The following is a 144,179-nucleotide window of genomic DNA, read 5'->3' as shown; positions in this document are numbered from 1 at the left end:
TCTTTACGGAACACAAGTATTTTTGGATAGTGCTAAGGCAGTGCCATAAGGAAGTGTAGGAGGAGAGCAGATTACAAGCCAGGATCTCAGAAAAACTCAGAGGCAGGAAACAAACAGAAGAAGCTGTGGGGAGCCTGTCTAGATCCAAAAGTCTCTTTGGAATGACTCGTAAGTTAGGAACTGAGAAGACATGGGAAAATAAAGACAAGCTAATATCTTTTCCAGTCATACAATGCTTTTATTGTTATCCCCACTCCTTCCATGCCAGAGCTAACAGCTTCATATATTTTCAACTTTTTATTTTTTTGGTCAGGAAATGAACTGGAGCAGTACTTCAACATCCCCTTTTTCTTCTACTTCCAGTGCTCAGCCCCAGTGTCAGTCTTGTCACACTTCAACACCTGATTTGTTTCCTTTTCCAGGCAATGAAGGACTTTTTATCCCTGTATGAATCCCTTTCTATCATGGTTCCTCCTCCATGTGAGATGAAGTCCAAGGCAGATGGCTGATAGCAGTTGAAGGCATTTTGTCTCTAGCCACAAACTATATATGTAAAAAGTTCAAACTAAGAATAAATACAAACAATACAGTAAAGCAACCACAAAATAAACCATGAATACAGTTCCTTCCAGCACTCCATTGTTAGACACTTAAGTCAGTGTATTTTTTTAAAGAAAACAGGGGGGGAAATCATAATGTTTCTTCTTTCCTCAAGGATAGTCTCAGTATTTGTTTTTTATTTTATTGCTTCAGCTTAGTAGTCTCCATAGTCAGGTGACACTAATTTCCCTGTAATCCCTGACAAATTCTTCTGTGGTTTAACTGCTCTGGAGGATTTCTCTCAACTAATTTAACCTGTTTGAAAGTTAGATATCTTCCATAAATTTTAAGTCTGGGTGACTTCCGTAATGGAAAGACAGGCGCTTCCCATCTATCTTAAATTTCTATCTTCAAGTGGTTGAATAATCCACTGGAGGTGCTTATCTCTCTCCATTAGAGCAGCGTGAGAAATTAGACAAGTCATTTAAACTTGATGTTTAAATTTGGATGGCTAAAGTTAAGTATGATGAATCCCACCCTTTGACACTTTAACAGCACCTTGATTCACACTTCTACTTCCAAATGAAAGCAGTTTAGGAGGATTTCTAATTGCTGGAGTGACACACTTCTTGCAGATGATCCCAAAGTAATCAGGTGTGAAAGTACCTTATAAATGTTTGTTGAGAACAGTAAAAGTAAGCCAAATTTTTTGATTCCCTAGAAAATTTTACTGACACTGAGTGACAGAAGGTAATACTGATTTGGGACAATTTACTATAACAGAGGATACTTTAATCTTCATCAGCACTGTTTTGTAGACTGAATCTTTTAGCAAAATTTAGTACACTTGATCGATGTCTTATGGAAGAGGCCATGTTTTCAAGCTGCAGATACTAAATCTGTAACAGTTTAGTATCAAAGTAGTATGTAGTTAGAGCTTTGGTTAAAAGCCAGTTTTGTTTAAGTTAGTTTTGTCAGGGTGAGTCTAGTTTATAACATATACTGTAATGCCAACAGTTCATATAAACCAGTCTGTAAGGGAACAGCTCAAGAACTCATTGTGGCAAAACACTCTTTCTTAAAGGTATTTGTCATTAACTACATTAATGTACATAAGATGTGCAGAGCACAGTGACTAAACAATTTTCTTGTCAATATCAGGACCATTCTGTCTATATTGACAAGAGTTAGAAGTGGGAATATAATAATTTTTAAATCAAAGCCCTGTTTAATGGTAGTGCTCAGTCTGCATGCCATTTAGTTTTCCTATGCTGAGTTCTTGTACTATGTTCCCATGTTTCTGAGTTCCTATGTTTCTGTCCTAGGATGCTGTGTTTCTTATGCTGAGTTCTCATACTCTATCGAAGTGCAAGAACTTTGATTATCACAGGAAAAATGGTTCCTAGGTACCATAAGTGGGCTTTGCAGGATCAGGGGATGCTTTTGAAAACTCTGATATGAATGACAATTCAAGGTGACCCCCAAAGACATCAGTAATTCTAGGAACAAAGCCTACTTTTTCTCAAATCTGTTGTTTCAAATATTGGGTTTTTTTCTGGTTTCTAGAATTAGTGTTCTACCAAAAAATCAGGTCATTATAATAAAATATTGTGCCTTAAATGCATCATGTATTCAAAGGAGCCCTAGATGCATGGATGACATTCCCAGAGGCATTCTCAAATGAGTGTAATTAAGTTAACCTCCATAGTTCCCACATTTTCTCCTTTTTTTTCCTTCTTGTAAATCATTAACTGAAAGAATTATTTCCTTACAATAATGAAAGAAAGCAAACATTATTTGATCATGACTTTTACTCATGACCTTGTTCAGGCAATAAAGCAAAAATTCTCAAGGCTACATAATCAAAATCTGCCCATGCACTCAAAAGAGAGAAAATTTAACAGAGCCAGCAGGTCCCTTCAGAAGGTGGCTGGCAGGTGAAATGAGTGAGGAAAAGTCTCAGCAGTGAGTTCTGCAGTGTGGCCTCAGACCAATACAAAGTGTGTGCTTGATGCAGGTTTCCCTACGTTTTAAAGGCAAGAGCAAGAGAAAGGCTGCTTCCCTGAGCCCAGCTGGTCCAGAGAGAGCAGCAATGTTGTCCTTCTGGTAGCTGGGAGAATGCTACCATCATCGATCGCTAGGATTGCACTCAGAGGGAAGCACTGTAGCATTTTGGAAATGTCTGTCTTTGCTGGTTTTCATTGTCTGTGTTATTCAGAGCTATCTGCCATCTTCCTACAAAGTGACTTCATCTGAGAAACTTGCAACCAGTTACAGCCAAGTGTCAAAGAATGTAAACAATAAGATAGAGAGTGTAGAAGTTTAATATTTACTTAGTGTTTTAAAATAGAACATCTATTCCAACATACATAGGGGTTTAGATGCCATGGAAAGGGCACAGCTCTTGTCTGAGAAGAAGTGCACCATGCAGTTATTATTACCCTGTAGCTTTCCCTCTTCTGCTTTTCAGTTTTAATGAGATTTCACAAGCAATTCGGTTTCCAGATCAATTTACACATTGCCTTGTACTTCTCAGAGTAATTTTTTTTTTTTTTTTGTCCAGAACATTACCTAGAGGAGAGATAATTGGAGGATGTGTGTAACGTGTATTGTTTATGTTTCCCATGACTTAGGTAAAGAATTGGGAAACAGGCCCAAATCAATACAGTTAAGCATTGTGTAAATACGGCCACATCCCAAAACGAAGCATTAAGTGGGAGGGTACTAGTCACTAGGTAGTTTTTTTGCTCATGTTTTTATGCATAAGTACATCCCGTAAAAAGGATAATTATGTATGTGGCACTTTCATGGTCTTTTTCTTTTCAGTAACTAGAATAATAACATTTAGTAGATTTGTAGTTAATTTGCTTGAACACAGGTTTAAAATTTCACTTTAGTCTTTTATTATTTAAAGTTCTGGCCACAGATACTCAGACACTATTCTCTTATGTTCCAGGCTGTATTTCAGAATAAGGATAACCCAAGCCCACAGCACAAACTGGGGCACTGGCATTTTGATGTTTCCCTTGGAGCTGAGGTTCTTACATGCCACTTAGTAAAGCTGGTTCTCAAAGAAATGGCCTTTCAGAAGGTAAAGTGAGCACAAGCTTGAAAGAAAGGCTTAGGAGAGAGCTTATGACTAATCTGATTCAGCCAGCTGATAGGCATGTGTCTTTCTCAAGATAATCAGCCTCCAATCCTTTCCTGGTGGTAGTAATCATTCAAGAAGCTTAGACTAGACCTGCTAAACCCCTGTACTTGTAATTCACTCAAACTGGCTTCCTCTTATGTATTCCTTAAATTCCAAGTGCTTTCTGCAGGAGTCCTCTACTGTCTCTCACTTATTATGGACCCATCTTCTCTCATGATACTGTTAAGTAATAGTTACCAAGCATGTTGTAGGAGTGCCAGTGATAAGGAAAGGCTGCCTGGGGCTCATGTTGTGAACAGTTCAGCTGTGGCACCCACAGCAGTCTACCTCACATGCAGCTGGACTGAAAACTCCTGGGCAGTCCTAATCCTAACCTCAGGAACAATGTTACCATGAGACTCGACTACTCCAGTCCAGTTAACATCCAAACTAAATCTACCAGAAGCTCGTGTCATCTGCCTTGAACCCCACAGAGCTCTCTTCTTTTGGCCTCTCTGGGTCCAACTCTGTATTGGAGTTGGACAGATGATTTTTAATATTAGGAAGGTTGATTTAAGGAATTGTACATTTTCAGCCTAACAAAACAATCCAATTCAAGGGCCTTAAGATTCTCAGAAGTTAGGTTTTCCATTATGTTTTTAGTCCTGGGGAGACACACAGTGGTTTCTAAATGCAAAAAGGTAGAAAAATAAATGGTAGCAGACAGTCATCTGACTAATTATGAGGGTTTATGCTGGATCAAGATGGGAACAAAACATGAAATTGCTGTCATAACTTGCATGTCAGCCTCTCTTCATCTATTTATTGTCTTTGTTCCCGTAATGACTCAAGAGTAAACATGAACAGGGTCTCACTTATCATTGTACAAAATGAAATATATAGCAATGTATATTGTTGCTTTTTTTAGTGCTTTATATCCAAAGTACACTTGGAGGCTGTCTCAGGTACATGTTGTCCTGCTTGCAGCCAGACAGTCAGGGAGATGATCAAGAATTTTCTGCTATGCAAAACTAGCATTCTGAAAACATTGTACCTCCTGAACATTAAGCTGAAAGCAGTTTACCAGCATGCAGACCTACATATCCTCAGAAAGAAAGATCTTACTTGCAAATGGGGAAGTAAAATGATATGAAGTATGGCACAAACTCTAAATGACCAGAATCATTGTATTCAACACAGGTCAGCATAATCCAAGGAAGCTTTAAGTTTAAAAATTCTCAACAATACCTTGTGTGATGTGGTTCTTCAGATCCACCATGTTCAGATTAACACTTGATTGATCCTCCTGGGAAGGGTCACTGCAATAAAAAAGGGTCACAGGAATAAAAACCCCACTCACTGCTGCTCAGGCAAATTTTCAGAATACTTGTGTCTGCTTTTGAAAAGACAAGACAGTTGAATGGGGACAGAAAGGATACTGGCAAATTGCTGCAAGAAACCACCTGACCAACCGAGCAAGACTCCAAAAACTTTTTGCCAATATCACTATCAAAACATGAATATTTTTTCCAGCTTCCCTACTACTGGGCATCTCCTGAATAGTCTAGTGCACTCAATATTGCTTTGAAAGATCTCAGCCTAAGGTACATTCTTTTGTCTCCCTCTGTAAATGTTTAATTACTGGCTCACAGTGTAACGTCCAGTTGACACAAGCACGCGATGTCTACATTTCCATTACCTTATAGTCACACAACACTTTGTGAATGCTGTGTTAGAAACCACTTAAAGGTTTTGTATCACATCAAAATCACTATGCATCAGGTTGGATGTTTTCACAAAGTATGCAAAAATCCACACAGTCAGAGCCTCATAATGCCTGATAATTAAGATGCAATTTATAATGTATTGATATGCATATGAAAATATTTCTTTAAACCCTCTCAAAATTCATTAATCCACTTTATAGAAATTGGACTTGTAGAAAAGATATTCCTGCATTATGAAATATAACAGTGCTCGGAAATACTTATGCTGCATTGTAATTCTAAAGTCTGCTGGAATATGTAAGATTTTATCAAAACATGTCAAGTAAATTGTTCATATCTTGATCACAGCAATGCAGCAAAACTAACTCAAGGTTAAAAACATAGCAGAATGCCTATAAAACCTCCACAAATCTGCCTGAGAGGTACTTATATAAGTGGTTTGTTTGGACTTGTGATAGCTTGTTCCATTTTTAACATTTTCAGCAGAAAACAAGTTAAACTCAGCATTCAAAGGTGAAAACAAATGTGAAAGTACTTATCAGTTGATAAACATGTGCAAAAGATGGCACCATCTCCAGTTTTGTTATTAATAAAATCACCATTTCTGCAGAGTCAACTCCTGTGCAACAAAGTCTTTCAGCATATGCCAGCATTTTAGCACCAACCAGCTCTATTCCTGATCAACAAAACATCTAGTCAGTTCCAACAGAATTTAAATATGTAAAAAAATTGTAAGTTTAAGTGTGTTGTTCAAAGCAACTGATCTTCTGGAACAGAATTTAACATCACCTGAACGTAAATGCCTTAAGTTAAACAGAAGCTGACCTCTTTCACTCTGGGGATTTTAACATTACTCATACAGCACTTAGTTTGAGGTTACTCTACTGAAATTAATCAGTTTTGCTATCAGTTACTCACGATGCTTAAATTTGAATTTTAAATACAAAGAAACCCACCAACCCCACAACATATTTCAGTCCACTTCACACTGAATGGTGATTTTGTCTAATGCAGATTTCTAACTTTGAACAACGTAAATGACACTGTTTTAATCTAAGTTCTACCAAAATTTAGTAAGCAACACATTGCAAACTCCAAGGAAAATGCTGTATTCCTCAGAGGGTAAGTTATAAAAGTACTCCATAGCTCTAATTATAGCTTTCTGGCATTAACAATTTAGAACAAAAATTACATCCGTTGGATATTTGTTAATTATGTTTTTGAATTGCTTATGGCTATGGCGGAGGATATATTCCAGGCTCTGATTTCTATTAATAGATGCCTGCTTTGGAAAGCATAAAACTCCCTCTTTCCTATCCAACCTTTCCATTGCTAAGACAAAAAGTCTCCTTCTTTTAAATCACCTACTCTTAATATAATACAACAAATTGCTGCTCTCCCATAATATTTAAGGAATATCCATGTGGATGCACAATGTCTAGATCCCTAAGCTTTGTGAAATGGTTTGTGAGCCCTTAAGAAAGGCAGAAGACTAATTAAAACAGCAGTTGTATTTAGTGCTTTCAAGGACTTCAGTGTTCTTTTATCCTTTAGGAATAGGTGAGGTTCAGTTCAAAGGGATGTTTATCGTAGCTATCTGAACACACTGAGATTAGACCAGACTGTAAATAGAATAAAGTGAACTTTCTTACTAGGGATCTATTAATTTCTCTTTTGATCACTCGGAAACAATTCAAGTGCAATCAGAGCCCAAGCCAAAACCTGGAACTGTGGAGCTATAATATTTACACAGACTTTTGATAACAAATACCAAATTTCAGAAAGTCCTGACAAAAGCTCATGTCTGCTTCTGTTTTGCCTCTTCAGCTTTACTGAACTGACTGAATCTAAAGATGGGCCATATGCATGTAAGGTTCCTCCCCAGTTTTAGGACCACTGAGAGCTAGTCCATATCACAATGATATGGAGCACAAATTTTCTCTTCCACCATCACTGTTAAGTCCCTTCTGTTTCTACACCTGTGAGGAGGAAGACACAGGTGAAGTACCTGTTTCCCCATGAGTGTTTCCAATAGAAAATACAAAATATATTTTGAAAAGTAAGAAGATGTAAATGAGAGCTGAAAATGCTGTGGAATGATCTCTTCAGGAGACAGGATATTGCTACACCAAAATCAGATATTTTTAAGTTCACAGTATTCATAAAATATTATAATTATGGTATAAGTAATACTATTGAATTACTTGCTCTTTTTTGTAACCAGGTGATAGTATTTTAAAAAATCTTACCCTGTTTTTCCAGAAATGTCCTTGAAAAGTACATACTCACTGTAGACACAAACATGTTGTAGCTCGTGGTAAAGATTAAAAAAAAAATCACAAAAACATATTACGTATGTATTGACAAGTTGGATAAGAATGTAAAGACTGATCCTGGAACATGTATCTGCCACTTTTGGCATGGAATAAGCCTGACATTACACCTTCCCTGGCTAGGTGAAAGATAGTCTAGATATGAAAAGGCAGAACAAATGCTAACAATGAGACTTTCATGTGAGAGGCTGGAGAACTTTGTGATGTGAGAGTAGGGCAGATAGAAATGTATGCTCAAATGTACTCTCCAAGGGCAGAGCACTGGAGCCAGTCAAACACCAGATGAGAGAAGAGACAGTGGGAAATCTACTGTTGCAGGTTTTGTTAGGCAAACATGTGTCGTGAATGCCATTGGGGCAGCTGATTTGTCTTACTCCAAAGCTACAATTACACACCTTCTGAAAATCTGTTTTCCTTCCTCCTCACCCTGCCCGTTATTGTTCTCATGGTCTTAGGCCACTGCACTTTTTTCTCGGTCAAATTTGCCTCTCTAGGTCATTGACAGCTGTAATAACTCTACTGCTTCCTTTCAAGAGAGAAAAAGAATCAAGAAGAGACCTGGACATGATGAATCGAGAGGCAAAGGTTTTATTTTCCAGTCATAGAATCCAGTGTAGCATAGATGTTTTCTCATAGCCTGGGTGACAAAAACTTGCCCTCTCCTACCCCTGCCCTGAGTTTTGATGCAAGCACCATTCATCTCATGGGTTGTGTGCCAGCTGCCTAATTTTGCAAAATTTTAGAACTTTGCAGGCCTATCTGGTCTCCACAGCTAGCAGAAGGAGTTAGGACCCTTTATGGGGGTGACTGGAACTTGACTAGGCCAGTTGCCTTCTAGAAATTCTCCCCCCACCCATTTCAGGCTGACTCTGGAAAGACAAGGCCCCTCAGCTGAATGGATTCATTAATTTCCTGTGAACCGAGGCTTCTGTGCAGCACAATAACTGATTTTCCTCAGAGAATAGGATTGCAAAACTGAAGGGCTCTTGGAGTTAACTTTTAACTTGAATGACTAATCCAGTGTTTTGTATACTGAGGGCAGGCAAGCTCCTGGTGTTCCCATCAGAAGAGGAAGACAAGGTGCTTTGGCACAGCCAGGTTGTAAGATGTTGGCACTGGGAGCTAGTTTAAATGGGAGCTCTGGAAGAGGCTGTTCTATTCCTGTCTTTGGACAATTCCCATTTGGGCTAGTCCTGCATAGCAGAAATGAGGTATCAAAATAGTAAATTTATTCACAGAGAATGGCTTTTTGCCTGCTAAAATTTATGTTTATGCTCTGTAAACCTGAAGGTGAGGAGCAAAAGAAAGACCTGGCTCTTACTGACTGTGGGGAGGGAAAGAGAGGAAGCAAAGGAAGAAAAAGAAGAGTCTTATCCTGACAAGAAAAGAATGGTGAGGGGGTGAGGAAAGACTTTTCCCTGCATACTTTCCCAAGTTGAAAAACCACTGAGGAAGCATCTGAGTTACTTCTCTGACGGTTGTTTGCACCCTTGAATCTTTGGCAGTAATTTAATCTACAAAGTAGTTACTCTTGTATTTACCAGGCAAGAAAAACGGAAGGACAGCATTTCTTTTGTGAAATTAGGAGGACAACAAATGATTGACCCAATTAGCCACATAGCTTATAATATTTTTTATATATAATATATATTTGGCTTATAATATTTTTGTCAAATATATAGAAGTATGTATGCAATTTTCTAATGTTATGTTGCCTAAATCAGAGTAACTGTCATAATTAATTCCTCTTTAACTAAAGAATGCCTATTTTCCTGTATAATATATAAATAGGTAAATAAATATTCAGTTTGAATTTCAGCAAACTTTTCATGCAAGAGTGCTAATGTTTTACCTTCCCTGTGTATCCATAATTCCTATGAACTTCTGGCATACATTTCAGTTAGTGTATTGTTATGATGAAATTCTAGAGCTGTTTCTGAAAATTCACTATTTTGAAGAAATGCTAGTTCGTATTTAGAAAATAAAACTTAGAAAATAAACTGGTGTCAAGACACCAACTTTCAGACCCACTAACCAGACTCAGAACAAGACAAGGATTTGAATAGAGGTTGCACTATTTCAATGACAGAGCAGGACTAAGATAAACAGATTGATAACACATTTTGACCTTGTTTTGGGTTTGGGTTTTTTGGAGGGGTTGTGTTTGTTTGTTTGTTTGTTTGTTTGTTTGAAATAATAAATTAGTTAAGCATTTCAGCTGCATTCAACTTTTATCAATTACATTTTAAAAAGCATCACAACATCAGTGTAAGTTAGAAACAATCACATCACAGAACAATAGAAAAATGATCCAGCAGTATCTAAGGTTTCTCTCAGTATTGTGTTTCCCCCCAATATCTGCAGAATGACTCGACTGTTAAAAAATAGGACTGAAATTTGACCCATGTCTAAGTTAGAATGCAGGTGAAGAAATCAAGATTACCTTCAGTTGTGTGTATGAAATGTTTAGCATTCAATATTACATTACCCAGATTAAAAACAAGAATTTTAGTACATCTGGATAGTACGGCAACAGCTGCAAAAATTTAAAAGTTACTATGTACCGTAACATTTTATCCTGGATTTCTAAACTTTCTGCCTTTAGCCCTGACCTTTTCTTCCTGTGCATATTGGATAAACAGAAAACAAAATTTGTGCTGTGAACTCTCAGTGAATTACGTTTGTATTTATGAGTCAGTTATCTTAAAGGAATATTTCATTCAACCACTAAAATATTATTTATCAAAAGAGTATTTTACAGAACTGTAAGGACTACATTGTGTGAAGTATTCATAGACAACACAACAGTTTTAATGTACAGTTATTTTCTAATATCATTGTCCTCAGTGGTAAAATCATAAAATTATGTATTGTTTGAAAGTCACCTAGGTTTCTTCTTCATTTTCTTAGGGAAAATTTGAAATATTGTGGGGTTTTAATCAAAAAACAATTTAATGAAATATCATCAGAAATACAGTTTAAGATGCAAATGCATGAAAAATGATTAGATTATGAAATCAAAGTTGCAGTTTTCACAGAGCACTGCTAAGTATAAGTTTTTGGATAATTTTTATTAGGGAAGGCCTTTCCAGTGTCTTCTATATATTTAATAATGCCTACATTTTAGTTATGGTAATAATTCATAAGTAGACAAGGCCATTTAATTGCATCCAGTTGCCAAATACTTGAGATGTTTATACTTCTTCAACCTGTTGACAGGGAATTAAGGAATGAGTGGAGTGAAAAGTACTGCCTTCCTAAATGCCATTCTCAGCATTTACCTGTTTTACTTTGTTAAAAAGAGGAAACACCTGCTTTCCTGTTGGAACATAAAAATAGGTGCATTAATATCCTACTTATATAGAAATAATTGTCAAATTAGCAAAGTAATGGTGGCATCCATACTCTATTAGTAGTAGGAATCTGGAAAAAGCCCTCCACATTTTTTATCTAATATTACACTTCTGAAGTGTCTGTTTTCCTTTACACAAAATATGCTGTGTGTTATTTCCTGCAAAACTGTAATTAGAATTTAAAATTTACCAAAAGTTTTCCCCAAATCATATGCAGAATTTTTCCTTGTTTAATACAAGAACAAGTTACGATGCCTGTGGATGGATCAGAGTATATGTTCAACTGAGGAACAAGAACTGTAGGGTCAAATGGAAAACACCCATATGAATCATAAAAGAATCTCCTATGGAGTTCACTGTCTGTGGTTCACAACTAGGCTCAGTTGCTGGAAAATTAATGCAGGGAAACTCTATGTTAATATCATTACCCAATTCTATTTCCAGTTTCTATTGAATACATTTCCTTAAAAAAAAAAAAAATAAATAAGAGCAACCAAATAAATAACTTCAGTGACAACACTTAAACATATCTGGTGAGGTGAAGTATTTCGATCCATATCTCTAAAATTCCTCACTTGTGTTCATATTTTTTACCTTTTTTTTTCCTTTTCTCATGTACTAAAATGCAAAACAAGAGATCTCTTTTAGCAATCCACCTCTTTTTGTCATGTCTCTGAACCAAACTGGTTGACCTTCGTGGAGATAAACACGCACTTATATAATTTGCTAACTTGGGTGTCCAGCTATGTATATAATATACCTATTCAACGGAATATTTATTCCAATATAGTAGAGAACATAAAGCAGTTTTTAAAATTCGATGGCCAAGAGTAATACTGAAATTTGTAATCTGGGATGAGGTACCTTTCAACCTGCTAAACTCCAGCTGTATTACTAGATGAAGGCCAAGAGGAAAAACAGAGCAGAACAAGACAAGGAATATAAAACAGAGTACTAGCCATAGCTTTAGGAGAAACAATCACATAGAGATCCAGAATTTCACTTCTAAATGAGACAAGACAGTGACGGAATAGTGGTAAATCCTCGTCTAAAGTGTGTCTTTGCTGTAGAAGGTGACTGGTCACACAAGGAACAAGGTTTGTCATTACAGGGCCAAACTGGAGGACAAAAGTAATGAAAATCAGTTATCATTTCCCTTACAAAACAAAACAAAAACATTTCTGAAGAGATCATACCATACAGGGATAGGAGGAAAGAAGTTTCTGTTGTAGCTTGCTGCATGCAAGTCGAAAGGCTGCTTTTCTTATATGACAAGATGGCTGAGCAATATGGGCTTGGTGAGCAGTTCTCTTCTTACTCAACAATTCCTGGATCTCATGATTGTTTTCATCAAACTAGTCCTTGTTTTTCTTAAAGGAGAACCCTAAGGATTCTTCAGAGGACTGCAGAATGCTATTTTTAATAAGTTGCCAAAGCGCTTTGGGAGAGGGATCTGTGGAATGAACTTCGAGCCTGGATTGGAGATTTGCCAGATCTTCGTGACATACAGAACATACAGAAACTTTGTGACACACAGAAAAAGTGGTGGACCAATCTTGTGCAAAAAATCCAATTATGCGCAGATACAGGTGATTACAGGGGATTCTATGAGGGCCTGAAAACAGCCTACGGTCCTACACACCAGGTTCAAAGCCCTCTACTTAGTGCAGATGGCCAAATGCTTCTCACAGATAAAGTTTCCATTTTGAATTGATGGTCTGAACACTTTCAGACTCTCTTCAGTACTAGCCATGTAGTTCAAGACTCAGCGATGCAGTACGTTTCACAACAACCAGTGAAAACAGAACTGGACACTGCCCCCACCATGGGAGAAACTCTTAAAGCAATACAGCAGGTGAAAATTGGCAAGGCAGCTGGGGTTGATGGAATCCCACCTGAAATCTGGAAGCACGGTGGCCAAGCACTCTATGCTAAGTTTCACGAATTTGTGGTGCGCTGTTGGGAACGAGGTGTACTGCCTTCAGACCTTCGTGACACTGTCATTGTTACCTTGTACAAGAGGAAAGGAGATAAATCAGACTGCTCAAATTACCGAGGTATTGCTCTGCTCTCCATTGCTGGTAAAATCCTTGCAAGAATTCTTTTGAACAGATTAATACCCACCATAGCAGAAGATCTTCTACCTGAAAGCCAGTGTGGTTTCTGAGCCAACAGAGGTACCACAGACATGGTATTTGTTCTCAGACAACTGCAAGAGAAGTGTTGGGAACAGAACAAAGGACTCTATGTTACCTTTGTTGAGCTCACCAAGGCTTTTGATACTGTGAGCAGAAAAGGTCTGTAGCAGATTTTGGAACATTTAGGATGTCCTCCCAAGTTCCTCAAAATGATCATCTCGCTTCATGAGGACCAGCGCGGTCAAGTCAGATATGGGGACGCACTTTCTGAGCCATTTCCAATAGCTAATGGTGTGAAGCAAGGCTGCGTTCTCGCACCAACCTTATTCACGATCTTCTTCAGCATGATGCTCCAAAGGGCCACGGCAGACTTCGATTTTGAAAATGATGTCTACATTTGATATCGTACCGATGGGAGCCTTTTCAACCTAAGGCAACTGAAGGCCCACACTAAGACCTTAAATCATCTTGTCCGTGAGCTGCTTTACGCTGATGATGCCGCCCTCGTCGCCCACACAGAAGTAGCTCTGCAGCGTTTAACATCCTGCTTTGCAGAGGCTGCTGAGCTTTTTGGTCTGGAAGTCAGCTTGAAGAAGACAGAAGTTTTATATCAGCCTGCACCTCAGGAAGTCTTCCATCATCCCCATATCACCACTGGTGAAACAGCACTCAAATCAGTCCAACAGTTTAATTACCTGGGAAGCATCATCTCCTCAGACGGTAAGATTGATCTTGAAATAGACAACAGGCTGGCAAAGGCATACAGAGCTTTTGGTAAACTCCATAAACGAGTGTGGTGAAACAAACACCTGAAGAAAAGTACTAAGATCAGTGTTTACAGAGCCATTGTACTGTCTACTCTTTTATATGGATCTGAATCATGAGTCATTTACCGCCACCACTTGCGTCTCTTAGAACACTTCCATCAGCGCTGCCTCCGTACAATCCTTAACATCCACTGGACTGACTATGTGACCAACACGTCTGTCCTTGAGCAGGCAGCAATCCCAAGCATTGAGGCCATGCTGCTGAGAACTCAGCTGCGCTGGGCAGGTCACGTCTCCAGGATGCAGGACCATCGCCTCCCTAAGACTGTGCTTTATGGGGAACTTGCCACTGGCTGCCGCAAGAGAGGAGCCCTGAAGAGGAGATACAAGGACTGCCTGAAACAATCCCTCAGCCTTGGCCATATTGATCACCACCATTGGTCTGCTCTGGCCTCCAATCGGGATGCCTGGAGACACACCATCTATAACGCTGCTGCTGCTTTCGAGAACACACGCAGGATCACTCTCGAGGAGAAAAGACAACGCAGAAAGAATCGCGTCTTGTCGATATCACCTGGGGAGTCTTTCTGCTGTGCCTTCTGCAACCAGACTTGTCTATCTCGCATTTGCCTTTTTAGCCATCAGCGCGCTTGTAGCAAGCGTGGGTAGAGCCCCTCTCAAATCTTCATTCGCGAAGCCTAGCCTTGATGATGATGAAGAGGAAAGACTGCTGCTTACTGAGAGAGTAAAGATACAAGAAGGAACACTTAGCACTGAAAAAAGATAAATTTAGTTATTTTTGCATTTTGATGTTCCAGCTGAGAAGGATATTCAGATCTCACAAGTAGAGGATGTGCAAAGACAGCTGCAGGACGGTATTTCTGGTGCATTTTCTTCCAGCCCACTGCGAAGATGAAGGAGTGCCTAGGATATTAATTCCCTTTGACATAAATGGGTGATGACAACAGGCTGCGATGTGTGGGGGTGATGCTTCCCATATGTTTTTTGACACAGTTGAAGAAGTTATTTTTGAATCTGCATAAAACAAATTTTACAATATGACATGTGGGGTAGGATCGAGCTGTAGCTACAAGAGAAGTTTTCCCTCTTGGTCTAAATGAACTGTTTAGAGGATATTTTGAAAATATGGACCAGTTAGTTGACCAAAGCAGGAGCAAGGCGGTCTCTGTTTTGCTGGTGCTGTAGGTACCTTTCTTTAAGCGGGAAGAAAATGGAAAGAGTAGATTATCTTTTGAATATTTCTACCAGACTTTGCATCAGATTTTGTGCTGCCAGTTTAGTTTCCCAGCATTTATAAAGGTACACTTTTTCCACCAGGTCTCTCTGAATAGTGGTGTTTTCCTAGGAGCAAAAGTAAGATAATGTAATCATCTGGAAATCTAGTCTCTTAAGTGACGGTGCAAGAAGCAAGCAGGGAGGAAACTCAGACAGCAATTAGTACACTGATTTGGTGAGAAATTCTTTCTAATCCTTGTTGAGAGTTCACATATACTTGGGCAGAAATAGATTAAGAGCTTTTTAAAAAGAATCTTCCTCTGCCTGAAAACTGCTGATGTGTTGTTGGTCATTTGAATGGCTATTTCCTTCTTCCCACCTACTTAAGTCTGTGGCATCTGCATCAACAACTTTATTACACTGTGTGACATTATTTTTTAACTTAATTGATTGTCCCATTCTAGTTGAGTGGTTGACTGTAGCTCCCTATTTTCCCTCTTCCAGTGCCTGACAGTGTTTTGCACACCTATGCTAAGCCCCTTCTTATTTGACCTTATTTGTAGACTGGTGGGGGTCGGTCTCTTCTCCTGGGCAATCAGCAATAGGACAAGAGGGCACGGGCTTAAGCTCTGCCAGGGGAGGTTTAGGTTGGATATTAGAAAGAAGTTCTTTACAGAGAGAGTGATCAGGCATTGGAATGGCCTCCCCAGAGAGGTGGTGGGTTCACCGTCCCTGGAGGTTTTTAAGATGAGGCTGGATGTGGCACTGAGTGCCATGATCTGGTAATCACAGTGGGGTTGGACCAAGGGTTGGACTTGATGACCTCGGAGGTCTCTTCCAATCCAGTTAATTCTATGACCTCTCTGAGAAACCACGACCTTTTCAGTTTCTCATTTTTCCACTTCTGAACACTTTCATTTCTCTTAAACTGGAGATTTTTGTCTATTCTTTTTTTCTTTTATGCAAATGAATCAATCAGAACTGTCTGTATGATTTCAAATGGAGATGAGTGACTGATTATTATAATAAAAAATTCATAGAATAATAAAATTATAGAATGGTTTGGGTTAGAAGGGACCATAAAGATCATCTTGTTTCAAAACCACTGCCATGGGCAGGAACACCTTCAACTAGACCAGGTTGCTCCAAGCTCCATCCATTTGGCCTTGAACACTTCCAGGAATGGGGCATTCACAGCTTCTCTGGGCAACCTGCGCCGAGGCCTCAACACCCTCGCACTTTTTATCCCTTTTTTAACTGTTGTAGCACCATGATGGCGTTTTCATTGTAATTTTTTTTTCTTTTGAATCATTCATTCTTACTTAAAAATATCACGTACAGCTGTCTTTACCAATGACTTTTCGTAAACATCAAATTTCCTTAGTTCTCCTGGGGACCATTCATTCAGGTCACCCTGATCTTATCCTGGGGAAAAAAAAACATTTTTAATGATGAAAAGAAAAACATTTGTATTTCAGCCCTACATAAAGACATGGGCTTACCCTTTTCTTTTAATAGAACTTTGGTGTAATGATTTTCAGAGATTAGTGATAAACTCTTTGAAAGGATGCAGGTGAGTCACTGTGTGAGCATTTAAAGACTTAATAGCATATACAAAAATACCCCAAGAAAAAATAACACTTGACCACAATACTTAGCATTGTTCAGGAATACAATATACAGCAACTTATCCTGGCATCATATCTTTAAAAGTTACACAAAGGATCTACAACTAATATCTGTAATGCATTCTGTAGTTCTAAGTCTGAAAGCAAAGGAAAAACAAGTGCATTGCTACAAACGTGTTTTCAGCTTCCACTACTTATAAGATTATAATGGATTTGACTGCCTTTGCTATTAGTAATTTCCCCAATGAATCTGTGGGTGGAACAAAAATGTGGAAATGAAATATGAGAGGTTATTGTATGTTCAGGATAATCTACCTCCACTCTTACACAGTAGATGCAATGCAAGTTGTCATCTTTCTATGCCTCAGTTTTCCCATTTGTAAAGTTGTTCAAGTCAGAATCTACTAGATATCTTCTACCACCTTAATTCCACACTAATTTCTTGTTCTGAAGATGAAAGGAGAAAAAAATTATGAAAACTGCTTATGAACAAGCTTACCTGATTCCCTCCCAGTGGCTGCACTCCAAAGGCTGGTATGTGTGTGGGACACAGTTCCCCCATGCAGACATCCTCAAAGATGTGGTAAAGGTGAATCTTTCCTGCATGGTCCCCCTGGATCCTCTCCTCTGATACCAATCATACACCATAAGCATCACAAATTACATACCCTACCTCCCCAAGTATTTGAATATGAATTGAAATTAAAGGGGTAAGAGAGGACATTGGGGACATACGATAGAAGCAGTGTAATCCTCCCTCCCCATCACCTTAACTTCCTGAACATTTAGACTTTACAAAAAGTAACATGACAAATATATAATGAATGGATAAATAATACTTTATGCTGCTGGCATGAAGAGACATTTAGTTTATCATATCAGAGGAGGACATAAGATTTTCACTCAAACAATTAGACTTCTCCCTCCAGTCTGAACCACTCAGTTTTTAGCAGTTGTTTTACTCTACTTTGCCAAATAGCATTATGGCACCTACCAGCAAGACCCTGAACCTAAATTCTCCTTAGATTTCTGACCACCTTAAAAAGCATCCTAGAATTAATTAGTATCCATCTTTCTGGCAAAGTAGTAGAAAGGAATGAAAAATTCTTTCATTGCAGGGACATGTAGCACACATGAATCTCTTTGGCACTGCCTACTCAAGTTCCCACTCTTGTTAAAATGCATGTTAGAACTTCTGTTGATGAGTGGTAGATCCCAAATCTAACTCAAATTGATTTAACTTCTATAAGGTCAGCATACAAGACTTGGCAAGTTTAAACTCCTGTAAAGCTACATATAAGGAACCCAATGATTCCACATGAAAATAATGCATAATGCATAAATGTCATATCTTTGAGATATGACTGGTATCAACTGACATCAGGCAGAAACCATGAAAAACTCTTTAATAAACACTCAAGCTGGTAGTTACACTTTACAGGCAAATCATGATAGCTTGTAACATGAAAGGAAGTTTGAACAGCCCTGGTCAAAAAATAGTAAAATAAGTCAATATGAACCTGTCAGCATCACTTGGACTACAAAGGCTGTGAAAGCAAAATGCCAGGCTGCTAATTCTGTCATTTCCATTAGTTCTGGATTATTGTTTACAAGCATAAACTTAATTTGAAATACTAGGATTTTCTAGGTTTGCTGCCTTTTGTTTGTTTGTTTGTTTGTTTGTTTTGTTTTGTTTTGAGGAAACTTTGTTATAATCCCCAAGTGGATCAGCATTTAAATCATCAGGTATGTCCATGGTGTATAGGTGTGCTCTGTGTGTATCTGCTTGCTGAGATCACATCTCCAGCCTCAGTGCTGGCTGGACCCAGGGACATAGACCTGAGTAGGCTCACCTCTCCCTCTCCCAGGCTCTTGGATCCAGGAGGTTGTATTTGCTCATCTACTTGTTTTCCTACGCCTCTTTTAGTCTTCTGTTCCCTCACCAAGCTGTCACTAAATAATAAATAGTGATAGACGGTTCCTCGTAAGAAAAATGCAGGAAAAAGAGTCTAAAATAACACACTGTAATAGGGCAGGACAAAAACTAAGAGTTTTTGAAGCAGTGTATGAAGTAGTCAAGGTGAAAAAAAAAAAAAAAACTACAAAAGGATGACTGTAGCATAAATGATTGGTAACTTCCACACCATTTTGATATTGAGTGTTTATAGAACATGAAATGAAAAAAAAATATTAATGGACTGACTGTCATAATTCAAGAATTAAAAGAAAAGCACTGAAAATTAATTGTGTGAGTAGAATGCGGTTGACTGACTTGAGCCTCTGGAAATACAGATACCTGGGGACACTAGTGTGCTGCTGGCCAACCCGCCTCCTCTGCCTTCTTCACAAAATGGGTATTTTCTCCAAAGAACATGCATTTCAGAACATAATGAAAGGGAAACAAAGATGTGGAAGCCATTCTATCTTCAAGAAACATGATTAAGTACCCAAACCCAAAAGATTTCTCTTTGAAAAGGAGAAATGGGAAACAGAAATAACTTAGCTACACCTCTGGAGGGTAAAGCAGTTCCTCATCCCTGTATTCCAGCTATCTCATGACTATATACAGACTACAATCTCCAGAAGCTTTATGTCTAAGACAGATTCCTGCCTGCAGCTTCAAAGATCAGAGAGATGAACTGAAGAAGCAATTGCATCATGCCAAATGGACTTGGTTCACACAGAGGTGTCAGGACTAAAGTATCAGGACAGGTTCCTACCTCACAGAGAAATGAAATAGGAGGATCTCTCATGCGATTGACTGTGAGCTCTGTCCTGAGATAATTGGCTGCGTGGTTTGGATCAAAATTAGTAGTTTGTAGTCTGGATTGAACAATTAGTGAGGATTCAGGCTGCCCACTTTACCATTCAGCAGCACCTTAGTGATACCCTGCAGCTTAATCTACTATAAAATTCCTCAGAGACTGAGACAAGTAGAAATTACTAAAACTAGAAACATAACCAAAAAAAAATCACTAAGAGTATCATTTTGCTTTGAAGAAACATTAGACTGCGCAAAAACCTGTTAGTTGGCTTATTTATTTACATTTCCAGAATTGTTGCAATAATTTCATCTATATTCTCAAGTTATTCTTGTTGTATCTGCCTATAACTGTAGCAGTTCAAGATAACGAACTCCATCTCACTTTGTATAATTTCTTCTTCCTAACACAGGAACATACAGACTACAGGAACACGCAGACTACAGTTTTCAAATGCTGGGCAAAAAAAAAAAAAAAAAAAGGAATGAGTCAGACAGTAAGTGCTCTGAGTGATATGTGATAATTGAAGTTCATAATTATAAAGTCTTTGCATTTAATCTCACTGTGTCACATGTACACCTTGGCAGTGGTTTCTAGAGCCCGTGGGGCTTGACTGGTCTCAACTGGACTGATGCGGGCACAGGATGAAAGGCAGTCTCTTGGATACGAAGACAACCAGAATTTTAAAGATAAACCAGCACCCTAAAACTAGACATGGAAACTCACAAACTCAGAGAAGGCAGCAGGTGCTGAATATTCTTCCTCCAGCTGCCAAAAATGCACAGCATCATGCAAAACCTTACTTTCTTGGATGAGATAGACCCTCCATTTCACTCCTAAGTAAATACATTGCTGACAGAAGTAATAAAACTGAAGTCCTTTGAAGAAGTCATCCAAAACCTATCTTGCACATCAGCCTTCAGAGAATGTTAGAAATACTAAAATTTTAGGCATGGCATCAATATGGACGTCGTCTCACTACTACCAGGTCCATAAAAACAAGAGCCATGGAATACTGAAGGCACACATGGATGCAGCAAAAGCATCATCGGAACAATAAGGGCCCCCTGGAAAAGATTTTCCAGCACCACATCCGGCTGCCAGCAAACGGATTTCATTTCTGAGTGTCTTAATCATAGGATTTATCTGGCAGCCTCTCAAAAGTGTTGCTGCAATTACCTTTTTTTCTTGTAAGCTAGGATTAGTGTAATACAAATACAGGTAAGTTGCCACATGACAATACAGTATTTGTTAGGACTTCATCCAGGTTTCTTGGAAAAGAAAGATAGTATTACTTAAACACTGATTTGGATGAACACCTGTAATAATTATAAAGGACACGATAAACAGCGCAGTAGGAAAATACGAATATTAACTCTGCCTCTATTTGCTATGGAACAGTAATGAAAAAAAGAAGGAAGGAAAGTATATAAAAGAAGAAAAATGAAGGAAGGAAAAGGAGGAATGATGCATCAGGCTGTGTGCTGGCTGGGGAAATGTGACATGGGATAAGAAACAACTGTTTTAGATGCTAACAACAACTGTATCAAGGGACAACTGAGCAGATGATACACAAAAGGGGAAATTACCCTCATTATGGTTTAAGCAGTACAGGACCTGCTCTAAAATTTTAGCCCTGAAGAACTGTATCACAACAAGGACTACAGTTTGCCCTGCAAGAACAAGAAGTACACAAAACTGCAGAATCCAGCAGACCTCTGCTCAAAAAAACCTCAAACCAAAAATGAGTAAGCTGATCAAAGACAAAGCTGGCAAGGAGACTAAAACCTGAAGTTAGGTTCTTACAGGTGCCAATTGCTGAAAAAAATAATTTTGGAGGGATGACAACTTTGTATCACCAGTCAAGAATGTCTTGAGAAAGGCTGAGAGGAAACTAGTGCAACCAAACAGCAGGAATAAGGCAAGTTACAAGAAGAAACCTTTTCCTAGGAAAACCTGAAGTGTCAAAATAAAGTAAGCCTAAACCAAAACACATCATAAGCATGAGATGACTGCCCAAGTAGAATATACAGAAAAAAAATAAAATTAGTAAGAAATCACTGCTTAGAAGTATCTGGAACAGCAAGCCTGTCAAGAAATTAAGGCCAATGGATGACGATATAAAAAGAGCACTCAGAGAAGATAAGGCCCGATCAGGAGCCAAAATGAATTCTTGTCATCTGCCTGCACTTTGGAAGAGGCAGGAGACCTTCCTCTGCTGAAGCCTTTTTGCAAGGAATGAATAGGAGAGATCTACCTGAACAGTAACAAAGCAATAGGTCCAAATGACACTCAGAAGCTCTAGAGGAACTCAAGAGTGAAATTGCTGAGTTATTAACTCTGATGCACAGCATTTTAAAACCAGCTTTGTGCCTGAGGACATGAACTTTGGAAACAAGATACCCAGCTTTAATGATCTGAGGGGAGACCTGTGGATCTACAGGCTTGTGAGTCTGAGACTTCTCAGAAAGGATCTGTTAGAACCAAAAAGGCGCAAAGAAGTGAGGAACACTGTCCACAGGAGCAAGGACATAAAACTAGAGTTCTGCTGCTTGGAAAAGAGGCAAATGGGAGAGAGATCTAGTCAAAACCTAAATGATTACCACAATCACAGTGTCATAAAATGTTTGCATTTTCCAGTGTTTCACATTGGTTATCGAATGAGGACTATGGAGTTTCAGCTGAAGCTGGCAAATGGCATGTTCAAAGTAGAAAAAGGACACCTGGTGACTAAAACCAAATCTGGAATTTTCAGTTAATGCTTTTGCATCATCGACACGACACTGAAACCCTCCACAGCTCCTCCCTTCTCCCTTTCTAGAAACAAGAAATTGCAAACATTCTCTGGTAAATAATCTTGCCAGAATAAGAGTAATGTATTGCTTATCTTTATTTAACATGTTATGCACTTGTTTTGTTCACCAACAATACCTAAACTCTACTTTGATAATGTTTTGAGTAGTGGTATGTCAGAAACAATTTAGTTATGAGCCTTTTTTTTTCTCAAAGTGTATTTTTTAGTATTGATGACATTTTAATTGGCAGTTTGTGGGAATTTATGTACCTTTTATTCTCCTTAACAGTTACAGATTCTCTTATTGTCTTTCCATCTGGATGATGTGCTCTCCTCTCTCAGGACTTATCTGTGCCCCATTTTCTTTTCATTAGCACACTCTCTGAATCCATTCCTTTCTTCCTTCTTCTAAAGAGGAATCTCTTCTTGAAGCCTAAAGTGTAAATCTTTGGTCTCCCTCAGCATATGCATGGCCAACCTCATCATTGGATCTGGGGATGCACAACTGTGGGACTTGTTTGAGCATTGCATTGCAATAATATAAATGCAGACCAAAGAGGAACTAACACCTTACAGACATAAGCAAACACACATGTAGAATGCTCTTTAAAACAGCTGAACGCCGTAATATAACCCCATCATCACCAATCCATGGGATTTGACAAGCTGCTTTCCTCCTCTGGTTTTATTTATTCATCCAGGGAACTGACAGAAATCACCATTTACAAGTCTAAACTGTTTCCAAACACCTTATCATACGGCATTCTATGCAGATGTTGATCACCAAGTGTTTCTGCCTGCCAAGAAAAATGTTCCAGTGGATTTTCTTTGTGTTTCATCTGCTGTTTGGGTGCTGTTTGCTTTCAGTTCTGAACAAAAATCTTTTATTCTAGCTCATTCTCTTCATCATCCGCTGTTTTTCAAACAAAATAGTAAAAACTTCAGCACGGCTTCATACTTTATTTTCCAGTTCGCACATACATTATTTTTCTTTACATTCTGCATTTTTAAAACTTTTTTCTTTTTTTTTTAATTTTGAGCGAATCAAGGAATTTCTCAAACTATTGTGAATTATATGATTTTTTTTCTTTTCCTGCAACAGTGTTGGAACCATCTGCCAAGGCATCTTCTGCTTTTTTTTAGGCATAAAATTGAAATACTTCTTCCTCTAACTAACTGTCATGGAAAAGCAAGCTTTATTTTATAGCTCCAGTCTTTTTCTGTTGGATTACGTCACCAGACTTATTGTTAATTGAAATAAAACAGTAGAGAAGTGGTGAGTTAGAAAACAAATGTTGGCACTGAGAGTTTGCTGGGCAGAGGGGGAAAATATACAACACTACATACTAGGGGAAAAAGAGGTTTGGAACCAAGAAGTACTGACTATAATGCTATTGAAATAAAGAGGTGCCATTGCTCTAGAGGCCTAACTGAAGTAATGTTTGCTAGATGATTTTTAGCACCTAAATAGGGGTTTGGAGACACAGCCCCCTTCTCCTGATATTATGTGAGATACTGCCTTCAAGTGCAAATAAATTAAAAAAAAACCCACCACAATGAAAAACCATTGCTGAGTCCGTGCTTAATTTCTGACTATGGAAGCTGAAGTATTTGACTCACATCTGAGGTTTCTTTTCACAGCCTCAGAGCCAACTTTCTATGCTTTAATGGATTATCCAGGCACTTTTATTCCAGTAAGAGCAGGGAGGCAGAACGACCCCACTTTTCAAAGAACCGTGTATACTTTTGAAGAAAGAATGAGCTCTAAGAGGATAGGGATGAAAAACTGCAGCAGAAAAAGACGTTACTGACATTCAATCTATTATGCGAGTAGTTTTCACAGTACACTTGGCAGAGATCTGGAGGCTGGAAGGTGAAAAGGGGGATTTGAGGTGGGCGTGAGGGAATCTGGGGGTGCATGAAGGGTATGGGGGTATACGAGGGGGTCTGGGGCCAATGAGTAAGATTCAGAGGCTGAAGCATCTCTCTTACAAGTAAAGCCTGAGTGAGCTCGGCCTGTTCAGCCTCAAGAACAGACGGCTGAGGAGGGACCTCATCAACGTGTATAAATATCTGAAGGGGGGTTGCCAAGAAGATAGAGCCTGGCTCCTCTTGGTGGTGCTGAGCAATAGGACACCAGAGACAGTGGACAGAAACTGATGCCCAGGAAGTTCCACTTGAACACGAGGAAGAACTTCACTGTGTGGGTGACTGTGCACTGGAATAGATTGCACAGAGAGTGTGTGGAGTCTCCCTCATCGGAGATATTCCAAAACCATCAGGACACAATCCTGTGCCGTGTGCTCTGGTACAACCCTGCTGGAGCAGGGAGGTGGGACCAGCTGAGCCACTGTGGTCCCTTCCAACTGGGATTCTGTAGGGTGCTGGAGGGGGACCAGGGGTGTGAGGTATGTGTGAGGGGATCCAAGGGGTATGTAAGAGGGTACCCAGGGGGTGTGGGAGGGTCAAGGGGTGTGTGATGGACCAGTGTCTGTGTGTGAGGGGCCCTAGGGGTGTTTGAGGGGTCTAGGAGTGTTCAGGAGCCCAGGGGTGTTTTAGGGACTGGTTGTGTCTGTGAGGAGGTGCTGGGAGTGTGCGAGGCACTGGGATGTGTGAGGGAGTCTGGGGGTGTGTGTCAGAGACCAGGGTGTGCATGAGTGGTTTCAGGGTGTGCGTGAGGTCAGGGGGTGTCTGAGCATCCAGGAGTGTCTGAAGGGCTTTGGAGGGTTTGGGTTCAGAGGGTGTTTGTGGGAGCCCTGAGGTGCCTGAGGGGTCAGGGTGCGTGTGAGGGACTGGGCTGTGTGTAAGGAGGTTCAGGGTGTGTCTGAGGGGTAGAGGGATGCATGAGGGGTCTGGGCGGTGTATGAGGCGTTTTGGAGGGTTTCTGAGGGGTCTGTGAGTGTCTGAGGGATTCAGGGTGTGTGTGAGGGACCTGGGTTTGTGTGAGAGGGATCAGGGGCTGTACAAGGGGGTTCGGGGGGTGCCTGAGAGAACCAGTTTTGTGAGGGGGACCTGTGGGTATGTGAGGGGATCCGGAGTTGTGTGAGGGACTGGGATTGCATGAGGGACTGAGGTTGTGTGCAGGGGTCTGGGGTGTGTGAGGGGGGTTCAGGGTGTGTCTGAAGGGTCCGGGGTGTGCGTGAGGGACCGGGGGTTGTATATGGGTGGGATCGGGAGGTGTATGAGGGAGTTCGGGGGATGCCTAAGAGGACCGGGGGTTTTGTGAGGGGGATCGGAGGGTGTCTCAGGGGTCCAGGGGAGTGTGTGTGAGGGACCGGGGATGTGTGAGGGGTCCAAGCGGTGCGTGAGGGAGATCAGGGATGTGAGACGGGTTCGGGGTGTGTGTGAGGGACCTGAGTTTGTGTGAGGGGATTCGGGATTTGTGACAGGGTCTGGGGTGCGTTAGGGAGTCCAGGGTGTGTCTGAGGGGTCCGAAAGGCGTGCAACGGACGGCGCGTACTGACCGGCCGCCGCCGCGCCGCTCTCGCGAGACGTGGCGTCGGCCGGGGGGCTGTGCCGGGCGGGAGCGCAGCGCGGCCCCCCCACCCTCCCGTCCTCTCCCCTCCCAGCGCCGCCGCGGGGCGGATGCGGCGGGGCCGCCATAGTGCGGGCGGGCGGAGCCGCCGCCGCCGCCCGGGGACACGCTCCCGCCACTCCCTCCGCGCAGCCGGGAGCGGGCGGAGCCTGCGCGGCGCCGCCGGTTTTATCCCTAGCATCCCTCCCTGTGCGGCAGCGGGGCAAGTTGACTGCGCTGCTGCTTTAGCACAGCGGCATCGGGCGGGAGGGACCGGAGGCGCCGTCGCCGTCACCTGGCGCTGCGCTGCGGTGGGGGCGGGGCGCGGCGCTGTGTCTGCGGCAGCCCCGGGGCGCTGCTCGGGCGCTTTAAAGCTGCGGGAGCCGCCTGCGGTGGCAGCAGCAGCGGCGTTCGGAGAAGCGGAGCGAGGGGGAAGGAAGGCATGGAGGGAAAGCAGGCGGTGTCGGCGTCTGCGAGCGATGAGGGCGCCAAGGATGCGCTGGGCAGACCGCTGGGTCCCACGCCGAGCCAGAGCCGCTTCCAGGTGGACTTGGTGGCCGAAGGGCCCCGCAAAGCGGGCGGGGACGTCGGCGCGGCAGGGAAGGGCGGCGAGGAAGCCAAGGGCAGATTTCGCGTGAACTTCGTGGACCCGTCGGCCGGCGGCGAGAGCCTCGGCGAGCCCGGCTCGGAGAGCGGCAATGTGAGCGGCGTCCAGAACGGCGGCGACACGGTGATGAGCGAGGGCAGCCTGCACTCGGGCTCGGGCGGGCACCACCACTACTACTATGACACCCACACCAACACCTACTACCTGCGCACCTTCGGCCACAACACCATGGACGCCGTGCCCCGCATCGACCACTACCGCCACACGGCCGCCGACCTGGGCGAGAAGCTGCTCCGGCCCAGCCTGGCCGAGCTGCACGATGAGCTGGACAAGGTGAGAGAGCGGCCCCCTGGGAAGCGAGAAAAAGCTTAAAAAAAAGAAAAAAAAAAAAGAAAAAGGGAGAAGCCAAAATCTCGCCCAGCCTCGGGGAGGCGCAAACAACGCGGATGCATCGCTGGCGCCTCGGTTTTATTATTTTTTATTTTTTCCTTTCATGACGCAATGATAGCCTTTCCCCCCGCCCCCCATCCCCACGTGTTTTTGGGAGATGGTTCCCCCCTAAATGCGAGAGGTATTTAGAGATGATGGTCTGTTACGCAGCCGAGCAGGTTTTCTACTTCGATATCGCCTCTGGCAGATAGCGAATTAATTCCCTATTTGGGGAAAATTGGGCGTTTGCCATAGATATTAGTCCGGGAAGGGGAATGGAAATGTTCGGAAGAGACACTTAAAAAAAAAAATTAAAAAAATAAGGATACTCCTCCTGTTTATCAGCGGCTGGAGGTTTGTGTCCAAGCATCTGCAGATTTGCATCTGATCGGATCCGGATCAGATGCTGCGGGATCTGCACAGGCACAGATCCTGAACAAGCCTTTCCAGGGGTGCTGAGCGGCCCCCCTTTCGGTGTCAGGGCTTTGGAGCTCAAGCTTTTTCTATTTCGGACTACTAAGTCAGTGTGTTATTCGAGATGGGTTACAGTGCAAGCTGTTTTTGTGTTACCGGCTGTCTTGGCTAAAAGGCGGGCTTTAGCTGAACGTAGAATTAACTTAATGCATTTTTTTAAAACTACCATGATTAAACTAATAAACGTACTGCGGTGCTTTTGCCTCGCAGTTTTTTGCTCTGCTCCAAGAAGCCCGTGTTCCAGTGGGGTTTTTCCGCTGGGTTTAGAGAAAACAAGGGAGCATACGGGCCACGTCCCAGTGAAGAAAAATTTGTTTCCAGAACTCTTTTAGTCCCACCTTTCGCTCTTTATAGGTGGAGTTTCATGGGGAAAGTCAGACTTTCATACCATTATTAGCTGTCCTGGTTTGGGTTTTTTTTGTTTAGTTTTTTGAGGGGGTTGTCATAGTTTAAGTCCATTTTTTGAAACTGACTCTTCAACTGTGATAGGAAAAATTGTTGGATGTATTATAAAGGTACTTCTTTGTGACATCTAAGATTAGTTTTCCAAATAATTATTACCTGTAACATCAAGTTACTTCTACCTTCCAGGTCCTCTTCTGATGGAGTTAAAGGATGTTCTGTAGTCTTATTTTAAGTTAGTATAAAATAGAAATTGGCAATTACTCTCTTGTGTATGGACTAGGTGTGCTATAAAAAGAACACACATATGTGCGCTTACAATATATGAGAAAACACGGTGATTTCTTGCCCCTTTCCCCGAATTTCTGACTTCTGGCCCATGATGGGACACCCGGGTGTTCGGATACTCCACACTGTAAGCAGAATATTGCTTGAATTTCTGAACTTGTCAGGTAGGTTCTTCGGCGTGTTTAGGTTGCAGCAGTCAGGAAAGCTCTTTGACACCATTAAGACATTTGAGTGCAGAATCTAGTGTTTTTTGGAACTATAATTTCTAAAACTGTGATATCTACATTAAGAGGAAACTCATGGCAAGCAATTTTCTTCGTAGTTTGTGGCATAGAGGAGTGGTAGACAACCTAATTACAGGATCATTAGCAAAACAGTTTAATTAATTAAGTAAAATCATTAATTTCTTAAATGTCATGAATTTGTTGTGCGATGTGGATAAATGTATACATGAATAAAATTTTTTTTTCTTTCAAGTCATGTCCTATCTGCTGTGGGTCTTCCCCACCTCAAAAAAAAAAAAATACTGGGGATAGAATATGCATTTTTGGTTGCATGTGCTATTAAGTACCAGTTTTTAAAAGGGTCACAGGTATAAACTTCAGAATTTAAGTTGAAGTTCAGTGGAGTAACTCACCTGTTCTGTTGTAGGGTGTTTAGTTTACAAAGCAGTTTGTGTCTCAGAAGCTGTTTAAGCTTATATGAAGAGAAACCACTATTCTTGCTTCCAGTTTAGCAAGACATTTTCCAAGGTGAAGTTAAGAACACAAAAGCTTTTAATAAGGGTGTGTCATGTATACTAACGGCATTGGATACCTGCATTTCTCCTAGTCTTGGGAGTATGAAATACATCCCTGTTTATGTACTTGATTTCTGGACAGAGAGCTGAAAACTTTTAAATCAAGATGATATTGCATTTCTGTATAGAAGATGTTCACAAATCTGTTGTGCTTTTTTCGCTGTTTTCAGGAGGCTTGTTATCTCCGTTCCCAAAGTGACTTCAGTTCCTGCTGACTAACAGCGATGGCCTCTATTGTTAATGTTGTGCATTAAAGAAGATATTTTCTGTAACTTGAAGGGTTAAGCTCGCCCTTTAGCTGTGGATTTCATACTAATTTAACAGGTACAGCATGTCTGTAAAGGGCAGCTGGTACAAACATCCCAGTACCCTTATATAAAGTTTGCTCTGTGTGAATACCTATTGTTATGCCTGTGCTCTTGACCCAGGGAATTAAGGTTGGCAGTGACTTTGTGTTAATCCAAAACTGTACATTGTCAGTGTGGTTCACTGCTTTGAATGCAGCAATTTCACCTTGCAGTTAGAGTTTGTGCTATTCTGTTTGCTTTCAATAGGTAAATAAATGTCAGGGAGTGTTGGAGCATTGTTGATGCTAGTGCCGGTTATAGAACAGATTTTTTTTTTCGCTTAGGTTTGTTAACAAAGGTTCGTTATGTCTAACTCTTCTACTGATTCTGTTCTCGCAGAAAAGCACTGTTGGAAGAAGATACTCCTTTTGAGGAAGATCACGTTTATGTACACAAGGGCTACCATTTCTCAAGGGTTTGTCTTGCAGTCCTGGCAGGATAGGTGTTGATGTGGTCGTGCCATCATTGGCTGTTATAGCAGAAAAGGGATTGCTCTTGAATTTTGTGAACATAGCTGGGTGATGCTGCAGTACTCTGAGGTAGATGCGTTGCGTCTTGATCTTGGTAGATCATTTTAGATTTCAAGGGAGGGGGTCTTGTTTTAATATGTCATTGACTGCTGATAGCCAAGGTGATCAATCCTTTCCTGACCCAGGTGGTGTGCATTAATCTTACTCTGCCTTAGAGAGATGAGCGAGGGAATTTCATGATGGAGTTACAGTTGCTTATGTCATAGTTGAGGGGGATGCTTTAGTCTCCAGAGATGCAAAGGTGAGAGGGTGTTTATTAGCAGAGAGGTGGGAGGGTAACCAGTATACCATGACACAGACAGGCAGGTTTTTGTTGCCACTGTGGTGTCCCCTGCCTTCTGGAGGGAATCTGCCTTCAGAACACCAGGAAGATTAAAAGTGGCCTTGCTTTTCGTAATTTTCTTTATCTTTTGTCTTACAGTTTAGGAATATCTGTTTTGCCTGGATTAGCTACACATGTGCATAAAGATACAGCCCATAGAAGACATTCCGCCTGCCTTCATTTTCCTAAGTTTATCAGTTACCATGGCATAATGTTACAGACCTTCTGGTTCTGAAAGGGATCTACTTATAACGTATTCAGAATCGCACAGTGTCGTCCACTGCTGTGCATTAATTTACGATTTTTCTGTACAGAATTGAATGAATTGTGGTGCTTTTTAGTGTTTTTTTTTTTTTTTTTTAAAGACTAAACCTTGCTGTGAGTGAATCTAATACGAGCTTTGTGCCATCCCTCGCAGCTGCGATGAGTGGATCCAGTGTGAACCAAGCCCTCTACTGGCAGCTCTACTCTGTTGTTGGTTAAATACTCACCGAGAGCACTGACAGGCTACAAGGTAGTGATCTCAGAGGAAGATCTTCACACCACCTCCCCTCCCCCCCAGCTCAAATCATAAAGCGAAACAAAAAGAAATCCAAAGGCATTTAAAAACACGAGTGTGTTTTGCTTACTCCCACGTAAAAATCCGTGCACCTGCCATCTGAATTTGGAGGCAGAAGTAAGAAAGAAAGTGTTACTGATAGACTTGAAGATAGAATTGAAGGGGGGTTTTTTGTTTGTTTTCACTGACTATAAATTTTTAAAATTGTCTTTCTGGCTTGGATGAGTATTTTCTCAAGCGTTACTGTTTTCCATCTGATTTAAAGTGTTTAATGTAAGCACAGTGAAAAGGCTCTGTATGGCACTACTTTTTAACAGAGTGTATTCTGTCTTGAAAATATTCAACAACTGCTGCATTTCTAATATTTATTTTTTATTTTCTTACAGTTCTTGATTTGTCTGCTTGGGCCTCTAAAGAAAGCAGAACTCAGCTAAAGCTGCATAAAAAGCTAAAAGATGATTCTAGGTCATCAGATTAGGTGACCGTGTTATGTAAGGTCTGTCTCTAAAAGCTCCTCCCTCCCCTCTCCCAGAAGACTGAGACCCTTTTGCAGATTGTTTTTACTGCACTTCCTTGCTGAATCTTGTTTGCTGTCTGTAGGTCTCTTAGTTCCCGAGTCCCTGTGATTTTTGATTCTGATGGCTTTTCCTTCTTGCTGTCTGTCCTTCATATATGTGAGCAGAATTCAAATTTTCTTTTTGAACTTCATTGTACTAAAATAAAACAAGAAACTCTTAGTCTTGGTCTCTGTGCTTTTGGGATATCCCAGAAGCCTATAATTTGTAATTGTACTCTTTAATCACTTTTGGACTGCACTGATATTAATGCACCTGTACTCAGATGAGGCTTTAGTGACACCATGCAAAGTGATGTTTTTACACTTTTTTAATCCATGTGGAAAATCCTCACTTTGCTTATCCAAATATCCCACTAAATTACAACCATTTTTATCAAGGGAGAAAAGAGTGTACCGCTCTGCTTGCAGCAGTAAATAATTATAGTGCTCCAGATTTTGTATTTTATAAGGGCTGTGTATAATTTGTATATTTACATTTCTTGATGCTTGTATCTCTGTGAGAAGTCTACATTCAAAACACCTATAGAATATTGAAGCAATTGAAACTCTTCTCAGCAAACTGCTAATATTGTTCTTACTATTTTGTTTTTGTCCCAGAGAAGCTGGAAATAACTGAACCCTGTTAACAGTTTATAATTTCAGAGCACAAGTTTGGACTCCTGCTGAAAGTGGTGAACTTTTGTACCCTCATAGATCTTAGTTGGTTCTGGGAGTTGATCTGGTTTATAGAAAGCCAGCACACCCTCAACTGCAAAATCTTGCATTGGATGTGGTGATTCAGTTCCCTGATCAGTACTCCATGATGTCCCCAGTTCTTCAACTGCACACTTGTATCAATAAAAAAGTTTGGGTGTGCACTCCTAATATGTGTACATTATATGTGGCGTGTATGGTACAAAGTAAAACTTCAAGAATTATATAAAGATGAAATAAAAAATCTTTAACCTGATTAACATCACACAGAAGAACCTGAAAGAACAGCACTAACTTCTCTCTAGAGGGACACCTTTTTTTTCAGCATAACGTATTTCAGAACTGGTTAAAGGGGAAGGTGCTGCAGAATAAATCTTCCTGTGCAGATTAACTTTTTTCCCTTTTGGTACTGCACTTGATTAGACCTCAGATGATTCTCATTCTTGAAGAACATTCTTGCAGAGGAGGAGCTTGGCAAGATCAGTATCTTGGAGTAATTTAAACCAGTGTACTACATCTTCTGTTGAATTCTTCAGATTTTTTCCTAGGCTTTGTATAATACCCATTCATGAGCAACCACAAACCTATTTCCCCCACTTCTTGGTATAGGTAATAGCAGTCACACTATGGTCACTTGTCACTACTAACAGTAGCTGACTTCAAACGGTTTACCTTTCAGTATTTTGGAAGCTATCCAGGTTTTGTTGCTTAAGTGCATGGAAGGTCTTCAGTTTATTTCTGCACTTCAATTATGCCTGACGGACTTACTGAAATTTCTTTTTATGCGTAAAAACTAATTTAGGATGCATTGTGTCTGCCATACAAACTTAATTGACTCGTGATATGATGATAAAAAGAGTAGAAAAATTTCTACCATCCATTTTAGTAAGAAGAGTTATCTCTTGCATTTTCATTTTGCTTCTTTGAATTAACAGTTTATATTTCAGACTACTCAGTTGTTTGGTGATGGGGGTTTTTTGTTGTTGTGTTTGGGATTTTTTTTTTGTGTGTGTGTTTTTTTTTTAAATTCAAAGAAAGTAGCCATGTCTGTTTTAGCCATAAAGTGACTGTGATGCTGGGTTAATGTTTCAACTTAGTCTGACAGTTTACATGGCAGAGACTCCTAAGAGTATTCTGAGTAATGTTGCTTTTGTACTGTTCAACAGCTTTTCCTGTGCCAGTATGCTGTGCTGTGTGAATGTACCAGCTCTACTCAGTGCTGGCTTGGGCTGTGCTATGCTTTTATTTGCCACTCCATGGTGTGGCATTAAAAATTCAGGCAGTATTTAAATGATTTTTTGGGTTGATTCAGTTGGCTTTTTAGCCTGTTGTAAGATAGGAGGTTAAATGTAATTCTTCAGGAACTGACTACGCTTGGAGCTAGACTTCTGATAAAAATGGGACGATTTATTAGGGTGGTTGCTGCATAGTGTCATTGCCTCCCTATCCCCCACCTCAAAGTGCATCATTCTGTTTTGCAGAAGTAGATTAAGACCAAAAGGTGTTAAGAGCAAGAATGCCTGAAATTAACCTTTTTTTTTGGAGGTGGAGTATAAAAGATGATTTGTGTGCTGGTTTTGGCTGGGGTATAATTATTTGTGTTCACAGTGGATGTGTTTGGATTTGTGCTGAACACAGGATTGATAGTAAGAAGATATTTTTGTTGTTGCTGAGCTCACACAGAGATAAGGCCTTTTCTGCTTTTTGTGTTGACACACTGGCAAGGAAGCTGGAGGTGCAGAGAGGTTGGGAGGAAACAAACACAGCCAGGATGGGTGACCTGAACTGGCTAGAGGGATATTGTAGACTTTATGGCATCATGCTCAGTGTATAAAGTGGGGGGAAGAAGGAGGAAAGGGGGGAAGTTTAGAGTGGTGAAGTTTGTCCTCCCAAGTAACCTGGGACCCTGCTGTCTTGGAGGTGGCTGAACACCTGCCTGCCCATTGGAATTAGTGAATTCATTCCTTGTTTTGCCTTGCTTGTGTGTTTGGCTTTTGCTTTCCCTGTTAAATTGTCTTTATTTCAACCCATGAGTTTTCCAGCTTTTACTCTTCCCATTATCTCCTCGATCCCACTGGTGGGTGAATGAGTGGCTATGAGGGGCTTGGTGTGTTGGTTGGGGTTGCACCATGACAACTTGGAAATCTGATGTGTTCAAAACAACTTCTTGACAAGATTGAAATGGATTCTCTTTTGTACTTAGTTGCAGAACATTTTATTTCTTGGACTGTAATTGAAAATGCAAATCTGCTCTGCAGGAGACTTGCTAATTGGATTTACTTCAGCCCTCATGCAATCAAGTTCTGCATCTGCTTCATTCTGGGATGTTTCAGGCTTACGTGTTTCAGATGCTCATGTGACTACGTCCCATGCTCAGAGCCTGGATTAATTTTTCCTAGTAGTGCGATTTCTCCTTTCAGGAGAACGCATGTCAAAAGGAATATTGCAGTCAATGCTCAGTAAGGAATAATTACTTGGGTAAATCATTCAGAGTACAGTGGTTCTTCTGGAAAGGATCAAATACATTAGTGCAGAAGGGAAGGTGCATTCTTGAGATGTGAAGTATATAGACATGAAGTCTGTAAGTAGACTTCCTCCTAAACTGAATGGATTGGTTGCCCCTGGACTTGTGCGGGGAATCATACTTCCTTCTGGCTAGATTTGTGGTGCAGTTTTCTGTTAACTGGAAGTAGAGAGACTGGAAAAGGAAGTTTGGGCATTTTTTGGGGAGACTTGGGGTTTTTTTGTTTGGTTGGTTTCGATTTTTGTGGGCTTTTTGTTGGTTTGGGAGGTTTTGTTCGTTTAGTGGTGTGGTGTGGTTTTTTGTTTTGTTTTGCTTTGGCTTTTTTTACTGTGACGGACTGTGTTGACCGTTTCTTGTCAGGAAGGCCTGACTTTGCCTACAGTATTTCTGGGAGCGTAGACCATAAGCATGTAGGTCTTCCATACTGCAAAGCTCCCAAATAGAGACCTTTTTTCATTTATCTCTAATTCTCATTATCAGCTTGCCCAGAATTTTCATATCATCCTCTGGCTATAGAGGGATGTATGAATTAAGGTGTGAAGTTGTATTTTGCTAAGTGGTTTCTTTCTTTAATATTTTTGGTATGGAGGACAAAAGTATTATTTCAGATAGGAAGGAAGGTGCTCTTGCATATCCACAGGTGTCAGCAAAACTTTGCTGATGTGTCACATGCACAAACTACTTGAAAGGAATTTGTCTGGTCACACCATACTGGCTGAGGGCTTCACTTAAGTGCTTCCCTCTGGAACTTTTCTTATGGAAGTAAGGATAGTTCTTTCCTGTCATGAAAGGTGCAGAGATTTGATTCTGAATGTTCTGTGCTGATGTCATGACAAGCAGATCTAATGGTATTTATACTGTCATTGTTTTCAGAGGCACTGATTAGTAACCAGCCTTGAGAGAGACATTTTTTTGATGTGATGCTTAGGAAAGCATTGAATCTTTTTGCTTAGAAAAGGCTGAAAACTCCAAATTCCAGTAGAAAAAGTAGATAGATGAAGGGATGAGCTCACCCTTGGAATATTGCACAGTGTTCTGATGCCTGGATTAATTGGGTGATATAACAGGTTGGGGGCTGTTGGACAATACCATGACAATCAGGGTCACTCAGGGGCCAGCTTCTGTCTATTTTCACCAATTAAAATACTCTTAAGTGTGGGCAGTTTTGCTGTTATTTCACTTTTGAATTGATTTCAGACTTTTTTCTTCAAGCAGAAGTCTACCAGATTGCATTTTTTACATCCATCTCATTTTGGGACAGAAAGGTGGTAATTGTCTCCTTGAAGAGAAAAGCTTATAGCCATCATGTAATATGCTTAGAGATTTGTCAGGAAAACTGTGTGCATGTATGACATTAAAGTGGTGCTAATCTTCACAAACAAAGCTCCTATCTATCTTTGTAAGCATACCACCTAGAAAGAACCAGGATTTTACTCCTAAGCTGAAATCAGTTAACTGAGTAAATTTCTTGATTAACAGTCTTCCGAGACTGGTTAATGCATCATACTATTGTAAGAGTTGGGAGGATGAGTGTATGATTTTCCCTTTAAAGAATTAAAGTAAAAATGGCTTTTAAAATAAGTATGTGTATATATATATATATATATATATATACATACTCACAAAAAGTATTGTTTAATGTTTCTCTATCAAAAGAAATGTTGAGTGCAAGACAGAGAAAGAAAAGCTGATGGCAGAGACATGTAGCTAATTTTTCAGTTGACATGTTAATTGCAACTATAAATTTTTTCTGTTTAAAATTGCTCTACTGTAATCAAAGTACAACACACTTTAATTTCAGCTTAAGATAACATTAATGTTCTGTGTTTGATGCAATCTGTTTTAAAATCTCTGGAAGTGGATGCCAAAGGCATTTGCTGCTATATTTTAAATGTGTAATTGTAAAGAAGATAATATAGCCAAAGCACTTAAGTTTGGTCTCTTGGCTGCAAACCTGCAAAGGATTTCCTTTGATTGAAGTGAGTAACCAATGGTTGAAGCTGTTCACATTTGATTCCAAGGAATCCCGAGTTTTAAGAACTGTGTGTTTTATCTGAGCAATTTATCTTCTGTTGCTCTAGGTCACTTCTGGATGCCATTTAATAAGTTAGGAGGGTTTTTTTGGGTTATGACTGTAAAGATGCTGGTGTGGGAATTATGGCAAGTTTACTAATAGAATTTGTAATTCTCTCCTGTTTTATAACCAAGCAGTAAAGTATGAAATATGACTGCTGAAATTTTTTTAGCTTCTGTCAACAAGCAATGGTTAGCAAAGTTTCCTGATAGTTTTTTGAGTTTGTTTTTTCAAGGAAATGCAGAAAAGGCGCGTAGGCAGACTGAGGTCTGAGTATGTCCTTTGCATGTACTAACCGACTGGGTTTTTTCCCCATTGGTAGCAGTACTAACCAGTCCGGCTTCCCATCTAACTCCTGAAAAACCTGAACACCCGAATCTATTTTGTTAATTTAAAGTTATTTTTAACTAGTGAATTACCAGAAATTTGTGAACTGTCCCAGGTGTGGGTGAAATATACTGGCTTGATGAGTAGCAGTTTTTAAGTGAGAAGTGATGCTGTTTGAAGCACCCATGATTCAGACTATTACATCTATTGATAAGGTGTAAATGGTGTAATTACGATGCAGAAAGTCATAATCTGCTTTCAGTTTTAGAATTTATGCTTCCATTGCACTTTCATCAGAGTGAGGGCTGTAACAAAGCATTAATTGAGAGTTGTTCACACTTGTTCTTTGTTTCCAAACTTTCTTGTGATGACCCTGCCACCATCCTTATTTCAGCAAAAGAGGAATGGTGAGGAATGACTAGAGCAGCGTGCAGCATTTAAACTTTGTGTGTTCATTCATGGCTAGGCTTCGCGAATGCAGATTTGAGAGGGGCTCTACCCACGCTTGCTACAAGCGCGCTGATGGCTAAAAAGGCCAATGCGAGATAGACAAGTCTGGTTGCAGAAGGCACAACAGAAAGACTCCCCAGGTGATATCGACAAGACGTGATTCTTTCTGCGTTGTCTTTTCTCCTCGAGAGTGATCTTGCGTGTGTCCTTGAGAGTGATCTTGCGTGTGTCCTCAAAAGCAGCAGCAGCGTTATAGATGGTGTGTCTCCAGGCCTCCTGATTGGAGGCCAGAGCAGACCAATGGTGGTGATCAATATGGCCAAGGCTGAGGGATTGTTTCAGGCAGTCCTATCTCCTCTTCGGGGCTCCTCTCTTGCGGCAGCCAGTGGCAAGTTCCCCATAAAGCACAATCTTAGGGAGGCGGTGGTCCTGCATCCTGGAGACGTGCCCTGCCTAGCGCAGCTGAGTTCTCAGCAGCATGTGTACTGTGGTTTTTTTCCCCTTTGGTTTACTCATTACAGGATTATTTTTCTGGTGTTCTAGGCTTCTCAGCTAAAAGTATTTAGGATTGACCAGAAAAAGTTCTTTGAAGGGTAGTGGGAGAGACAGCATACTTTTTATTTCCTTATTACTTTGTTTTCATAGGCACTGACTTCCAGTTGTGTCAGTTTCCAGTCCCTAGTTCTGATAAAGTTTATGCTGTGTTAAGCTTATTCTGCATTGTTTGGTAGGTCCAAATAGCAAATGCCTTTCTCAAGAAGTAACGGTTTCATTCAGGTTTAGTTATTGGTACAGTATAGTTTTGGGGTGGTTGTGGGAGGGAAGCTTAGGCATAGAGAAAAAATAGCTCTTTGCCAACAACAGTATTGCAAGTGTTAGTAATTTACAGAAGAGACTGTCCAGTCAGACTGTTCTTTAAGAGAGTACTATGTAGAGTAAGATACTTTGAAAGTAATTACCTATGATACTTCCCTTTTAGAGCTGATGCAGAGTTTATTTTCCTTACACACACAAAAAAAACCTGCTTGAAAACTATCAGACCTGGCAGAGGTGTATTTCAAATTTAGTATTAAGAACTCACTAAGATTTTTTAAATTTTTTGTTAGTCTATGAGCAAAGGTAAAAATGAATAGTGATTGTTTGAAAAACTGGTTGCTAACAGTAGTTGGGTCATCAGGTCAAGTCAAAGACTGGCGAGAACTTATTTTTCCTTTCAGTACTGAAATACTTTTGAATTTTATTGCCTGACCAAGATTCCAGGATTTACTTGATAAAGTTAGTGAGTTAAAGGATTAATGACAGGACTGTCTGGTGTCCCTGGACAGCAGTCTGCTCAAAACCATTCAATAGATTTAGGTGTTTTGGAAAGGAAGCTCAGTGCTCTTGATTTCTTTCACAATTGGTTAGATAAAAGCATTAAAACATAAAAACAGTTTATCAAACTGACCCTTATGCAAAAACTGGCAATTTCATGACTGCAGGCATTAGCATGCTGCAAAAGCAATGTTTAAAGAACAGATATGTTTGATATAGTTTGGTGTCCTTCAGACAGCATTTAATGCCTAGTTGATTATTCTTTATCACACTTTATTGCACAGTATTACACCATATCACCATTATCACATTTGTACCACTTGTATACTGTTTGTAATTGTTATATCAGAGGTAAACAAATTTGCTGCAGGATTATTCTGTGTACTCTATGTGTGCAATACATCTAGCACTTCTAAAATATTTTATTTAGATAATTAGAAATGTCATAGATGATGGGAGCTAGAATCCAGAAGTTCATTCCAGGAGGAAAAATGAGAGATTTGCTCTTCCAAGAAAAGATACTAGGTATTGTTTAAAAATCATAATGTTAGTATAATGTGAGACAAAATGTCTAGCAATTCTGCTGTACTTTGATGACTTTCTTTAATCTGTCGTTATTTTATCCACTGGATAAAATGTGTTTGAATGAGGGAAGCAAAAAACAAATGTTCATAAGCTCTTTGTATGTTTGAGCTGTGTTAATTCTGAAAGTATTCTGTCAGGTTTTGTACTTGAGCAGCCATAGTTTTAACAGTGTGCAGCTGTAGAGTTGGGATGTCTGAGAGTATAGTCTCTACAAGTAGGGATTCTTCCTCTGTTCAGACAGCTGGCGTGCTGCATCTGGATCAATACATTTTACTGCTTGCTTCCTTTCACAATAAGTAACGTTTTAAAATGGCAGTGCCTACAAAATTTAACCTTTGGGAGATGAAAGCAAGAAATTGTCATGGTAAGGTGTGGGAAACAGCTTGTCAGGAACGCTGGAAGCTGCAGTGAAAGGCTGCAGAAAATGTGTGAAAGTCACCCTTGTGCAGAAGACTTCCTGCAAACATCTCTGACCTCAGATCTTCTGCTCCTGAGGCTTTGACTGCAGCTGGCAGGGGAGAGACCTGTTGCTGCACAGAACTGTTCTGTCAGTACCTCTGGGGGAAAATGGTTCTCAAGTGGCTTCTCTTATTTTTTTGTTCTCAGCAAGCGTGTTAAATGGTAAGAGTACTGTGCTCAGTGTCAGAATACCTAGGTGCATAGCAGTTTTTAATGTAAGCAGCTTGATTAAATGTGCTGGAATGCCATTTTTATATTTCCTTGCAGGAACTGGAACTTGAAAATATAAGGCTCTTGACTTTCTTTAGCATTATGATACCATAAACATTTGGAACCAGCCCCAGTACTGTATCCTACTAAGAGAGAAAAAGCCATTGTTTTGAAGCCTTTCTAAGGAATTCATGTGAGGAGAACTCTGTACTATATGGCATGTGGTAACCCTGTAACTGGTCACACTTGAGAGATGGAAAAAGCAGTTAAATGCTCTAGTCTCATCTGCTTCTTTGGCATCCTCTTTCCACACAGGACTAATTGTAATGGGATGTGTTAGCTAGAGAAGTTAATGGCTACTAGGTACATACCAAGTCAGGCAGTCCACAAAGACCGTGGTCTACCTGAAGTAACACCCAATAGTCTTACACACACACTTGCTTGTTGTCCAGTCCTTTACTTAGGGCTTCCAAGTTTGTGATTTTTGAAAAGAAAATGAGCAGAAGACTTCATGTCTGTTTATTCTGGTACTACCTCATACAGTTCAACATAGCCAAAGTACATTGCCGATAAGTTGGGATTTAAATAGGTTCATTACAAACATGCTTCATGACATACACGACCGTCAAGACCTCTTAAGTAAAACTAAATAGCAATTTTTACTGATTAGAAACTTTCCTATGAACTGCTGTAGTTCAGGCTGTGTGTGAAAAATCTCCGATCACTTCTGGTTGCCAATTACTTTGTCATTACTAATCTATGAGGCTATTCACAATTGGCACAAATAACTTACTGTTATGATCCAGTCCTGGAGATGAAATAGTAGATTATTTGTATTTTTCAGATACTGTGAAACAGCAATGCGAAGCTCTGTGTAGGGGCAGAAATTTACTATTTCTTTTCTGAAGTCCTCTCAGTGTACGATAGAATTGTCAACGCGTAAATGAATCTTACTTTTCCTTTAACAGTGCAAATGAACACCATAATCAGTCAAAAAATACTCAGTTATTTTGATTTAAAAGTTGTGTTTATAAGAGCATTTCTGATCTGAAATGCTAAAACCTCTTTCCCCCTTTTGTTACACCCCCTCCAAATCCACAGTGTGTTAGTGTTTTTCACTGTTTATGAAGATCTTATCGTACATGTATTGCTGTTCTGAAATAGTTCTGGTGCAGTTTTTTCCATTCAGTGTGTGACTTGAGTAGAAGCATTGTATCCTCATGAGCACAAGCATGAAAAATACTACGCTGCTTGATTTACAGCTGAAACCACAGTGGTGCTTTCTTCATCTTGCATTAGAGGGCTGAACTTGGAGCCTTATGTAGTGGAATTCTTTTGTTCCCACACTCTGTAATATCTATTCTCAGTGGTGCTTTATTGGGCACCCACTAGCACTGATAACCGGGAGTAACCTCTCAGTTATTACATTTTGCTTGTGCTTCAAAATATTTTCCTAAGAAATATTGAATAGTGTGGAGAGACGAGACATACAGAACAAAACTTCCTTGTGTTCACAGTGTGCATATCCTGGGGCTGATCTGGTAACTGATAACTCAAAATACCAGTTGTGAGCCATTCTCTCTGTCCCAGAGTGCAACAGGCTGAACTATGGGGCTTTTTCGAGCACTGCAGTAAAACATGAAGCTCTGACGTGATGGTTGAGGTTGGAAGTGACCTCTGGAGGTCACCTTGTCGATATGTGCAAATTCTACCACCACCTGGCAAGCCACATTCACATGCTCAAGTATATGATTCTTTCTTACATTAGATACTAAGGTATTCTCCACCTTCTTGTAGAACCTGAACGTGCAGTAAACAAACTTGAAGCTTGTTTAAAGAAAACCAACCAACCACAACAAAAAACAAAACAAAACAAACAAAAAAAACCCCAACACAAACAAACAAAAAACAACACCCCCCCCCCCCAAAAAAAAACCCAAAAACCAAAAACCAAAACACATTAATCACTGTAGTGCTAAAACAGTGTTTTCGGACATGAAGATGCAAATGCCTTCTACCCTTCCTTGATCTTCTTTTTCATCTGTTTAATATATGTAATATAGTATACATACACACACACACATGCATTTAAGAACGTATGAACCACATATATGTCTATTTCTTTAAAATCCTTTCTAGAGTCTATAAAATGTACTCTTTAAGAAAACTTACTGTTAAAGGTAATGATCTGGAAACTGATCATGATTCTGCCTAGTAGTGGAAAGCTTATGCCTTACAGGATCTCCAGGTGTGTTGTAGGTACCCATGGCTTTATGAGAATTTTGTAATTCAGAATGGATGAGAGAAGCACTGACATGAATCTGTCAGTGGATAAGGTTGACATAATCTGATTTTTTTTTTTTTTTTAAATCCATTTTGTGTGTTACTGCTGGTTATAAGGGGATATAGGTGGCACCCTTCATAATTGACAGGTTAGAAATATTTTCTCTTGATTCTGTGCTAAGAGTATATTTGGTATTAATGTATCAGGAGTAGGAATAACTTACAATATATTTCACCCTAATTCTTGGTGTTTCTCTTCAGCACGGCACATACTTCTTGAAAGCATTGTCTGTGTCCTCTGTATTTTGTGTTTTATTTAGCAAATGTGGGTTCTTCCCTTTACCTCATTAGGATTGAACCTCTAATGTTTTCTAAGCCCTCTGAATTGCAGGCTGCTTCATAATACACTGCTTGAGCTGGTTTGTTGAATGGTATTCAGAGGCTTTCTAGTGTATCCATTCTTAATACTTGTTGCCTTGGGTAACATACTTTGCTTAGATGGCTTCTTGCAAATTTCTTACAGCAAAAGTAGGAAGTATTTGAGTTTGAATGCTCAGGTGTTCGCTTGGCTTGGCAAAACAAAACTGCCTCTTAAGCAAGTGTATATAGACATATTTTTTAATATATATCACATAGTTAGGATTTCTACATTGTGAGGTTGGGAGTTGAATTGTAAAGAAAAGCTCTGAGTTTGTTTTTTGTCTGTGGGACTGATGTTTTCTGCATCTATTATCCTTCTCATTTAAACAGGGAAAAGCTGGAAGAGACTTCTCTTCCCTCCTTTTCCCTGAAAAGCCAATCTCCCACCCTTCTTCACAGCAGAGTCACCTTACAATGAGTAGTAGAATAGTTTACAGAGAAGTGAATAATTTATTTCCTGAAAAATTGATCAAGTGACAGGTAAGTCTGAACTACAGGTAGCGGTACAGCTGACACCAGCAACTTGTGGTAGAAGAGTAAATGCTTCCAGATTAAGCAGTGAAACTTCCTGTGCTGTAGAAGTCACTGCATTTGAAATCTTCTAGCCATTTTTTTAAGAGACTAGGTGTTTGCTTTTTTAGGGGATGTAGAACTGGTTCTTGAAATAATGACTTCTAATAGTTTGCTCTTGTTTGTTACATTCTTTGAAATCTGAAATGTGAGTTCTGCAAAGAACATAATGCAACAGCTCAAAACTTCAGACGCATCATTCTATAATTTTTCTGTTTATACAAGTAGATGGGAGGGTTTTTTACAGCATAAGTATCACATGCACACTCTGCTCTTTCAATCACATAATATATAAACTTTTTGTTTTCCAAGGAGCCCTTTGAAGATGGCTACGCAAATGGTGAGGAAGGCACCCCAGCCGGGGAAGCAGCTGTCACTTACACACCTGATAGCAAAGGGGTGGTCAAATTTGGATGGATAAAAGGTGTATTGGTAAGTTTGACGTATTGTACTTAGGTTTCTTACAATCTTTCTAATAAGCATCTTTTTTGAGAGATGTTGTGATAGTGCAGTATAAACAAAAGATTATATGCATGAGAGATGTGAAAAATACCGTAATTTTAGGAAGGGTTGCTCCAACCTTACTGAATTTTAAGGAAGTAATTGCTTCAGGACTTCAGGTTGTTAGGGGATTATGGTGTCTTAGCATGTTTTAGAGTTTTTAAGTTGCGTAATTTCCAAGAAGAAAAAAGACCATGTTAAGTGTTCATATGTAGGAAAAAAAAAGTATGCATGAATTTTAAGTGACAAATGTTAACTGAGAGAATACACTTAGTGTGTGTCCACCTTGAATTGGGACTGCATGAAACAAAAAAAATGTTTTGAGAAGAATACCTATCTGTATATAACAAAACTTGTCCATGGTAAAATATTTAAATTTTGTTGAGCATGTTACAAAAAGTCGTCTTCTAAGCTGTGGAAGTCTTGACACTAAATACAATGTAGTAATAGTGACAAAAACTGATTTGGAGTAGTGAGAAATCACAGATTGCATGGGCGTTTTTTATTACAAGTACATATTAGTATGTTTTTAGTATTTAGGCAAAGAGAAACCATGGTTAATATGTACTCTCCAAAGCTCTAAGAATTTATAGTGCTGGCTGCAAACAAAACAGTTGGTTAAAACATGCTGAACTGGAGCATTCAGAATACCTAACTTTAGTTCAACAAATTTCCTCTAGGTATTGGCAACTTCTTAGAAGTACTGAAGTAGCCACATTCCCTGCCTTGGGAGAAGGAGAGTGTCTGTGATACTGTGAAACCCAAATTCTGTATAGGACTATTCCTCTAAGCAGTGTTCTGATATTAAAGAGTTACAGGGTAAATATTGCTGACTGTTTTCTTCCAAAGCAAATTTAAAATTTTCTAGATGGATGATCTCATTTTTAATGGTTTGAAAGTTATAGTTAGTATTTCCTAATAAGCATAAGCTGCCTGGATGAATATGTTCAGCTCAGGTGATCTGCATTTTGCAAAAGACTTGAAAACTTTGGTGATTTGGAGAGCTCCTTGTCTCCCTTCTCTTTGCAGGATTGATATCCTCTATTCTTTAGGTAAGAGAGAGACCCAAGATTTGTTTTCATTTTCCTGTCTAAATTCTACACAGTGCAAACTCTATTTTTATTGGGAACTAGGAGTTTTAAATGCAGGGATTAAAAAAAAAGACAACCATCCATCCTGTTGCTGTGCAGCTGTGTTGTAAGACACAGAAGTTTTAGGAGTGAGAAGTTGTAGTGGTTGTTTTTTACTTTAAAAATAATAAATTATTAAGTAGGATATCGCTTTAGTGCATTTCTTTTTGAGAAGGATCTATGGGAGATCTGAACTGAGACTGTAGACTTCACAGTCATAGTAGACCTCTGTCTTATTTTTAGTTACGTGTTTTGTAGTATGCATTTTGGATCCTGAAGGTTGGTATCTAAATTATTTTTATTGTTTGGTCAAGACATACTGCAAGTGTCAGATACTGAAGTAATCTTAACTTTATCTGTCTTCAAGGTAGTAACTTCTAAATTTTATTTAGGTCCTTTTTTTTTTTTTTTTTTATCAAACGTTAACTTGTCTAATAACAGAGTCTGTTCTTGTGAAATAATTTAAAAAGTGGTGAGGAAAGACAGCAAGATAATTTCAAGAATGTTAAAAACTGAAATGAAGAGCTAGTGAAAATGACTGCAGATGTAAGACCTAACCATTGTAAAATTTCTGTTTTATATTAGGTACGATGCATGTTAAATATTTGGGGGGTGATGCTCTTCATCAGACTATCATGGATTGTAGGACAAGCTGGGATAGGTATGTGTACTAATGCTGTTATTTTATTTCACTTATTTTTAAATGTGACCCAAAAGAGGTGTTGATCCTGAGCTTACACTTCAAACAAGAGTAGAAAATGACCTTGATGTTGCCCATTTTTATGGTAATTTACCTTAATCAAAACTTGAAGCACTTACTTAGACTTTTTCATTTAGATATAAAGCATGGAATTTAAAATGGGCATTTTTAAGTCTTCAGTGAACTGTAGAGATAAATTTCTGATCTCTGATTATTGAAATTTGAGTATAGACCTTGTAGCATATAACCAGTATTTTTCAAAACTTGCCTTAGTATTGGACTGCACAAAATCTCTGCTCTGCAACAGGATTGTGTTCTTGAATCTCGAGGATGCAGCTCTTACCTTGCTGATTTAAGAGAACATTTACCCAGTTTTATTTTTATCCTGGAAATTTCTCTGTACCAAAGGGGAGAAGAGAAGACTTTTGCTTGAATGTATGGAATCATGCACATTAAATTTGTGGGTTTTTTGCAAGACTGTGTATTTAAATGGAGTTAAGTTGAAGGTCTGTATTCTTTAATACCACTGGGCTTACAACTGTTTCCTCCCCCTTTTTCCAAAAGGTCTGTCTGTCTTGGTGATTGCAATGGCCACTGTCGTGACAACTATCACAGGACTCTCTACTTCAGCAATAGCCACAAATGGGTTTGTAAGAGGAGGTAACCCAACTTTCATACAGTTTTTAAAGCTTTCCTTACCCTGAAGTGCACACCTTAATGTTGCTGAGGAGCAGTCTTCTTTATGTTCTGTATTTGTGTAAATAGTCATATAAATAGTGTTTATTTATTGACCAAGAAGTCATGTAAATAAACAGTCATGCTAATAAAAAGTTAATAGTTAGCCAGCTAATTTGATCTAACTAGTGGCTTCTTCTCCACTGTGAAAGAAACATTATTCTTAACTTCTGGAATACAAACATTTTTAGGGATACATATCGAGGAATAATAGGGTCTTAATATTCTCCTGCATCTGCACTGTGCACATATGCTTGTATGTGTTCATGTCCTGAAATAAACCTTCATACAAATAACTCTTCAAACTCTTGATTACCTCCAGCTTCCCTGAGGCTGATTGTTTTCATTCTCTTTCATGGTTTATGTGCTGTTGTCAGAAATTCCTATAAATATTTTGTAAGTGGTTGATCTGACATGGTCAAACTACTTCATGACATACAAGACTGCTACTAGTAGAAAAATGTGATGAAATTAAAATAGAAATTTATAAAATTGTCTTCATTAAGGTTAAGAATGAAGAGAAAAGCCTCAGTATCACAAAGTAAGCAGGCATAATGGGAAAGGGCAGCTGTGAGTGTTAGCATTATGTCAGGCTTAGTTTCTAAATGTTTCTACTTTTTTAATTGTATTATGCATATCAGATTTTCCCATTCCTATGGGAGCGTTTTTTTAGTCACTCTTGAAATACAGTACTTTATTGGAAAATCTGAAGTGCTGAATGGGAAGAACTGTAGAATAAAATCACAATTTTTTCTGTAAAAATCTTATATTGCAGTAAGTTTTGTGTTTTTTAATGTTTCATAAGGCGTACAGAGTATGACCAGACTGGCTACATACATATGATTTGCACAAGTGTGATGCAGTGAAATAATGATTTCCTCATTCAGTTACTTCAAACTGGAGCTGTAGGACTTTGTTGCTTCTGGAAAACTTAGTCCTAAATTTGAGGAATATGCCTTTGCTACGTTTTCTACTGCGGAAAAATCCTTTAACACAACAGAGCTTTAAGAAACAGGTCTTGGAGGTTAGGGACCTTAGTGGGTTTATTACAGTTGGCTTTGTCAGTTTCTTTATCTAAAACTAAAGAAAATGTTTAATAGCAGAACTGTACACAAGTGCTTTGAGCAGTTTGAAACAAAAAGCCCAGTAATACTGCTGCTTGTGTTACAGTTTGTTTTTTTAACCAGAGAACTCGTTACATAGCTGAATAATATGATGTGGTGCATGAATTGTTCAGATATATTCCTGACACTTCAGTGTGTCTGTCCCTAAAATACTGACTTTAGGGTTATTTTCTAATACATCAGGAAAGGTACAAGAAAAGTAGATTCTGGCTCATGTAAAAATTAAATTGCTGATGACTGAATGTTCTTTAGTTCTGTCATGTAGTGGGGTTTTTTTGTCTTTTGTTTTTCTTTTTTTTTTCAGGGGGAGCATATTACTTAATTTCACGAAGTCTGGGACCAGAGTTTGGTGGTGCCATAGGTCTGATTTTTGCATTTGCCAATGCTGTAGCAGTAGCAATGTATGTTGTTGGCTTTGCAGAGACAGTTGTGGAGCTACTCAAGGTACATGGATGATAGTGGTTGTATTGATTACGCTTTATGCAAGTTTGAGCTGTGATCTAATCCCAGAATGGTTGGGTTTGGAGGGACCTTAAAGTTCATCCAGTTACACTCCCTGTCATGGATAGGGACACCTTCCACTAAACCAGATTTCTCCAAGCCCCATCCACCCTGGCTTTTGACACTTTCAGGGATGAGACATCTACAACCCCTAGACAACCTGTCCTGATGTTTGACCACTCGTGCTGTGAAGTGTTTCTTCCTTGTATCTAGTCTAAATCTGCCCTCTTTTAGTTCAAAACCATTCCTCCTTGTCCTATCACTTACTACAAGCCCTGTCCAAAAGTCTGTCCCCATCTTTCTTAGAAGCTCCCTTTAAATACTGATGTCTCTTGAGCTTTCTTTTCCCCAGTCTGAAGGACCCCAACAGTCCCAGTAATTTCTATTTAGAAAATGCATTTATGTAAACACAAGGCAAAAAACCAATTACTTGTATCCTTAAAGGAAATTTAAAAGTAGTGAATTTGTGGTGTGGAGGTTACTAATAAATTACAGTAAATAAAATGCTCTTCTGTAATATGTTCAGATAATTACCTGGTGAAGTATGTGACTGTGTATTTTTTTGTTTGTTTGTTTCATTAGGAAAATGGAACGTTGATGATCGATGAAATGAATGATATCAGAATCATAGGGGCTATTACAGTGGTTATACTGCTGGGTATTTCCATTGCAGGAATGGAATGGGAAGCTAAAGTAAGGAACCTCGTCTTTTCTTTTATTCTCTACTTCATAATACTGATTCCATTTTTGTACCTCAGCTATGTGACTTATATTTAATATATTGAGTGTATTCAGTACATACTTGGTGGTATGTCAGAAGTCAGCCAGTTGCTTTTAATGTAATAGCTCCTGGTCTGGCACTGGCATGTGCAGGTCTGGGCAGTCTTTCACATCTTAGACCGCTTCCCTTCACTGAAAGCTTAAGCATCTGTGAGAACCTAAAATCCAGCATGATCTACTCTTGATGACACTGCCAAGTAGGTTAATGGTATTTCCCTCTTCTGGGCAAACACAGCATAAGAAGAGAAGGTAAGAACTTAAGCATGGGTATTTTCCCTTACTGCAGCCTTCAGGTGAGTTCTGTGGATGAAAAGTACAGGAAACCAGTCTAAAGCTATGTACTTTCTTCTGTCTTAAAACCAGTGTTCTTCCCTTCTCTTCCATTCTCTCCTGGTTTGGTTTTTACTTGGAAACAGCCAGACAGTGAGATGCATTCAGTAGACCCAGCAATGAGAGGGGTTTTGAATGTTTCTGATGATAAATGTGTAGGAGGGTAAACGTACTTCCCTGATCTTGCTGTGGGCTGCAGTGTTTAAGTTCAATTCTATGTTGGTCAGCTATTTGTGGAAACAAACACTTAAAGAGATATTAGAGTACTTTGATATGGAGGTTGCCTTATTTTTCTCTTCTTGGCATTATTAGGCAGTGTAGCTTGCTCTGTTTCCTGCACCAGATAGGCTTTTTCTGAGTATTTATCCATAATGTGCTTAAAAATAATTGAGAAGAAAGAGCCTCTCACAGGGTCTCCTTTCCCAGCTGATATTTGTGTCACTATAATTCCTGTTTTCTGCACTGAAGGAATTTCTTTGTGATGTGTTAGAAGTTTGTTATGCTCCTGCATCAGGAGGATGATGATAATCATAACCAAATGAGAGAAAGTTTTTTCTCATGCTTGCTTCCAGCTCTAGAAATAGGGGTCATAGAAGAAATGAGTGAGGATGTACTACAGGGAGAAAAGAAACTTGCAGAAGTTGACTTTGGCATGTACTTTTAAGCTGAACTTATGTAAAAACTGTTTACATTTCTCAAATGGTTCTTCCCTGTCTGTAACCTTGAATTTGTAATGGTGTCTTTATACGTCCAGCTTTGAACAATACTGACCTCCTTATTCTGAACTGTTTAGTTTTTCCTTTGAATGAATTAATTGTTATGAACTCCCTGGCCACAGCCACTTCAAGTCATAGGAAATATCTTGCTTTTGCTTTGTATCATGAGCTATTGTATAACAGCTGCTTACATGGAAATACCCCTCTTCACTGTTTCTGTATCAAACCTGAATTGTGGTATCACTGTAGTGCCATCCTTATTAGGGAATGGGTAGCTTTCCAAAATCCAGTGCTCAATGCAGAAGTCAAAGCTTGTCTTGGTTTCCGCCTCATGGAAGAGGGCAGGTGTGAGCAGTGATAAGCAACTGAACCTGTCAAGTGACCATTTCATGTGGGCTAACATACAACTCATCATAGCAAAATACTGATGTTTTCCTCTTGATTGTGGTACCTGTGATGTTCTCCTGTGCTTTACCCACATCTTAGAATGTGGGTAAAGTATTAGTATTAGTATTTCCATGTATTAGTATTTCCATGTATTAGTATTTCCATGTATTAGTATTTCCATGTAAGCCTTGGAAAGTGCAACAGGGGGAATCTGTAATAATGCCTTTGAAATAGATATAAAAGCTAAGAGAGAGTGGGATTCCAAGGAAGTCTGCTTTGAAAAATAGCTTTTCGGAGTTTGTGATCTTTTACTGCTCAGCTCCTTCTGTTAAAGGAGTGTGTTGTGTTAGAAGGCCATTCTTTCAGTTTTTTGAATTTAAGGTAAATACTCAACAAACACTCCTAGCTTAAGGGAGAAGCCTAGGTTTGTGACTGGAAAAATCCAGTAACTTGTGACAGCTGCACAAGTGATAACTTATGTTGAATTCTCTGGTCTTATCGAAGACTTCTGTAGGCACCCAGCTGGATCCTTACACCTCTTCCCTGTTCACGAGGCTTTACAAAGATTTAGATATGAAGCACAAACTGGTTCCTTCAGGTGGACTTCTAAATCCAGGACGTTATGCTCTGTTTATCACTATTCTGCCTTGTTTTCTTGGGAGGCTGCGTGAACTGAAAAACTTCGACTTGTAGCAATGAGCAATGCCACAGTGCTATTGTACATTATTTTCTGATACTAGGCGTGAAAAAAGTCTATTAATAGCTTTCCCTAAGCCACTGACACGTGCCTTTCTAAGGAATCAAGTAACTCAGAAGATAATAGAGCAGTGTGGTTGCTTATTTAAATGTAAAACCTGAAGTATCTCTTCAATGCCCGTATTTATTCACACTTCTGAGGTGCTGTATGGTTTTAAGTACTTTTTTTCCCATTTGTAGGGTTCTGTTGAAGAGTGACTAAATATTAGGTTGTGATCAAAGAAGTCTCAAGAAAACTTGAAAGTAACAACTAATCGTTGTAGTCTGCGATTCCATAAATAAGTGTTTACAACATGAGAATGTAGCAAAATAACCCAGTTCATCGCATAAAGTAGGAAACCACAGCTGTTTGATTCCAGATGTTATAAAATTTTTAGTAAATATCACTGAAGTATAAATAGACTGAAGTATAAGTATTATGATCACAGTTTATAGGGCAATAGTAGCATTTATGTTGCATTTGGCTATTTTCTTGTGAACTTCTTAAACCTACTCAAATGGATTTGTTCTGGAAAGCCTGTGTATAGAGAAAAGAGTTCATTTGAGCATTCTATCTTCTGAAGTATGACTTTGAGGAATTTGGTAATAATGAACTTTTAATTAGATATTAAACTTGGAAATTATTCCTATTTGTTCATTAAAAATCTTTGTGCTGGCTATCTCCAGCTTTCCTTATTTATTTGTGGAAAACATGCTGATAAGACTAAGCTGACTTTGGAATCAAGCAAACATTTATGTTTTAGAGCACAACACTTGATACTGTGAAGAGAACAAGTTCTTCTGTCTGACTGCAGTCATTATGTTTCAGGCACAGATAGTCCTGCTGGTGATCCTCATACTTGCTATCGGAGACTTCGTCATAGGAACATTTATTCCTTTGGATAGCAAGAAACCTAAAGGATTCTTTGGTTATAAAGGTATGCTGGAACAGTTTACAGTATTGCACACAATACCTTTTTTGCAAAAAGGAAATAAGCTGTTAAAATTAAGTTAAACATGTAATATAGGTTATGGTCATATTTAACTGTAGAGATTTTTTTGTTTCCTGATTCTCCCAAAGTGTTGCAATTTTGTCCTTAAAAGCTATTGGGCCAAAACTTGGTCCTGACTGCTTAATATTGAATATATTAAATTTTAAAAAAGTGTATGATATTGTAAGTACTTTTTCTGATTGTAAAAGCTATTTAAGTTTACTGTGTTAATTTTACTTTGAGTTGAAGTGATAAGTAAGGGCTCAACTGTTGTACATTTAATTTTAAGAAGGTCACAGAGCTGTGACTTAAATCTTTTTCATGGGTCTAATAATGGCTGGAATGGTTTAATACTGTAACTGCTATATAAATAGTGATAGATTTAAATTTTTCCCTACAGCTGAAATATTTATGGAGAATTTTGGACCAGATTTCCGAGATGATGAAACTTTCTTTTCTGTATTTGCTATTTTCTTCCCTGCTGCAACTGGCATACTTGCTGGTGCAAATATCTCAGGGGACCTTGCGGTGAGTAGTGGATTAGCAAACACTGTTCATGACCACTGGAGTGTGCATTTATCTCTGTCATCACTGTCCACTGACATTTTTCTTTCAGGATCCTCAGTCAGCCATACCTAAAGGAACGCTGTTGGCCATCTTAATCACTACATTGGTTTACGTAGGAATTGCAGTATCTGTAGGTAAATAGAGAATGTTTTTAACTTTTATCCTTACACGTTCATTCTGAGGATGTATTTTGATGTGGTTGTATGTAATTTGTTATGTAAAGCCATTATGTAATTGACTTCCCTGCAAAGGAAGGTAATAGCCTAGGATTTCTTATTTTAACTGTTGGAAATTCAGTTTTCAGCTGGTTTTATAACTTCCTGAAATGTTTTCCTAAGACTGGTGACTGCTTCAGACTAAAGATGACAAGACTCCATATGGATGTTTCCTCATTTGTTGTAGTTATTTATGTTAAAGAATTTACCGTTTTGCAGTGGGATAATCACTGGGTTAAAAAAGTGTGTTTCCAGGATATACTCACTGAACTAACACCTGTATTGGTTTGAGGATGGTGGTAATCAGCCACTTCCTTGGAGTGAACTGTGAGATAATCAGACAGCACTTTGGTGAGGATGCTTGAGCAGTAGTTCCCCAGCTAAGGGAGGAGACTGAGTAATACCTGAATCATCCACTGTCAGAAATGTCACGTTCAGAAATGTGTTCTGTAGTTTCATTTTCATGTAGAAAGAGGAGGAACAATCATAGACTAATCTGAATCCTGTACAGCTTCTCTTCTCAATGTTCCTTTCCCCACAGTGGGTTGAAACTCTGTAGAAGTTGCGTTGGAGTTAACCAGGTTTTTCCCACCCATAAAAGTAATTCTAGTAACCCTGAGATTCTAAGATTGTAATTGTATCTTGCATATTTCTCATCTGCGATTGGAAATGTTTTCATTCATATCATATAAACTACTTTCTGGCTGCAATTACCAGCTTTCCTATATGAAAGACCTTGTTCTGTCATAGCTGTGCTGCCTTTTAAATGAAATTCTCATTTATAGGAGTACCACTGATCTTACCACTAATGAGATTTTATTTTTTAAGATACCAATTGTGCTAGTCTGCCTCTGTTGGCTAACACTGGAGTGTAGCTCTGCCAAGTAGTCTGTAGTGACTGTACTTCATGCAGCAATAATGACCTACACTTATTGCCTAATTAGATTGATGGCATAAACCTTTTCTACCAAATTTGAATACTTTGGAACTTCAACCCACATGAGAATAAAATGCTTGTTAATACTCACTTGTTAATTAAATACTTTGATCATCTTCCAAGCATAAAAAATGCAATGGAAAATAGTGACAAAAAAAAGCAGTTTTCAAAACCAACTGGATGTGGAATTGTTGGATCCTAGTTAGAAAAGGCCATCAGAAGTCAGAGATTATAAGTGAAGTTTAGGTTTTTTTCAAGGCATTGTAGTAGGCATATTGGACAAATACAAATACTTTGATCCCATTTCCAGAGTAGTGGTAATCAAGTCATTAAAACATTGAAGAGGCTGAGGTTGCTGAGCAGCCATATATGAAGAAGATGATAATCTGAACTTAGCTCAGTATTTTTATGCTCTGTAGCTAGTAAAAGGTTTAAACGGAATAGAAAAGGCTTAAAAAAGGAAAATTGCTAGTCCTGCTGATAGAGCTAGGCAGCTGTTTCAAAAAGATAATAGCTGTAAAGAGAAAGAAGCAGTTTCGTATTTTAGCAAAGAACTAATGCAAATAGACAGGTGGCAGGAAGCAGATTTCATAGGCAAATTTGACATCAAAAGTCTTGAAAGATCAATTTCAAAGAACAACATTAATTACTTTAAAAGTGAGGGAAGCTCTAATAGAAGATTAGTCAAAGTTCTGAGTAGGTTTAAGACGTGCTTCCTGTACTTTGGAAAGTAAAACTAAATAATAAGAACCTAACTGTAGGTGCTTGTAGCACTGGTGAAGTTAAAAATTCTGAAGTAGAATCTAAGGGACTCAGGGTGGTACCTCTGGAATTCATGTAGTTAAGGGAATACTTGATATAGATGGCCTCTTAACCTACTCAGGCTTATAGCATGGCAAAACTTCAGTGGACTGTGGCAGGAACATGCTTATAAATGCCTGTGAAAAGGGGAAATACTGTTTTTACGGGAAAGAAGACCTAGAGGTTCTCAGGGAAAATATTGCCAGAACTTTATAAATCAGTAAAACTTTTCTGAATAAGGGTTAAATACAGTGTCTAGATTGTTACTTAGATTTAAGTATCTTCTGCTGAGAACAGAGCCAGCCCAGCTGGCTTGTTTTCTACATCCTTTCATAGTAAGGCTGACATTAATTCCTAGTGCCATTATCCCTTCTGTCACACTTTGACTCCGTGTCTGAAAGTCCTGCTATCCAGTTGGATCTGATCTATGAAAAAATGAGGAAGAGGAAGGTTATGATAGCGCGTGGTAGGTATTTAAAGGGTTGCTCAACTTACTGGGACTGCCACTGCAATCTAGCACCAACAAAATGTTGCCTGCAAATAGTTTAGCTGGGAACTGTGTTGTCCCACCCATTATATACTGCTTGAGTGTCTTTGGGAAATATTTGTGTGGAGGAGAAAAAACATTTTCATTTTACTGAGCTTTTAATTCTATTTAAAACAGAAAACAACAAAAAAACCCCTAGCCCCTCCACATGCTTACAAAAAGCATAAGACAGGTGATGAATATAGGAAATTTGTACTGTAGTTTAACCAGTAACTAAAAAAGAAATCTGAACAGTGGAAGGATTAAATAATACCCATCTTATGGGACCAGGTTTTACTGTGGACTGTTAATCAAGTCTGAGAAAGAACCTGAATATGGTGTAGGTAATTAGGAATTCATTTTCCCAGTGGAAGAGAGGCAAATTACTTAGAAATCTAGCAGTATGACTGGAGAAACTTAAACTTGCAGCACATCTGTGCCCTTCCCATTTTGCAAGTAAATACTTGAGGTCCTCAGGTGTTCTGGTTGCCAGGACCTCGTCATGCAAGTTGCTAGAAGATCAAAGTAAGGGAATTTTATTGACTTTGCTCTGTAGACTTTTCTCTTCCCAATTCCTTGTTTAATTCCTGTTCTTGGAAGTATTTGCTGTGTCCCGATAGTTTGATTGCCTCAATTATTAAACCATAAAATATTAAATAATACTTAGTCTACTCTAATTTGTATCCTATATGAGACAAAAAACCATGATATAGAAGGCTTATGGCCTTTTGGTACTATTAGTTATTTTTCTTAGTGTTTACATGCTGAAATAGTGTCTTCACCATTCTTTTGACATTTATAATTTTGACAGCAAAATTATAAATAATCATAGATGAACTGCAGATAGCAAGGAAGGTGATAATTATTAAAAAAATGTGGAAGGAATGGTACTGTGTGGCTGTGTTTTTCACTGGGAAACCAACTGAAAATACAATGGCCGTATGGGAGATGGCTTGTTTAAATGTTAGGAAATAGCTTGCAACAGGCTACACAACAAACTGTTCATTTTTTTTTAAATTTCTGAACCATATTGACTGGGAAAAAAGTAACTGCAGCACTATATACACTTGTCTACGTACATCTGTACATACAAAATAAAAGTGCAGTCCCACAGAATGGCCTGAGTTGGAAGGGGACCTTAAAGATCACCTCATTCCAACCCCCTGCCATGGGCAGGGACACCTTCCACTGTGCCAGGTTGCTTCAAGCCCTGTCCAACCTACCGTCCAAGGATGGGGCAGCCACAGCTTCTTTGGGCAATCTGTGCCAGTCCTGTCAAATCAAGTGTTAGTGCATATACTCCAATTCAAGAGCTGTGTGGAAACTCATTTTTCAGAGAAATAGTATATTAAGCTGAAATTGTGCCATTAAACTTTTGCAAGTCTATTGTCGTCGTTTTGCTCTGTGCAGAAACTTTTCTTATTAGACTCAGATCAATTAAAAAACTGAAGGTCCTCTCAGGCAAGAGAGCAGTTTGCATGTTTGTATTTTCACTTCATAGTGAAGATATGCTTAGTACTGAAATGTGTTGAAAATAACACTGCCTTTTAATGTTGCTCAGCGAGATCGTGTTTACATGAAAAGAATTGAGCTTGACACACGTCTTTAAGTTCAGGTTCAGTTTGTTAATGACTTTTTTATTGTTGTGTCCACTGTAGGTTCCTGTGTTGTGCGAGATGCCACAGGGAACGTTAATGACACCATTGTCACAGAGCTGACAAACTGCACTGCTGCAGCCTGCAAATTAAATTATGATTTCTCATCCTGTCAGACAAAGTGTCCCTATGGGCTGATGAACAATTTCCAGGTATAAAACTTTCTCTAAATTCTGGTCTTTGGCTTTTGGGTGGTTTCTTTTTGTTTGTTTCTTTCATTGGTTTGGTTTTGGTTTTGGGGGTTTTGTTTTGGGGGGAGGGGTGGTGTTTTTGTTTTGGTTTTGTTGGTTAGTTTTATTTTGTATGTTTTTGTTTAGGTTTTTGTTCTGTTTGCTTTTTGTTTTGTTTTGTGTTGGTTTGGTTTTGGTTTTGTGGTGTTTGGTTCTTATGGGTTTTTTTAATTGTATATTAAGAAAAAGTGTAGGTTAAGTATACCCATCTCCAAAAAGGCAAGGTTTATCTGGAATACTTCAGTGGTACACTCTGGCTGGTATGTAGAAGAAGAGCGTATGCATATCAAAATTCTGTATGTTTATACACATGTGGTATAAATATTTACTTTTCTTCTGAATAAATATAAATATATAAAGATATTTTTATAAATAGATGTTTCTATGTTCTATATAAAAATATATAAATATTATTATATAAATAAAAATATTTACTTCTGGTTAGGTGGTACTGCAGCTCTCTTTAGGTGCCGTTCACTGATGGGGTTAGTTGTACTCTTTTTTTCAGTAGTGATGCATAGTAATCATAGGTAGCCTCTGTCAATAACCTTTTTGTTAATTTTATAAGTATCTTAGAAAGTATGCTGACTTCTTAAGAATGTTTTACATCTTTATCATAGTATCCCCTTTAATGGTAGGAATCTTGTGAATTTCCATTGTTAAAAGCTGATGTTACTTGATTTAAAAATCCTGCAAGAGTTACAGGGTAATTCATAGTCTTCCACACACATTTCATAGGTAATTCTGCTATCCGTGAACTACTGGCAAGTGTTTGAAAGAACCCAAGGAAAATGTACTTACTGCTAATTGATTTTCAGCTTGGTTTGTGGTAGCCCATCTTTGCCCTCAGTCTTTCCATTTGGTGTAAAAAACGTTGACTAGAGATTAAGCTGAAATCTGCTACTGAAAAAGATACTGGAGTTGATGAGAAGTGCATGTGGTACGTGTAGTCCTTACATGTGCTGGCACGTTAGGCTCACAGCCTTATCTGCAAAGCTCTGGGGAAAACCTGTTTCATGTGTGCTGAAATAACATTGCAGTGCAGACCATTCTGTTAGAATAAAATGCATTTTTATAGTGGAATAATTTGATCAAAGTAATGTTACTTTGTTCTTGTTTAGAGAAAGTCAGACTTGCTCTTGTGATGGGAATGATAATTCTGCAAAATGTGGTGACTTTCCTCATCTGCTTAAGCTCAAAAGAGCCATTGTATTGTCAGATGTACAACAGCCAATAACGTGCAACTGGTTTCCTCACATATGTCTTTTTCTTTAAGTCAAAACTTTTGCTTACCATAAACGTTGCTTGTACTTGAGTATTTCTGTCTTCCAAATTATTCCTGCTTCTCTCTGGGAAAACAAGTGAGTGCCAAACAGGAAAAGTCACTTTCAAGGCCAGAGGCAACACAGAGAATGCAGTGCCCCTCACACCCCCTTGCTTTGTTGGGGTTTTGAAAACTTTGTCATGGAGACCACACAGAATCTCTGGGCAACCTGCTGCAGTGCTTAGCCACCTTCTCTCTGGAATTTTGTTTTTCTAATACGCATTGGGACTTTCCCTTGCTACTTTTTCTCTCATTCTCATAGCTTTTGTTGTTTATCTTTGAGAAGAGTCTGATTCTGTCTAGTCAGAGGATATCAGAAGGAAGTTGTTTGTGTGAGATGCTGTTCACCAAATGAGAAACTCTTGACCATTTTCTGAAAGAAATGCTCTCAGCTTTAGATCTGTATATATGGTATCTGTAAGGAGAGATTTTTTTTTTCCATGTGCAGGGCACAGTGTGTGTGGGAATAGGGGCTCCAAGCTTGTATACCTCTCAAGCTCTTAATACAAACATAACTTCTTTCTGTTATGGTAAATAACTTGAGAACAAATTCTTCAGACACTGAAGTTAATCCCTGAGGTGAGCGAAGAGTGGTATATTTGTCTTACAGCTTGTAAACATGCAGCTTCCGAGGCTGAAAGTGCCAGTTTGTGTGCACAGCCTGATGACTTTTATCGCTTCAGTACACTCTGTACTGCATTCAGTTCTTCTGGCAAAGAACTGATCTGAAGTTCCTGCTCAGGCAGCTCAGGTTTTGAGTGTGTTTTGATAGCAAATGCATGGCTTGTAGTACGATTTACCTGTGGAAATCTTAGATGAAAAACTTGGACAGTTGGTCAGACAGGCTTAGTCAGACTTGCATTAAAAGACCATCTTTAGTTTCTGTTGTATTCAGTGCCAGTGAATTACAGGTCCTTCTCACAGATTTCAGACATTTCTCTGCTCAGTGTCAGTGGTTATTCTGTGTACAGGCCGTCACCTGGCAGAAGAGTAACTTAGAAAACTTCTCTGTAGCCTCACGCTAAAACTTCTGTAGAAGTTACAGCTTCGAGTAACTTAAATGCAGAATCTGGTCAACTTTGGATGAAAATTGAAAGTAGCATGAAACTCCATTGTTTTGATACAGCATTTTTTTTCTGCTCCATGATGGCTGGACCAAAGAACTTAAACTGTAGTCAGAATATGGTATTTCATTATCCCAGACATTTGGAATTTAAGAAACTGCCTAAACTGCAAATGCCAAGCAAACATAATGAGGCCCTTATCAGCAGGAACTGTATATCTGTGTTACCACACCAGTGGTTACAGGGCCATTCTGCCCTTCCAATTCTACATGTTCTTTCAGGGATGAAAATTTTGGTTCTATAGCCAGCTGCAGTGTGTGGGCTTCTTGGTTTGTGGTCATGAGGTCTGGATTATGGTGTCTGTATTGGGAGTGGGAGGGAGGGGTATTTAACACCATGGCATACTGGTTCTGCTGGAACTAGTTCCTCTTGTATTCCCCCAGAAGCTTCCTCTAAAGTCTCTTACATTAGTAACTCAAGGCATAACTTGCTAGCTTTTAAAATACCAAATGTTATTTGCATACATACTGCTCAGATATCTCTCATTTTATGTATTTTATTTCTAAAAAAGGGTATAATACTCAAAAATACATAGGGTAAATAATTAGAGGCATTGGATAGAGCCTAGAAAGAGAATGTAAAATATGAGTAGATCGTAAGAAATTGATGCAAGTATAGTAAAGTCATGGAGACTTGTACATAAATTCTGTCTGTAGCCAGGGAAGACTGATTGTCATCCTTGCAGGGAAGAAAATTTTCATGCTGCTTCTATAAAAGTTATTCTCTGCTTGTTTATTATGTTGCTATAGCAGAAGTTTCTTTCTAAAATAATAGTAAAGCATTAACACCCTTAAACTTTCTTCTATAATACAGTGTAGGATTATTAGAAATTGGCATTTAGGACTGTAACTTTTTCTGTTGCTCATAAAACTAACTTAAACCCAGGCAGAAGAGGCATAACTTAATAAATGCGTTGCTAGTTTTGTTCATCTGTGATTAAAGGCTTGGCATTAATTTTTTTTATCAGCTATAAATAGGCTTCCGGAAATGCTGTCCTTCATTCATTGCAGTATGTCATACATGACAGCAACTTCACTGTCTATTACAACCTACAATTATTTAATTTCTGTTTTTAGGCAAGGCATGTCTTGTAGTGACCAGTGAAAGCTGATGTAGTGTAGAGATCTAGTTGCTTGTTGGAGAGGCCCAGCAGTCTTTGTTAGCTTGACCTGGGGAAAACCACTAAATTTTATCATGAATTTGGCTCTAGGAATGTGAAAAAACTTCATATCGGTCACCTATATATTGTGTCTGAGAACATGTCCTACCTAGTAAGATTGCTTTAGGCAGCTAGAGTCTACAACTTCAGGTGACAGTAACTTTAAAATGGGACACTTCTGCATGATCTTCCTTGCCTTCCTTCAGTTGCTTTTCAGCTGATCTAGCTGAGTTTGCCAAGATGAAAGGCAAGTAAGTAGTGCAAATAATGCAGAACTAGAGTTCAGTCTGTTCACTAAAAACCAGTGGCTGTTTTAAAGCAACTTAGGCTTTTGTATTATAAAGAGAAGTACTCTATTGAGCCATGAATATTTTTAAATACGTATTTTTATATCTCAATTGTGCAGCTTTTCACTACAAGCCCAAGTACTCCTCAGCAGGGCAGCTCTCAGTGAATTCTTCTCCTGTTTTGTACTCGTGTCTTGGTCAGTGATAGGCTAGTCAACATATGAAACGAATTCCAATATATTTTTCTTACATTACCATTTTTTAATCCACTTATAAACCCATGAAAATTTGTAACATTAATTTTTTGACCTGAGGATTACATAGTTTGATGATATATTCTCTGAAAAGCCACCTTCTCTTGTTCTAAAAATAGGGTCCATTTATATCCCCTGATATGTCTCTAGTTCATTTATTTACATGAATGCATGATATTTAGACAGCTTTTAAGTGGACAGTACGTAATGTTTTTTTCTGTAGTTAATAATATCCATTTGTATAGTATACTTTTCACATTCTTTAAAAAAAGAAATTATTTTTCTTTCAGGTAATGAGCATGGTATCAGGATTTGCACCACTGATTTCTGCAGGTATTTTTTCAGCCACGCTGTCTTCTGCTCTGGCATCTCTTGTGAGTGCACCTAAGATCTTCCAGGTAAGTAGAGAAACAGAACCATAATATTTTAAAGAATAATTAATTTTTAGTAATGATTTTTGGAAGGGGACTCTTGACATACTACCGTCATGATTCATACCAGTTGAAATCAGTAGATCATGTTAATATTAACCTTCTTTTTAGAATGAGAGAACTTGTATCAAACTCATATCAAGTATGTTAATGTTTGATGTTTTTGAGTGTTATTTTGCTCTACCTTCTTTTAACTAATTAGCTTCCTTCTTTGTCTTAATATTTGTATTTAATTGGGTTAAAAATAATCAGTAGGAGTCAGTTATAGAAAGGGTTTTCTTGCACAGTAGAAACAAAAGTACTAATGCATGTATTGGGCAGCTTTCTGAGAAAACAGTCTCTAAAGAAAGACCTTGTGATTGTAAGACACCTAAAGTGAAATAGTTAAGGAAAGCAGAGCTGCTATTCCTGTAAATAGACTTAACTGAAGGATATAATATTGGAAATTCAAAATGTCAAGATGGAAAGACTGTTGAAAACAGAATTAGTATATGATGGCTATAAACCTTTGTTCAGGAAGGTAATTTGCAATGGAAGATGGCATTAGAAAGGATACATTTTGAACAAAATGCATACTGACTTGGGATTTTATTTTTTTTTTCTTAGGCTTTGTGCAAAGACAGCATTTACCCAGGATTTCAAATGTTTGCTAAAGGCTATGGGAAGAACAATGAACCACTGAGGGGATATATTCTAACATTTTTAATTGCTCTTGGATTCATACTAATTGGTTAGTTGGAAATTGTAATAAATCTCAGTCCTGTTTTGTCCTTTAGAACGCATTCAAGTCCAAATTGTGACTTCATGACAGGGGTCTAATGCAAAGCTTAATTCTAAGCCAGCATTCGAAATCTTGTTTATTTGGAGGATTACTTTCTCCTGTCTTGCAGATATAACTCTGTCTAGAACTACAGTAAATTTTAACTGTAGGAATACTGCACTTAATTAGCACAGATATCTGTCTTTAGTTACTATCAGTCAGTAAAATTACAGCTTTTTGAGTAGTGAGATGTCTTGTAAATATGAAAGTTTATTTCAGATATTTATAATTACAAAAGCTTCCGTAAAGAACAAACTTGACTGAGCAATATTTTTTAAAGTGTGTTTTTCTATTAAGTTACAAACGGTAGAGATGAGTGCTGATGCTGCTGTTCCTAAAGGTAACAGTTAATCTAGGTAGAATTACAAATGTTATGTGTAGATGGCAAACTAATTGTGCTGTGTCCACTCATGAGTTCTGGGCCAGTGCGTTTGAACTTTCCCAGTTTGCTCTTTGCTCCAAGTCTGCTTAAGGCAAAGATATACCCATGAGGTTTCTACTTACCATGCTGACTGGAAGCTTAATTGCAACAAGTAGAAACTTGTAGGCTAGCATGGCACATTCTGTATATTTGGGGGTTTTGTGATGGTGAGATTACACATAAATGTTTTGTACTGTGCTGCCTCGAGGAAAGGAGGGCATCAGGTTCTTTCCTCCCACTAAAGAGGATTTGGGCACCACTACTGTGATGAAGTTGGTGTGTAATAATGCTCTGTACTGTTACCATTGATTCAACTTCCAGTTTAAAATGCAGGCAGATGAACATGTTTGTCATATTGCTCACACTTTGTCAGCTGTTGCTATTTACCGTAGTGAAAACTGTCTGAAACTTAGGAGTGTCTTATTCTTTGCTGTTTGAGAATTGACCTGGAGATGTACTGCAGATGTGTTAGTGCTCTCTGTACTACTGCTGGAATTCTTCAGAACCCAGTGTATTGGTGCACTGAACTGCATCTTCTTAGAGTATATTAGAAGATAAGGTGGTTTTTAGCAAAATTTTTACTTTCTAGTCTACAAAGGCGTTGGATGATTTCTTTGATAACAGCCTGCTTTGTTTTTCATTTTGCAGCTGAACTGAATGTCATTGCTCCAATTATTTCTAATTTCTTCTTGGCCTCATATGCATTGATTAACTTCTCTGTATTCCATGCTTCTCTAGCAAAATCTCCAGGTAGGAACTACATTTTGGGAGTGGGAGTTTAGCCTGCAATTCCTTTATGCATAAATGAAATTTAAAAGGTATTAATATAAATTAAGGTTTACTTTAATTACTAAATACCTACTTGATTCTCATGACACATTTTAGTTAAAAGAGTAATATGTTGTGTACCTTGGTCTTCTGAAATTTTGAGAACTGGATGATCCAGTAGAGCTTGGGAGCTACTAATCTTATCACCTTTGCTGAGGGAACACAAGGTAATTCAGAGTCTGTTCAGAAACTCTTGAAGAAAACTTGCTTACTTACTCAGTATCTGGTGTTGGCAAACCACCCTTTTTTTGTCTTTGAGTTTCTGGTAATATATTCCATCCTCCTGTCCAGAAGAAATAGGAATTTCAGATGGTATTTCCAAATCTTTGTAGTTTTTAGTGTGGGAGGTTAGTTAATTTGTAGGAATAAGCTGAAACCCAGTACTTGCAGAACAGATGTATATCATACCCAGTCCACGTGCATTTGTACTGAAATAACACCCTTAAAAGCTTCTTAAGTCACTGAACTGGGAGATAGTTGGGGAATTTTTTTGCAGGAGGATGAGCATAAGAGTTTACACAACAGTTCTGTGTTTAATACGCTTGTTAATCTTGGATGTGTTTTTGGGAGTGTATGTGTGCATGTATATTTACCTGATTTTGGATAAACTTGAGGCAAACAAGGCTATAAAACAGTGACAGTCCAGTACTTCGAAATACTCAAGTTCTACTTGGATATATCTGTCCTTTTCAAGTGGTGAAAATTTATGACTGTGTGAAAATAGTAAAAATGCACAACTGAAAACAGTAGTATATAGAGACTGAGTCATGAGCTGATGATTCATGTTATACTGCCTTTTACAGCAAAAATCATCTGTCAGACGAGCCATTGCAAAAGATTTCTGTAGCCTGACTTAATAGACATACTGGCACAAGCATCTTCAAACTTTCCCTTTGAACTATACTTTTAGAGGGCAAAATTTACTTTTGGAGCATTTACTTATGTGTCTAAGAAAGATGCAAATTCATTTGAAGAGTGTTGGAAAATTGAAAGCATAAATGTGCCAGTCTGTATTTTGTACATCACTGAAAACCACACATTCATGTGAAATGTGATGCAGAACACTAGAAAAGGGAAAAACAAATAATGATTCTTTCTCTTGGAGTAGTGATAAAATTAATTTTCCTCCTCTTTTCTGTCCTCTCAATTATATTCTGACTAGGTTGGCGCCCTGCTTTCAAATACTACAATATGTGGATTTCTCTTGTTGGAGCTATTTTGTGCTGCATTGTAATGTTTGTCATTAATTGGTGGGCAGCACTTCTAACATATGTCATAGTTCTTGGACTTTACATTTATGTCACTTACAAGAAACCAGGTATGTATAGCAGCTTCTTTTGTTTATGGGGAGTGGGAAAGAGAGTTGCAGAAGGGAAAAAGTGGTGGCCTTGGTGGGGAGAGAAAACCCAACAATTTCTTTGTGATTGGGCAACTAGTTCAAACTTCTGTTTCAGGCTTTAGTTGTAAAGAAATGTAATTATGAGTGTGTAGTCAGTGCTGTTCCCTCTCCTCCAAAATTATGATGTGTGCCTTTCACTTAGACATATATATATGAATGAAAATTTGAGGAAAAGGCTGATATGGAAAGAGCTCAGGTTGCAGCAAAAAAAGGCACTATGAAGGAATGTGATATCTTGATGGGAAGTGAGAGAGGATGCATCTCTACCTTTCCTAATTGAAAAGGGATTTGAGTGGTGGATGCTTTTTCAGTAAACCATTCCTAGTGCTATGAACGATCTTGCTAGTGCTTCTAAGAGCTTTGTATGTTGTAAATACAAGATGAAGCAAAACTGAGCAAAGAAAGTGTTTCTAAAGTTGGAAATGAGGAAAACTCTGCATCTGGGTCTGTGAAGATCTGTGATGATAAGGGTTAGACTCTATGATCCATGTGGGATATTCTTTGTGATAAATTCATTGTAGCTGTCAGAAGATGTGTATTGGAACAAAATGAGAGGATAGTGGGATCTTTCTTTTCCTCGTAACAGTAATAAACTCAAAGGATTTGCTTAATCTAGCAGTTTTTCACTGAAAATATCTTGACTATATGTAGGAAATGCTTTGAGGTAACATTTTTTCTTTGCTGTGATATAAAATAACAGCATTTTTTCTGAGATTATCTTTAATAGAGTTGCCTCTTTAGCTGTAGGGTTTGTTGACTAGTATTGTGTAGAATGTATAGAGGTGTAGCCTAAATTTCTTGTTTTCAGTTTGTATCCAACATTCATGTTGTGATCATGTAGTTTTATGTATAAATAGTATGTCAGAACTTCAAATTTTTCAACAGATGTGAACTGGGGGTCCTCTACACAAGCATTGACTTACTTGAATGCACTGCAGCATTCTATCCGGCTCTCAGGAGTGGAAGATCACGTGAAGAATTTCAGGTAACTTCAGTTAATATTAAAAATAGGAAATTGGGTTCAGTAGAGCACTGTGACAATGTTTGCTGTTGTGGCTTCCATTAAATGCACTGTTACACCCTATTGTGCTCGACAGGTTTAGAGGGAGGTTGGTTGATTCACTCTGGGCCATGCATGGGAGAAATGACAAAATCCTCAGGAAGTTCAGTAACAAACTTTAACTTGCAAACTGTAGAACATTAAGGCAGAATAAGGTACTTGGCAGATTTCAGAACAACATCCAGACAAAGTGAAGCACTTCACAGACTTTAACTTTGCAGGCTTAAACTTAGCCAACCTTAACTTCGACACAAAAAGACGCTTACTAGGGCATCGACTGGAATTTCTAGGCTGGCTTACAATATATTTTGAGAAGTTAGGAGACAAGGAGAAAGAAAGGATAAGAGTAGAAAGACATCACCACTCATGGATCAAGTGACAAGATGTGATTATTGCAATTTTGATGTCTGTTGGTCTAAGTGGTGGTCCCAGTCTTGGTCTCTTTGGGATGCGGGAAGCCCACAATGCACAAAGTTCATTAAGTTAATGACTGTTTAGATTCAGGTGGGAACACCCAGGTACCTGCACTGAGCAGGGAGTTCAGCACTGTTGCAACACTGAATCATGTGCAGTCCTCTGGTGGAAGGCTCCAGAGATGAGTCTGGGGGCTCTTTGTGAGTCTTTGATGGTTTAGGGCATGGTCTAAGACATGGTAGCTGCCTCTCACATCAGCATGTTTGAGCCAGTTATGCCCTACCAGAAGTTATGAACACCTTCAGGCCTTGGTGTGTCTCAGTATCTCCTTGCATGGGAATTTTTAAACCTGAGCCAATTGTGTAAGGGAGGACATTGCCATGATAAAAAACACTGTCCCATCTCACAGTATCTTATTGGCCTTAGTGGCCTCTTCCCTGATCTGGCTCAAAACCCAGCTTGTTGCCAAACAAAAGTTGGTTTGTCATGGTCATCCTCTTGTTCCCTGCACCTGGGCTGCTACTTTGCACATTCTCAGCCAAGTACCTCCTTCTTTTGCAAGTGGATAGTTGTCTGAGCCATTAACCATTAATATTTAGTCTCTCATGAACACGTTTGTCTGCTGTGACTTAAAACAGCTTCAGATTTCTTCATCGTGGACATCCCCTGAACATATTGTGCGAGCATTTTGTCTGTGATTAGGGTTTGCACTTTAGAAGCAAGGCTGAGGATGATGCCTGCTTACTGTTAGATGCCTTGTGGTCTGCATTGTGAGCTGTGATTTGTGTTCCTCTTCGAAACTGAATTGGAGGATATATATGCTCCAAAGCGCTTATGAGCATTCACTCCACTTGGGATGAAAATGATGTAACCTAAAATCCTGAAGATAGGTATCTGTGGGTGTTGTACTCAACACCATCTGTTTCTCTTCAGAAATCTCTCCCTGTAGTTCACTAATGGCAAACGGGCTGGACGAGTGTTTTCCACGCAGCTGAGGAACAAATCTGATTTGTTGTCTATCAGTATGGCTCCCCAGGAAAGGTCCTACTCAAAGAGGCAGTTTTCTGTCATATTAGTAATTATGCTACTTATCTGGGATATGCTGTTGTAAAGGAAAGACGCTTCAAATAAATTTAACAAAAAGTATTGATTTAAACTAATTCATCCAAATAAATGGAATTCTAGATTGAGACGGATCGTTTTTGCTTGAATGTGACCTTTCCATATGGTCTTGTCCAGTCCCTGACTCAGCTGACTCACCACGGGTCCAACTGCAAAGTTAAATCAAATTTTGATGTTACACCAGGTTGCTCAGGGCCATATGTGTTGAGTATTTCCAAGGATGGGTATTCTATTGACCTATCTGTTCAACTAGAGCACTTACCTCCTACATGCTGCCTTTGCCCAGCACAGGATTTATAGTCTGGCAATTAGTCTAACAGATCTCTATCTTTGCATTCTTAGGGCAGAATTTAATAAGAAATGAGTTAAGGGAGAGATTCTTAATACAGGTTTTCTCTGAGGTTATGAAGAACCTGGCAGGAACACAAGGTTTAGTGGTGGATTTAGTTATTTTGTCAAGTTTATGGTTTGACTCAATAATCTTAAAGGTCTTTTCCAGCCTAAATAACTCTGATTCAGTTCTGTGATTCTGACATCAAAAATGAACTGAAGCTGCTGCAGAGATTAAGACAGATTACTTTAGGTGATTCTTATGATATGGAAAATTTTCAGCTGAAATGACTTCTGAAGTCTGGACACAATCTTTTAAAATTGATTAGAAAGTTGTCTTTAATAACTTACTTGCAGTAGTTTGATTCTGCCTTCTGAATGGTAGTAGTTTTAAAAAGAGCATATGATTCCAGTTTTTTTGTTGGACTCGGAAGAATCTAAGCTAGAAAATGTGAAGGGATGGGACTTAAAAATGGGGGAGGAAATTCATGCCTCTGACCTAGTCTTGTCTAAAATCTGTTTAAACCTTTTAAATGTGTAAATGTTTAGATTTAATGGGAATGCTAAATTTTTGTCCAGTTAGTCATAGATCCACTGACAGTTGTGGAACAATTGATCTTTAGTTAATTTAACCTAGTCTTGTAAAAGTAGATCGTTTTTCGGAGATGATTATGTTGTTATGGCTAATATTTGGAGGAAACATTTCTGTTAATAAAAATCCCCCAGAACTCCAGATTAATTCCAGTCTTTCTCCCCCATCTATTCATAATTCTAGACCTCAGTGCTTAATTATGACAGGAGCTCCAAATGCACGTCCAGCTTTGCTTCACCTTGTCCATGCTTTCACCAAGAATGTGGGCTTGATGATCTGTGGCCATGTGCATATGGTAAGTGTATTCTGTCTTTACTTTAAAATTATCTTTTTTTTTTTTTTTTTCTATCTAGTTTGGGGTTTGTTTTGGGCTTTTATTAACCTGTTTGCTTTTTGTTTCTCTTTTTTTCTTTAAATGTGGGGGTTTTGGTTTGTTTCTTTATTATCTCCTTTTTAAATGAAAGCATTATTAAACATTAAGAAAATTAAAGATTTCGCTAGTAAGTTCCACTCATGTGTGGATCATCACTGTTGAGTCAAGTGTACTGTGGGGGAAATATTCCAAAGTTAGTACTTTAGATCATTTGATGTCTAAATGCTGAAGAACCTTTCTAGGAATAAAGTGAACACTGGATTACAGCTTGGGCCTCTTTCTGTTCTGTGTCACACAGTCTCATGTACTCCCTCATGCTTTGGATCTGCAGTATAGAGCTGTGTTTCCTCTCAATGTGACTATTTCAGAGGGACTGATTGCTATGTAGAGCTCTTACAAAGCCTGAAAGAAAATAAACCTTTCTGAGCAGGGAAGTCAATAGCAGTTTATCCAGTAGTTAACTCTTAACCTCCCGAGTAGTTTTTTTATTTCTTCAGTTATCATGTTCGTTTCATTGGCAGCTGAAACAGTAATGTGAACAGGTATTGCCTGTTTTCTTTCTGTCCAGCCCCTTCTATTTCACTAAGTATCTCTGGTTTTTTTTAATCAGAATATGAAATGTGGCTGGTTTTGCGCTGGGGTGTGTTGTGAGGGTGGTTCTACAAGGACATAATTTTAACAGCTCTTACTACCTAAAGTGTCTCTTATGGCATACTTACAGAGTGTTTTCATGGTGGTGGAAAGGAAGCAAGCTTCAAGTAATTCTTCAGAATCATGCTGAGTTGTTTTAACTGAGATGTAGGGTGTCTGTCACATGTGATCTTTACCAAAACTAAAGCCAGCTACAGAGAGGTCATGGCATCTCTGATAAACATCAGCATGTTGGGATTGTGTGATTTAGCTTCATGTCTTCAGGCCAGACTTTGTTGCATCACTGAGAACATTTAGGCAAGTGTAAGTACGACTGACATATGTCACCTCAGCACAGAAAAGATGTGGATCTGTTAGAAGGAGTCTAAAGGAGACCATAAAGATGTTCAGAGAGCTGGATCACCTCTCCTGCAAAGACAGGCTGAGAGCCCTGGGGTTGTGCAGCCTGGAGAAGAGAAGGCTCTGGAAAGACCTTAGAGCACCTTCCAGTACCAAAAGGGAGCTTATAAAAAGGAGGGAGAGGGACATTTTATGCAGACAGGTGGTGTCAGGACAAGGGGCAGTGTTTTTTCAAAGGGCAGGTTTAGGTTATATGTTAGGAAGAAATTATGTATTCAGAGCATGGTGAGGCCCTGGCAGAGGTTGCCAAGAGAAGCTGTGGCTGCCCCATCCCTGAGGCTGTCCAAAGCCAGGTTGGATGGGGCTTGGAGCAACCTGGGATAGTGAAAGGTGTCCCTGCCTGTGGCAGGGGGATTGGCAGGTCACATCTTAACTGTAACCAGTACTATGATTCTGTAACTTTAAATACTCTAAAAATGGGTTTGGATATACCACACTTACTAAATATCACTTGCTTCTGATCTGATGAACAGATAAGAGCAAACTAACGCAATCCACAGTACATACATAGTATGTCTTTTGGTTTCTGTCTATACAAACTTTATATTTCAATGAGTGTGAAAGGGCAGAAACTGAATAATAGTAGAGAGGTAAAGTATCATAGATGGAATAACCTCTATTAAAAAAAATGGGCTGTACTGAAAAGAATAAAGTGGTGTCATCCTTCTTGTAGGAGGACAATTCTGATTAGATATTACTTGGGAGAAATATCCTATCTCTATTTAAAACAGCTTTCCTGCAAGAAGGGTGACACTACCTCATTCTTCGCTAACTCTGGATATTTGGTCAGAGTCTGTGTCCTTTTGCAAAAGCTGGGCTGCTATGTTCTTGGTATACCTCGTTCTGTATTCTGCATTTTGATATCTAGGAGGAACACAAAAGATTCATCCTGATGGAAGTAATAAAAAGGAAGTATATGAAGAGGAGGTGGCTTTGACTGCAAGATAAAACTGTGGAAGTGACACTACTGTGACAAAGGCATTCTAATTAGGATTTGGTATACATGGAGGCCCACTTGTACAGCTTGAAACAGATAATTGCCAGATACGCTTTGGAGGACAAGTTTGTGCCACCCTCTGGGGAAGAGTGTTGTGCTCTGCAGGGACAAGTTTATTAAAGCTTGAGCAACCCTCTTCCTAAAGACGATAAAATTTTTCAGCCTGTGCTGCTGATAATGCCTGTATTTTGTGAGTTTTGGGTGTTTTTGGTAGTGTGCAAGTTTTTTTTGAGATTCTCTGAGTCTGACTCGTAGCAGTGAAATTAAAAAAAGAGTGAGGTGGGGGGGTTTTTTTACTCCCACTGCTCATATTCATAATCCTTGTTCACTCTCCTCTTATTATTTTCTTATTTTGAAAGGGTCCTCGGAGGCAGGCCATGAAGGAACTGACTACTGATTTGGCTAGGTATCAGCGATGGCTAATTAAAAACAAGATGAAAGCTTTCTATGCACCAGTGCATGCAGAGGACTTGAGGGATGGAGGACAATATTTAATGCAGGTACATCTCTCTCAATTTTTGTTTTAAAGTGGCAAAGATACACACCAAAATTTGAAGTGGCTTTATACTTTGAAGTGTGTTCTGTTTGCAATATTATCGGATAGCTTTGATGAAAAGTACTTTGTTTGCTGCTTAAGAGAATAATAGAACCTTTAATTGTTTCAATAACATAACTATTTTATAATATACTTTTTGTTCTTGTAGGCTGCTGGTCTGGGTAGAATGAGACCTAACACCCTTGTTGTTGGATTTAAGAAAAACTGGAGGCAAGGTGATATGAGAGAGGTTGAAACCTATATCAACTTATTCCAGTAAGTAGGAAATTTGAAGCTGTAGGTCCTGCCTATCCACTTCAATATGTTTGGTAGTAAGTCAAGAAAGATCTTGGTTGCACAAAGGTAGACTTAGATTTTCCATATGACTGATTCAGCACTCTTCAACACCTTGTTATTTTTCTGATGTGGAAACTAGTAAGTCTTTATAGTATAGTAGATTACAAAACACAACATGAACCCTTAAGATAATATAATAGCCATAAAGAAAATGAGAAAGGAAATCCTAGTGCAATTTGACAGCACTGAAAGTAGACCAGTTTTGGCTGAAAAATTTGAGTAACGTGTGCTACACAAATATTTAAGGAGAAAACCTCATTTCACTTACACAGAGATTTTTTTGTGCAGCCTAAGTGGTACTTAACCCACTTCATTTGTGATTTATACTTCTTGTTTACTGTGCTTTTAAAAGAAAGAAAGGATGGGGGTTTACAGGCAGTGATTAGGAAAGGGGGGAAAAAAGTCACACTCGAGAGAAAAGCAGGGGCACCAAATGCAGTGAAAAATAAACACTTTGGTTAGTTCTTAGTTTTTCTTTTTTTCCTATTTTGTTTCGGGATGGCTTTTGCTGGAAGATCTGTCAAGGCCAACAAGTCATGTGGTTCTCCACATCCCTAAAGAAACCTCAGGAGGTAATAACTGGAGGTTAAATGTATTTCTGGAAAATTAAAACTTGCTGAAGCACACAGTAGAAACACATCTAATCTGTATAAATCTAACCTATTGAACAATTAAAATAAAGTGTTCCCTAATGCACAAAACATTTCCCTCTTAAATCAAACTCAATTCTTCTTACAAGTACTATAGAATATATTGATACTTCAAACATTTCTAGTTGAGTCTTAGTACTTTCAAAGAGAAGCAGTTATTGAGTGAAGTCTTGAGAAATTTCTCTCTGTGGAAATGATACAGGAGGGAGTTCTCTGATTTATGGTTGTTTGTAATTAATGAGGTATTTATATGTAAAGGATGATTAGTGGCTAATGCAAACTGTGATATTATTAAGTTCATGTTTTTCATATCTTGTATCATGGGTGGGAGGAAATTGTTACTAATTTTACTACAGTTTTACTTACTGATTTATTCAGGCTCTTTGGTTGTTTCTACAATAATGAAGTTTTTCCCTCTGTTTTTGAATGGAGTGAGTTCCTACCTCATCAGATGTAACAGAACTAGGAACACTAGTTCTTACTATATATATAGCTTACCTATAGATAGTTTGATTCTAAATTACAACATCATAGGTGTTTTTAATACTCCAATTGTTTTGAAAAAATGTCACAATGTTTTAGTTCTCATTTCAAGAAGATCTACTCAAAATAAATCCCTTTGTTGATTCAGGGAAATAAAAATACTATTTTCTTACTGTATCTTATCCCTGCAGAACATGACTGACCTGTTCATGTTGCTTTTATTTAATCACTTTTTACGTAGATGGGAGAAGGAGAAGAGGGAATAGGTATCCTCTCTAGACATTGCTTTTCAGGATATGCTGTTCACCGATAGATTTAATGATTTGGAATCAAAACTGAAATTGTAACGCAAATTTATTATTTGTGACTGCCAAAAGCAGTGTTTAGTCACTGGAATACGTTCAAGGTAGGTCCTTTGGAAATGAAAAAGCCATAAAATAATTTGATTTTGTCCCTTTTGTTTAGTGATGCCTTTGATGTTCAGTATGGTGTGGTTGTCATTCGCTTGCAGGAGGGCCTAGACATTTCTCATCTTCAGGGCCAAGGTAAGATTTATTTTTTTCTATCTGGTGAATATCTGTTCTAATTCCCTTTTAATATTGCTTTTTAAAAACACTAAATGAAAAATTATTAAGTAAAATATCGCCCTTCTTATGGAATAAAATTCAATGAAATTAGCAAGTCAGAACTGTAAAATAAGAAAACCCAAGCAGATCTTGGTTTTTTTGTGTTTCAACTTTCTGTATTTGTAAACTGTATATAATGTTTCCCAAAGATTTACTATTTTATTGGAACAAATTAAAGATGATAAGTTGGTATCGAGTGTCTGGGACTCAAGCCTAGAAATTGTGAAAATCACATCAAATGATCCATGATGCAAGAATACCATGAGTTTGGTGTGGGATGCCAACCCCTACACGCACTAGTTTAGAGCTATTGAGTAATCTGTCTCAATTTTGGAAAGGTCTTCTGTTTTCCATGTGGAAGGCATGGTCATGCTTTGTGGGTAGTGTTCTTAAGCTGAATGGTATAATTTGAGTTCATCTTCAAACAGAATATTGAAGGAAGCCTGTGAGCTATAGTGACAACTTCTGCTGAGTTGATAATGTGTAGTATGTTTGTAGCTTGCTCCATACAAAGCAGCTGCAGTGAGGAGAAATCTTTGTGACACAAACTCTGTAGGAGGGGCACCAAGCAGCTGCAGTGAGGAAAAATCTTTGTGACACAAACTCTGTAGGAGGGGCACCCTACTGAAAGAGGGCAGGGTTGTTCCTTCACTGTTTTAGGATTTGGAGAGAGAGAGCCTGTCACTGCATGCAGGAGGGCAGAGGAGTATGAGAGATGGCAAAGAGTGAACCTGCATTGTGAAAACAACACTGCTGAGAAAACTGGGAATATAACACCAAGGTGTCAGAAGAATCTTAGTGCCCACAGGGGACTTTGAATTTGTTTTAACTCTGGTTGCTGCCAAGTAGCTCCACTGAAGCCAAAACTGGAATAAAGACTTGGCTGTGAGACATACTTGGTCTGTGCCTTCTAAGGCTTACCTTCCTCTTGGAGTGGAAATGGAAAACGCTTCACCAACTAATGTTTTTTTCCTCCTAGTTGTGCTTCCACAGTGTTAACTAGCTCTGCTTTATTATATTTAGCCTATGGGAATGCATTCAACAATCACAGTGTGGGGAGGTGGCAAAGAATTACAGCTCTGCTCAAAGGAGGAGCCTCCTTGTGCTCTGAAGCAGTTCATACAAGACTTTTGTGCTAGTTTTCCTCCCCTCTTTGCCAAAGCATAGCAGTCCTGTAGAGTTGAATTAATTGTGAACCAGCACACTGCAGTCACATACCTCTATTTGAAACAATTAAGTTGTTTATAATGTGTTTCTCTGCTTTTTCAAAGAAGAGTTACTGTCATCCCAAGAAAAATCTCCGTGCACCAAGGATGTCATAGTAAAAGTGGATTATAGCAAGAAGTCTGAGACAGACACTTCTATAGCTTTTGCTCCATCATCTAGTGAAAGAACTCCCACTCCACGTAAAGGTAACCTGCTAGTTAGTAATGAAACTTGAGTTCTCAGTCTTTCTCATTTCTTTTTCAGTTCCTCTCTCTCTTCACCAAGGGATTATTTATGGGATCTTTGTGTCTGTGAAACAGAAGTGTGTCATGCTTTTCTAGACATTGATGTCTAATCATTTCAGTGATTAGGTTTGGAGCTTACCAAACCTAAATAAATCTTTGGTTTGCAGTCCCCTAAATAAAGCAGGTGGTAGACAATGACCTACACTGGGATTTTCTTTGTTGTTGAGTTTGACAGGCATTAGAAAGGGCTTGAGAATTGAGCCCAATGTGTGTTTGGAAGGCTACTAAATTTGAAGGCTTTTTCATCCTGACCTTACATACTATGTGCATGTTAGCAGGCACAAATCATCCAAGATACTGTGACACTAACCAGTATCCTCTTCTCTTAAAAAACAAAAGTCTAATAGTTAAGTGAGCAATGGGAGTAGATTTTTTTTTTTAAAGTACAGAGGAATCTCAGGATTTGGTAGACTGCATTTGTGTTCTTTTCTTTGTGTGAAAATCCACTTCATTCTACATCTTATTTTCTAATTTTTTTATATATACGTTTGTATTGTTTTCATTAATATCACAAAGGAAATTAACATTTTTATTTTGTGTCTTTAAAAACCTTCCAGAGGAGGACGAGGATGGAAAGACTTCAACACAACCACTGTTAAAAAAAGGCAGGCATTTTCCACCTTTTTGTGTTAAATCATTCTTTCACATTGTTAATTTCAATTTTCCTTTTGTACTTCTTTCTACACCTTAGTACTGGAGAGGGAAATACCAACCGTGCATTGTAATTTGTTTCTTCATATCTGCTTTAAAATGGGCTTCATCTTTAGGGATTAGGCTATGAAAAAAAAACAAAAGCAGCATTGTGGAAATTCCCAGAACAAGTTGCTACTGAGGAAGGATTGTGCATAAATGTTGAAATTTTAAAAACAAACGAACAAACAAACAAGCCTTTTGTTTTTAATTACTATTTGAAATGTGTTCGGGAGCTTTCTGCTTTCTTAGTTCTTTGTGTCTCAGGTATCTGGCTCCCTGGTTAGTTGAGGCTTAAGGAAAATACTGTCTGGTGTAGTGGAAGTGCTCTGTCAAGTTTATTCAGTAGATCTTCTAAAGCCATACTTAATTGCTCTGTTATTTGGAATTGTTCAATATCCTGCAAATTAAGGCATAATATGGACACTGAGTGAGATGAACTTCTGAAATAACCTGAAGTAGTAGTTCAAGTCACAGCCATTTGAGAGATGAACTAAGCAGTTTTTACTTCTTGGTTTATTTCTGGCTTCTTTTGAGTTAATCAGCTATTTTTGCCTTCTACAACTCATCTCACTGTTTTGACATTTTTTTCATGATTTCAGCAGCTAGAAGTTTTTGTGTTTTAATAATGGAAAGTGAGATTACATCTTGAAGCACAGGATGGCAGTTTGGAAGAAGTCCAGTATGCAGTAAAGTAGTATTAATGTAAATTAGTCACAGATGTGCTCCAAATTTAAAAATTCCTAAAAAAATAAGGACAGTCAAACTCCTGGCTCTTGTTCAGTCTGAGATTCTAGTTACGAGAAAGAGGTTAGGGTTTTTTCCTCTGCTGAAAAACAAAATTACCTGTATTGTTCTAATTTAAAATGCCATTATTGTCTTGCTCTCAACAAATCAAATAAGTTTGTTATGCAGAACAGTCTGTATTGTGCTTTAGAGTCCTGTACATGCAAAAAGGTATTTGTTGCAGAAGACAGGATTCCAATGGACATAAGTAGCTTTTATTTTCACCGCATGCTTAAGGAAAATCAGATTTAGGAAAGAAGTGCTTAGAGTGTGGTATTAGTTATCTACCTATTTTTAGGGAAGTTTTGTTACTTATAACAGGTAGTAACAGTGCATTGCCTAGTGCTCTGAAGCAAGGTCAGTTAAACTGTCTAGGCAAATATCAGTATAAAGATCTCACACATCCTTTATTTGTCAGATGCCTGCTGAACTACTTCATCTGCTGAAACTATGAGTTAGACTCTCTACAGATAGCTCAGTTTATATCCAGTCAATCAAAATCTGGAGTTGGGGTGGGGTGGGGAGCGGGAACAATTTTTTTCAAAATTATAAGTACCACAAAATATTAAGAAGTTGTATTTGGTGAATTTCCAGGTGATGAAGCAAAACAGTTAAACAGGGTGTTATCATAATTCTTTCCAGATTCAAAGATCTCATCTTCTCCTTTAAATGTGACTGACCAAAGACTTCTTGATGCCAGTTCTCAGTTTCAGAAAAAACAAGGCAAAAGCAATATTGATGTCTGGTGGCTCTTTGATGATGGAGGTAATGTACTTTATAGTTTAAAAAACTTGATAAAAAAATTATTGAAGTAATTTTGCATTAATTGTCAACAGACACCATTCAGTAAGTTCATATAAAATCTGTACTGTTTAACAAGATGCTGTTTTCTCAATCAATCTCAAATTCTGATCTAAACACAGGTTTGACACTGTTGATTCCGTATCTTATCACAACCAAGAAGAAGTGGAAAGACTGTAAGATCAGAGTGTTCATTGGTGGGAAAATAAACAGGATTGATCATGACAGAAGAGCGTAAGTTTCCCTTAAAAAATCTGGTTCAAGTGCTGAAAGAGCATGTTACTCATTGGATTACTCTCTCTTCCTAGTAGCCTTATTTCAGTTGTGCTTTTGTTGAGGTGTAATCATATTCTGTTCCCTTGATCCAGAAAAGCTCTCATTTCCCCTGAGTGGTTTTGGGTGAGATACCTCAAACTACGTTATCTGCAGTATTGTCTGATGCTAACATTTTCTTTTCCAAATATTTTCTGAGTTTGTCATTAAGGGAGAGCCCTTCTCTTATTTAAAACCATAAAACTGTTTTCATTTTTTTCCAGAAGCATGGTGTTGATTTATAGTCATAAGTCAGTTCTGTTTGATTTTCCCCCACCATTACAATTAAGATGCCTTTTTTTTGATTTCATTTCTTAAACCAGTGTTTTTATTACCTGTTTACCCTGTGAAAAAATTACAAATATGATCATATATAAAGGCTTGTTTTTCTGATGCAGGATGGCTACTTTGCTGAGCAAGTTTCGGATAGACTTTTCAGATATTATGGTTCTTGGGGATATTAATACTAAACCAAAGAAAGAAAAGTAAGTCTCAAAAAACCACATCATGTTTGTTATTTGAATTTTTGATGTGTTTCATTAATTTAGAACACGTAATTCTTTTCTACATAGCATTTATGGCACAACTGGTTCCTGTGATATTCATTGTTTGACAGAAATGGAGGAAATGAATTAAGCAATAGCTGCTAAATCCGAGAGTATTGAAATCTGGATTTTTTAGATCTCTAGCCATTTGACTGTAATACTAAATTGAGAGAAATACAGTTGAGGAATAAAATCCAAGTTGACTGGAGCAATCTTTTTTATAAAGGGAAATGCGTACAAAAACTGGCATGATCTGAATCTTATTTGCAGTCTTAGTTTAATGCAACAAAGCTCGGTCTCGAAATAGACCCATCTGGGTTTTTTTATTTGGGTTTTGGTTTTTTGGGGTTTGGTTTGGGGGTGTTTTTTGTTGGTTTTTCTTTTTTTAAGTTGCTTGGACTTTTAATTTACACAGGAATGGTCATACATGTGATACTCCTCCATTTTAAGTGCAAAAAATATTAGTTGTAGGTGACTTTCTAAAAATTTGTAACAGAATGTGTACAATCTAAAAAACTACCCCCCTTCCCTTTCAAGTCTTCTTGAATGTGCTGAAGTTGTAAAAATGTCTTTTACTTGGACATGAGCTTACCTGAAAGACATGCCATGCAAATTGGAAAAGTCAGGCAGATGCTAAATACTAATACATGTTCTTTTATTCCCTGCTCTTTAATCACCTTTTCTTCAGTATATAGTATCAAGCAACTGAAACATTATAGTACTTATGGCACTCTGGTGTCTTTGCTTCCAGGATTCTGCCACTGTGAAAGGTGAAACATTGAATTAGCACCCATTTGTGGATCAGAGTTGAGGTTGTAGAATTACATGGAAATAGTTCCGTTTTATAGAAGTGATCTGAGTTATTTCTTCTGAGGGCATTTTTTTCTTTTCTGGGTGGATACATACCCCACAATATTTCCAAAACCTTTCTAAGATACCATTTGGCACTAATAGAAGCTGAAAACCAAATGCAGGAAGATTTATTTTTAACAGTTACTGTGATGTATAATGTAAAATTGTTAGTAGTTCTCCTTTTTGCCCAACCAAAAAGTAGATCAAATTTGTTTTCTTCCTTTTGATTAAGGTGAAGTCATTGTGTCAACTACAGTAAAGACTACCAAGTGTAGATAAAAAATTGTTTTAGTAGTAATGTGGGCATTTCCTGGAGGAAATGTGGGTAGAAAAGTAGGGTAATATTCTTTCTAGTAGAAGTTAATGCATCTTTCATCTTCAGAAGGCTTTCTAGTAAATTCAAAGTGTTCTTACTCTTAACAGGTGCAACAGGAAGACTAAATAAGATGTCTGGTTTTTTGCATTTGAATGTGGTTCTTGAACTGTATAGGAAGGACTAAAAAGAAGAAAAATAAAAATACCAAAGCCAAAATCCTGATGGCAATAGCACGAGACTTGATAACTGGGTTTTTTTGAGTGTGACATGTAAATTCTTCGTCTTTCAAATTTCATTTGGAAGAAGCTGCTGTTAGTTACTGTCCTTTTTCCAAGGGTAGTACTCTTCAGCTTTCAAAATCATTGTGAAACTCAAGGAAAAGTTGAGGTGGGGGTTGTTTGTTTTTTGAACTGGGTTGAACTTTAGTTGGATAATGAACAGTGAAAGCTCCTACAGCTGCCACAGATTGTTTGCTGAATTACAGTGTCTGTGTCTGTGTGCAAGCAGCTGATCTGATGTTCTAACTGCACCAAGTAGGGCAAAAACCTTCAGTTCACTTTATTTTTACATAGTAATATTAGTTTCTGACACCATGAGAGTCTTTTCTGATATATAGACTCACACCAGTTTTAATATGTCTGCTCACTTTATCCTTCCAGCATTGCAGCTTTTGAGGAAATGATAGAGCCATTCCGACTTCATGAGGATGATAAAGAGCAAGAAGTTGCAGATAAAATGAAAGAGGATGAACCATGGAGGATAACAGATAATGAACTTGAGCTTTACAAAACAAAGGTACTGTTTTCTTTAGACTGTGATCTTAGTTACCCCTTTTTTTTCTACTGCATTTGTGGAAGTGATGGTGGTGAGTTCAGTCTTGTTATTCTCTCTTGTAGCTGGTTTTATGCGTGGCTGATGAAAGCAGCATCTAAAACCGTTTAGATGGTTCACAAAAGAAAAAAGGAAGCTTTGCACTTGAATATGTGCAGAGACCAAACTTTTCCTACAGAATTTCAGCAATTAGTTTGTGTTCAGGTGTTTGCCCCTCCTTTTTTTTTTCTCCTTTTGACCAAACTAACATTTTTTGCTTGACTATTTTTGAAAAACCCCACTAGAAACTAAAACCAAGCAACACAGTACATCTTAACTGTGATGTAAAGGAGCAGTTAAAGGTTTGATATCTTTTCCAAGCTGTTGTGCACTACAGAGATATCAGAAGTGCTTCTTCTCAAGTGCTTTTATGGGAGAGAACAAAAAGTGTCATCTGTGACAGGATGTGGATACAGACATGTACCTAAAGAAAGATCGGGTAAAGTTGCATTGATCTGAAGATCTTCAAGATGGTCCTGAGTTTAATCCAGCCTTATCTTTTTCCTGTTTGGATTTTTACAACTTTTGTGAGGATATGTGTCGGGGGATGTGGAGCTAGAGGATCTTTTCAAGGTTGCTTCCAACCCAGACTATTCTACGATCCTGTGATAAGGGACTTTCATTTCCAGGAGCTATGGAGGATGGTGCTATTGTAAGAGGAACTATCTTAAATTTATCTGTTATAGCACTTGACTTATTTGCACACTTTACTGCTTTCTTTTCTCCAGCCTTGCAACCGTTTGTTTTTTGGTTTTTTTTGAAAAGGGAAAAGTTGCCACACTGTGGTGAAAATACATGCTTTTTATAAATTACTCTTACCAATTGATCATACCTGTTTTTCATTTTTCTTGAATAAATGAAGTTTTTAAATTAAAGATCTTCCTAACAAGTTTCATTTTATTTACAGACTTACCGACAGATTAGGCTAAATGAGTTGCTGAAAGAACATTCAAGTACAGCTAACATAATTGTCATGTAAGTAAATAACTTGGATTTGTTTTGGTATGAAACTGTAATTTGAAATACACAAAGATGTAAATACAAATCAGGAACTAACTTGTAGAAATACTCAAAAGCTGACTCTATTTATTAGAAGCATGGAACTACTATAACTAATGAAAAATGTCCTGTGGAATTCTGTGCTTTTGATACACTGTTTTAATTGATCACCTCCACATTTGCAGTGCAACTCAGGATTCACACATTCTTTCTCCTCCTGCATGCCACCTGTTCCTTTTTTTTTTTTTTCCAAGTCCTTTCTTTCAGTCTCTTTTTCTAGGAGATCTCTCTTGATGAAGTTGGATAACTATCCTGGTCACAGATTTTCATGGAATTGCTTTTGGTGTAAACAAACAGAATGTGGATTGTAGGTTTCTTAATGCTCTATTTGAAAATCTTGAAAGAGTCTTTCAAGAGACTCTTCAGATTCATCATGAATCTACCTGAATAGAAAGTGGTGGTAACAGGCCAAAAGCAAGGGGTAAATAGGTATAAAAGCCTGTGATGCTTGAGATGCAAAATCTCAACTCGTTAACTGAATTCTGAAGGAAAAATAACAAAATAAAAAGGTGAAGAAATTTGACCTAATTTGACTTCTTTGCAGAATCACAGTTTCGTATGTATTATGCTCTGACTTGTACTTCACCATGTTTTTCTGACTGTTGAATGTTTTTTGCCTTGTGAATTGCAGGAGTTTGCCGGTTGCACGAAAAGGTGCAGTTTCTAGTGCACTGTACATGGCCTGGTTAGAAGCCCTTTCTAAAGATCTGCCACCAATTCTCCTTGTTCGTGGGAATCATCAGAGTGTTCTGACCTTCTATTCCTAAGAGTACTGCACATGGCTCAGCTGTGATGAAATGGTACTTCCGTGACCAGGGGAGAGTGACTGACGTGGTCTATAGTTCATTAACATCACAAAGGCAAAAAGTGACTCTTCTTTCACTATTTCACTGACTTGAAAGCACACAGGGGGAAAGTCACTGTATTTCTAAAATTGTGACATCTTCAGTTTTATTCTATATTTTCTGTAATTTGATCTTGCTTAATCGGGGAGGATTCCTTGTTAGACTGAAGAACAAGACAAGCTTTTTTGTTTGCTATTTGAATAGCAGCAATAAAATGTTGTATTTTTGATCAATGAAAGGATTATAGATTTATAAAAGCCTTTTAGCCTTGAGGTGCCTTCTGAAATTAACCAAATCTCACCCATACATCCTATTTTGTAAATTTATATAGAATGTCAAAATCTGCCTTCAACTAAGAGTTTAGATCAGACTTCCTTTAGTTTCTAGTCTCTTCCATATTACAATAAAAATGAATGCTGCTTTTCAGTCTTCCATTGAGCTATTAGTTCTTAGTACTGTATGTTTTCTATCGTCAGACAGTTTTGGGGTTTTTTTATTATTATATCTGTTAGATTTAAAGGTGAGAATTGGGGCAGGTCAGTTGAGCTAAAGCAAATCCCTGATGTTATTGTCAAGGTTCATTCTACTAATGAAAATAAAACTAATGTTACTTGCGGAGTGCATCCTTTTCTCAAATTTGACAATTGTGTAATACTTGGGCACTAGTCTGAGACAGAAAACTAACATTAGCTTCTTTGGCCGAGGATACTGGTCAGTCTTAGCTCTACTATTAAACGAGATTCATCTTGCTGGGTGAGGCTTTTTATCTTAACCACAAATTAGAAGAAAATGAAAAGACCTGTCCTAATTCTTGTCCTGTTACATTTTAGTGTCACTTTCAACTTATTTTTGAAACAAAACTCAACTTAAGGCTTGAATGGGGATAATATAAGCAATGTGATGCTATCTAACAGAAAACAGTAAACACTATGTGGAATTGTGCTATCCAATATGAAATGTAAAAGCTGCAGTTCTCTTGCATTTTTCAACAAATGGTTAAAAGGACCACTAGTTATTAGGGGAGATGTTTTTAGGTCAATTCGTTCAGTTGTCAGAAAATACATTTAGTCTTATTAAATAATACTCAGGTTTGATTGTCTAGCAGTTTTGATCTATTCCATACATTTTACTTTATACATTTTCTATGTTCACTAAAAAAACTGCCAGTCTTGTGTGCCCTTTCATTGTATATTTTGAAAACTTCATAATTTAATCTACTATGAACACCTGCAAAAGGAATTTCACTCGAACCTTTATATAAAGGTTAGTAATGTGAACTGTTTTTTAAATTCCTAATAAGTTTTGGATAGGAAGGATTGCCTAAAAACATTTCACAAGCTTTTGATATTATTATTGGACATGCTACTGGATCAGTTTATCAGTGGGTGAGTGACTTTCATTTAAGGATGCACAGAAAAGGTGTTTTGTGGTTTGATTTCTGGGGGGGTTTTTTGTTTGTTTTTTGCTAAATGCAGGATCAAATTAAAATGTAACTGTTCCTTCTGAAGGACAAAGCATAATCATTGTGTGGCAAGGTAGAGCTTCAACTTTTGATTAAAGATTAAAAATATTCTACACTGTGCAGTATACATTGTTGTCAAGTTCTTGGTAAACTGCAAAAAGTCTTTTGGGTTTTTTTTTTTGTTTGTTTTGTTTGGTTGGTTTGTTGGTTTGGTTTTTTTTTGTTTTGTTTTGTTTTTTTTTTGCTATTTCTATCATTTGGATTTGAGACTATTGAATCATTTCACTTTGAAAAACTTAAGAAAAACAAACATGCATGTCTTGCTGCTAAGTGTGAGATAACTGATGCCAGCATGAACCCAGCTTGTTATGATAAACATTGTAAGACAAAGACAGCTTGCAGTAAAAATGGTGTTTCCTTCCCGGTGAGGGGGTTTGGATCAAACATACCAACATATCTATCACAGATTTTACAGTGTTTTTTTAGGGGATGAGGTTGTCACATTGTGCATATGGAATCATTACCACCTTTCTTGTTGTTTTGTGGGTAACATTCTTTTGAGCAGAGGGACAGTATGGCATGGACTTAGTGCTGCTATCTTGAAAAAAAAAAAAAAAAAAACAGATGTGCACAGGTACACTTATTTAAGACGTTTATTTGCCCATTCAGGAAACCATTGCTTGTGATCTGTAACACAACACAGAAACCAAATGAAGTGTGTGTGTACATGCATATATGTGTATAAAATTATATAAAATATATAAGTATGCATATGGGGATAGTTAAGGTAATGTCTGTGAAATAAGATAGGATGCTTTTCACATGCACTCTCAGGAGTTCACACTAATGCTGGGCAGGAGGCCAAGTTTCAATATCATTTGCTCACTAAAATTTGAACAGTTAGTGGTAATTGTCTACAACAGATGTCAGTTAGTGGCAGTCACTCCAACTTCTGCTTTGATTTTGACGCCAAATTTACTTATGTTTCAATCATCATTAATTACGTGGAAAATGAAATCGCTTACACATGGCAATTCATACCTTCTGTAGATTAGGTTCCTTTGTATGGGTTTAGAAAGTAATAGCTGGCAAAAATCAATTATTTATTTGTTCACTTGTATTTAGGTTTCCTTTTACATACATTCTTTTTATATGCTTTTTCTGACATTGCATATTTAAAAATAACTGAAAATAACTTAAAAGATTTGAGCGTTCAGTGGGTCGTGGCCCACTTGGTTTGAAGATGTAAGATTTGACACTGTACTGTAACTGTCACACACAAATGCTTTTCTAATGTTTTAACGTAATTATTGCAGTTAAAACTTTGTACCAGGGGGATGTCACTGCAATAAAAGGAAGTGAATTCAATACAACTGTCTTGTCTAACAAAGCCTCTTTTTTTCGGTGGTGGGAAAGGAGTGAAGTCCATAGTTCAACAGATTAATGCTGAATATAGTTTCTGATGTGTGAATGTACTTACTGCATGCATTCAGTAATTACTTTTGTAGTGGAATTTGGATAGGACCAGTAGAACTTTAAGCAGTTCATGTATCTGGTATAAGAACACAAGTGTGTTTTTTCTGGGGGGGAATGTTTGCCTCTGCTGGGTTAGGAACAGCAGTGGTTGCACAACAAATAAACCTCGTTTTACCCTCTAAAATTTGTCATAATTTGCCAGACAACACAGATCCATCTTCAGTACATGGTGTATTGAGGCTGGAACATTGTTATGTGAAAACTTGTTTCCAGTTTGTTTTGACTCTGAATACACTAAAGGGCTGTTTTAACTCCTCTTTCTATCTTAAAATAGTTCCTTCATGGGACATGAGAGAATATGTTGGGAAAAATAACTGGTAAGTCTTTTGCATAGTTGCTTGTAAACAACACGTTTGGCCTTTGGCCTTTACTAATATACATTCAACTAAAAACTAGCTGAAAAACCAAAGTTTAAGAGCATAATGGTAAGGAAGGGCAAGGTCTTTTCTCATGTTAAAATCATAGTTAGAACCACTGAAGAATTTTTTAGCCTCATCAGTTTTGGTGTTTGATCTCTATTAAATTCAGACCTCTACTGTGTATCCATTGTTAGTCCTGTTTAAATTGAGGCCTTAAGAGTGAGGCCTTCAGAGGCCACTGCAAAGGAAAGCTTGTTAAAAGTACACTTAATCGGTTTCTATGGCATTGACTGTAACCTGTTTTAATCAGTAAAGAGGCATAGGAGAGGGTATGTATCAGTTTTTTCTAGATCCTTGTATGCTGGAGAAGTGTTTGATTTAAGTAATGACACTGCTATTTGCTGAATTCATAGATAAGTGACTTCAAAGCAAAAACATAATTGGACCAAGGTTGATCTCATCGCTTAAATGCAGAAAATGAACGTTCATACAGCACAGTAACCTGCTTTGGTTTATTTTCAAACAGTGAAGCAGGCCTTCACTGTGGTGCATGTTCTTCACTAGTCTAGTTACATTTCTCATGCAACTTCTGTGTGATCTTGTAAATACTAAAATCTGGTTTGTGTCCAGCTGGAGTGGAAGACCATGGAGGCAATGAATGGTGGTACAGTGCATCATCAAATCCTTGCTCTTCTGCCTTTTGACAGCATGGTGTGCACAGGTTTCCAGAGTCAGGACTGCTGATGAGGCTGATGAAGGCCACATTTAGGAAAGAGATGGAAGCTGGTGGAAAGTTTTGAGAGTTAATGTGGAAGGAGTAAATGCAGAAGCAGTATCAAGCACCTTCTCCAAACAGAAGCAGGGAAGACGTTTCTCTGGAAACATAAGTTGCCTCCTGCATCCAGGGATCCATTTCATGCCGACAACTGAGGTGGGTTTGCTGCCATGCACCACCAGAGGCTACTTTTGTGACCAGGTGCAAGTAAAGACCTTTCTGACTTATACCCCCATTTTGACTGAACTGAGAGGCAGGAAAAGGAACCTGAGAACAGTTTCTTTGTCACCTTTGATCTGCCCACTCTCTCTTCCAGAAAACACTAGCTTTGTAGCCCCAGGAGCCTTCAGCCTGTCCTCTGCCAGCCTTGCCTCTTCCCTGCCTGCACCTCACGGTGTAATGGGGGGAGTGGAAAGGGGATCATTCAGGGTTTAAACTGTCATGGAATGCTGAATTAAACTTTTTAATCATCCTCCTCCAAACCACTCTGTGTTGTGCTCTTTGCAGCCCCCTTGCTCCTGTTTGTAGGAATCCAATGGCAGTAGCATCTGGATGTGAGAGAAGTGCCTCACATTCCTGCTCCCACACCAGGGGGACCTGGGGAAAATGACCCTGGTGAGGTGTAGTCAAATTCTAGGGTGAGGTTCTAGGTGCCTCATCTTTATAGTCCCTCAGTCCCCTCCACAGCAATAATAACAAAATTCTGCTAATAGAACATTGTATTTAGTAAAGGAAATACTATCCCATTAGTTTTCTAGGAGTTCAAACTAAAAGAGTATCACCAGATGGCACTACCGTCTTTCAGCATTTCAGGTAATGCCTGAAAATGCCCTGTTGAATACACTCTCCTGGCACTGTTTTTTGGTTTCATGGACTACCTGACTTCACAATTTGACTAAACAACAGATATCAGCATGATAATATTTTTTCCATTAATTTTTCATAATTTTGACTGTGGGTTGGAGAAAAATTTAGTATTGATTCTGCCTCCCCTGGTGGGAAAAATACTCTAGTTGTTCCACAGTGATGCAGGAATCTCCAAGCAGGTGCTACCTGTTGAGATCAAACAGCCTTTTTACCACTGAGTAACCACCTTTTCATAACACACTGTGTGAAGGTCTTCTCAGTGGCTATTTCCAGCTATGTGAACCTTAGCAGAAGGAGAAATGCTGCAGGCGGAGAAAGAAGCGAGACTAGAAAACAAAACAGATTGGCACATCCCATCTAATTTCAGAGTGATCCATAACCTTCCAACAAGATATTTTTTCAGCAGGAAACTGAATAATGTAGCACTAGGCATTTTCAAATTTATTAAGCTTGAAAATAAGTTATCGCTCTGCTGAAGTGTATTACAACTACTAGATCTTGGAAAATCTCTCTGCAATTAGATTAATCTCTGCAAAACAGATGGCAAAATGGAGTCACAAGCAAAGGATTTCCACAGGCTCTGGCTGAAAATTAAGAGAGCTGGGATTAGCCTTGAAATATCCACACTCCCAGCCCTGTGAAGTTAGTAATTTTTTCAGATCAAGCTGCCTGTCTATGTGGTTTAACCACAGTGTTGCAAATTATAGGGACTCTTGAATATTGTACTACTGTGACTGATTACATAGATTAACGTTTAGAATAGTAGTAAAGATAAAAAGGATATGTAAAGCAGGGGCTGGGATACATGTACAAAAGAATATGCCAGATAATCCAATGTGTTTTATAAACATTGGGGTCGATTTGATGTGACTCATCTCTAATGAGCAGTGGGGGTAAATAAAAATGGAATCAAAACAGAGGTAACGTGCAAAAATATAAGCACAAAAATTAAGCACTTGCTGCTTGTAGTTAAACACAAGTAAGGCAGAAATCATGGCAGGTCAAAGCACAATGGCTGCCAAGGGGAGCAAATGGCTACAGAGTCAACCAAGGACAGCCTTTTATGGCATTAACACATTAAATTAAGGCTACCAACAGAATACTGTGGGCTTCCCTGAGGGATTTTGGCTAACCTCAGACAGACTTCATCTTTACAGAGCATTGTTAATTTAAAGAGTCTTTGTTCCCATTTAAATATCTCTGTATTCTTCAACTAGTAGGAGTAGTGTTTCAGGCATGGTAGGATTTATTGGGAAAGCTCAGTATGCCAAACATTACTGAGCATTCTTTTATCCATGATATTTTTATATTAATTATATTGTGGGGTTTGGGAGTTGCTGGTTTCATGTTCTTGCCATGTGTTTAAGTACTTGGAAAAACAAGGCTTAATTCCCAGCTGAGTCTTGGAAACTGCAAAGAATTCCAACAGGTAAAAAAAAAAAAAAATTATTCCTTGCCAACTCTGGGAACTGAGCATCCCCTAGCCATAAAGCAGATCTGACCTTTTCCATCCTGTACTATTGGCCAACCATGAAACCCTTCAGTCATTGTAGGAAACTCATTCTGTCCCAGACAAAAAAAACCCAAAACATTATGAATTTATGGTTTGGAGACTGTCTTTGCAAATGTACCCGTGTACCATTACTCCAAATGCATCACTGTCAAGAAATTATCACTTTCCCAGGATTAGGCAAGCTTAAAAACCATCTTCTCCTACTGTAGCTTTGACTATATGTAGTCAGTCGTTAAATAAAGGACAATAGATTCTGAATTTGTAGTTCTGACCATGTTCTGATAGTAATTAACCATATTCTGTGACAGCTTTTATGCCAGGAAATGACTTAGTGACAAATTTAGAATTCAGATCAAATCCTGTTTTCTAGGTTTTGTTGTGAATACTAGTAATATTTTCTCTTCCCTTTAACTGGAAACACTTTAAAACTAATCCTTTGTAATTACTTTAAAAATAACCTTCAGAATTAAAATTACTCTTTGTAGTCTACTTTAAAACGTTAATTATCCCTGTGTTGTGTGGATAATTAATTGTTACTGATAAAGAAAAGTCAAATACATAAACCAGCTTTTTCCTTCGGTCCTTAAGCCTAATACCTCCCAAATCTAAGCAAGAGCAGGAAAAAATATCCTGTACATTCATGCCTTCACTACAACGTAAGTACAGAGATTTGAAATTGCCCTGTGGAACATGGAGCTTGAAGAACTGACAAGGTTCCACCTAAGGCTTAAGATTTTCTTGATGGCAGCGGTAAAACTGGGGCTGGTCAGGTCACACATTTTTTAAGTTTGTATTGCTTGTCTTCCAGTTTGGTTTTTTTTCTTTGTTTGTTTTCATGACGCACCATTTCGTTACGGAATACTTAATGTTACTTGCATCATTGAAAACTTTTGATTTTGACAGCTTGCGTGGACCATAGTCTGGATTCTGCTTCATCTGGCTTTTTAAACAAATCTATGGTTTTGTCTTTATCACTTTAGAATAATTTGTTCTTTGTTGCTCTCATAAGCAGCTTGTTTGAGGTAGACTGCATTCTACACCTGAATGCTATATAGCTCTTCATTATGTTGCTTCAGCAGCACCTGACCGAGTCTCTGTATTTATGAGGACTGGTGATAGGTGTTCTGCTTTTAGAGACGAGACTTCTAAATGTTATGGAGAAAAATATGGGAGAATTTGTGACACTAGGAAATTGAGAGGCAATTAAAAAAAATTAATAGCTGAAAGTGAAAAATTAAGAAAATAAGAGTGATTATAAGGTAGCAACACTAAACAAAAGCAAAACTAAGAAGCTTTCATAACAAGGGACAAGGATATTTCACAAAAACGATTATATGGTATTATATTGTTAGTCTGAAGAGAATAAAAGGACTGTGAGATTTAAGAGTGGTTTCTTCTCATGGAAGACATTTCTATTGTGTTCATTTTGGAAAGTACTGTCTGAACAACAGAGAAAGTAGATCTGGCACAAAAAACCATACATATTTGCATGTTCTGTGGATAGATATGACCCAATTTTCTATCTTGAGTTCATCTGGAAACTTCAGAAACATTAAAAAAATACTGCTTTCCACAAAGGAAGGCTTTGTTGTGGGTTTTTTTGTTGTTTGTTTTTATTAAGCATACCACGTTCTATACATAAGTGATGCCCTTTTCATGTTGTCTTTAACTGTTTTATCTTGCCAGCAGCAGTGTTTTCATGGGTGTTCAATGTAACTTTAGGGGAACAGGAGCTTTTCAATCATTTGCTTTGCTGGTGCTCCATTTGAGATTTGGTTACTGTGGTTTGTTTTTCTTGGGTATTTCTTCTGGACTGTACTTTTCCTTAGGAACATGTGTCCTGATGAAGGGTAGCTCAGTTTTCCTTTCACTGAAAGAAGCTGGGGGACATAGAGGAGTAGACAGGATGTCAAACACAAACACGGGTGACAGTTCAGCCCATTTAATCACATTCTGTTCAGATGTTGCATGGATCCAGAAGGAAAAAAGACTCATCCGTGGTTTGATCCATATTCCACAAACTTTTGTATTTTGAAGTTTATAAAATTTACATCTGTGTTCTCGGCAGGAGGAAAGTTACAACAATAAAGTTTATTTTTGAACAGTCATCTTCTATTTTCATCTTGGCTTTAAAACTGGATTCCAGGACAGCTACTGTTTAGCCAAAAAAACAGCTGTCATGAGACTGAATGGATCTCATTATTCTGTAGGATGCTTGGAAATAGCATTTCTTGATATCATATGATAAGCAAGTGAAGAAATTTCAACCCATTTAGTTACCGGTGTGTCTGGTATACTTGGTATTTTCCATGGAGTGATATTAATAGATGGTCTGTATTAGGAACCATCCTAATGAAGCTCAGCTCTAATTCAAGAGCAGTAATTTAAGACCATCACTCTGTGCTTGATCAGTGTAAAAATAGTACACATTGTAAGGATTTCACTGAGTTTTAGGCATACTGAATTAAAAAAGCCTAAAATACTGTGCATGTCCAGGAATTCAGTGAATGATTCAGAAAAGTGCTTTTCTGCAGAGCTCAGAGACCTGCTGAGAAACACTTTGTACTTTTCCAGAGGTGGGGCTGCTGTTGACACAACTGTCTGGTGTTTAGTCCTCCTGATCAAGATTGAGAGACCTAGAACTGAGATATCTCTGATACCTCAGTGGGTATTGGCCTTAGAAATACTGTAGTTGAGTTTGATTTGCTTGTTTGTTGGTTGGTTGATTTTTGGTGTTTGTTTTTTTTTTTTTTTTTGGTCTTATCTGGGCCCTGGGCACCAATTGATAAATATGATGACTGGCATTTCAAGCTGGATCTTGATTGTTAACTATCATTTTTCAGTCTCTTATCTGTATATTTGAAACAATGTCATGAAAATAAAGCATTCAGCAACACTGTGCCCTTCATTTTAAACTATAAAAATGTAAAATAATGACACAGAAATTGCAAAGTTAGTGTTTGCAGAATTTATGAGTAATTTAGATGGGGAAAAACAAAACTCTAACACCAGGTGGTGTGGGATTGCAGACTTTACTCTAGACCAGAAGTTAAACATTTGAGTGTCTATATAATTAGGATCTGGAATTAAGTACAAGCTTGAATGTTGAGGATGCAAGGGCAGGGCAGGGCAGTGCTGAATCAGTAAGGTTGAGAGGGCATTTTAATCTTTGTTTAGACAGAGTAAGCATAAAATGTGAAGGCTGTGCAATTTTAAAAGCCTGTTTGTAAGAGGTAGAAATTGTTGGATTTTTGAGTTAATCTCAAAATTCCCAAATCTGATCACTTCTTGATGAGCTGATTGTGCATACACATGGGGAAAAATATGTGAACAAAATGATGGTGTAAATTTCCTATCTCATTATAGGAGACCAGATGTATTATATTTGTACTAAACAGTTTTTCTTCCTTGATGTTAAATGTTTACATTTTATGTTTATATTTTTATGTTTACAGGCAACTCAAGCCATAATTCATTTGTGCCTGTCGTTGTTGTATGGGAGCTGTTCTTCTCAAATGTTTTGCATGCTCAAGACTGACTTTATTTCTGATCTTTAAGAATTTATGGCTTTCAAAAATGTTATGTGAGTAGCGGAGAGCAGTTCAAATACCTTTTAACCTTTGGGTTGAACTACTTGGCAGGATTTCTGTTGAATTGGTAAACTTTTAATCAGTTACTTCTTGCCTATTTTCAGCCTTGTGCTAGAAGATTTTTCTGTAACAGACATTGAAATGTGTGCCTTTTGGTGCTATGGTTGATCTGTGTGTTGAGTTTTATCTTAAAGCTATTGTTTGGGTTTTTTTAATTGAGTGTGCACTTGAAAGTGTAGAACGGTAATAAATCAAATAAATCAGATACTTCAACCTTGTGTGTCTATTAGCTTTGCACACTGGGTGAAAGATCCCACTTTTCAGGGATAACACAACTGCTAGCATAGGGCACTATTTTTTTGGAAGTAATATCGAAGCAATGATATTAAAGCTGGCAAAAAATTGTTAAGTAGAGATTGATGTTCGCTCACCCATACCAATTACTGTGGGCAAATCTCTCACTCAGCCTCGAGGAAGGACCTTGAGGGGCATCCTCTACTCGGGGGAGGAATCGCCACACACAACCTGCTGTTAAAAAGAATCACAGACTTGCTAGAATAGCTAGAGTGTGCTGATGAAATCCCTGCTGCCTAGGCCAAGCTTAGATGTTGCCTTTAGTCACTAAAATCTTGCTCGAAGTTGCCAAGAGATTGATACAGCAGCCTCTCTTAAAGGGCAAGACAATTTTCATTTTATTATCAACAGACTTGGAGGGCTTGTAGCTTTCTGGGACACTCCCTGTGCATGTATAGTCAGCTTTCTCACTAAACTTCTATCACTAAAAGGCTAGAAGCTGTTGAAGGGTAGAGTTTGGAGAAAAGGGTGTAGAAATACATCCTAAGATAGGCTGGATTGAAAGGAGGTGGTTGTTTTGGCTTGGTGATTTTTTTTTTTTTTAATTTTATTTTATTATTATTATTTTGTCTTTTTTGTTTTGTTTTGTATAACTGTGGGGGTTTTAAATAATTCAATATTTTTCCCTATGGATTTGAAGCTGGGAGTAACCTCTTTCGGGGTATTGTGCATAACTGGCTTGTGCATTATAAGATGGTAAAGGAATAAGGCTTTTTTTTGTACTTTTTACTTAGGATGTGATTAGTTAACACAAATGTTTTCTAGTGATAGTTTCTTGTTTAAAAAAAAAAAGGCTACAAAAATCTAAGAAGTGTGCACAGCACATGTAAATAATCTCTTTTTACCAATAAAATCCTCCAGAACTTGTAGGCTCAGAGCTCTGAGTCATTACTGAGTGTTGCTACTATTTTCTTTCCTCTTTTGAGAGTTGGCAACAAAGGATAATATGCTTTACTGCATTCAGTCTGTTGACTTTTCTTTCAGCGTCTCCTGGAAAGCTTCCATTTTGGCTAGAGAGTAGCCTTCTTGGAAACTGGCTGAGTTGTTAAGTCTTAAAGTCAGTTACCAGACCTCTAGAGGTCTTTTTATTTCTGTAGATGTCAGTCCTTTTACCCAGAAGGAGCTTTGAATCGTATCTGAAGGTAATGCCAAGTAGGTTTGGTTACAGACAGTTTCATATTGTTTTGTCTAATTTGATGCACTATTAAATGTCAGATAAATTTGGACACATACACAGGTTTGTGGTGGTTTGACCTTGGTTGGATGCCAGACACCTACCAGGGCTGCTCTATCACTTCCCTCAAATGGACAGGGGAGACAAAATACAGCATAATATTCATGAGTTGAGAGAAGGGCAGGGAGAAATCACTCACCAAATACTGTCACAGGCAAACCAGACTCAACTGGGGATATTGATTGAATTTATCACTAACAAAACCGGAGGACAATGAAAAGCAAAATAAATCTTAAAAATACGTTCTCCCCATCCCTCCATCCTTCCCAGGCTTTCCCTCCTCCTTCCAGGTGTGCAAGGAAACAGGAATGGGGATCACAGACAGATCGTCACAGGTTGTTTCTGCTGCTGCTCAGGGAGAGGAGTTGAGTCCTTCCCTGCTCCCCATGGGGTTCCTCCCACAGGAGACAGTCCTTCAGGAACTTTCATTAATTATGAAACAAACTACAATGCCATAATTTCTATTTTCTTTCTTGAGTGAAATTAAGTGTATGAGTCCTTTAAAACCTTGTATTTCCTTTATTAATTTATGAATATTTTAGGGAAGAATGATGCAGCAGGTTGGCAGAAGTATGCTAGCCTGGGCCTTTAAAAGCATTGGAAAGAGGAAATTTATGCTGAAAAAGAATCTCTAACTAGCGAAACTCATTGTTACTGTGTCCAATAACTAGAACTTAGACCCTCAACTTGACTTTCAATGCAATTAACTCGTGAAGTGCCACTCCCACAAAAGAACCCCAACAGAGTATGTAGGGCTAATTCTGCTCATCCAGACTGATTTTGTCTTCTATTGTACTCAGAAACTAAAGGGTACAACTAAACCAAGAATTTTTCATCTTAGTTTGGTGGTTAAACCGATGTGTCCAATTGCCCTTTCTCTGGCTGCTACCAGTGTGACAAAAACACACAATCAGCACTGGCTATTACTTAAAAGCAATCATCAGGATAACTCTGAATAGAATAAAAGGGCACTATATTATGTCTTTGTGGAAACCTTGCATACTTTAGGAAAAAACCCTAAACACTTTTTGCATTATTTGACTGTGTACCTATTGAAGCAGCTGCCAGCAAGCAAAATTACCTTTATTGATGGACTTTACAGAATTCTGCTGTTCAGGAGGGATGAAGATTTTACACTCCTACTCTCAAATGTATGCAGACTTTTTTTTCAGAGCTGAATTATCAAGCTTAAATTGTGATGGTCCTTCATCATACATTTCATGGAGAACCACAATGTTCTGCAAGGCCAGCCCACCTGAACCTGATATATGACAGATTCTTAGAGAGGCAGTTTAACTTTCTAAGGACATTTTAACTTCTGTGTTTCAGCTGTGCCATGAGAGAGAAACTGAGTTAGCAAATAATGTATAACCTTAAATATGAGTGAAGAAATGTTTGCACCATAACACCTTTTTTTCCTGCTCTGAATCTTTCAGATTTACTATTAGATTGCTTATTTTATATAAAGAATGCAGATATTTCAAAGAATAAAAACTAACCCAAAATAAGCTTTATTGCAATAAATGTCTTGTCTTACTGATACAGACATTCAAGAAAAACTTTTTCTTCTTACAACATTTGATTTAAAAATGTACAAAGTTTCTTTTTCTTTATAAAATCCCCGTAGTCAACAAGAGAAAAGAAAAATCACTGAGTTTAACTTCATATAATCTTTGGTCATGAAACTGAAACAAATCTGGAATCAGCATGTGCTTTGGCTATTTTCACACATGAGATTATGTTACATGATTTAGTTACACCAGTTGTCAAAAAAAAAAAAAAAGCACCATTGAGACCTACACTTAAAGCATAATGGTACAAAACATAAAACAGAAATTACTACAGTAAACTAAAACTCAACTGATTGTACAGCCACCGTTCTTATAAAATAAGCTATGATAAAATGAGGCATACGGTGTATAACTACAGCATTAATGAAATTTCTAACAAATGAACATCAAAAACACTTTTTCCCTGCTCTGTGCTGCATAATTAGTTTGCACACATGGCACTCCTGAAACAGCTCTCAGTTTTCAGCAAGTGCACCATCGTTTCCAGCCAGCACCAAACAGTATGAAAACATTGTGTGCTCCCTTCAGAGAGGCATTTTCTTCAGCTTCCTGCAGTAAGGCCAGTTTTTAGAGCAACCTTTCTGAAAGTGAGGTGTGGTTGCATGTGTGGCTCTTTGAGGTCACTGGAGGGAAATACAGTACAATTCAGTTCTGCAATTCTAATGGCATTAAAAATAGTCAAGGTATTTTGCTACAGGGGTTGTGCCTCTTCCACTATTTGCTATGGCTGATGTGAAACATGATCACATGATCTCTGCAGAGACTGATATTGCAATACTTGTCCTCTATGACTCTCTTTCATTTTTTTTTTTTTTTTTTTTTAATACTCAAAGTTTTTCAGGAGCATTTTAGAATATCTAGAAGATGTACTATGGTGATTGTTTCAGCTCTGACACATTTTAGTATCACTTATGTACTATTTGGATGACTGGCCCAAAGAGGAAATATCTTTCAAATCTATTTTTTTAAGAAAGTACCTCTAAAGTGTTATAGCTCAAATTTATATATCCAAAGAAAAACAAGCAATTTTTCCTTTTTTCCCCACATAATTTGTTATTTTCTTCATATATTACTGCATTAAAAATAAATAAACTTTTTTTTTTTTTTTTTTTTTTTTTTTTTTTTTTTTTTTTAATTAGGAACTATAGCAAAATACCCAAAGTGTTACAGACTGCTAATGGGGAATAAAAAAAGAAAACATCACATTCTGGTGCCTTTTAGTGCCATATGATGACTTCTTGAACTTTAGCTCTTTAATATACTTTAAACTGAGGTTATATAAAACATACAGTAACCATGATTGCCCTTGTAATAGAAGTTTTGGCAGTGGCCTTTCGAGTTACCCTCCTGAAAGGGTGATTCTGTAGTCTTGGCATGGTGGGAAGAAAGGGCTCTTCCTCCCCTGGAGTTGAGTGGCTTTTTCTAAATCTTGGAAAAGCAGATATTGTCTGGTGGGTAGAAAGGAGAGCGGAAGTGACTGAAGGACTGTGCTCAGTCTGGAATGTGGCTAATAGAGGTCTATCCACAGCCTCATCCTCAGCATTGCCCCCAGCTCTCCCAGGAGGTAGTTGTCCTCATTGCTCTCTTCCAGTTTCTTTAGCTCCTTCTTCTTATATAGAGGAATGCTGGTGATTTCCAGTGTGTGAATACCAGGCACTGACTTTCTCTTTGCTGTGTGCAAGTAGCTCAGCCCATTCCTCTGGTGGATCCTGAAGATCCCATCCTCATTTCCGTGGGAGATGACATAGCGCACATGGTGGGTGAGGGACTTGATGGCTGGCAGGAGTTCCAGGATGTGCTCCTTGTGGTCCAGCCTGGAAATGTTGACCCTGATCCTCACAGGACTATCCATGTCTAGACTTCCCAACTTAGTCTGCTCCATCTGAAGCAAATGAAGAAAGAATGTTTAGAGCAGGAGAAACAGATACTCACTTTTACTGACAGAGGAATAATTATGTGATAATTAGCAGTTTCTGCATTTGTCAAAATCTACCTCTGAAAGAAGCAACTGTAAATCCTTTCCACCTGGAAGAATGGCTCGATTTTATACAACCCACCCAGTAAACCTTAAAGGCTTTTCACATAGGCTTAACAGGATGAATACCGGGAGGCTCTGATTTCAAATTCTTTTGAGAATCTGTTTAACTTCATACTTGCAAAGAGCCCATGTAAAGAAGAGACTTATGTTTACTACTGCAGTAAAGACTGTACAATGAGGCACAGCTTTTTTTTAAGATCCATCTCACATTACTGAAATATATACCACAACAACATTCAGGGAATTCCCTGAAACTTTCTCTGAGAATTCCCTGAAATTGGTTTAATGAGTCCTGCCTTCTAAAAACAAGCAGGCTCAGCATTTGGTGATAAGGAAGCACCATTTATGAAAGAAACTGAAGTAAAGAGAGCACTGCTGCATTGTCAGCCTTCTACAGAGAGAGCCAGTGTGTCTGAGAGACTCTGAGAGAGCAGTTACATCCTATTGGGACCACTGAAGGGAGCGTGCAAAAAGACACAGAACTGTTTTTCTGACAAATCATTCACAATTTCTCTTTAAATTTGAGGCTCAGTACAGTTATGCTGCAGGTGTGAATGTGCCCAGAGGTGTTAACTGTGAACACAGTGCAGTCCTAGGAAACCCATTTAACAAGTAACAGCTTTTGAAAGTGTTTCTGCAGAAGTCCCATGTGAGTACAAATGTGTACCAATATGTAATGCAGTTAAAAACACATGCTGAAAATGAGGACAATTTTTGGACAGGAGGAAGAACTGCAGTGTTTTAAATCCTGAAGCCCATAAATGTGAATAGTGATTAGAGCTTTTCTTTTTTCACCTAGTTTTATGGATGCAAAAGCTGTCACTTTTACCACCCAAGCACTAGAAACTGACAAGGTTAATGCTATTAAAAAAGTGCAACAACAAGATTCTACAATTATGAACTCAATATGGAATTAACTGTGCAACAGAAAGAAATGTTTTTCAAAACATCCATGAATTTCAGTGGTGGCCTGACCACAGAATTCACACTAGAATTCAGGATCAGTGGGAGTGGGTGGTAGGGAGGGACAAAGAACGCTTGTAGGAAGTTGGAATGTGTCTGGGGAAATCAAACATTTAAATTTGAAGTGCTACTATATCCTTTAGAGAAAAAATTACAGGATTACTTTGCCAGTAGAAGAACTGGCTTTGATGGCATCATGCAAAGTAGTGTGTACTAAGGCTGGAGCATCTGGATTATTTTATGCCCCTACCCTTTTAGAAAGCAGACTTGTTTCCCTGTCTTTTCAGTGTAGTTTGTCTGGGTAGCACACCTTACCAGTTTAGTTAAGGGTTTGCATTTTGCCTGCCTGCATTATACAGCTCTTTTACTACTGAAAGAAAACCTGTGTGTGTCCCCAACTCTAAACTGAGTCTGTTTCATATTACTGCAGATCCCAAGACTAGAGCTACAAAATAAGAGCTATCACACAGATTATGCAGCTGACAGATACACAGGTACAGTCTTCCAACATTTGAAAAAAAGTATCTAAAAGGTGTAAATAGTAGGTCTGTCCATTCATCACTATCCCATAATTTATCCTTAAAAGCTGTGATAGTTTTAGTCTAGGCCTTCCTGGTAACCAGCTTGTAACCAAGTGGTCATGTTCCCAGTATTTCATACAATTTTTATGTAAACCAGGGTATAAATACATTGGAGATTAGAGACCTCGCTCTCTTCTCTCCCGGTGAGGTCCAGGAGCAGTGGGTCCTTGCGTTGGTCTCGCTTATCCAGAGGCTGAGGCCTGCAGCGACCGCTCGTCTGCCACGCGGAGATCAGAGAGTGCCGGCCGTGTCTGGTGATCTTGCTTTTCTGAGGGACGTGGGGAGATTCGTTTTGCTAGTTCTTTGTTTTGCTAGTTCTTGAGTTTGATTGTGCATATCTATATTGGTTTTATCCCTTTTTGTCCCTTTTTCCCCTTTCCCTTAGGGGGTGTTTGGGAGCTCCTTTGCTGTGTACATAGTAGTTTAATTGTATATAACTGTAATATATGTAAAATATATATATATTTTTATATAATTCAATTGATTTCAGGTTCTTCAATTTTTATAGTTTTTTTCCTTTGCCCTAAGGGAAGAAGGGAGAGGGAAGGGGTTAATACTGTGAGTTTGGGCGTTTGGCAAGGAGCCAAGTCCAAACCATCACAAAAGCCCAATAAATGCAGCAAGAAAAAAATAAGTATGAAGTATAGTTCTCTAACAACCTCAGCAATTCTGCAAATATTGGACTTCAGTGTATTAGTCAGGTCATGGGCTTTAGTCCCACAAAATTGTGAGTAACCATGGAACAGACACCAAGACTAAAATGATCTGCAAGAAGGTCTGTTTAGCTGTCACAGAGCACAAATACTGTGCAATCTCCTTTTGACGGCAGAACAGACTGCAGACATGACCAGTTTCTAGCTCTCTATCATCAAAGGAAAATTATTTCCCTGAATGTTTTCTGAGGAACTAGACCACACTGCAAAGGAATCTATACAAGCTTTAAAAAAATTCATTCATAGTTATTGGTGTGTTTTCTATTGCCACATTATTGCTGCCAACAGGGCAAGGGAAAAAAAAATGACCACTGAATATGGCCTGTTAAGAATTCCCTCTATTACTGATACTTTTGGTATCATATCTCTGGAAATACCTGAAAATGAAAGTACATCACAGTGGTTATTTATCCCAATACATACAGTGTCATTAGCACTTCTCTTCTTCCTTTTGTCTTTTTTGGAATTGATTTTGCACTCATAACATGCTAGAGGGGACAAAGCATTCTCTTCATCAGCATCTCCATCCAGTGGAACATACTGGCCTTTGTTAAATCCCATCCCTGAGACACAGTGTCTGTTGAATAAAAATATCTGCTTTAGTTACTCCTTGCAGTTTTACCAACTGTCCTGTTGAATGGAAAGTGAGTGTGTAATCTGTACCCCAGTGACTGTATCCCCTTCCTTTTGCATCACTCAGCAGGAGCTCTGTGCATTAATTTCCTTCGCACTAGCATGGCATATTCAAAAATACAGCCACTGCCTGAAGGCTTGTAGGCTTTTCTAATTCTGATTTACAAGTTTTACGAAGAAATAGGAAAAGACCAACCTGTCCTGAACTTGGGAACTACAGAATTTACCCATTGTCATGTACCAGCACAATGCTGATTTGAGCTTAATGTTCTGGACTGATCACTGTTATTTTCAACCCTTAATTATCTCAGTACGGGTGGTAGCAGTCCTCACTGAATAGGTTTCTGAAGGAGTTTATGTGCTAGTACTCGGGGAGAAAGCAGAACTCTTTGTTTAATGTTCTTTATATACTAGATTTAAAATGATGTGTCATGTTGCATGTACAGATGTCTTTTTTTTTTTTTTTCCCTAGTTTCTGGATATTGTATGCAAAAGTAGAAAGGAATGGAAAGGACTTAGCGGTTGTCCTTCATTTGCACCTCTGCTCCTCAGACCAGCCCTCCTTAATGTGTCTCTGATGAATGACTGTGTGAAGATACTCACCCTTGTCCAACTCTGTAATAGCCAGGTGGGCAGCCACAAAGATAACCCCCTTCAGTGTTGGAACAACCATAATTGCAGGGGTTCTTGGTGGAAGAACACTCATTCACATCATGGCAGGCACTGGAGAACTGGTCATAGGAAAACCCAGATGGGCAGGCGCACTTGTAACTTCCAAGGGTGTTGTAGCAAGAAGCAGAGCCACATGTGTTAGGATTGGAGCATTCATTTTCATCTGATAAGCAAACAAAAATATATTGGTGTCTTCTAATCTGACAGACATCAGGCGAGCATGATGTAGCTAAGAAATCAGAATATCTACAAGTCCTAGGGCTCTGCTACATCCCAAACCTCATTACCCCACAGACACTTGGTTTCTGAAGGAAAAGTGTGTTGGCAAAGGCCCCAAATTTGTGTATCTGGGATGAAGAGGTATTTTAGGATACTGTTACTGTTAACCTTATAGTCACTCAATGTTCACCCTTTCTTCAACGTCTGTTTTGCTTAGGGGTTCTGTTTCCCCTGTTAGGGTAGATAGGAGTGTACTGCCTTACCATACAAGGTCCTCAGAGGGAAAATGAGCTGGAATTCCAGCCATGGTGGTGTTCCTGGGCACCTACCGATGGGGAGAAGTTTGCACATACTTTTAGTGAAACTTTCAGGCTCTGTGGGGAAAGCCAATTGAAGTAACCAAACAAATGAAAGGGAAAAGGATTATCATCTTCACCGTGTGGGTTTGAAGATACAGAGGTGATACCACCAGTCAGTATGACTGGATTTGGTTTCAGGCAGAAAAAAAGCAGAGAGATTATTTGAGGACTATAATATTCAGAAACTGTAGCTGGTTTGGGGTTTTGTGTTCCATCACTCTCAACCCAGTCCTTTGCTTTCTTTGATGTAAAACAGTAATAACTGAGGAGTGACAATGTTGGTTGGGATTCAGAGAAACTGTCTGGTGTGCTACTTAATGTAAAATGGGTAGAATAAATTAATTTGTATGTCAAGGATCAGGACAGTAATATCAGCCTATATGAAAAGTATGGCAGTTCTTATATCCTCTGATTATAATGCCGTGAAAGTAAGCCTGAAAAGGTAAACATGCTGTATTGTTCTTTGTGAACAGAACAGGATGGGGTTCCCACATTTCATTTGGTATCACATTTAGCTGAGTTCATGAAACACAGAAAATAAATGAGCTATAATAAAACTCCTGACCGTCTTAATTTATCCCTGTTCCCTGCATAAATAACTAATATTGACATTAATACTGAATTTTACACGTAGAAAACCCTTAATGGTTTTGTTGTTTTGTTTTTTTTTTTCTCACCATTCATTATAGATGCTATTCGGTAATATTCTCAAATTGCTAATAATGCTAATTCTTAATAGTGGAAGGTATGATTTTTAAGTTTTTTCCTTCCCCCAGCAGAGGTATTGACATTGATACTTTCAGGAATTCAACTAACATCTTTCACTCTTCTAAGATGGGGAGTTTTCCGAGAAGAAGAGAATCATAATTTAGACCTTACTAGGAAAGCTTCTTGTCTCACAGAATCTCCTATTACGTCCTGTCATTAATTTATGTTGGGAGTAGTAAATGCGTGGAAGGGGGGCAAGAGAGATAAAAAAGATCAGTGTTTGCATACCCTTTATTCTGTCCATTCTTGCCCTTGCGTGGTGTCGCCACTATAACCCCCATGATACTTTTTCTGCTTATATATATTTTGTGCTGTTTGTTTCCTTACCAACACACTGATTCCACTGGTAATGCTGAATATAACCTTGTGGGCATCCACATCTGTATCCACCCAGGATGTTTTGACACCCATGCTGGCATCTATGGTTTCCATCACATTCATCCACATCTGTGTGACCAAGAGAGAAGAAGAACATCAAAGAACACACAATTACACACATTGCCAAACACAATTACTCACTTGGATCATAATTACTGGAACACTAGTATTTTTTTTTTTGCCTCAGTTGATCCATCATATTTGAGAACAACACAGGGCCAAGCTTTCAGTTTTCTGGAACATACTGAGGTGTTGGAATGCTAAATTTAGATGTTTTCCAACCAAGAGGAAAAAGCCATCTAAAAAGTCTCTGAGGTAAGTGTTAATAAGGAAGAAAGCCTTAGTCCCTCTTCCCCAAAATGTAAAAACTCAGATATCTGAAACTGTGTCCACTATAGGAAATAAGTAGACTGTAAGCAACCAAATTTGTCAGGTATAGTATGCAATTCTAGTAGAAAATTTAAAAAATCATGCATTGTATTACAGATTGTAAATTACATTCAATTTTCCACAGTTGGAAACAAATGTAATGGAACTGTAACGTCCCAGAGCCTGAGGTGCAGAAAACCACTGTGACAAGAACTGAAAGCTGTTATTTTTTATCAGCAAGGTCATATGGAGCAGTTTTGATGTGCTAGTTGTTTACACACACATTTTGTGAATGCTTTGATATATATAATTTTTGTGTTTCATAGGAACACAAAGGTATATGTACTTCCTGACAACAAGGTAATCTGTCAAAAGATAAACCTTTCTGAACATTCTAGCTGTATATATCCTACACTGCTATTCTAGAAATAATCTCTTTTTATCAATTCCTATTTTAAATGCTGTATCACAGTAGCTGCTATATTGAGATCTCATACATTTGTTGATGTATACCCCTGCATTTCTGATTCTCAGCAGCCAGATGGCCTAGTATTACCTTTTGTTTTCTTCTTTGCTCAACACCTAAGGCCCACTGAGGAGTCTGTAGATCTCAAACAGAGAATTCCTGACTGAGGCTCCCTTCTGGGCCAATACAGGGTGATGAAGATCATCAATATAATTTGCATTTTAACTGTAATGGATTACCCTTCTGAATATAGAGAATTAGCCTTTTGAATGTGTATCGTTGTGGTAGGAGACCTAGAGTACAGAATTTAGAATCTAATCTTAGATACCTTCAGGTGGAAAATCACAATTAGCTGAAAAATTGTGGACAGATTCTATTTAGAAGTATGAAGACAAAAATGAAAAAAACCCACACAAACTACTAGACTTTTAGGTGCATAAACCTATGTGAAGTTGAAATGGTAGGCTGAAAACAATTGTTCAAGAGTTTGGCTAAAAAGTGCCTTTATACTAATTTGTGTAAAAATTATCAGGCAGTATGTTCTTCCATATGTTTACACTATGTTTAAAATTACTCAGATGCTTTCCAATTACTTTTTGGTGATTATTTTCAGTATGGATGGCATTCGGACATCAAATGATCCACTAGACACTGAAGTCAGGGTTTGCACCATAAAAGAAACATTTGACCATTGCTAGTTACCTTCACAGTTTAATCCAGTAGAATCCAGAGAAAATCCCCTTTGACACTCACAGATAAAACTTCCAGGAGTGTTTTGGCAAATTCCTTTTGATCCACAAAGTGATGGATGAGAACCACATTCATTGTTATCTTAAAAACACAGAGGAGAGAGAAGAAGGTCAGTTTAACCTGTGGCATTATTTTAGACATGTTTATATAACAAGTTCTTACAAGTCTGGAATCCACAGAGATGCAACCTTTTATTTTGTTGCTTTTAGTTTTTAAAAGTCAGATCACCTGAAAAGTCACGCAGAGCTAGGAGTAATTAATAAATTGGAAATGCAAGCTGTAATTCCATTACAATATGCATGTGGAAGACCAGGCATGTAACTGCTGATACTGGAAAAATGGTGCACTTCTGTGTTAGCTGAACTAAAATAGTTTCAGTTGACAAGATTTATACACATACAGATGCTTACGATCTAAAGACATCTGTATCTATTAAGAAAGAAAATGCAGTCTGGTTTCAGTTAACTACATTTTAAAAGAGATTTTTATAATTCATCCTTTTGTCTCCATGTGTTAATACTTAGAACATAATAACATGTATTAAATCTGGACAACTGTTTACTAACCAAGAAAATTCAAAGAGTGGCTAGATTGGATAGACTAATTTTTTTTTTAAGCTATAATCATTAGTTTTCAAAATCTGTTTTCTGAACTCATGACACTATTGCTCTGTACAAAGAGCAAAGGAAATAACAGAATGTTGAGAATGTTGTTCTTACAGAAAAACCAATGTTTTTCTTACCAATACAAGCTGTGTGATGTTGTGTAAAACCAGGTGGACATTTGCATGTGAAGCCTCCAAGGGTATTGACACAGAGAAACTGACAATTGTGTTGCTTGGTTTGACATTCATCAAGATCTGAAAGTAAGACATGGTGTTGTCTTAAGAAAAGTCAACAAAAAAAGAGGCACATTTAGTCTAATTTGATAAAAAAATTACACTTCTAAACTATTTGCTTTTAAGCCAAGACGAAACCAAATTAAAAAGTTACTTTCTTTATACCTTTACATGTCTTTCCATCTTCCTGAAGGATGTAGCCCCGAGGGCATGAGCACTGGTAGCTCCCTTCTGAGTTCTTGCAGATAAAATTGCATGGTCTAGGAGACTGGGAACACTCATCAAGGTCTGAAGAGAGAAAATATTAAGTATCTGTTGTACTGATTTCCTCAACAGAAGGATGTCCGCTAAACAGCACTAAATTTAAGAGAAAAATGTTCATAGAAAAAGCCTCTGATTCACATTTGTTCTGAGTTTCTATTCCTTTCTCTATGTTTCTGTGGAGTTTATACAGGGTTGCCATTACCATGAAAAACTGCTCTGAGTTTTTTCATGTAAGGAACTAGTATTTATTTTTTGGCACGCTAAAGTATATTTATATATGTTAACCAGGAAAAAGTGGGAAAATGTAGACCAAAAGTAACAAGCTGGTTTGTCAGTTAATGTCAGTTAATATGCAGCTGATCTGTATAACTTCAGTGATCATTCCACTGCAGGAATATTGACAACAGAGCTCATTTCTCTATTTCCCCAAATCAAATACAAAACCAGAAGTGCATACTAGGAAAAGACAGACAGAAATGAGATAGAAGAAGAAGAAGAAGATGGTTTGCTACAAAGATTTACAGAGATTGATATATCACTATGTAAAAACCAAACAAATCACTGATGACTGAGACACTGAATCTTACCATTACAAGATGTGCCACTGATGTCAGTGGTGTGACCAGCTTTGCAGAAGCATCGGAAAGAGCCTATGGTGTTAATACACTGTCCATTTCTGCACAGATTTCCCATGACCTTACATTCATCAATATCTGTACAGAAAATATTAAACACGTCACCTCTCAATTTTAAATTCAACTTTTTTCTTCTCTTCCTTTTTTCCAGACTTCCTTATCATTGTGCTTCTGATAGGATCTTTGCCCCTTCTCTCTCTTTAAAAATGGATCTGAATCCAAAGCCAAACATCCTTCGAACATCCTTCATTACTGTTCTCTGTATCAAAACCTTCCTGCTATTTCTTTGAGTACTTAGGTCCCAGTTTTACTAACTCAAAATACAAACCCCACAGAAGTGAATTTTCTTATGACCACTTACGTGCCAAAAAACTTTTGCCACAATTAAAAAATATACATTAGCCTCTGCTTCCTTTGAGGAGGCAGTACCTGCTAAATATTGTGAGATTGTTGTTAGAGCAACAGTTGTTGCCTTTACCATGTATGCAACTTTTCAGAACACTAAAGTTTTGGGATAATTTCTAGCTTTTAGTTACTTGTTGGTAGCTCCTTCTTTAGATTCCAATCCTGAATATTCTGCACAGCTGTTCTGGCCGCAGCTGCTGTTGAAATGTGGTTTTAATATGTGGTCGCTTAGTAGTATCTGAAGTATCAAACTCTGTTAACAGGAAATTCTTCAAAGGAACTTCAAAGAGAATCCTGCATATGCTTAAATATGTGAGCATATTCTTTTCCCCTTTTTCACCTCTTTTCATTCCTGCCAATACCTCTTCCATCTGTGGTATAACCTGGTCCGTGTGGACAGAGTTTCTTGTACGCAGTGGTTCCGGGCAGTGGGCATTGCATGCACTGGTTCCCCCAGCCCCGGCCTCCATCACAGCAGCACTCAGATTTAGTGACAAGATTTTGGCTGCTGGAAGCCATCTGACACATTGTCTGCAGAACTTCAGCAAAACAAAACCCTCGGCGATTATCTGTGAGGAAGAAGAAGAGAGATCAAAATAAAGAATAGAAAATTAAGCACCTGATGTATTACTCTGGCTGTCCGTCAACACATGCAAGCACTATAAGATTACTGGCTACCATGAAGACTGTTTTGATTTAACCTTTCAGATTTGTTTTTGTATGCTGCAATTCCAAGTATATTCAAGACATTCCTAATGTTCAGTTACCTGTATGAGCTGGATAAGAGTTTTACTTCTAGGGAAGTTGAGCCCTGGAGCATATCTGGTGATAGTAAGACTGGCTTAAAAGTAAAACAGCTGTGGGCCAAACTGAGCTTCCACTTAAGCTGCCCATGATTTTACTTGGAGTGGGGTTAGAAGAGTGTTTTCTTTGTTTGTTTTACTGGCCAAAACAACATGTCTGATCATCTCTAATTACCTTGATGCAGTTTAAATAATAAAATCCTCATCACTAAAAAGTGTATATGAAAGTCAGTCCTTTTTCTGTGGTTATCCTAGTTTTTGTTGTGGGGGGAAAAAAGAATTATGGTCTTACTGTTGATCTGTCCCTGTCTAATGGTATTTTATTTTTTAAGCCTTTTGGTTAATACCTGTCAATAATGAAAGGGAAACAAAGTTTGGAAGTCATGGAGCTGCTACAGGTTTCCTTCAAACAGCCAGCTGAGGAGTCAGATCCCAGTTTACAGTGCTAATGGAAACTCCAAATCTTGTGGAAATCATATCTTCTAAATAGGCTATGTCATCTGTCTTATTTGTTAATTAAAATGGAGACATTATCAATTATGGTCTGAAAATGCTTAAGTTTTTAAATGAAATATTTTCTTTTTTAATCTTAGAACTAGGAGTTAAAATCCTTCTAAACACTCAGAATATGTAAATATATCAACACTTAGCTGACCTTCTCTTTGTGAGGAGCAGAACCTGTACATTTCTTATGTGAATAAGCAGATACCTGTTCGCCGACACAGGTATGTTGCAGACCTTTAGGGACATTATGACCTGAGGAACACATAAATGCTTTGTCTCTAGTTTGAGATAAATAAATTTCAGTGTGGACAGAACATAAAGGTTTGCACAGCGCATTTAAACCACTGTAATCTATGACTTCATGTTTGTGCTTTAATTCTGAAGAAATACTGTGTTTCTGCCAGACTCATTTTTCCTTGTAATTTCTAACCCAGGAAACCGAGAAGAAAAAGCATCAATGAGCAAACCTTCCCAAATCATTGTTTTTAGGAAATAATAAGAAAATTACATATTAAATATAAGGAAGCAACAGTGACCACCAAAAAGGGCTATTTCCTTTGTATTAATGACTGGCTGGGGTTAACAGCCTGCAGCATTCTCTTCCCATCTGGTCTCAGTCCTTAGGAAATTCTATGAACTTCCCAGGTTTTTGCTTTGCCGTGAAATCAGTACACTACTGATGACAATTTACAGGGAGCTGGTTTTATAGTACTTACGTAAGGTAATATGCGGGCTTTTTTGATGTCAAAATATTAATAAATACTCATACCATTTCAGTAATGTATTTACACTTGAATGCTGGTCATGGAAAAGTAAGATTTTGCAGTTCTGTTTGACTTCCAAAATGGGAAAATGGATTTTATAGTGCAAATCTGAACGTGTTGAAAAGGAAATACAGGCTGATGAACATAAAACTCTTCAGTAGCATTTAATCTGCAAGCCTGCATAAAAATTTTTACTATATCTTGCAATTTTTCATGAAATCATAGTATTTTATATTCATAATTACTGTCTGAATTAAAGGTACTGAAAATTCAGGTGCTTAGTTGCTGTATTATGATGCTTAAGGTTGTGTTCTGAATATGCAAACTCTCAATTTTACTCTGTATCCCACTTTTTTATTTATCTCAAGGTAATTAAATTTTCCTTCTTTAAAAACACCTGTATCTTTTGTCGAGATTTTTGTCCTATAAAATTAAGACAGTTCAGTGTGAAGCCCCTGATTCCTACACTCAGATGATATTCTTAAGATGTTTTTCATTCCTATCAGTATTTCATATTATATCATTGCTCAATAACGATGATTAATTCGTTTCTGTAGAGATGAGAGCTCTTGGGTACTAATTCACTGTCTGCATCCTTTACACTTCAAGATGAAATATGCACAACAGAGGCACTTACCAAGACACTCAATGCCTGATGGACTTGATAGGAATCCTTCATTACATTCACACCTGTAGCTCCCAACAACATTCACACAACGACCATTTTCACAGACACCTGGCTTGGTCCGGCATTCGTTTTCATCTTCATAAAAACATAATAATTATAATAAAACAATTTCTACAGGAAAATACATCAGACTCCTAGAATGCATCAATTATTGTCTGTAATATTTGAAAAATATCTGCAAGAAGTGGAAAAAGCAACAACTGTTTAAGACTGGAAAGGACTTTCTTAGTAATATTATCCTATTCCATTCCTTCTGTACTGCATTCCAGGAAAGAAATAATAATAATAATAACAACAACAACAATGACAAAAACCCTTGTAACAATAAAAATACAAGACTTTAATAAAAATATTTAATAATAAATATTTAATCATAAATCTGAAATTAATATTTTAATCCTTCTATGTGCTCTGCAACTTACAGCAAGAAGCAGAAAACACTTTCAGCAAAGCAACTTCTAGTCATAACACTTGTCTGGCAAGTAATATTTAAATAAAACTGGAATACATGCACGATTTGAGTAAAAAATTTTCACTTCGTAATCACTAATAGTCTCTGAATACATTTGATCTTCAATGTCATATTTCAGTCCACATATTTCCCCCCAAAAGTTTACAATTTTAGTGTATTTTTTTCCATAGCTAATGACACAGATACTGTAAGCAATGGCACACCTTTATAGATGTTTAAAATGAAACCTCAGAAAAAACTCAGGTGAGTTAAAGGCAAAATTACATGTCAAAAAATACAAAGTTCTTGTTAATACAGATCATATTCCCTGAAAAAAAATCAGAAAGCTCTGTAAGGGGGAGGAGTAATCTCTTGTACAAGGAACACTGTTTTAAAGTATTTACTAAGGTGGATGCTTACTATTTTTCTGGCAGAGAACTTTGGAATGGTCTTTTTTATATACCAGAAGTATAATTTGCTAAAATGTAGTTATCTTTCCGCCTCAACTGAGTAAATGATGAAGGAAAGATGTTTGTTACTTACAGGATGGGAAATTATTTTGAACTCTGGCAGTTTCCATATCTTTTGCTCTTTATGGCATTTATAGGTAGTTCCAGAATCTTACAGTGTTGATTCTTTAAAGAACTGACACATTATTTATATTAATGCTAAAGGAAACATAATTTTTTGTTTGTGATAATTTTGCTTCCTACCCATCAAATGAGGTCTCGGTTGTTTGGCAATTTAATTTCTTAAATGTAATAACTGTCTGAAAACTTTTGGATTTTGCTATACAAAAATAGAGTGTTTCTTCTGGAATCCTGATTAGTCATGCAGAATTACTTCCAGATAAGGCTCAAACCTTGAAACAAAAAAGAAAGTTTAAAACGTTTGGCATCATTAGCTACCTTAACTGTTCTTTATGAATTATTATTTTCTAGTTTACTATATACATATACAGAGAATTTTCTACTTTTTTTTTTGCTTGTACATATTTCAATAGATGCCTTCTTCCCTTTCTAAGCTTTACCTGTGCATCCTTCTCCATCAGATCTCCGGGTCATTCCAGGAGGGCAAATGCACATGAAAGTACCAATCAAATTTTTGCAGATCATGCCTCTTGATTCACAGTCATGGCGACCTTCAACACACTCATCTAGATCTGGCAAAAAAACCAACATATTTGTGTTTGAACTTCCTTCTAGTAGCTTCAGTTACTGAAGACTAGAATTTTCTAAAGAAAAAAGGACGTATAGGCTTCCCTAACTAACAAGCACTGAAGAAAAAAAATCTAAGAGCTATGCTTATTTGCAGATGTCTTAATTTTGCGAGCTGTATTATCTTGGCATGTTAAAGATGAACTTCACCATTGTGACCTCCTTGCCTGTACGGTCCCCATCAAGGGAGATACTTGACAAAAATACTAAATATTTTTTATGTGAGTTCTGAAAGGGTAAATTATCATCTGCTGAGCTGTTTGCTACATTCCACTGAGAGGATGAATGCAAGATGCACAGAAATATTTGGATTATGCTTTGGCCAGTACAGGGTGATGGAAGGTAGAGAGGAGTTTATACATCAGTCATTACCTCTGCACATCTTTCTGTCCTCTCTTAATTCGTACCCAACTGGGCAGGTGCACTTGTAGAAACCATAAGTGTTGACACAACGAAAAGCACACAGCAAGGGGTTCTGAGCACACTCATTTATATCTGAACAAAAAGAAACAAAATAATCATTCTCTACTAAGTTCTAAAACAACCATCATGAAGGTTTTGTTGTACCTGTGCTTCCCTTGTCAGCTAAAATTATCAGAAATGTAATAATTCAAACTAGAATCTTACAGACATTTGGTTTTGAGTGACTAGAGAAAACTGAAAAATGCTCTGTTCAAGAATAATGGCATAATATCTATAGAATCACTTGAGTTTAGAATGACAATCTGGAACAGGCCCATTTCAGATTTTTTTTAATATGATAATTTTTAATGTATTTCCGTGTGATGAGAAATGTCAGATTTTTTCACAAACTCTAAAAAAACCCAACAAACATATTACTTCAAAAAGCAAACTAATTATGAATCATAAAATACAAAATCTGTAAGAAGAATCCTGATTAGCATCTGATGAGCGTCGTACACAATTAACGCACTATGAAAAATAAGAGGTACTTAATGAAACTGGATTAGTTTAAAACAGACAAAACAGACAGAAGAAAATACTCCCCTAAGTAATGAGGAGAGATGCATCAGCAGCAACTGAATAATGTAACATTCAACATCATGCAGTTTGGGAAAATCTTGTGATAATCTAAAAATATTGCTTAAATCAATTCACAACTTCCTTTTTAATGATGTATTTCAAGCTTAGAAACTTTTTTCCCTCCTGGTTATTATGGCACCAAAGACCTGGTTAACAAAGTAGTTCGAATACTAAGGATTGGACAAAAAATCAAGAAAAAAAAAAAAAGAGGGTGGATTACCTTCACAATTCATCATTGGGCCTGGCTCAAATCCTTCATGACAGCTGCACTCAAAACTGCCAACCACATTAGTGCACATACCGTTTCCACACGGGTTGCCAATTGAACATTCATCAGTATCTGTGTATAATGAATAAATGCAAACTGAAGAGAACTGGGACACATTTCGAGTTATGTTTTCAATTCAAGTGTTACATTTCCTACAAATTGTACACACCAATGCAATGTACTCCAGTGAAATCCAAGTTGTATCCCATGGGGCACTCACAGCGGAATGATCCATCAGTATTGATGCAGTGACCATTGGTGCAAATTCCTGGGCTCTCAAGGCATTCATTGACATCTAAAAAGCAGGAAGATATTATCAATAATTTAGCTGATGCATTTCAACTCTTAAAAAAAAACATTTAAAAAAGAGCTAAGCACCCAATCCTTTTCATCTTGAGCCGCGCAATTTCAAAAGTGTTCTTTCAACTATCATTCCAAATGGTCCACATTTTACAGGTCAGCCTCGTCACCAACAGCTATGAGGAGTAAGCTACCACATACTATAGTATTCTAGTTTTAAATATAATTTTTTTTTAAATTTAATTAATAGGAAAAGAATACCTGCCTTCACGTTTATTATCAATTCCAGGAATAGTTCCATGACCATAAGGACACAGGTCCTGAAAAGCAACTGTAGAGATATGTTTTCTTTTAAAAAAGAAGAGTGGATGAACCATGAGAGATGGTTAAAGCCATCAAAAAATCTTCTGTATCACATTTTTCAAAATTGTCAACCCTTTAAGCCACAGTCATGACACTGTCTTGGCCAGATGCAAAAGTAACACTGTCTTTAGGTCAGTAAAGCAGCACTATCGCTTGTTCAGCTTCTGTGTGGATGTGCTTGGTGCCTTCCCTTTTCCATATCTGGAGAAACCCGAGAACTGAAAACTGTTATTTCAGGGATTTTTGCACTCTCCCATTTTGCTCTTCTCTTTTGCCTAGACTAGATCTACAGATGGAGGATACTTGTTCAGTTCTCTACAGAGCAAAGCCAAAAACTCAGTGTTTCCCTTCTTATGTTTTCTTCTATTTAATTTTATTCATTTTGTTGGCTTGAAAATTATTCCAGAAAAGGCCATTAAGAGTGAATGCCAAAAAAATCTCTATTTCTAATGATCAAAGGGTACAACACCAATGTGCTCTTCGTTTTCTATCATCTAAAAATTTTCAGTCATGATGTATACCTTCTTCTTCCTTTGGACAGAGCTCGCAAGGATCACCCCATCCTTCTCCTGGCATTTTACTGCAGCAGCACTTTGCCTTTGTGGTGTTGAAAGCCTTTGGCACTGAGCATTTCCCATTCTCAAAGTTAGTGAAACAGAAGCTCTGACGAGTATCTAAAAAAGAGTATTAGATGATGACTCTCTAGCACTGGAAGGAATAAGGCTTATATTTTTCATACTATTTTGAAAGCACTCTGCACGCCTCATAAGGCCATAGTTTGGAAGGGACTTCTACAGAGCTTCTATTATCTTTTAGAATAAGTTATTATATTCCTTAATCATTAACTTACCAAAACATCTCCTTCCATTACCAGAGAGCACAAAACCTGTAGGACAAATGCACTGGAAACCTCCTGGGGTGTTTTTACAAGACCCAAAGAGGCAGATGTTGGGGTCCTCATTACACTCATTAACATCTGTAAAGTAATGGAGAAAAGGTTCACTGTAACCTCACTGACTGTGACTTCCTTGGCCAGGAAAGTTTGTTTATTAATTTAGTTATTTAAATTCAGTAGCTTCCATTAAAGTACACAAGAGATAAGGCAGCCTGAAGGTTCCACTGAATCCTTCAAATTAGAGCATTCCACTCGCATGGACCCACCTTTCCAAATACCATTCTCTGTTCTTTGTTATATTTATAATACAAACATTAAATACATGCTTTTTTTTCTGATAAGAACGATACTTTTCTTAAAACATAAAACATCCAAATATGAATTTTCAAAAATCTGTTATGTTGGAGGTTCTTTTTAATTAAGGGTGTGCTTTTTTCATGCTGAATGACAGATTATGGAACTGAAACTATAGGTACCAATTAGTAGAGGGACACCTTTAATCGTATTTGCATACCCAGATTTATTTTAGCAATCTTTCACTGCCACTCTCATTGTTATTTAAAATCTGTTCCTGAAAATATGTTCAGTTGCATAATTTAATGTAATGCTGTGACTACTTGAAGACACTGAGATTAATTTTTTTAGTAGAGGCATATTACTAAATATTACATTAAATAATTATCAAAAGCTTAAGCCAGAAAATGAGGACTTAATAAAAGCGTCAAGTGTCTGTAAAATTGTGGAGCTCACAGTATCAAGCTGTACATCCTGCATCTATATATAGAAGACAGATTAAGAAAATAATACAAAAGGAGACATTTAATTTTTCATATCTATTATTTAAAACTATATTTAAACTTATTTTGTACTGCAAATACTGACAGAATATATGACCCTGCTTGCTAAAGTAATTTTTAAATAACAATTAAATAACAATTAAAATTTGATAAATTCTGAAATGTATTCTAACAAACTTCAAAGAAAAATCCCTCCTAAATCTTTCAGTAAGGAATATTGAAAGAACCATCAGAGAGCCATGGCTGTGTAAGCATTCTAGAATAATATCCATCTTGATCTTAATCAAACTGTAGGCAGGAATAGGTACTCTTAATGAAAGTAAGCTTCATGGGTGTTGACTCACAAATTTGAAATGCCATTTTTGCTCATACTTTTTGGATTCTCTGCCATATTGAATTTTAGAAAACCACCCTGTATTTAGCAGGTAAGAAAACAATGGAAATACACTTTTTATTATTTGGAAAATATAAGTGGAGTGATGGAATAATTCAGGTAGGAATAGAGTCTGTGACACTACTTCTGAAAAATATTACATGTTGTCCTATTTTTGGAAATTGCTATTAGGAACAGCACATGGACAAACCACTGTAAGCGTATTCTGGCATATGACTGAACTCTGCAGTAGCTTCCCATAGTCAGGCTCTTACTTTGTGAACCATTTCAGAGAAAACGGTAATTAATTTCCCAGTTACTGTGATAGTTGTTAATATATGAAGCTCAGCAATTCAGCTGCATGGGATGGGAAAACTGCTCTCTGCAAGGAGCGGCTTACTGTACCGTAATGAATGGCTTGGGCTGAAACTCCTGTAGCCGTGACGAACAGGTGATGAGCCAGATTGGAAGTAAACAAGTCTTTGCCCCTTTATTCCCGTAAAATGGAAAGGAATACATTACATAGGTAAGTGAAAACTAAGAATTTTTCTGTGGCCCCAATCATTTTGGTTTCTCCTGCGTATAATCACTCCAACCTCAAAAAGTAATCTAACCATTACCAGCCTTCACATTACAGACAGAAAGAATGTATTCTTATAAAGCTCCTTGCATACAAGATCAATAAAAAGTAATGGGGAACATATGTTGTAAGAGCTGTCATAATATTAATCTAAGTATTCATACAATCACATGTGATCACCTAGGCATTTTCTAGGAATGGTAGGTGCAAGTTTTCTGGACATATGGCTGAATGAAGAAAAACGATGCAATTGCGTCCCTTTTATTCTGATTTGGCAGCCACGGATACTCTCAAAAACACAAAAAGATTCTGAGAGGGTACTATAGTATAGGTATAAACAGTAATAGTCCTGGAAAACCAAAAGCTTTCCTTTTTTTTTTTTTTTTTTTTTTTTAATGTATTCATGATTTTATAACTTGAGGTGATTTGAATTCAACTCAAACATAATTGCTAATATGGCATCAGCAGCTGCCAAAAGAAACCATGAACTTGGAAGGCAAACTGAATATGGTGGCATGAGACAAAAGGCGGATAGAACTCTGGGGACTTAGAAAATAAATCCTACTGCTGAAGACAAAAAATTCAAAAATGGTTCCCATTTCTGCAGCCACATAGATTAGGTGGTTACAAGCCAAATCCTTATGCCCTTTCCAGTGTTTTTGTTTTCTTTCAGCCCATACAAGGAGAAGCTGCACATTTTTTACTGGGAGTTACTTGGATGAATGTGTGTCTGGGATTTCACACCAGCTAACTTCAGACTTCTAAGCTAAAAATCAGGTTTTTTAATACAGTCACAGTGGAGAGAAAGATGCTTACTCAATGCTGTGATCATGTACAAACCTAGAGCTTCCAGTCTTAGCTACCCAAATCTAGTTGTGTGCACCTTCCTTGTCAGGTATTCCACATAATTAATTGAAATGTCCAATAAATGAAGTTGTTCTGTGCTTTGCTCTGTCGGAAAAGGGAGTTGGAACTTGGATTTATTTCTTTTTCTCTGTCACACCAAATCTTAATTCATTGTGTGACATTCAGCTCTAAAATGACATTTGAACCTTTATATGAGACCTGTATGAACGAACAAGAACATACAAACTGATGATAGGCCTGCTGTATCCTCTTTCTCCGCTTGTGAATCTCACACTTGATAGGCATTATATAAAATGTAAAATCAGAAAACAGTTTTTAGAAGAAAACTATTTGATTGTTCCCATAAGCTCCATAATTTTATCAAGATTTTTAAACTTCACACCCTCTGAAACTATGTGCTCAGTTCATGCATTCATTGCCAATAATTACCTTCTGTATACATTATAAATCCAGTGCACAGATTTGTTTATGAATTATATTTTTAAAAAGGCAAATTAAATAAAAAACTCTTCTTTTTTAAAAAATTATTTCTGTTTGCAGCAATGAAGAAATCAATGTTCAAAACATAGTACAATACAAACAAAATATTTTGCCTTTAGTTTTCAAAACCTCTTCCTGAAGACTTCTCATACTTATTCCCTGACACCATGATTTTAAGTCAGGAAACATTCACAAACATTAGGGTATACAACTGCTTTCCACCAAATTAGAACCAGATACTTTTCCTAATATTAAAATTGTTCAGAAGCAACAGTTACAACTTGCCTTACCAATACAACTTTCACTTTTTACTTCATATCCTGGTGGACAGATGCATCTGAATGATCCTTCCAAATTTTGACAGGTACCAGGAGAACATGAACCAGGCAGTGCCACACACTCGTTAGTATCTTTGGAGAGTAGATGGAATCAAGAAAGGTTTACAATCTTTGTAATTCTTATGATAATAAAGAAGACTTATTAATGAAAAAGACTGTAGGATTCTTCACTCATTTTCTTTTTCTAAGGCAATTAATTGCTTGAAGACCAACAATTATTCCAAAAACCTATTACTTCTATTGTGTTTTCACTTTAATCACTGTCTTTCTTTTTTTATACTTAGATATTCAGACTGTCTTGCTTCCCTCTAGATGGGAGTCAAGAGTTTATTTCAGCTCATCAGTGCTTTAACATCTTCATATGGCATAATACATACCGAAACAATTCTTGCCATCTAGAGCAAGCTCATACCCTTCATTACATAAACATTTGAAGGAACCAATTTCATTGAAACACCGTCCGTTTCTGCACACCTGACCAAAGAAGGAACTGCATTCGTCAATATCTGTGAAAAAAAAAAACAACAAAATAAACCCTAGAAGTGAGAGTTGAGTCCTGGCATAGTATATCCAGTATGTTGTAAATACTCAAGTTGCAAATATATTTCTGCACAAAAGGCAAATTTTGCAGCAACAAGGTAACAGCTTACAGCTAGGGGAAAGTAACTCTTATTCATTAGTGCATTAAGGTATATGCTCTATTTAAACAACATCCTCTTTTTAGAGGGTATTATAATTTTCAGACGTGTAGCATTACCTTAGTTACTGCATCTGGAAACATTCAATTACAGCCAAGTGACTGTATGATACCAAGTCCACAGACAGAAGAGAAAACGTTTTATGGACAGTTCTGAATTTTTTCTGGATTTATATGCACTCAAATTTCCTCCTAAAACCTGACCTACCAATATGGACTCGTAATGATGGACAAGGTAATTTGCTCTCTACAGAATGATTTCCTTCCTCATAACAGTTTGGAAAACAAGGTTTGAAAATGCTTATTATTTTGCAGAGTTACTTCAATAATGCAGACCTAAAGGAGTGCTGCATAAGGAAAAATACAGGTGAGAAAGAGTCAGAATAAATGAAAAGGAGATCAGAGAAGCATTATGGTGTAAGAAGAACTTACACTTTTTTGCTTTGCAATACTTGAATTTGACTGAAAACAAGCGTCAGTTTTACTGAAGGGTTTTAGTCTTGGTCAGAAGCATTAAGTACCAGCTGCTGAGGAAGATGTATCTTTTGCTTCAGCCACATCTGTGTTACTACATTATTCTATAATGCATTTCTTTTGTGTTACAGTTCTACAAGCAGAAGTGCCTCAAAAATATTATCATAGGATGTGCTAAACTGCCTTTGGGACAGTTTGGAAGAATGCCCTGAGGCCCTTGAAGCTGTCAAGAGTGCTAACAAAAATCCAAGTCTGAGTTTGGAGCAGAGGTGCTGGATGCTCCTGTCAGTAAACTGGCAGCTATTCTGCCAAAAGGAATAACCTCCTTGGCAAAGAATGCCCTTCCTTGGCAGCAGACTCTGCTTACTAGAATAACCTTTTAGTTCACAAAATCACAGAATATGCAGAATTGGAAGGGACCCACAAGGATCACTGAGTCCAGCTCCTGGGCTTGCACAGGACCATCTCCCAGAGTCATACCTTGTGTCCCCAAGTATCACCAAATGCTCCTTGAGCTCTGTCAGCCTTGGTGCTGTGACCACTGCCCTGGGGAGCCTGTTCAGTGCCCAAACACCCTCTGGGCGATGAACTGTTTTCTAATATCCAACCTAAACCTCCCCTGACACAATTTCAGGCCATTCCCTCAGGTCATGTCCCTGGTCTCCACAGAGCAGAATCTTGCTGAGGGGCAGAGCTTGCCCCTCCTCCTCCCCTCATGAGGAAGTTGTAACTGTAATGAGGTCTCCCCTCAGTTTCCTCTTCACAGACCAAGTGTCCTCAGCTGTTCCTCACATGGCTTACCCTCAAGGCCCTTCACCATCTTCATGACCCTCCACTGGATGCTCTCTAGTGGCTTAGTATCTTTCTTATATTGTGTCACCCCAAACTGCCCCAATATTCTAGGTGAGACTGTCCCAGGTCAGAGTAGAGCAGGGCAATCCCCTCCTGGGCCTGGCTGATGGTGCTTTGCCTGATGTCCCCCAGGATGGGGTTGGCCCCCCTGGCTGCCAGGGCACTGCTGACTCATGTCCAGCTGACTACTGACCAGGACCCTCAGGTCCGTTCCAGCATTGCTTTCCAGCATCTCATTCCCCAGTCTGTCCATATATCTGGAGTTGCCCCTCCCAGATGCAGAATTCAGCACTTCCCCTTGTTGAACTTTCTATGATTGGTGATTGCCCAGCCCTCTGATCTGTCCAGGTCTCTCTGCAGGGCCTCCCTGTCTTCAAGGGAGGCAATAGCTCCTCCAAGTTTTGTGTCACATGCAAAACCACTACACTTGCTCAGTGTCCCTTCCAGTCCTGTGTCCAAGTCATTAATGAAGATGTTGAAGAGCACAGGGCCTAAGATGGAGTCCTGTGGAACCCTACTAGTGACAGGTCACCAGTGTGATGTCCCCGCAACCATCATTACCCTCTGTACTTGACCCATGAATTTTCCCTTTCCTGGACAAGGAGAGCATTTAAAACACTTTTTCAAGATGTTGTAGTTCTCTCCTGAACCAGAAAGGAATAAGTAGGCCTTGTTCTGTCTTCCTTCTGTAACACCTTTCTTCTGTTTAACTATATATCATCCCCCTTGGCATACAAGCCAGCAGCAATGAAAATAAAAGTCTGGATTACATCTCTTACCCACACAATCAATATTACGAGTTAATTCAAATCCTGGGTAACACAGGCAGTTATATGATCCAACCATGTTTTTACAGGTTCCATTTCCACATGGATGTTGTTCACATTCATCAACATCTGCAAAGAGAAACAAACTGCATGTGAGAACTGATTTTCCCAGATATGTTGTCTGTGCACAGTTACAGTATCCTAAACTTTCATCTCTCATTTAATCTCTTGCATTATCTATTTACACTATTTAGTTTTATAGCTTCTCAGTACACATAGGAAAACACTACATGATGCATTTTTATATATATTCTAAGATAAAAGCTACTGTTGAATGTAAAAATAAATGTGTATGTGCAGTATCTCAAGGCATTCTGTCTTTTTATTTTCCATAATAGCATTTCTAAACATACACAAGTATGTTAAGAATTTCTATGTATGAAGAGAAATCAGTAAAAGGTCTTGAAATGATAAAATTTTATGTACATATTTTCCTGAGAGCCCACAAAAAGCTGTTTAAAATGCATTTCATAATTCAATTTACATATGCAAATATATTATGGAAATCCTACATCCAGAATTATAAAGACCAGTTACAAACTTTTGGAAATGGATATCCACTTACAAAATGCACTAAAATTCATTGTGTCCTGCTGTATGTTTCAGTAATTTCTGGAGTTCCATTAAGGGTCTAGAAGGTACTGAGATTCTGTCCTACTTCAAAATTTTGCAGTGTTGAGTCACTTTTCAAAATATCCTTCTCAGATATTTTGACAAATGTGATTTAGTTAAAATATGAGAAGACTCTAGGCATATATGAATATATACTACAGTGTGAATAGGTTTTAATTTGTCTGTTTCAAATTGAATTAGAAGATACCTATCTTACAGAAGATAATGAACTTCTCTATGGTTAGAATTGATATTTAGATGATAATTATTTCAAAAATAAAAATTATTTTTTGCTATTTTAACTCAGCAAGAACCAAACTTACACATGCATCACCTTTTCTTTTTAAGACCCTGTAGAGCTGATTATGAATTAAAAGAACAAGAAAAATACTCTTGTTTTTTAATCTTATTTCTTATATCATCTCTATCATGTCATCATTTTCATATAAAAATAGTAGAGTTTTAAGTTACATTAAATGTGGGATTCTATTTTTAAACAAAACATGCTCAATAAATTTCTAAATAATTGAAACATGTGTCTTTTTATCTCTACACTGTATCACTCTGTGATACATCCTATAAAATTCTCTGCCAAATAAGCCACTATGATGTATTTTTGTGAAAATTTTCATAAATTCTTCAGTAACAGGGATCTATCTCTGAGAATACTGTGATTTTTTTCCTCAGACAAGGACAACTTCACACACTTTAGTCACAAAATAATTCAGAAATGTATGAATCAGTCTTTTAATGGCACTATGATCTCCAAAAAAGAGTCTCATCTTCTTCCCCTTTGAAAAACACATAAGCAAACAAAACCACACACAATAGTATTGTTTTTTTCATACCCAAGCACATAGTCTGATCTTGGGATGCCTTAAAACCATTGTGACACACACACTGGTAGCTTCCTTGCATGTCCACACATAAACCATGACTGCAAACATTAGGAATTTCCAGACATTCGTTGCGATCTACAACAAAAGTATTAAGCAGATGTTGCATGTTATTGACTTCCATTATTCCCCCATTTTACTTAATAACATTTTTATAATGTTATTATTATTAAAAGCAGACACAAAATTGTCTATAAATAAACTTCAATCATAACAAAACTTCATTTTATAGGAGGTGCTTACCTATACACCTTGAGATTAACATATTGTCAGGATTTGAGAGATGCATGAAGAATGTTTTTTAAAAATGTTACCCTATCTTTTCTTCTCTTCTGCAGAGAAACATGGTTATAAAGTAAAAACAGCAGAAAGCACAAGGTACAAACAACAGAAGAGAAAAGCCAGCTGATTTCTTACCAACACAAGCACCATTGGGTGAAAGTTTAAAACCGGCAGCACATTCACAGCGGTAACTCCCAGGGCTGTTGATACAGTCTGCATTTCTCTGGCAGAGATTGTCTCCATTGCTGCACTCATCAATATCTGAAAGACCAAGGTTCAGACATCAGAAACCATTCTCTGCCTCGAAGACCACACTGTCTGCCTTGTGTGGAATGAATCTTTAGTCCACAATAAATCAATACACTTTCGTCCTTTTTTGGATGAAGAAGGATGCTACAAATCCAACTTACTACACATGTAAGTGGCTTTGCAACATTAAACATCTGCCTAAAGAAATTAGTTTTAGTATTAAAAAAAAAAACACACCTCTTTGCCTTTGAACTGAAAAAGTGGGACAGTTTGTTCACTTTTTAAAGGCACACATGTTAGCACAGAACCCTTGAATATTAAAGACAAAAATCCTACTGACTTCAGGACATACAAAGTTCTACTATTAGCTTATCTCTACCTCTAAAACTGTAGCATAAGAGAAGATGGAAAAAAACCAACAAAAAAAAACCCTTTTCCTGGAGAAGTTTTGAGAACAAAAATTAAATTTTCTCCATCAAATGAAATGAAATGAAATCAAATCAAATCAATTCAGTTACTACCTATTTTCATTCATTTATTCATTCATGGCTAGGTTTCGCAAATGAAGATTTGAGAAGGGCTCTACCCACGCATGCTACAAGCGCGTTGGTGGCTGAAAAGGCCAATGTGAAATAGACAAGTCCGGTTGCAGAAGGCACAACAGAAAGACTCCGCAGGTGACACTGACAAGACGTGATTCTTCCTGCATTGTCTTTTCTCCTCGAGAGTGATCCCGCATGTGTTCTCAGAAGAAGCAGCAGTGTGATAGATAGTGTGTCTTCATGTCTCTTGATTGAAGGCCAGGGTAGACCAATGGTGGTGATCAGTATGGCCAAGGCTGAGGGATTGTTTCAGGCAGTCCTTGCGGCTCTCTTGTGGCAGCCAGTGGCAAGTTCCCCATAGAGCATGATCTTAGGGAGGCGATGGTCCTGCATCCTGGAGACGTGCCCTGTCCAGCACAGCTGTGTTCTCAGCAGCATGGCCTCAATGCTCGTGACTGCTGCCTGTTCAAGGACAGACGTGTTGGTCACATAATCCGTCCAGTGGATGTTAAGGATTGTACGGAGGCAGTGTTGATGGAAGCGTTCTAAGAGTCTCAAGTGGTGGTGATAAATGACCTATGACTGGCATGGTCTCCTACCAGGAGCTTCCATATGGCCACCCCACCACCTATTTAGGAGTCAATAAATTGTCTGACAGAAAGCTATTATAAATTTTATTAAGTGCATGAGCATATGTATTAAAGACAAAACACTCAACTGTTTCATAGCCTTGAGCCCTACAGAAAAAGCTCCCAGTCAGTCTCTTAGATTTTGAAAAACACAAGAAGTACATGTACCCCTTCCCTTTTAAGATAAACTTGCTTATGGAGGCTCAGTAGAAAATAACATCACTTCAAATCACCTTCACAGACCAAGAGCAGGTCACTGTAGCTGAATCCAGTGGGGCACTCACAGCGAAAGCTGCCAATCTGATTGATGCAAACACCATTTGCACAGATTCCTGGGATTTCCTTACATTCATCAATGTCTGAAAGTCAGATGAGCTAGTTTTAGTATTTAGAACTCAGCTAAGAATTTCCTTTTACACTAAAAGAATTGTATACAAGTCACAAAATGAAACATGTGCCCATTATGAGAGAAAAGAAACTATGTGAAGTTCAGGAAGCGATGAAAACAGAGCAACATTAAGTATTGGACCAAAATGCATAAATGTTAGAAATATGCATGGAAGTGTCACAGTATTTTTGAAGCCAAAACCTTTTATTTTACATTTCATATCATGAACTAGGATGACAGGTGAGCAAAATATCACAACAAAATGAAGAAATAAAAAAAACAGAAACATTTTACACAAAAATTGGTCTTACAATTTATGTCACCATTGTAATCCCACAATGAAAACAAAATTTTAGTATATAAAATGTCGATTTTACTACTATACAGGTGTTATACAAAATAATTTCTGCTTAAAATAGGTTTAGTGAAACTTACCAACAACTTTTCCAGTATGGATGTCAAAGGTGAAGCCAGGAATATTCCCACATATGTTCTTGAACTCGGCTAGAGCAAAAAAAGAGGACAATGCATTTACAGTAAATATATAAATCTCCCAAGAATTACTTGTAGTCTTCTCAACTTTTCAAGAGCTCTTTCAAGTAAAATCTCTTCAGAAGAGCCACTACCTCTTCTACAATTTGTATTGAAAATTCAGGTTGCCAATAAATGAATGCAAATCAAAATACTAACACTACAGGGCCATAGAGACGTCTACCACTGTGGCAGAGGATGAAAAATGAAAAACATTTCAAAACTCCATATACTATTCACTACATTATTCTTTAGGACAAAAAAATCTGTAACATAATGGGAAAAAGACTCTCTGAGATCAGGCATTCCTGAAATTATCAAGTCATGAAATAGTTCTGTAAATTCTTGGTTACCTCTTAACAGTGAAGCATTTTTCTACTGTTCTTTGCTTAAAAAATTAACAAAACCCAATTATTATTTCTGTTCAAAGTCTGTATGTTAATGGTTATGATCTGTATAATACCAAAACAATCTTTACTACCTAAAGTCTCCAAACAGATACTGACATGCCAATGCATGTGAATTTCACTCAGAGGAACAACAGAATTCTCATCAGAGCAGAATAATGCTCTTAATGAGCTACTGGGCTCAGTCTGGCAAACTGGTTAAGGTCAGTACATCACAACCCCTGTCTGTGATGTGTAACCCCCACCCAGATTTCAGAACAACTGATTATATGACAACATTATATGACATAAGTGCAGCTATTCGACTATTTACACATAGAATTTTTGTTTGATCCCTTACGCAATCTCTGCTCATGGTGATAAAGGTTCAACCATGTCTGCAAATCAGTAAAGACATTTAAAAGTGCTAACAAGGCAATATTGAAATATTTTGGAAAATAAGTTAACACCATAGCTGGCACATTAACAAGCAGCTTTTGTTTTAACAAATCATTAAAATCTGCAGAAGTCATTGAGAATTTCCTTCTTACCAACTCAAAGGAGAATTCTTTATTCTACCCAAGAATATTAATTGCATGAATCCCTCCTAGTAATCTGCTGCATTTTTCTCATCATGTTGTCACATAATGACAATTTTATGGAATGAGACAAACAGCTACAGGAAAGAATTTTATGAGCTCTCTTTGATAGCAAACATGTATTTCCTCTCTCTAACTTAATTCCATCTCCCATTCCTGACTGCTAGGAACATTTCTTCATTCTCCCTCCTCTTATTTAAGAAAGAAAAGGAGAAGGTTCTTTTCTATTCTTTTCAGTCCTGTTTTCCTCCTGTTTACTGCTTGTGAGGAAAAATCTTTCTTAAATAATCTGCTGTTTCCCTTATGTCATCAGTATAAACCATTTGGAAGGAAAGTAGTATGTTTTTTACACCAGCATCACAAATAAAAGACATAACGTGTGTTTATATTAAACAGGTACCTGAGTTTTTTAGTTTTATCTAGGCATCTTTGCTCTTTTTTCAAATATATATTTTAGTAAATAAGCAAAGAAAGTAACAAAAAGGGAGGATTAGATTTACCTGTTCCTGGAGTTGGACACAGTTCACAAGGCTTGTTCCAGGCTTTGCCAATATTGTATGTGCAGCAACACATCCTTTTGGTCACATTGAAGGGCAGTTCATTCTCACAGGAGGTTCCGTTATAGCTCCTGTAGCAGAAGCTTTTCCTCAGGTCTAGATGTGAGCAAATAATCACTTGTGAACTAGCCAACAGTGTAACTTAAATAAATATCAACCCCCCACGAAATCAGAGAAAGGTTCATTCACTCTGGCTTCTGAAAACTGAAAATATGTCAAATTTCAGGTAAGTCTAAAACCAAGACACAGTGGGGAAAAAAGAAAACTCCCAGGAAATCACAAACACACTGCAGATGCTAATGTGACCCTTAAATAACATTTGGAAATGGCTAGTGAAAATAAACTAGTGAACAGTGAGTTCTCCTACAGAATAAGAGCACTTGAATGCTGCATGCCAATCACAGGGATCTCTTTCCTGGCTAACTGATCATAATTGAGAGTTAAAAAAGCTAAAGAGCTTCAGAACCAACTTCATCTAAGGAAATCTGAACACAGCCTGGCCACCAAACAGCTTCATATTCAGACAGTTCTACTAAAGATGACATTGTGCATACCTATGCAGTTATGTCCTCCGTTCACCTGCATATATTCAGGTGGGCAAATGCAGGTGTAGTTCCCCAAGGTATTGTAGCAGGTGCCAGGACCACAGACACCAGGATGTGCAACACATTCATCAATATCTAGAGACCAAGCAAAAACATTACAATTATCAAGAGAAAAGAGGTCTGAGTCATAGCAAGTGTTTCTCAGAAATATGACCACGATAAACAATGCTAAGATAACAAAAATGTTTCATTTGAAGACCAGGTTGGTAAGTACAGCTCTGATTTGGGTTACGCAGCTACTGTATCAGCTGCTGAAGAGCCGTATTGTTAACGTTCTAGTCTAGCCTTAGATCTCTAATTCAAAGTTCTCGAATTTACCACTTAAATTGAAGTGCCTTGTGGCCCATCGACTTCACACCTTCTTCACACAGGAAGGTTAGTCACTTTTCAGTTCTACTAATGTGTTCATTACTCCATTGAGAAAAGATGTTTTAAATACTCCTTATAATGCTGAATAATCTTGCTGCTCTATTCTTGGATTTTCTTATTTAAGATATGGGGGTGTAAACCTTTTTTGCCCACACAATTTCAATTTCAAACTGAGTTTGGTAAGTTTTCTTCATCCAAATTTAGTAAAGTCTCAGGATTCACAGGCTTGCTTATGAAAAGAAGGCTTTTTTTTTTTCCTCACAAAGTGAACAAAGAAGTGGAAAATTACTTACAACACTCCAAACTATGAGAAACCATTAAAGACTCCTGACACCTTTGGTTCTATTTACAATTTTTGACTCCAATACTTATAAAAAATCTCAAATATGAGAGGAAAACCAATATGAACTTTATTTAGATCGAGTAAATTAAACTGCTACTCTTAAATAATGTGAAGAGGACACCTTGTCACACCCAAAATATATGGAGTGTATCCTAGTGAAGCTAGGAGGAGATATCAGGTGTTGAAGTGAGAAGCCATAAATCATTAATAACCACCTTAGTGTACTGAATACGCATAGCTGAGGTCTATCATGTAGAGAGAAATATTAGTATATTCAAATGTTGCATTTCAAGTTTTGTATCAATCATATGAATTGTGCCAAAGATAATGACTGTAGGGAACATTCTAGGTGAAGGTGTGGGTTACCATATACTAAATCCACTTCTGGATTTAAGGCTGAAAATTAGAGGTTTTCATAATAACTGCACTGTGACAGAGAAAGAGGCTTCAAGGGACTCCACCTTCACAGGTTCTTGTCTCTTCACGGAGGTAGTAGCCTTTTGGACATTCACACTGGAAGCTGCCAAAAGTATTGATGCAATTTCCACCTTGGCAAAGACCTGGCAGCTCCTGACACTCATCAATGTCTGAAAACAGAGAACAAAACCCAACATATTTTCATTCCAGAATGAAAAGAAACAAGAGAATTTAAGTACCTCCCTGAAATTTTACCAAATAGTAACTTTTGTCACATGGATTTTTTTTCTTCTGATTTTGACATCTAATTCCTCATTCCTGCCCATTTATTGGAACAAGAGTTTTCTTTGTCTGATGAATATTTCCTGAAACTTACACCTTCCACTGATAAGTTACAATTTTCATAAATGATCTATCCTTCAGGGTCCAATTTTGATGTCCAATTTAAGTAAGGAAGCACAAAAGGCATGTACCAGGTTATTTTCCTACTGAAAATGGTGTTGGACTTCTTCAATATTCTTTTACAGTATAACTTTTTATCATGTTATTGTCCAATTCATATTAGCAGTGGCTTTTGCTTTGCATTAAATGTAGTGATTTCTGAAAAATGCAGTTTCTGTATACATCTCTCCAAAGATGACACATTTTTTGTGTTTTTTTTTTTCTTTTTTTCAAATTACCAGTCATGACAGTCATTTATGAGAAACTCACCTTCTAAAATGATAGTGATGGGATTTGGTCTGAATCCTTCTCCCCCTGGACAGAGAGTATTATACTCTGCTAAAGTAAAGTACAACAAAGAACACGTCAGTCTTACAAAGAATAAAACTATAATACCAGAAACAGTTCCTTCCTACACTCACTGATTTTCTCCTATTTGACCTATTTACAGTAAATAAAGCAATTAGATTAACAGAGAAACAAGGTAAGATTAAGAGATTAAGCATAAGATTCTGCTTTCTTTTATTATCAAACCTTAGATACTCTTAAGGAGGCACAATGTTGATTTCTCCATCTTGTGTCTTTACAAAGGCAAATATTTTCTTTTTTAACAAGTTCTTTAATATGAAATGTCAGTATGCTATTGATAAAGATATGTGTTAAACTTGGAATTCACACTATTATGAGGCTATTAAGAACAACATGCTTGACATTTCTGTTGCATTATTTATTCAAAGAACTTCAAAGCTCTACAAAGCTGATAACTATCACTGGGTAACAGTTTGAAAGTACTCAGACACAGATATATAAGTTATCAACACTCTCCTTTGAGAACTACTGCAGGTCTTCAAATTAAAGCCATTGAGTACTAAACATTATTAATTTATTTCCCTATAGTATGGAGTTGCTGAGCAAAAATTCACAGTAGATGTATGCAATTAACTGCATTCTTAGGATACATAAGCATCTCTGCAAATTTCTGATTTTTTTTTTTTTTTTAAACAGGAGAAAAGTAAAAGAAAATTAAGTGCCTTCTAAAGCTACCACTGATTTATTACTGGGAGAACAGGCACCAAGCCAGTCACAGAAGATTAAAGGTCAAGTCTTCTGATACTCAGGTCCACACCTCTGCATCATCTCTCACAGCAGCAGGAAGATTGTCATTCTGTGCCAGAATGCTCTCTCATGAAGCAAATTAGTTGCTTCAATGACAGAAGTATAGTTACACAGTACAAGATTTCAAATACTTTTTCCATCCCTTGTTACTACCTTGAAATTAAGATGACAGGCGGAGAACAAGAGAATATTTCCTTACTGCTGTTTACAGGTGGACAGGTCTCACAGGGGTTTCCCCAAGCCTTTCCCAGGGAGCAGCAGCATGAGGAACGACTAACTCCAACCCCAATTTCAGTGTTGCAGGATAGGCTCCCATCCCCTCTTGGTCCATACTTCAGGTAACAACTGCCAACACGGTTATCTAGGTACAAAGCACCCGTGACAACAGCTGCATACAATGACCCAGGACAAGGAACAGCAGGCATTCAACATTTCCTACCTAGAAGGAATAATTCAGATAACATTGTGCTTTGGAAGTCACTGGCAAGCTCAAAACACTCTTGTACACTGACAGTTACTGATATCTAGAGACAGCAAGGAAAATGGGTTCATTTTCAGGTCCTTCAGAAGAAGGACCAGAGATGAGTTAAAAACTTTTGCATGTCTTCCAAATTCATACTCTAACATAACCCATATACTCTTCCCAGTCTTTCACTCCAGAAAAATATCAGAAATCTTTCTTGAGTTTTCTGTCAGTATTTGATTGCCATGTTCTGATTGGGACTGTGCTATGGTGATTCTGATTGTGACTGCTTCTTGAGGCAGAGGCTACAGCACAAGATCTCAGGACCATTAAGAACAATAGAAGACAACAGATCTTGGAATGTGATTCTCTAGCAGAATATGGGTACCAAATCTAAGAACTTTAGGTTTTAATAAATGCTTCAAAAAATTTTAAAAATGTGTACTTTAAAGAAACTTCAAACACCAATTTATCAGTTAATTATTTTCACTCCATCACTAAGAAATTAACATAACATAAGATGAACAACTAACATAACAGGATATGTACCATGTGAAAGTATTATTTTTCTATCTCGCTACCATTATTCCCACCAAACCAGCCACCTTGGTTTTGACTTCTAAAGCAATACTTCAAGTAGCTTTTACTTACCCACACAACCCACTCCAGTAGGGTTCAGCTGGAAGTCTGGAGGGCAGTTACACTCATACCTCCCAGGAGTATTTACACAAAGACCATTGACACAATTAATAGGATCAGCACATTCATCAATGTCTAAAATAGGAAAGTTGCATTCATAAATCTGCTCACTGGACAGGAAAGAAGAATAATTTTACTTTCTAAGACAAAACGAGCAAGAAAATTTCAAATGCAAGTGACTTTTAGCTGAAATTGAAGGAAAGAACCACCAAGCATTTAAGAATAACCCTTGTACTGCTGCATATTTAAGGAGATATCCTTTTTGCTGACATATTTATGAAAAGAAGCAACACACCTGTGCAGTTTCCCCCTGTTCGATCTAGTTCATAGCCGTCATCACAGATACAATGAAACATTCCTGGCAGATTATTACAGGTACCAAATACACATATATTCTGAAAGGAGCATTCATCAGTATCTGAAGGAATATATTAAGAACAGAAAGTTGCATACCATTACCATATTATTATCATTAGTAGTAGTAGTAGTAGTTTATTATTACTATTAGTATTAATAATAATAAAAATAACAATAATAATTGCAGTGTGTCATACTACTAAAAGGTTATGAAGACATGTAAAATATTTTAAAAGAGAAATTTTTTGCTTTGGGTAGAATACTACACAAAATCTTTCTTTGTTGTGCATTCTCCATTAAGCTGCTTGTTATTTATTTCTATTTTACTCAGGGTGAAGTAAATATAGCAAAAATCAGTTCTTGGGACTCAAATGCTGAGTCAAAAATCTGGTAAAGTTCCTTTCAGGATGTGCATTAGACAGAAAGAAGTGTAACACCGTACAAAGGCATCAGTCATTTCCTAGCTCACAGTCTAAGATTTTTAAAATACCACTTTTGGGAAAAGAAAGTGTAGTAAGAAGAAAGAGAGGATTCAGTCATCCACCACTGGTTTTAGGCACAACCTATAAAAGACTTCTGAGTTGAAGGTAATTAAGACAAGAGGGAAAAAAACTGCATGTACTGTCTGATTGCAAGACTTTTAAAGTTTCCAGAATAAAGCAGCTGTGGAAAAGGCAAATACAATTCTAGTGGCCACATGTACTAGTGGCTTATTTTTAGCACAGACAGGGAAGTGGGAAGCATTAATACCCTTTTACAAAGCACAGCTAAATCTTTATTTGAAATTCTGAGTGTTCTTTTCAAGAATGATGAACTAAAATGGCACAAGATATACAAAAGGAGTATTAAAATGATTAAAGTAATAAAATACCTATGTTGAACTTGGCTGGCTTGCCTTAGACAAAGGTTGAGAATTTATATAATGCTTCCTTGCAGAAATACATGAGAAGGGTTAACTCTTGAGGGGAATTTGACAGGTACGTTTTTAAGGGGAAATGAGTGGGTAATTTCCAAAAGTCCTGAGTAAATTTAATCTGGAAATTACAGAGTACAAGTACCTTGGAGTACAACCATTGAATGCCCTCCAAATAAGGTAACTGAGATGCTAATGTACTGTCTTCTCAAGGATCTTCTGAAGAAAGTGGATTAATTCTTTGTATTAGAATTATTGCCCTAAATCTATGCTTTGGATTTTGTCTCTTGAACATAAAAATCAGCCCAGGACTCTCCTTATCGTAGGACAAGTTAATATATCAACTTTAAAATGATAGAAAGAAAAAGGTAACTTTCAATTAATCAGCTCCCAGATCTTTTAGCTCTCCAACAGCACAACTGAATCAGTGGAACACCTTCCAATTTATGTTGGAATCACAGTAATACACCAAGCACGTCTCCAAAATTCTTCAGTTTTTGGTGACACGTCTCAAAAATTAGAATTGTAAGTTTTTCAAAGCACTGGTTGGCTGGAATAGCTTGGATCTATGAGGAGATTTTTGTTAGAACAGTGACATGACTTTAATATGACTGAGCTGCACCAAGAAATTCAGTAAAGAAGACTGACAACACTTGGTAACAATTAACAGATCTGATTACATAATGGTGCAGGTAATCCTTCAGAAGTACCTGAAATTATTCTAAAGTCTGATTCACACACCTACACCTGAAAGCTAGAACATGTGCCATGTTATGGATGAATCTTAGAGACTACATTATGGAATCTGTTTTTTCATGTCTCATCAAGAATTTTAATTTCCCAAGATATTATGTGGTTTCCACCATTAAATATGAAACAAAGTTTTAAAGCACCAGCTAAAAAGTTTTAATTGACTATACAGTCTTCTTATATTAAACAAGAACCAAAAAAAGGTATAAGAACACAATAGGGAATAGAAGCTGAACTGAACTAGAATAACAGTAATTTCTTTCACACTTCACACACTTCTGTAGGTACACAGATGACCTGGTACAATATTGAGGGTGCAAGGGTGATGATAAAAATTCTTCAGTGTGCATTTTAAGGATTGTTATAAATTAGTCAAATATAGTGATTTGCCTGCTTTATTTTTCCTGGAAACATTTATTTTAAAATGAGGACACTCAGTGCAATTTGTCTCTCCTATGTAAGCTCACTAAAAAAACCCACGGTGATGAACACAAGATTTTCCACATACTATTCAGTAGTAACAAAAAGAGGAGAATGAACTAAAAAAGAAATAAAAAATTACTGAGGCAAACCCCTGCTCTGGGATTTTTGGACAGAGACCAGGAAAACTTCATAAAAAGACGAAAGCCACCTTCAGCATAATTCATATTGCTTGAAGAAATTACTTTCATGTGAAGCATGTGCTGATTTTTCTGCTTCCAGGCTGATGTCCTTCCAGCGCTGCTTGTTCTTTGCTTTGGAGCAGCAATCCAAACTCGGACAACAAACCTGAATTACCAGCAGCTCACCTTGGCAGGACTTGCTGTCTGAGGCAGGAGTGAATCCCATCTCACACTCACAGCTGTAGGTACCAGGGGCATTCAAACACTGCCCATTTTCACACAGATCAACATTATCTGCACACTCATCAACATCTGTGGAAGACAGAAAAATTCACTGAAAGGATATGTTTCACCAGCAGAAATAAACATAAAAATATCCTGATATAAATAATAGTGATGTTGAGCATTGGAGTTATAAAACAAAACATTTACTTGTTGAAATAAATAGAAATATTATATAAAAGCAAACATGTAATTTCCAAATTATCCCTTTCACCTTGCCACAAAAAACTCTTTGTTTTTCATTAACAGATTTTTTTTTTTTAATAATGCAAGGTTGTCAGATTGAGTACTACTAGCTTTGACAAATCAGTTGAATACTTTGGGCAAAGTCAAAACTTTGCCTCCCTCTACATATTGCTGTGTTATTTTGACATAAAAAATATTTAAAGGCAAATTTTGCTAAGTGAATCACACATAGCAAATTATTTTCATATTCAATTTAGAAAATTGTCTTTGAGGACTATGGACATTACAAGTGCTGCTTGCACACTACCAGAGATTCTTCTAGTATGTCTCAAAAGAGCTATAAAAGAGCAAAATAACAAAGGAAGGCATTGATCATTGTAGTCATCATAAGGACTCATAATTTTGTCAGATATGCTTATGATTATCCCCCAAAAATTAAAAATGCTTTCTTCATTTTATTAGTCACCATTAGGATTACATCTGATTTAAAAAAAAACCCCAAAGATCTGAATTAAATATGAGTGCAAATTTGAAATACAAAATCTAATATTAGTATTATTATTCTCAAACTAAAAACCTTGTAATACTAATCAGAAGAATTTCTTTTCAAGGTGTAAATTAATTTTTATGTTGAAATAGCCAGCTATCTAATTCACATTAGTTTCTAGGTGCTTTACTATCATTAGGACACATTCCTTCAAACCTTCAAATTTGCTAACCACGTACAGTGTGTGTTAGAAGTTGAGAGCAGAGATTGTGTTTCATCTCCACTAAAAATCACAGTAACCCCCTACATGGTCATTAATATTTAATATACAATCTCTTAATTTTGAGTCACTCACTGTGTGATAAATAATGTTCATTCTAATAGTGAGCATCTATTTTGTGTCCAGTTGGCATGGAAATCAAAAGAAAATCAGATGCCTTTGTTAGCATTTCTTATGCAGATGGGAAGAATCCTAATCTGAAAAGATACTTTTACATTTACTGTCCTGCAGTTCCACAGAAGAGAAGAACAATCAGTGACAAGTCAGCTTTCACACAACTTCTTACCAGAACAAGTAAATCCATCCCCAGTGAATCCCTGTGCACAGGCACAGTGGTAGGAGCCTGGAGTGTTCACACACTCAGCATCTACACTGCACTGCTGGGTCCCACTGGCACATTCATCGAGATCTGCACATCAGGATCAAGATGCAGCAACAGAGCAATTACTATATTTAACTGGCTTACAATTAACTGTCAAGCTAACCAGCACAACTACAAACATGGTTATTGTCTCCATAAACACAGAAAGTTCTCACTAGATGATACACAGTTAATCTATAGCAATTTACTTTTAATATTTCTTCCTTTAAATTAAAATGCATAGGATTGGGAAAAATAGTTTCCAACAAGACATAGAATTCATCTAACTTGTTACACAAATGTTAATGTCCTGTTAGACAACTTGAATCAAAATTATTAAAAAAACCCAAAACAATAAACCAAAGAAAAAAGTCTTTGGTAAAAGACTTTGGTAAAAGTCTCCCACATACTTGGAAAGTCTCCTCAAGGAACTGAAGAAAGTGAAAGCAGTGTGACCCCATGAGAATCCACTGGGATGTTAACTTGGATGGGGGAAAAAAAGAAGAAAAAAGAAAAATAGAAGAAAAAGAAAAAAAAGAGAGAAAAAAGAAGAGACTTTGCTTTCCCTCAGGACACATTTGATGGGAATGGTGTAATAGGTCCATGACTGAGTCACACTATCCAGTGCTATGGCGTATCACAGTCCCTTTCCACCTGTCCTCCAGAGGTCTTCTGGAATAACACTCTATACCCAGGAGCTGTTCTATCTATGAGGATGCTGCCAGAAAACCTCTTTAACATTTCCCTCTTAACTTGGGACTTTTAAAATAAAAATATGTATTAAAAAAAATAGAACCTCACACATTTGTAATTAATTGATAATAGTAAAGACAGGGGGACCTTCCCCTTTTCTCAGATAAGAATTGAGAAGCTTAGAAAATCTGTCCCACACTAAAATCTCATAATATGGTACTTTTCCTTTCACATAGTACATCAATAAAGCCTAATTCTTAAATAAAACTCCTCTTCCATAGACATCAAAATGTTCTGAAAAACAAGGAAATATTACAGCCTTACAAACCAAAATATGAAGCTAAGGAGACATATGCAACTCTTGCAGTCCAGCAAAAGTAGAATCAAGCTCCTTGAAGTTCCCACAAGTTCCAATATGCTTTATATCAGAACCTACAAATTATATATACTACAGCACTTTTCCAGAAAATAATTTTAAGTGACAGAAGTAACATCTTACTGAGGGGAAATCACAAAACACAGTCCATTTCATTTTTGATTGTTTTCGTTTTTTATTGTTTTCTATATTCTAGCAGTTGTAGGTAAACTTTGTAAAATGCATAGTTACAAAATCAAGCTTCTGAGACACAATTAGGGTTTTTTCCTCAGAAAAACAATGCCCTGAAACATAAGAATCTTTCATACCCATCTATCCACAGAATACAGCAGACAGAGGAATGATTCTTTGTTTCCAATGGAGTAATCACACAGTCAGATTAGATGCTTTCAGGGGAAAGACAAAACAAAACAAAACAAAAAAACCCCACTACATAAAAGATAGAGAAGAGCTTTATTCCCTGAGTACTTACCAATACATTTAATGCCATTTCCAACCCATCCTTCTCTGCAACTACATTTAAAACTTCCTGGTACATTTACACATGAAGCATGCATGTCACAGTTGTGAGCACCAATTTCACACTCGTTCACATCTACAAACACAAAATAGTATTTAGTATTTACATCATGAGCATCAGAGTATTACAAATTCTGTTCCTTTTACAATGTTGCTTATTTCCACTGTGCAGGTTTACAGTCCTTTCAGAAACAAATGTTCAAGAGCACAGAATAATTCAAGCCAGTTAGTTTGTATTCAATATGAATAAATAATTGTGACAACTGTTTTTTATTTCTGTCCCTGTAAGTAAACATGACATTTACTTTGCTTTCCTGCAACTGCTTTTCAGTTTGAAATTAAAGCTCTTTTCCAGAAATATTAAATATGCTGATCTTTATATGCCAAAAAATGGGATGAGACCTTTGGGTGCGCAGGTATGTTTCAGGTATAAAAATGATTAGTCCAAGGTTTTAACAATTATTGAACAAATTTTTAAGCACCAAATTATAAGTGGAATTTGTCAACTTTCCCACAAGGCTGATTTTGGGTAAACCTGGCTCTTGTAACACAGTGAACCAAGCTTGCAAAAGATAAGGTACTTCTTAACTACCACAGGAACTTGTGGAGTGACTATGAGTGACTACCATTCTTTAAAATTTGTTGGTATGGGTTGAAGGTTGGCATACACTTTCCCTTTCACATCACTTTTTTTTTTTTACCTTTTCGTTTACTTTATTTTTCCCTTTTGTCCTCTTTTTAGACTTAACATGGTCATTTCGTGGAGCTTGAGTTGACATACATAAAGTACATGTGACAGATAAGTACTGATAAAACACTTCTAACATAGATGCAGCTGTGCCTACGCAAGCTATGTTTTGTAACATATGCTCACACAATCTCTCACAAAAGCTTTGCCTTTAAAGTAAAATTGTGAGGGGTCTCTTGTGCTGACACTGGTCGAGGAATGCTCCATTTAAAACTCTAGATAAATGCTACTGGATTTAAACACTTAGATGCACAATTATATACAGACATCAACCTCTCACTTGTGTGTGAACACTTGGGCATTTATTTTATCTGAAAGCCAACCAAGATAGGTGCAACACCATGACACATACACAGGAAATCTGCTTTACCTGTGCATCCTGTGCTCCCTTTCTTGACTGAGTATCCGACTTGACAGTGGCAAATTAAGGAACCTTTAGTGTTTTCACACTCCCCAAACATACAGATGTTGGAATTCAAATCACATTCATTTACATCTGTAAGTGCACATAAATTAATTATTATTTGAACATTACTGTAATTTAGCAGCACACTTTGTCTTTTAGGAATACTTCTAATTCAGGTGAAAACATCAGTAGCACTTCTACTACATGTGGCATTTATTTATCTTAATCATAATATATTTCAGCTATTCTACTCTGTATTCCTTAAATTCCCTAAAAACTACTAAGGATAAATGTGCAGTCCAAATACCAAAGTGTTTTCAAATTTGTTTAGAATGTTAATGAAAAGACTATGAAGTAAAATTCAAGAATCACTCAAAAGCATTATCTTTAAACATGTGTTGATCATAATAATTTTCCTCCAAAGAAGAATTAATGAATTAAACTGATTGCCCTTCTGGGGCACTCAGTACTCCCTTCTCAACAGAGACTTTCTAAAGGAATCATAACATTATAATACAACTACTGCCATGTTTTTGGAACTGTATGATTTGATTCATCTTTAAGGACTTTACAGTTTTTTTCTACCCTTCCTGGCATCTACAGCAATAGGTAAGAAAGATACAGAGATTTTTTTTCTTATAATATACACAGTTTCAATGCCCACTTCCAAGGATTCAGCAGAACATCTTCAAATATAAGCTGAAGAACTTTTAGACTTGCATTAAATTTGGTGCATACAGCTACTTACCAACACAAGTTTTCATGTCTAGAGAAGTCATAAATCCATCGTAACACAGACAGCGATATTCCCCTGGAATATTAGTACATTGTCCACCATCACAGATATCTGGATTGCTTTCACATTCATCAATATCTGGGGGGAAAAAAGAAGATAATTCTGTCACTCTGGCACAGGTGGGTAGAATATCACCTTGATACTGGCTGAAAGACAGGATGCTGGAACCTAAAACTTACCTGCACATGTCCTGATGTCAGGCATTAGAGCGTAGCCATCGCTGCAGCTGCACTCATAGCTGCCTTCTGAGTTAGTGCAGTGGGTGTCACAGCCTCCATTCATTATCATACATTCATCAATATCTGGGGGAGCAACAAGAGTAGCAGTAAGTCTACTTTTATAAGGAAAAATCACCTTCTCTTGATATTTTAATTGGTATATGAAATAGTTTATCAGTGATTTTAATCTAAACTTTTACTCTCACTATCCTTTCTCTGATTTATATTTGGTTCATTTTTCTGTCTTTTAACTGCACTTTCATCTGTGAGAGCAAGTGGCTAATTCAACTGTTGCTTTTGTTCACATGTATTGCTAGGAATGTAAAAAAAAAGAAAGTGCAAAACACAACACGTGGAAAGGAGAGAAAGAAAAGCTCTGAGCAACTTAGGTTTCCTTAAAGCTTGAAATGTAGCACATAACCAGCAAATCTAAAAGACTCTCAGCACTTCTGTTCTTCAAAAGAGGATGTGATGGCAACTATATAATTCAGTACTATTATGGTGAAGGATTTAAGAGATGTATACAATAAGGAGAAAATGTATGAAAAAGAAGGTATTGAGATGAAATAAAAATACAGATCGAACAATACATGCCGAAGCACAGTCTTCTATGTGAAGGTGCCCCAGACTTGCCTGTGCAGCCATGTCTGTCAGGAGTGGGCTGGTAGCCAGAGTTACAGGAACACTGGTATGTCCCAACCATGTTCAAACACTTGCCATTTCTGCAGAGACCATCACTTAATGAGCATTCATTCACATCTGGAAAGGAATCATTCAGATCAGTTTCAATTCAGAATACAGACTCTGACAGGGGGAGTGTGAGGTAATATTGTACACTGGGGGTTTCCAGGTTTTTTCAAAGTTCTATCTTTGTTCCACTTCAAGGAATGGAGTTCTGAATGGCATGTTTGAGCCAGTGTTCAAAGGTTTCTCTTCTCTGATTCTGGTCTATGAGCATAAATTACAGAGTCTGCTGTAGGCATTAATTGCAGAGTCTGCTATTTTCCATCAAGCACAAAAATCAAAGAGGTGATATGCCTTTTTTTTATTATTATTTTGATTTTCTTTCATTATTTTGGTGAATTAAGTGCAAAGAAAGAGAGCTGCATTTAAATACAGAACAATACCTTTTCGTGACTGTAGGAATGAAGCTCACTTTGTGTTTTTATGTGTCTTAACCTGAAGCTGCTCTCACGAGTGGTACAGTCCTCTGAGTTGCTAAATAATCCCTATGAGGCTTTGTAAAACACTCTTTGAGGTCAACAGCATTAAGTCGCTGAAGGCACTGAAGGCTTCACAGTCTCTAAGGTTTTCATCTGAAGATGCTCATAAAAAGGAGGAGCATTAATTTGTGTAAGAGTTTCCTGAAACCCCATCCTTGGCAGAGACTAGATGTTTTCATAGCAGCAATGACCACTGTTGGAGCTTGAAACTACTTTCCCCAGCTGAAACTCACCTAAGCACTCCTCCTGTGATGGTGACAGCTCATGCCCCATGGGACAGTCACACTGAAAACTCCCTTCAGTGTTTACACATGTGCCACCTCTACACAGCAGAGGGTTGAGTTCACATTCATCTATATCTGCCAAGAAATCACGATGTACAAATACAAAATTATTACTAAGGAGCAACGAAGAGAAATTCAATTCTCAGTGCCTGTAAGTGACAAAATAAAAGGATTGTTTCATTGAAGTGGTGTTGCTCCCTTTCTCATAATGCGTTAACAGGGAAAACCAAAAAAGCATAAATCATTATTAACTCTAAAAATGGGTATTCCTCCCTCTCAGGAAAACCAGAAATTCATAATTCAAAATTAAGGATTCTATGAGACTCAAGACACAAGCAAAGACAGCAACTGCTTGGATGGCTGCCCTTTGGAACACTATTAATATAATGACTTTTAAAAAACTGCAACCAAACAAAACTCAAACATAAAAGGAAAGCACAAAATAGGCAAAAACAAGAACATGAGATGCAGGAGAAATACAGAGGAACTGTCTGAGTGTGAAGGGATGGGGTTAGGAAAGCCAAAGCCATCAGAAGAGGTCAATTCCCTTGACCCTGACAAGGAATGTGAGGAGTTAAAAGCAGCAGGACATGCAAAAGAACTGTAAATACTGAAATCCAACTTGGCCAATGTAATTTTGAAGCCAGTCCTGACCACCCTTGAAGGTCATGGAAACTAGGCAAGGATCTTCAGGGTGGGAGGAGAGGAAATGTCAATCCAATCTCCATGAAGGACAAAGAAGAAGACTCATTCAGCCTCATCAAGAAGGAAATCTCAGACTTTATTTGTATTGTGTACCTAAATGAAGAGTTTCACAGTACTAACTCAAGTTTTTTTAAGACGCTTTCAATTTTGGTGTCTCTTCTTACAATTTAGAACAGATTAAAGAGATGTGATTCTTTCATGAAAAGCTCTCAGAATTTCTTGAGTCATAGAAAAATAAATGAAAAAGTGTATGACACTACTTTTGGAACTCCAGTCTTCTATTCCTAACTTCACCAGATATTTGGATATCTCATTAGCCAGTTTTAAACTACTTATATGAATAGTTGCTTCCATCCTAAAATACCTATACAGAGATGTGTAGAAGTAATTAGCAAAAAGAGCAAGTAAGGCTATACACTTAATTCAGTTATCTCTTGTATAACCTGCATATCTGACTCATTTGTTCATGAACTCACAATAATTATACATATGAAGTGTTCAGCATGGCAGAACTAGAAATGCACAGAATACAGTCAGGCTTTGTACAGTAAATGGAGACTCCAGGAAATCCTGGCAACACTTACCCATACAGGTCTTCATCATCATAAATCCACTTTGATAACCATCAAAGCACTCACACTCAAAGCTTCCAGGAGTGTTGACACAAGTACCACTTCCACATAAGTCTGGGGAGATGTGGCACTCGTCAATGTCTGTTTTATAGCAATGGAGAGGTAGAAAAATCAAACTGAGTTTAAGATTATCCTGCTCTTCACAGAAGTGAACACTTCACCATGATAGATTAACTTTACAGAAATCAAACACAGTATATAAATCAACAGAGAAAAATTAAATTAATTTATTATTTAAAGAAACATCTGATTAGATGAAACAGTTTGTGAAAGACTCATAAAACAATGCCTTCAGAGCTCTCAGGTCATATTAAACTATGTAACAAGTAGGCTTCCATTAAGTGTAATTTAACATTAGATTTTTAAGGAAATAACTAAATGTAAGAAACTCTGAGTTGTCATTGTTACAGAAGTATCAACTGACTCCATTACTACAGTGCCATTGATATTAAATTGCTTATTATGGAGACATTTATCCAGTAATAGCATTATAAGTTGACCTATACCCTTTCCATTAGGAATTAAGTAGCTCCTTTGACAGCTAGGTTTGCAGTTCACTGGTTATCTTTTTTATTAAGTTTGAATGAAACTTACTGTGGAAAACTATACCAGGGAAGTAGGAGAGCTAGAAAAGAAGGAAAAGCTTTTTTCTTAAAGCACACTGGTAGAGAGGTAAAAGTCTAAAGAGGAATATGTATTGTGGATATGATCCAGTGAAATAGGTCAGTGTCGAAGGAGAAGACTGGAAAGAAGAACTGGATAATCTGTTATTTTCTATCTTCTCACCTTGTTCCAAACTTCTCTCTTTCTTACTCTACTGCCCATCCAGTATTTTTGAGGTGAACTAGGGTTTGTTTCCTGTTCTCTGCTATACCCTCTACACTCAGCTTAATTCACTATCATGTCATCAATATTTACATATTAGGAAATCATTAAGTCTTTACATAAAAAAAAAAAAAAGAATATTTGAAAAAATTAAGGTGTTAGTTCAGGGTAAATCATGGGATGGCTTCTGTCATCCAAGAAGTCCAGGGAGCAGAGGAGCATCATGATGTTTGCAGTAAACTGGTGAGCTGAGCAGCAGACTCATTTGTGTAAGTGGCTGAGGAAAACTAGGCAAGTATTAGCTTAACTAAAGAAACTGCTAAAGATTTAGACAAGTTCTTTTTCCACCACATGCAAGAGTCTCTTTTGCCTCTGTGTCACTTCCCATGGCCAGATTTCTGCTGGATGATGATAGTTCAGTCCCCACACCCAGATGTGTGGAGGTGTCAGACCCGCGTGGCAGGTCTGGGATGTTACCAAGTATCTGGCCCTCAACAAACCTTATAAAACATTTTGTTGCAAATTTAAAACAAGCAAACAAAAAAGTCATCTATTTAAGACCACCTGTTTCTCAGTGGAATATTTTCATCGCCACAAATGGAAAGCAGAACCAAAAAATAAAAAGCTTTTGCAGGGAGAAGTAGTTTGACCTATACTTATTCATTTATAAATAAAGTTTGGTAAGTGCATTTTTCATCAGTGCAATCACCATAAAAACAAGGAAATCAGTTAGGGAAGCATTAACATCCAGATCAACCTCAGTTAACATGCTTTACCATCCACAATTCGTAACACTCAGACACAGTCACAGATGACTGTATCGTATAACAAAACCTCTTCCATTTTCAGCACAGAGCCACCCATAGTGCAGGCATCCAAGTTCTCATAACCACAAAACTATCAAGCTTCAGTTTTTCCAGGCAGTAAAGAACAAAGTATTAAACTTTTAAATAAAATGCATGTATCTTGAGTTAACAACGCACTGGTGTCAGAACTCCAGAGGTTTCTTTGTGTGTCCTTGACTATCAAATCAGTATGAAAATTAACTTGCAATGGAGTCTCTAAGTTCCTTTGGTAATAAAATGACCAGGGAGTAAGGAATGTAAATTAAGCTAATCTCCATGTTAAAACATTACACTTGGCTCTGCTGTTGAATCTTATTGATTTTTCAGGTTGTGCTGATAGAGCACGACCGGAGCATCTTACATACATAATCAATTTCTGTAAGGAAAACTTGAGAATTGGCCATTTGGTACAAAGATTAAGCTCTTAGAAACTGAAGGAAATGAATGACATTAAGTTTCCAGATCACAAACCTACGCTATAAGAGCAAGTTCCTTTAAAATGCTCCAGGGATGTGGTGGAGTCCCTACCACTGGTTATTTACAAGATGGACAGGTGCTGTAGAATCTCAGCTGGGCTCCCTTTCCCCGCAAAAGGTTGAGGGAGATGATCTTTTGAGGGCCCTTTCAGCCAGGACTATGATGTGATTCTAGGGAAAACTGAGGAAAATTCAAGACTGACTTACCTGTACAGTTTCTTTCCTCCATATCTAAAGTAAATCCACTGTTACATCTACATTTGAAACTTCCAATTGTATTTCTACATTTGCCATTCACGCACATACCAGGGAATACTTTACATTCATTGATATCTGTGAACAAAAACAAAGAAAAGAGCATTCTTAAGCACACATATACATATGTGTAAAGAGTGGGAATTTCCTGTTCCTTCTTACTAATTGTTTTGAACATAAAAGGCAGGGTTTGGGTTACAGCAGAGCAGAGGGATAGCCTCCTCCTATACATTTTCCTGTATCTATTATCTGGTTGACTGGATTTTGTTTTTACATTGAGATTGCATCTGGAGCTCAGTTTTGAAACCGGTGATTTTATTTTTTAAGACTATCAAGGGCAATGTTTGACATTTTCTCAAGACAAATGCTTCAGAATACATCCTTTTAAAAAAAATAAAATACTAAAACATGCCTAGATATCCTCAGCTTCTGCACACAGAAATCTACAGTTTTTCTGTTCAGAATTTAGTCACCTAAAGTACTTCAGGTCTGGTTTCTTAACACTTTTTTCTTAACATTTACTGGCCTCTTTCATTTTGTTGTTGCTCTACAGGAGGTGAAGGTAGCAAAAAATGGACAAAACACCTTCATTTACTCCTTTATCGCTCCTTGTTATTATTGCCCTCATAATCACAGTGCAACAGATGCTCTCTCCTTTTATTCACTTACTAATTCTTCAAACCAAAGGAAGAACCCATCCTTCTTCAGTATTTTTTCAAAGAACCCTGATCAAATTTTAGTAATATTTTATGTTTGCATCTGAAATTACTGAATTTGCAGAGCTTCATCTGACTTTCAGCTTACTCTTTGCAAAGCACTACCTTAAAAAAGGTGCACATTTTCTGTTATTCTCACCATTCAGAGCTCCTCTCCCTTCACTCCTGTCACACAGTGATTTCCTTTTTCTCTTTATGAACTTCAAACTTTGCACCTTTTCCTCTCAGGCTCCTGTAATACACTTGAGCACCATGCAAGCAAAGAATTTCCCCACC

At 37.7% G+C, this 144,179-nt stretch overlaps 2 protein-coding genes across 4 annotated transcripts in view; one reads left to right on the top strand and one right to left on the bottom strand.

The window, feature by feature from the left end:
- The first annotated feature begins 26,050 nt into the window (after positions 1 to 26,050).
- On the top strand, positions 26,051 to 84,785 carry SLC12A2 (solute carrier family 12 member 2). 3 transcript variants are annotated; one of them, XM_027896438.1, is made up of 27 exons: positions 26,051 to 26,862; positions 43,478 to 43,597; positions 45,382 to 45,457; positions 46,061 to 46,156; positions 47,660 to 47,799; positions 48,439 to 48,549; positions 51,634 to 51,742; positions 52,197 to 52,324; positions 52,413 to 52,497; positions 56,501 to 56,649; positions 61,166 to 61,273; positions 61,913 to 62,036; positions 63,196 to 63,297; positions 64,538 to 64,693; positions 65,660 to 65,759; positions 68,476 to 68,587; positions 71,072 to 71,212; positions 71,417 to 71,523; positions 73,203 to 73,282; positions 74,638 to 74,775; positions 75,432 to 75,479; positions 76,993 to 77,115; positions 77,274 to 77,385; positions 77,862 to 77,948; positions 79,836 to 79,971; positions 80,954 to 81,021; positions 81,737 to 84,785. In XM_027896438.1, exons 1-27 carry the CDS (start codon positions 26,365 to 26,367, stop codon positions 81,870 to 81,872), a joined length of 3,390 nt encoding a protein of 1,129 aa, XP_027752239.1. In that variant the 5' UTR covers positions 26,051 to 26,364; the 3' UTR covers positions 81,873 to 84,785. The 3 variants fall into 3 exon arrangements, with proteins under 3 accessions (XP_027752239.1, XP_027752238.1, XP_027752240.1); XM_027896437.1 differs by having other exon boundaries at positions 26,052 to 26,862; positions 74,635 to 74,775; XM_027896439.1 differs by lacking the exon at positions 75,432 to 75,479 and having other exon boundaries at positions 26,052 to 26,862; positions 74,635 to 74,775.
- Positions 84,786 to 96,649: 11,864 nt separating this feature from the next.
- The window catches only part of LOC114063871 (fibrillin-2), a 124,242-nt gene continuing 76,712 nt past the window's right edge, over positions 96,650 to 144,179 (bottom strand). The window contains exons 25-65 of the mRNA XM_027896442.1: positions 143,140 to 143,265; positions 140,739 to 140,867; positions 139,399 to 139,524; positions 138,576 to 138,701; positions 137,904 to 138,026; positions 137,677 to 137,802; positions 136,893 to 137,018; positions 135,728 to 135,850; positions 134,112 to 134,234; positions 132,777 to 132,902; positions 130,264 to 130,386; positions 129,921 to 130,043; positions 129,006 to 129,167; positions 127,961 to 128,029; positions 127,294 to 127,419; positions 126,070 to 126,195; positions 125,459 to 125,611; positions 123,878 to 123,946; positions 123,288 to 123,413; positions 121,770 to 121,895; positions 121,305 to 121,430; positions 119,797 to 119,913; positions 117,372 to 117,500; positions 116,947 to 117,066; positions 113,515 to 113,640; positions 113,186 to 113,338; positions 112,567 to 112,632; positions 112,171 to 112,296; positions 111,954 to 112,073; positions 111,062 to 111,184; positions 110,503 to 110,634; positions 108,971 to 109,096; positions 106,625 to 106,831; positions 105,810 to 105,935; positions 105,124 to 105,246; positions 104,863 to 104,979; positions 104,073 to 104,201; positions 102,485 to 102,604; positions 100,743 to 100,974; positions 99,930 to 100,083; positions 96,650 to 97,093 (exon numbers count right to left, since the gene is read on the bottom strand). Coding sequence (XP_027752243.1) covers positions 96,719 to 97,093; positions 99,930 to 100,083; positions 100,743 to 100,974; positions 102,485 to 102,604; positions 104,073 to 104,201; positions 104,863 to 104,979; positions 105,124 to 105,246; positions 105,810 to 105,935; positions 106,625 to 106,831; positions 108,971 to 109,096; positions 110,503 to 110,634; positions 111,062 to 111,184; positions 111,954 to 112,073; positions 112,171 to 112,296; positions 112,567 to 112,632; positions 113,186 to 113,338; positions 113,515 to 113,640; positions 116,947 to 117,066; positions 117,372 to 117,500; positions 119,797 to 119,913; positions 121,305 to 121,430; positions 121,770 to 121,895; positions 123,288 to 123,413; positions 123,878 to 123,946; positions 125,459 to 125,611; positions 126,070 to 126,195; positions 127,294 to 127,419; positions 127,961 to 128,029; positions 129,006 to 129,167; positions 129,921 to 130,043; positions 130,264 to 130,386; positions 132,777 to 132,902; positions 134,112 to 134,234; positions 135,728 to 135,850; positions 136,893 to 137,018; positions 137,677 to 137,802; positions 137,904 to 138,026; positions 138,576 to 138,701; positions 139,399 to 139,524; positions 140,739 to 140,867; positions 143,140 to 143,265 — 5,504 coding nt within the window. The 3' untranslated portion in view covers positions 96,650 to 96,718. The remainder of the gene's footprint in view (positions 97,094 to 99,929; positions 100,084 to 100,742; positions 100,975 to 102,484; positions 102,605 to 104,072; positions 104,202 to 104,862; positions 104,980 to 105,123; positions 105,247 to 105,809; positions 105,936 to 106,624; positions 106,832 to 108,970; positions 109,097 to 110,502; positions 110,635 to 111,061; positions 111,185 to 111,953; positions 112,074 to 112,170; positions 112,297 to 112,566; positions 112,633 to 113,185; positions 113,339 to 113,514; positions 113,641 to 116,946; positions 117,067 to 117,371; positions 117,501 to 119,796; positions 119,914 to 121,304; positions 121,431 to 121,769; positions 121,896 to 123,287; positions 123,414 to 123,877; positions 123,947 to 125,458; positions 125,612 to 126,069; positions 126,196 to 127,293; positions 127,420 to 127,960; positions 128,030 to 129,005; positions 129,168 to 129,920; positions 130,044 to 130,263; positions 130,387 to 132,776; positions 132,903 to 134,111; positions 134,235 to 135,727; positions 135,851 to 136,892; positions 137,019 to 137,676; positions 137,803 to 137,903; positions 138,027 to 138,575; positions 138,702 to 139,398; positions 139,525 to 140,738; positions 140,868 to 143,139; positions 143,266 to 144,179) is intronic.

This window comes from Empidonax traillii, unplaced genomic scaffold (genome assembly GCF_003031625.1).
Source record: "Empidonax traillii isolate 1590-97213 ecotype Southwest subspecies unplaced genomic scaffold, ASM303162v1 scaffold497:size1267575, whole genome shotgun sequence".
NCBI lineage: Eukaryota > Metazoa > Chordata > Aves > Passeriformes > Tyrannidae > Empidonax > Empidonax traillii.
Note: the sequence above shows the minus strand (reverse complement) of the source record. Positions and strands in the feature narration are given on the sequence as shown.

Excerpts from the sequence above, each read along its gene's own strand:
- SLC12A2 (XM_027896437.1), top strand. The coding sequence starts at position 26,365 with ATGGAGGGAAAGCAGGCGGTGTCGGCGTCTGCGAGCGATGAGGGCGCC. Across the intron at positions 47,800-48,438 it reads CAGTTGTGGAGCTACTCAAG|GAAAATGGAACGTTGATGAT; the intron begins GTACATGGATGA and ends TTGTTTCATTAG. Across the intron at positions 56,650-61,165 it reads GGCTGATGAACAATTTCCAG|GTAATGAGCATGGTATCAGG; the intron begins GTATAAAACTTT and ends TTTTTCTTTCAG.